Source organism: Salmo salar, chromosome 15 (assembly GCF_965601325.2).
Source record: "Salmo salar chromosome 15, fSalSal1, whole genome shotgun sequence".
Classification (NCBI taxonomy): Eukaryota; Metazoa; Chordata; class Actinopteri; order Salmoniformes; family Salmonidae; genus Salmo; species Salmo salar.
In genome coordinates this window covers 66,582,257-66,712,500 of record NC_138305.1, presented here as the reverse complement: position 1 = coordinate 66,712,500, position 130,244 = coordinate 66,582,257, and the positions used below count along the sequence as shown (strand labels likewise).

At 42.6% G+C, this 130,244-nt stretch overlaps 3 protein-coding genes across 5 annotated transcripts; 2 read left to right on the top strand and 1 right to left on the bottom strand.

The window, feature by feature from the left end:
• The first annotated feature begins 19,823 nt into the window (after positions 1-19,823).
• LOC106571853 (large ribosomal subunit protein eL32) lies at positions 19,824-28,126 on the top strand. Of its 2 annotated transcripts, none has more exons than XM_014145349.3 (4): positions 19,824-19,943; positions 22,099-22,205; positions 22,414-22,595; positions 27,957-28,126. In XM_014145349.3, exons 2-4 carry the CDS (start codon positions 22,110-22,112, stop codon positions 28,084-28,086), a joined length of 408 nt encoding a protein of 135 aa, XP_014000824.1. In that variant the 5' UTR covers positions 19,824-19,943; positions 22,099-22,109; the 3' UTR covers positions 28,087-28,126. The 2 variants fall into 2 exon arrangements, with proteins under 2 accessions (XP_014000824.1, XP_014000825.1); XM_014145350.3 differs by having other exon boundaries at positions 19,876-19,939.
• A 3,717-nt stretch (positions 28,127-31,843) lies between these two features.
• Positions 31,844-103,318, top strand: LOC106571855 (glutamate receptor-interacting protein 2). The gene is made up of 24 exons (XM_014145351.3): positions 31,844-32,191; positions 42,366-42,446; positions 44,431-44,566; positions 48,394-48,539; positions 49,191-49,277; positions 49,369-49,444; positions 72,230-72,375; positions 75,061-75,208; positions 75,387-75,556; positions 87,560-87,679; positions 87,947-88,111; positions 88,381-88,567; positions 91,320-91,465; positions 91,746-91,826; positions 93,062-93,125; positions 93,435-93,580; positions 94,055-94,199; positions 95,962-96,101; positions 96,282-96,461; positions 96,603-96,768; positions 97,818-97,932; positions 98,122-98,337; positions 100,545-100,691; positions 100,778-103,318. The coding sequence occupies exons 1-24, from the start codon at positions 32,023-32,025 to the stop codon at positions 100,973-100,975; spliced, it is 3,375 nt and encodes a 1,124-aa protein (XP_014000826.1). The 5' UTR covers positions 31,844-32,022; the 3' UTR covers positions 100,976-103,318.
• A 2,621-nt stretch (positions 103,319-105,939) lies between these two features.
• On the bottom strand, positions 105,940-126,746 carry LOC106571856 (sodium- and chloride-dependent taurine transporter). 2 transcript variants are annotated; one of them, XM_014145357.3, is made up of 14 exons: positions 126,543-126,746; positions 123,948-124,177; positions 123,604-123,738; positions 121,543-121,777; positions 120,448-120,580; positions 118,238-118,372; positions 117,298-117,401; positions 117,028-117,152; positions 115,375-115,487; positions 110,327-110,464; positions 109,296-109,398; positions 108,543-108,643; positions 108,188-108,358; positions 105,940-107,913 (listed from the first exon to the last, which is right to left on the bottom strand). In XM_014145357.3, the coding sequence occupies exons 1-14, from the start codon at positions 126,551-126,553 to the stop codon at positions 107,758-107,760; spliced, it is 1,890 nt and encodes a 629-aa protein (XP_014000832.1). In that variant the 5' UTR covers positions 126,554-126,746; the 3' UTR covers positions 105,940-107,757. The 2 variants fall into 2 exon arrangements, with proteins under 2 accessions (XP_014000832.1, XP_014000833.1); XM_014145358.3 differs by having other exon boundaries at positions 126,423-126,737.
• Positions 126,747-130,244: the final 3,498 nt, after the last annotated feature.

Here is a 130,244-nt window from a genome sequence, read left to right as displayed (position 1 = left end):
TTTCAGGATTTTTTTTCTCATTGTGTCTGTCATCGTTGAAGTGTACATATGATGAAAATTACAGGCCTCTCTCATCTTGTGGGAGAACTTGCACAATTGGTGGCTGACTAAATACTTTTTTCCCCCACTGTATGTATATATATATATATGTATATATATGTATGTGTATATATATATATATGTATGTATATATATGTGTGTGTATATATATATGTATGTATGTGTATATATGTATGTGTGTATATATATATGTATATATATATGTGTGTGTATATATATGTGTGTATATATATATACACACACATATATATGTATGTGTGTATGTATGTATGTATATATGTATGTGTATGTATGTATATGTATATATACATATATGTGTATGTGTCTATATATATATAATATGTGTGTGTGTATATATTACCATTACTATGTTACCAAATATTCCTGCTACCAGTCGCTTTTCAGTCCTATTCACATGTAAACTGAACAAAAATATGAACGCAACATCAACAATTTACAACGAGTTTACTGAGTTACAGTTCATATAAGATAATCAGTCAATTGACATAATTTCATTAGGCCCTAATCTATGGATTTCACCTGATTGGGCAGGGGAACAGCTATGGGTGGGCCTGGGAGGGCATAGGCCTACCCACTTGGGAGCCAGGCCCAGCCAATCAGAATTTGTTTTTCCCCACAAAAGGGCTTTATTACAGACAGAAACACTCCTCAGTTTCATCAGCTGTCCGGGTAGTTGGTCTCAGACGATCCCGAAGGTGAAGAAGCCGAATGTAGAGGTCCTGGGCTGGTGTGATTACACATGGTCTGCGGTTGTGAGGCCGGTTGGACGTACTACCAGATTCTCTAAAGCAACGTTGGAGGGGGCTTATGGTAGAGAAATTAACATTAAAATCTCTGGCAACAGCTCGGGTGGACATTCCTGCAGTCAGTAAGCCAAATGCACACTCCTTCAAAACTTGTGGCATTGTGTTGTGCGACACAACTGCACATTTTAGAGTGACATTTTATTGCCCCCAGCACAAGGTGCACCTGTGTAATGATAATGCTATTTAATCACCTTCTCGATATACCACGCCTGTCAGTTGGATGGATTATCTTGGAAAATGATAAATGCTCACTAACAGGGATGTAACCAAATTTGTGCTCAACATTGGCAGGCATGGTTTGTCTGACCGATGTTATTTCTATGTAAAATATTCTGTAACAAGTGTTGTTTTTGTGCTCAATGGTGGATCTATTCATAATTATTTAAGAGATGATTGCCAACCATGCCAAATTTGTGCTCAACAAGATACGCTTTTTGTGCATATGGAACATTTATGGGATCTTTTATTCCAGCTCATGAAACATGGGGCCAACACTTTTTGTTCAGTATACACTACCGGTCAAAAGTTTTAGAACACCTACTCATTCAAGGGTTTTTCTTTATTTTTACTATTTTCTACATTGTAGAATAATAGTGAAGATATCAAAACTATGAAATAACACATATGGAATCATGTAGTAACCAAAAAAAGTGTTAAATGCAAATATATTTTATATTTGAGATTCTTCAAATAGCCACCCTTTGCCTTGATGAGAGCTTTGCACACTCTTGACATTCTCTCAACCAGCTTCATGAGGTAGTCACCTGGAATGCATTTCAATTAACAGCTGTGCCTTGTTAAAAGTTATGTTGTGGAATTGATTTCATTTTTAACCTGTTAGGGCTAGGAGGCAGTATTTACACGGCCGGATAAAAAACATACCCGATTTAATCTGGTTATTACTACTGCCCAGAAACTAGAATATGCATATAATTATTGGCTTTGGATAGAAAACACCCTAAAGTTTCTAAAACTGTTTGAATGGTGTCTGTGAGTATAACAGAACTCATATGGCAGGCAAAAACCTGAGAAGATTCTGTACAGGAAGTACCCTCTCTGACCATTCCTTGGGCTTCTTGGCTCTGTTTATTGAACATTTAGGATCTTTGCTGTAACGTGACACTTCCTACGGCTCCCATAGGCTCTCAGAACCCGGGAAAAAGCTGAATGATGTAATTCCAGCCGCTGGCTGAAACACATTAGCGCCTTTGGTAAGTGGCCGATCAGAGGACCATCAGACTGAGGCTCGTGCACGAGGGGATCCCATGTTTTTATTTTCTCTCTCTTTGAACGTAAACACGCTTTCCCGGTCGGAATATTATCGCTTTTTTACGAGAAAAATTGCATAAAAATTGATTTTAAACAGCGGTTGACATGCTTCGAAGTACGGTAATGGAATATTTAGAATTTTTTTGTCACGAAACGCGTCGGGTGCGTAACCCTTATTTACCCTTTCGGATAGTGTCTTGAACGCACGAACAAAACGCCGCTATTTGGATATAACTATGGATTATTTGGGACCAAACCAACATTTGTTATTGAAGTAGAAGTCCTGGGAGTGCATTCTGACGAAGAACAGCAAAGGTAATAACATTTTTCTTATAGTAAATCTGACTTTGGTGAGGGCTAAACTTGGTGGGTGTCTAAATAGCTACTTAGAATATTGCAAAATGTGCTTTCACCGAAAAGCTATTTTAAAATCGGTCATAGCGAGTGCATAGAGGAGTTCTGTATCTATAATTCTTAAAATAATTGTTGTGTTTTTTGTGAACGTTTATCGTGAGTAATTTAGTAAATTCACCGGAAGTTTGCGGGGGGTATGCTAGTTCTGAACGTCACATGCTAATGTAAAAAGCTGGTTTTTGATATAAATATGAACTTGATTGAACAAAACATGCATGTATTGTATAACATAATGTCCTAAGATTGTCATCTGATGAAGATCATCAAAGGTTAGTGCTGCATTTAGCTGTGGTTTGGGTTTATGTGACATTATATGCTAGCTTGAAAAATGGGTGTCTGATTATTTCTGGCTGGGTACTCTGCTGACATAATCTAATGTTTTGCTTTCGTTGTAAAGCCTTTTTGAAATCGGACAGTGTGGTTAGATTAACGAGAGTCTTGTCTTTAAAATGGTGTAAAATAGTCATATGTTTGAGAAATTGAAGTAATAGCATTTCTAAGGTATTTGAATAACGTGCCACAGGATTCCACTGGCTGTTACGTAGGTGGGACGAAATCATCCCACTGGCCCTAGAGAAGTTAATGCGTTTGAGCAAATCAGTTGTGTTGTGACAAGGTAGGGGGGTATACAGAAGATGGCCCTATTTGGTAAAAGACCAAGTCCATATTATGGCAAGAACAGCTTAAATAAGCTAAGAGAAATGACAGTCCATCATTACTTTAAGACATGGTCAGTCAATACGGAACATTTCAAGAACTTTGAAAGTTTCTTCAAATGCAGTCGCAAAAACCATCAAGCGCTATGATGAAACTGTCTCTCATGAGGACTGCCACATGAATGGAAGACAGAGTGTCCTCTTCTACAGAGGATAAGTTCATTAGAGTTACCAGCCTCAGAAATTGCAGCCCAAATAAATGCTTCACAGAGTTCAAGTAACAGACACATCTCAACATCAACTGTTCAGAGCAGACTGCGTGAATCAAGCCTTCAAGGTTGAATTGCTGCAATAAAACCATTGCTAAAGGACATCAATAATAATAAGAGACTTGTTTGGGTCAAGAAACCCAAACAATGGACATTAGATCGGTGGAAATTTGTTGTTTGGTCTGATGAGTCCAAATTGGAGATTTTTGGATCCATATGGGTTATATAGTGTTGATGTCTTTGCTATTATTCTACAATGTAAAAAATAGTAAAAATAAAGAAAATCCCTTGAAAGAGTAGGTGTTCTAAAACTTTTGACCGGTAGTGTGTATATGTATTTTCTAAATATATCTTCTCACACTGCCAGCCACTGGGCTTCCTCTCACCACCATTTGATAGTGAGTGCAAATGCCAGCCAGATGCTTCACATTTATACATCCGGTGAAATATCTGTCTCATTGTTCTGTCTATGGCATAGCTCTAGACGAGTAAACTGATGTTTTTCTGGTCTCTGACACCCAAAGTCGGTAAACTAGGCTACTTTCTATTAGTCACTTAAATGTGGTAAGTTTGTAATTTTTGTGAAATACCCCTTCCATGGAGGCTTTCAGCTTGATATTGAACAAGCCAAAAACATGCTCGAAGGTACCTGCATTTATTCGTTTTTTCCCACAAATATTTTAAGGGATGGCTGTCATGACTATCCTGGTGGAGGATCCAAGGCCTCAGATCAGCTTGGCAAATGACTGACAGATGGCCAGACCTGGGCCGGTTTTATGACACCTCAGGCCAATTGTAAATCTTATGCAGCAGAGAACCCTCTCTTGCTTTTTAGTATGATGATTGGAATGTCTTTGTTACAGAGACATTTTGCCGCCCAAAAACTCTCCAAAGAGGGAACTTTGTAACAATATTTCTAAGATAAGAATGTTAAGAATGGTCAGTGGGGATCTAAAGAAAAATCATGTCTTAGTGCTTTTCATTTGGTGATGTTATTAAAAACTGTATGAACCAAATACTGTAAATTAGGGAGGAAATCCCCTTTGGATGTAAAGTTTCTATCCAATATGGTTTTAATACGATATGAAGATCGTTGAAACTATTTTTGTTAAGCTAGGAATGTGATTTTAGTTTTTATAACGGATCATAGTTTTCATGTCCCTTGCACATTAACCTAAACCACGTGCCGAATGAGGTCAGAAGAGCGTGTCAGTGTGATGGAGTGCTTAAAAGGACTTGCCAAGAATTAACATATGAGACCAGCAGACGTGAAGCGTAAGCTAAACATTACAAATGGTTTAAACTCTAAGACCAGCAAACACAGCTACACGGCTGAAACAACCTTCCGACGGGGCTTGGTTCTGACCGAGATAGACGACGAAGGAAGGCATTCACCACGTAAATAAATGTGTTATTTTCTTACCCAAGCAGGCGGTGGTTCATGTGCAAGGCATATGATTAATGTGTGAATAGTTATAGAATGTATCTGCGATAAATGTACCTTTCTCTATCTCTCTCTTTCCCCACCCACTCTCCATTGTGTAACAAGCCGTAATATCTTGTCAGTCCACTAGGGACTTTTGTCTCATGCAAGTGTCTATGTGTATTCTGTGTTATTATTTAGTTAGTTAGTAAATAAATAATGAAATCAATTTGTGTAGAACTGAATAATCAGAAAAGGCTGGGGTTCTTGCGGATTCAAGAAGTCTGTGACGTTCAGAATGAGACATGAGGTAATGATTAATAAATGACTTATCGATATCTATCTATCTAGATCATCTTGAGTTTAATTCGGGAGATGGTAACTCATTAAACTACTTCTTCCGTGGTGCCCCACATTCCCAATGAGTTAATTGTTACATGATTCATTTAATTGAGTAACAATTAAACATTATTTAGTTGATTCGTTAAATAAGTCATCACATTAATCAAAGTCACGACATGGCCATTCTAGTGAAAAAGTGGTGAAAAGTAAGTAATTGAAAAAGAGGACCAGAACCTATGATATGAATAATCAAGGACTTGGGACTATAAGGTTCTATCTGCAAAAGGTATAGTTTTGAGAAGTATTTTTTGAGAAGTCCCAGATCTCAGAATTGTTTTGTGATGCCTTCCTCTTTTATGACTAAATAAGCAGTGGTGTAAAGTACTTAAGTAAAAATACTTTAAAGTACTACTTAAGTCGTTTTTTTTGGAGTATTTGTACTTTGCTATTTATATATATTTTACTTTTACTTCACAACATTCCTAAGGAATATAATGTACTTTTTACTCTGCAAATTTTCCCTGACAAACAAAAGTACTGATTACATTTTTGAATGCTAAGCAAGACAGGAAAATGGTCCAATTCACACACTTATCAAGAGAACATCCTTGGTCATCCCTACTGCCTCTGATCTGGCAGACTCACTAAACACAAATGCATTGTTTGTAAATTATATCTTACTGAGTGTTTGAGTGTGCACCTGGCTATCCGTAAATTTAAAAAAAGAAAAGAAAATGGTGCCGTCTGGTTTGCTTAACATAAGGAATTTGAAATGATTTATACTTTTACTTTTAGTACTTAAGTATATATAAAATTATGTTTTTAGACTTTTACTCTAGTAGTATTTTACTGGATGACTTTCACTTTTACTTGAGTCATTTTCCATTAAGGTATCTTTACTTTTAGTCAAGTATGACAATTGGGTACTTTTTCCACCACCGTCGATAAGTATATCACCTTACATACATTTTTTTTTTTTATTGACAACCCAGCATTGTGTGATTGGTTTACAGCAGAGGAGGCTGGTGGGATGAGCTATAGGAGGACGGGCTCATTGTAATGGCAATAATGGAACAGAATTAAACGTGGTTTCCATATGTTTGATACCATTCCAGCCATTACATGTGAGATATTTCAGATTGTTGTAAAGGACCACCTAATGAGTAACTGTGAATAACACATTTTTGACAAATGTCAGATAAAACCTTGTTCTGTAGTCCCGAGGTCACGAAATTAATTTGATATTTCAGGCTCTCTCTCACAAATTGATTGTACAATGTACACACACATGATTTCAGATCAAACCCGGGTCTGTAGTGACATCTTAGACCACTGCGCCACTCGGGAGGCCCCTTAGGAATAGACATATTGTTGATAGATCGACAGCAGTGTCATAGTAGACCAAACGCTGTAAGAGCACATCTGTTGTAAGTAGCCATGTGCTAGTGTATAGGCCTGGGCCTTCTTATCAAAGCTCCAGCAATAAAAGGCAAACTGAGTAATTACAAATTCCAAACAATATGCACATATTACAGTATGTCTCTAGTCTGGCGTTCCCCAAACTCGGTCCTCGGGACCCCAAGGGGTACTGCTGTGTAGTGCTATGGCAAAAACCAAAACTGGCACCCCTTGGGGTCCCGAGGACCAAGTTTGGGAAACTTTGGTCTCGTCAGTGAGATGGTTTTGATAAATGGCGGAACTGTCCTTCAGCACCACAACATTTTTCCCACCATTTGTGGCTGAAATGACAAATAGGCTGTAGCCTTCATGAAATGTTGCAGTATTTAGAAACCTCAACATGTTTCTGTTCTACTTGACAGGCCAACCTCCCTGTTAAAACTATTAAAGAGATTTAAAAAATAAAACTTTCATTGGTAGTCTGCAACCACAGACCTCAATGTGAACTTTTCTTGCCCTGAACATTCCACATTCAATCCATTTAAAATGTGCAACCACACTTGTACACGTCTTTAAAAATGTATTGTATTGGAGCCAAAACTCGAAGCCATCTAAACTCCGCAAAAAAATAAACGTCCTCTCATTGTCAGCTGCGTTTATTTTAAGCAAACTTTACATGTGTAAATATTTGTATGAACATAACAAGATTCAACACCTCAGACATAAACTGAACAGAAATGGAATAATGCGTCCCTAAACAAAGGGGGGGGGGGCGTCAAAATCAAAAGTAACAGTCAGTATCTGGTGTGGCCACCAGCTGCATTAAGTACTGCAGTACATCTCCTCCTCATGGACTGCACCAGATTTGCCAGTTCTTGCTGTGAGATGTTACCCCACTCTTCGACCAAGGCACTTGCAAGTTCGTGGACTTTTATGGGGGGAATGGCCCTAGCCCTCACCCTCCGATCCAAAAGGTTGCAGACGTGCTCAATGGAAATGAGATCCGGGCTCTTCGCTGGCCATGGCAGAACACTGACATTCCTGTCTTGAAGGAAATCACGCACAGAAAGGAGCAGTATGGCTGATGGCATTGTCATGCTGGAGGGTCATGTCAGGATGAGCCTGCAGGAAGGGTACCACATGAGGGAGGAGGATGTCTTCCCTGTAACGCAGAGCGTTGAGATTACCTGCAATGACAACAAGCTCAGTCCGATGATGCTGTGACACACCGCCCCAGACCATGACGGACCCTCCACCTCCAAATCGATCCCGCTCCAGAGTACAGGCCTCGGTGCAACGCTCATTCCTTCGATGATAAACGCGAATCCGACCATCACCCCTGGTGAGACAAAACCTCGACTCGTCAGTGAAGAGCACTTTTTGCCAGTCCTGTCTGGTTCATCGACGGTGGGTTTGTGCCCATAGGCGACGTTGTTTATGGTGATGTCTGGTGAGGACCTGCCTTACAACAGGCCTACAAGCCCTCAGTCCAGCCTCTCTCAGCCTATTGTTTGCCACTGCGAGGACGATCAGCTGTCCGTCCTGTCTCCTTGTAGCACTGTCTTAGGCGGTCTCACAGTATGGACATTGCAATTTATTGCCCTTGCCACATCTGCAGTCCTCATGCCTCATTGCAGCATGCCTAAGGCACGTTCACGCAGATGAGCAGGCATCTTTCTTTTGGTGTTTTTCGGAGTCAGTAGAATGGCCTCTTTAGTGTCCTAAGTTTTCGTTTATGTGATCTTAATTGCCTACAGTCTGTAAGCTGTTAGTGTCTTAACGATCGTTCCACAGGTGCATGTTCATTAATTGTTTATGGGTCATTGAACAAGCATGGGAAACAGTGTTTAAACCTTTTACAATGAAGATCTGTGAAGTTATTTGGATTTTTACGAATTATCCCTGAAAAAGGGACGTTTCTTTTTTTGCTGAGTTTATAAATCTTCGAACACACCGACAGCTTCATTGCATTTTGGTACACCAGAATTACATTAATTTCTAATGAAACGTTGCATATTGCATTGTAGAGGCAGTTGCAGTGCGTTCGGTGTGGTGCATACATTGGATTGTTGGATTTTTTTTAAGCTTCAAACACACCGACACCGTCATTGCACAAAATAGTACGCAGCATCATCTGGATATGTATGCAACAAAATGCATCAAACTCAATGCTGCAAGACAAATGCAGTGCTTCATTGGAAATGAATATAATTCTGGTGTACCAAAATGCAATGATGCTGTCAGTGTGTTCGAAGCGTAACTGACATACATAATGCAATTTTTGCTGGTTAATCCCTTATCAAAATAAAAACGAATACGCTGATCCAACATAGGCTCTGCCGCTTTGCGCTTCGAACACAACAGCATCATTGCATTCTGGTACACCAGAATTACATTCATTTCAAATCAAATTTTATTAGTCACATGTGCCGAATACAACAGGTGTAGACCTTACAGTGAAAGACATACTTACAAGCCCCTAACCAACAATGCAGTTTAAAAAAATACAAGTAACAAATAAAAGTAACAAATGGTTAAAGAGCAGCAGTAAAATAACAATAGTGAGACTATATACAGGGGGTACAGGTACAGAGTCAATGTGCGGGGACACCGGTTAGTCGAGGTAATTGAGGTAATATGTACATGTAGGTAAAGACATAAAAGGGACTATGCATAAATAATAACAAAGAGTAGCAGCAGCAGAAAGGGGGGGGGGGGGGGGGGCAATGCAAATAGTCTGGGTAGCCATTTGATTAGGATGTTCAGGAGTCTTATGGCTTGGGGGTAGAAGCTGTTTAGAAGCCTCTTGGACCTAGAATTGGCGCTCCAGTATCACTTGCCGTGCGGTAGCAGAGAGAACAGTCTATGACTAGAGTGGCTGGAGTCTTTGAAACATTTTTGGGCCTTCCTCTGACACCGCCTGGTATAGAGGACCTGGATGGCAGGAAGCTTGGCCCCAGTGATGTACTGGGCCATACGCACTACCCTCTGTAGTGCCTTGCGGTCGGAGGCCGAGCAGTTGCAGGCAGTGATGCAATCAGTCAGGATGCTCTCGATGGTGCAGCTGTAGAACCTTTTGAGGATCTGCGGACCCATGCCAAATATTTTCAGTCTCCTGCGGGGGAATAGGTTTTGTTGTGCCCTCTTCACGACTTCTTGGTGTGCTTGGACAAGAGGTCGACCGACTATGATTTTTCAACGCCGATACCGATTATTGGAGGACCAAAAAAAGCCGATACCGATTAATCGGCCGGATTTTATTTTTTTTATTTTTTTATAATGACAATTACAACAATACTGAATGAACACTTATTTTAACTTAATATAATACATCAATAAAATCAATTTAGCCTCAAATAAATAATGAAACATGCTCAATTTGGTTTAAATAATTCAAAACAAAGTGTTGGAAAGTAAAAGTGCAATATGTGCCATGTAAGAAAGCTCATGATTAAGTGCCTTGCTCAGAACATGGGAACATATGAAAGCTAGTGGTTCCTTTTAACATGAGTCTTCAATATTCCCAGGTAAGAAGTTTTAGGTTGTAGATATTATATTATTATAGGAATTATAGGACTATTTCTCTCTATACGATTTGTATTTCATATACCTTTTGACTATTGGATGTTCTTATAGGCACTTTAGTATTGCCAGTGTAACAGTATAGCTTCCGTCCCTCTCCTCGCTCCTACCCGGGCTCAAACCAGGAACACATCGACAACAGCCACCCTCGAAGCAGCGTTACCCATGCAGAGGAAGGGAAAAAAACTACTCCAAGTCTCAGAGCGAGTGACGTTTGAAACGCTATTAGCGTGGACCCGGCTAACTAGCTAGCCATTTCACATCGGTTACACCAGCCTAATCTTGGGAGTTGAAAGGCTTGAAGGGGTGGGTATAATTTGTTGAACGTTCCAACAGGAATCTGTTCCAAAAAACGTAAAGTAAAAGGTTGCCAACCAACAACGCATACAAAGTAGCAACGCATTCAAACCGAGCTAACTAGCTGCCGAATAGGCATCAACTCACCACGTAGCTTATTCTTATTGTTTGGCCATAGGCAAACAGACGTGAGGACAGACATTTTTCGGGAATAAACGTGATGAGTGAAAAACGCAATGAAATAGACCACTCCCTACCCGGTATCTTATTCTGCCGCTATACAACTTTGTATGCGTTGTTTTTTGGAAACCTTGTTATTTACGAAGTTTTTGGAATAGATTCCTGTTGGAACGTTCCACAAATTATACCCACCCAGGTTGAAGTCATAAACAGTGCAATGCTTGAAGCACAGCGAAGTGCTGTTTGAATGAATGCTTACGAGCCTGCTGCTGCCTACCACCGCTCAGTCAGACTGCTCTATCAAATCATAGACTTAAATATAATATAATGAACACACAGAAATACGAGCCTTGGGTCATTAATATGGTTGAATCTGGAAACTATCATCTCGAAAACAAACGTTTTTTTCTTTCAGTGACATACGGAACCGTTCCGTATTTTGTCTAACTGGTGACTAAGTCTAAATATTCCTGTTAGGCATTGATGTTTATGGTTAGGTACATTGGTGCAACGACAGTACTTTTTTCGCAAATGCACTTGTTAAATCAACACCCGTTTGTCGAAGTAGGCTGTGATTCAATGAAAATTAACAGGCACCGCATCGATCATATGCAACGCAGGACACGTTAGATAAACTAGTAATATCATCAACCATGTGTAGTTAACTAGTGATTATGTTAAGATTGATTGTTTTTTATAAGTCTAATGCTAGCTAGCAACTTACCTTTGCTTCTTGCTGCCCTCGCGTTACTGGTAGTCAGCCTGTTGATCCTTGTGGAGTGCAATGTAAGGCAGGTGGTTAGAGCATTGGACAGGTAACCGAAGGTTGCAAAAACGAATCCCCCCTGAACAAGGCAGTTAAGCCCCGTTTCTAGGCCGTCATTGTAAATAAGAATGTGTTCTTAATCTGACTTGCCTAGTTAAATAAAGGTGTAAAAAAAAATACCGATTACCGATTGTTATGAAAACTTGAAATCGGCCCTAATTAATCGGCCATTCCGATTAATCGGTCGACCTCTAGCTTGGACCATGTTAGTTTGTTGGTGATGTGGATACCAAGGAACTTGAAGCTCAACCTGCTCCACTACAGCCCCGTCGATGAGAATGAGGGCGTGCTTTGAGGGCACTATGGTGTTGAATGCTGAGCTGTAGTCAATGATTAGCATTCTCACATAGGTGTTCCTTTTTGTCCAGGTGGGAAAGGGCAGTGTGGAGTGCAATAGAGATTGCATCATCTGTGGATCTGTTAGGGTGGTATGCAAATTGGAGTGGGTCTGGGGTTTCTGGGATAATGGTGTTGATGTGAGCCATGAAAAGCCTTTCAAAGCACTTCATGGCTACAGACGTGAGTGCTACGGGTCGGTAGTCATTTAGGCAGGTTACCTTAGTGTTCTTGGGCACAGGCACTATGGTGGTCTGCTTAAAACATGTTGGTATTACAGACTCGGACAGGGAGAGGTTGAAAATGTCAGTGAAGACACTTTCCAGTTGGTCAGTGCATGCTTGGAGTACACATCCTGGTAATACGTCTGACCCTGCGTCCTTGTGAATGTTGACCTGTTTAAAGGTCTTACTCACATGCGTAGAGCGTGATCACACAGTCATCCGGAACAGCTAATGCTCTCATACATGTTTCAATGTTATTTGCCTCGAGGCGAGCATAGAAGTAAGTAGTTTAGCTCGACTAGTAGGCTCGTGTCACTGGGCAGCTCTCGGCTGTGCTTCCCTTTGTAGTCTAATGGTTTGCAAACCCTGCCACATCCGACGAGCGTCGTAAACGGTGTAGTACGATTCGATCTTAGTCCAGTATTGACACTTTTGCTGTTTGATGGTTCGTCTGAGGGCATAGCGAGATTTCATATAATCTTCCGGGTTAGACTCCCGCTCCTTGAAAGCGGCAGCTCTAGCCTTTAGCTCAGTGTGGATGTTGCCTGGTGTCCTTGGCTTCTGCTTGGGGTATGTACGGTCACTGTGGGGATGACATCATCGATGCACTTATTGATGAATCCAATGACTGATGTGATTTACTCCTCAATGCTATAGGAAAAATCCTGGAACATATTCCAGTCTGTGCGAGCAAAACAGTCCTGTTGCTTAGCATCTGCTTCATCGGACCACTTTTTTATTGACCGAGTCACTGGTGCTTACTGCTTTAATTTTTGCTTGTAAGCAGGAATCAGGGGGATATAATTATGGTCAGATTTGCCAAATGGAGGGCGAGGGATAGCTTTGTACCCGTCTCTGTGTGTGAAGTAAAGGTGGTCTAGAGTTTTTTCCCCTCTGGTTGCACATTTAACATGCTGGTCGAAATTTGGTAAAACGGATTTAAGTTTCCCTGCATTAAAGTCCTTGGCCACTAGGAGCGTTGCCTATGGATGAGCGTTTTCCTGTTTGCTTATGGCGGAATACAGCTCATTGAGTGCTGTCTTAGTGCCAGCATCAGTCTGTGGTGGTATGTAGACAGCTACGAAAAATACAGATGAAAACTCTCTAGGTAGATAGTGTGGTCTTATCATGAGATACTCTACCTCAGGCGAGCAAAACCTCGAGACTTACTTAGATATCGCTTACATATATGCATAGTCCGCCACCCCTTGTCTTACCAGACGCCGCTGTTCTATCCTGCCGATACAGCGTATAACCAGCCAGCTGTATGTTGATTATTTCGTCGTTCAGCCACGACTTTTTAATGTCCCGTTGGTAGTTTAATCTTCCTTGTAGGTCGTTGATTTTATTTTCCAATGATTGCACATTAGCTAGAAGAACGGAAGTCAGGGGGATTTTATTTAATCAACTACGAATTCTCAGAAGGCAGCCCAAACTCCGTCCTCTTTTTCTCCGTCTTCTCTTCACGCAAATTACTGGGATTTGGGTCTGTTCCCGGGAAAGCAGTATGACGTTAACGTCAGGCTCGTTAAAGGAAAAAAAAGCTTCTGCCAGTTTGTGGTGTGCAATCGCTGTTCTGATGTCCAGAAGTTATTTTCGGTCATAAGAGACAGTAGCAGCAACATTATGTACAAAATAAGTTAAACAACTCCAAAAAGCGAACATAAAAACACAATCGGTTAGGAGCACGTAAAACGTGAAGTTTATGGGAAAAGTGAACTCTTGCCTTTTGGCTGATCCATTTGTGGTTTCACGGTGGGTGAAAAAAGAGTTGGGTCATGTGGAATCGGTGAAGGTAACCAGAAGTGGTCTTGTGATAATTGTTTGTGTTTCTGTTGGGCAGAGGAAGAATGCGCTCAAAGTAAAACGAATGGGGGCAAGAAAAGTGAGTAGTTTCGTTCTCAAGAAAAGGGCACCAATGAAAGGAGTGATAACTGGGGTAGCAGTAGATATAAAAGTTGACCCGTTGAGGGCAAAGATTCCTGGTGTATGTGATGCTCGTCGTTTGATGCGACGCAGACAGGGTGGCGAGAGTGGAGAAACAGAAGAGTCATTGTCTGTTCTTTTGAGTTTTGAAGTTGAGTGTTTGCCTGACAAAGTGAAGTTAGGATATATGTTATCCTGTACGAGCTTATGTGCCAAATACATTACGATGTTATAGGTGTCCAGCTTATGGGCATGTGGCAGCAGTGTGTAGGAGGGAGGGTCCAAGGTGTGAGAAATGTGCAGAAGGGCATGAGGCAAAGGAATATGTGGTATTAGGGAAAGTAGTGGAATGTGTTAATTGTAGGGGTGCCCATGGAGCTGGGGATCAGAAATGTCCCATGCAAGAGAGGCAGGTTGAGGTTTCCAGGGTTAGAGTAGTGCAGAAGTTGTCATATGCTTAGGCAGTGAAGAAAGTAGAGGAAGATGGGTTAAGGGGTAGGAGTGGTGAGGGTATTAGAGATATACCAGTACAATCCAAGATGGCATAGCAGTCAGACGTCCTTTGTCCTCATCTTGTCGTGTCCCGTGTGTATGTATATATATGCATGTGTGTGTGTGTGTGTGTGTGTGTGTGTATCTATATATATATATATATACATACATACATACATACATACATACATACACGCACACACACACACACACACACACACACACACACACACACACACACACACCACACACACACACACACACACACACACACACACACATCTTTTTATATATTTTTTTCTAAAAACTCAACTTCAAAACACTCTCCTGTAACCCACCTCACCAATTAAAAAAAAAATATATATTTACCTCAAATCTGAAATCCACAACAGAAGCTAGCCAGAAGTTAGCCAGTTCACTAGCTAACGTTAGAATTCAGCTAACCACGGTTGGCGGTCATCAGCTATCCCTTAGCTCGAAAAGCTATTGCCAGTTTTGTACAACGCAACTCAGACCAGAGCATACTGGACCTATTTTCTCTCCATATCTCCAGATTTCTACCGCAAGCTCTGGACATTTACACCTGGATCTTGCAGCTAGCTAGCTGCTATCCGAGTGACTATTGGCTAATGTCAGTCCCGGAGCTAACATCAATTATTCCGGAGCTAGCCAGCTGAAGAGTTCCATCAGCCACTCCTGGGCTACAATCGCCTATCCGGACCCGTTTTACTGCCGATGCGGAGCCCCATCGGGCCTTCACGACTGGACTACTGATGTTATCTGCCCGAGGGAGTTATCCAATTGGCCCCTCCGTCGCGACACAACCTGAACGCCCATCTGCGGCCAGCTAATCATTAGCTGTCTTATCGGCTGCTATCTGAATAGGTCTATGGGCCAATTTTCTTGGGCCACTATAACTATTTTGCCAGTTGGATTGGTCCCCTCTACCACACGGAACCCCACTAATCTACCGACGGAAATGCACAAGGTGGCTAATAACAGACCATCTTCTGACAACTTGCTACCCATGGCCCGGCTAGCTGTCTGAATAGCCGTGACCGCAACCGACCTCACTACTCACTGGACCCCTTTGATCACTTGGCTAAGCATGCCTCTCCTTAATGTCAATATGCCTTGTCCATTGCTGTTCTGGTTGGTGTTTATTGGCTTATTTCACTGTAGAGCCTCGAGCCCTACTCATTATACCTTATCCAACCTCTCAGTTCCACCACCCACACATGCGATGACATTACCTGGTTTCAATGATTTTTCTAGAGACAATATCTCTCATCATCACTCAATGCCTAGGTTTACTTCCACTGTATTCACATCCTACCATACCTTTGTCTGTACATTATACCTTGAAGCTATTTTATCGCCCCCAGAAACCTGCTCCTTTTACTCTCTGTTCCGGACGTCCTAGACGACCAATTCTCATAGCTTTTAGCCATACCCTTATCCTACTCCTCCTCTGTTCCTCTGGCGATGTAGACGTGAATCCAGGCCCTGCAGTGCCTAGCTCCACTCCCATTCCCCAGGTGCTATCATTTGATGACCTCTGTAACCGTAATAGCGTTGGTTTCATGCATTTTAACATTAGAGCCTCCTCCCTAAGTTTGTTTTATTAACTGCTTTAGCACACTCTGCCAACCCAGATGTCCTTGCCATGTCTGAATCCTGGCTTAGGAAGACCACCAAAAACTCTGAAATCTCCATCCCTAACTATAACATTTTCCGACAAGATAGAACTGCCAAAAGGGGCAGTGTTGCAATCTACTGCAAAGATGGCCTGCAGAGTTCTGTCTTACTATCCAGGTCTGTACCCAAACAATTCGAGCTTCTACTTCTACCTTTCCAGAAACAAGTCTCTCACCGTTACCGCTTGCTATAGACCACCCTCTGCCCCCAGCTGTGCCCTGGACACCATTGCCTGCATCTGTAATGGGTCAGCAGTCAACCGACCTCCACTCATCACTGTCAAACGCTCCCTGAAACACTTCAGCGAGCAGGCCTTCCTAATCGACCTGGTACGGGTATCCTGGAAGGATATTAACCTCATCCCTTCAGTAGAGGATGCCTGGTTATTTAAAAAAAAAAAGCCTTCCTCAACATCTTAAATAAACATGCCCCATTCCAAAAATTTAGAACCAGGAACGGATATAGCCCTTGGTTCTCTCCAGACCTGACTGCCCTTAACCAACACAAAAACATCCTGTGGCGTTCTGCATTAGCATCGAACAGCTCCCGTGATATGCAACTTTTCAGGGAAGTTAGAAACCAATATACACAGGCAGTTAGAAAAGCTAAGGCTAGCTTTTTCAAGCAGAAATTGGCTTCCTGCAACACAAACTCAAAAAAGTTCTGGGACACTGTAAAGTCCTTGGAGAATAAGAGCACCTCCTCCCAGCTGCCCACTGCACTGAGGATAGGAAACTCTGTCACCACTGATAAATCCACTATAATTGAGAATTTCAAGAAGCATTTTTCTACGGCTGGCCATGCTTTCCATCTGGCTACCCCTACGCCGGTCATCAGCACTGCACCCCCCACAGCAACTCGCCCAAGCCTTCCCCATTTCTCCTTCTCCCAAATCCAGTCAGCTGATGTTCTGAAAGAGCTGCAAAATCTGGACCCCTACAAATCAGCCGGGCTAGACAATCTGGACCCTTTCTTTCTAAAATGATCTGCCGAAATTGTTGCAACCCCTATTACTAGCCTGTTCAACCTCTCTTTCGTGTATTCTGAGATTCCCAAAGATTGGAAAGCAGCTGCGGTCATCCCCCTCTTCAAAGGGGGAGACACTCTAGACCCAAACTGCTACAGACCTATATCTATCCTACCCTGCCTCTCTAAAGTCTTCGAAAGCCAAGTCAACAAACAGATTACCGACCATTTCGAATCCCATCGCCCCTTCTCCGCTATGCAATCTGGTTTCAGAGCTGGTCATGGGTGCACCTCAGCCACGCTCAAGGTCCTAAACGATATCTTAAATGCCATCGATAAGAAACAATACTGTGCAGCCGTATTCATTGACCTGGCCAAGGCTTTCGACTCTGCCAATCACCACGTCCTCATCGGCAGACTCAACAGCCTTGGTTTCTCAATTGATTGCCTTGCCTGGTTCACCAACTACTTCTCTGATAGAGTTCAGTGTGTCAAATCGGAGGGCCTGTTGTTCAGGCCTCTGGCAGTCTCTATGGGGTGCCACAGGGTTCAATTCTTGGGCCGACTCTTTTCTCTGTATACATGAATGATGTCGCTCTTGCTGCTGGTGAGTCTCTGATCCACTTCTACGCAGACGACACCATTCTGTATACTTCGGGCCCTACCCTCCAGACGAGCTTCAATGCCATACAACTCTCCTTCCGTGGCCTCCAACTGCTCTTAAATAGATCCAACTGCTCTTAAGTAAATCTAAATGCATGCTCTTCAACCAATCGCTGCCTGCACCTGCCCGCCCGTCTGTCCAGCATCACTACTATGGACGGTTCTGACTTAGAATATGTGGACAACTACAAATACCTAGGTGTCTGGTTAGACTGTAAACTCTCCTTCCAGACTCACATCAAACATCTCCAATCCAAAGTTAAATCTAGAATTGGCTTCCTATTTCGCAACAAAGCATCTTTCACTCATGCTGCCAAACATACCCTCGTAAAACTGACCATCCTACCGATCCTCGACTTCGGCGATGTCATTTACAAAATAGCCTCCAATACCCTACTCAACAAATTGGATGCAGTCTATCACAGTGCCATCCGTTTTATCACCAAAGCCCCATATACTACCCACCACTGCGACCTGTATGCTCTTGTTGGCTGGCCCTCGCTTCATACTTGTCACCAATCCCACTGGCTCCAGGTCATCTACAAGACCCTGCTAGGTAAAGTTCCCCCTTATCTCAGCTCGTTGGTCACCATAGCAGCACCCACCTGTAGCACGCGCTCCAGCAGGTATATCTCTCTGGTCACCCCCAAAGCCAATTCCTCCTTTGGCCGCCTCTCCTTCCAGTTCTCTGCTGCCAATGACTGGAACGAACTACAAAAATCTCTAAAACTGGAAACACTTATCTTCCTCACTAGCTTTAAGCACCAGCTGTCAGAGCAGCTCACAGATTACTGCACTTGTACATAGCCCATCTATAATTTAGCCCAAGCAACTACCTCTTCTCCTACTGTATTTATTTATTTTGCTCCTTTGCACCCCATTATTTATATTTCTACGTTGCACTTTCTTCGACTGCTAATATATCAATCCAGTGTTTTACTTGCTATATTTTATGTACTTCGCCACCATGGCCTTTTTTGCCTTTACCTCCCTTATTTCACCTCATTTGCTCACTTTGTATATAGACTTATTTTTCTACTATATTATTGACTGTATGTTTGTTTTACTTCATGTGTAACTCTGTGTTGTTGTATGTGTCAAACTGCTTGCTTTTTCTTGGCCAGGTCGCAATTGTAAATGAGAACTTGTTCTCAACTTGCCTACCTGGTTAAATAAAGGTGAAATAAAATAAATTTAAAAAACAGAGGAATAGGCCAAAAAGTAAAAAAAGTTTCAGCAAGATTGGATTTTTGGCATTTATAGCAATGGTTATTAATTGTACTGCAGGGATGGATCAGAACTTTCAGAAAATTGAGGTTGTGGTGGCAGCGGCAGAGAGGTATTTGGGTGTGCGAGACATGACATCCGAAGAGTTACAGGGTGTGTTAAGTGATGATATCCCATTCTTTAAGGATGATGGCATGGATTAAATACATTTAATTAGTGGAATAGTGCGGTGTTCATTTTATTGTATATCATTTTGAAATTTGTGAGCGTAGTGTTAGATGGTAGGGTAGTTATTGAGTACGTTTGTTTGTTTTTCAAGCTAAGTATAAGGAAGTTGTACTCCAGTCTAGTAGGTGGCGGTAATGCAACAAATTGGATGCCAACCGTTAAACCTTATAGAAGAAGAAGCACGTCAAGCGTCAGCCATCTTCTCAGGTGCATCATTAATTTCTAATGAAAGCAGTGTTTGCCTTGCAGCATGGTGTTGCAGAGGCAGTTGTAATGCATACGTTGGATTTATCGAATGTATGCATTGAACTTTTGTTGCATACATATCCAAATGATGATGATGCTTACTATTTTGCGCAAAAACGCTGTCGGTGTGTTCGAAGCTGTCAATATATCATCAATACGTCCACTCCTATTTATAGAGTTTATCTCGTGATCTCACAAAAAACTTTTGTTGCCATTAGCTCACAATGAGTCATTTTGAGGGAGATGTCCTCAATTTGGGATAAGTAGTGCCTAGACGAGCCACTCTACTTCCAGTTCTCTCATTTAATACACTACCCATATCACCTTGCGGTCCTTAACGGAAGTCCTTTCCTTTCCGCCGTTGCTGACTCCCTACCTAAAATTACACAGGCGGGTGAGTTTATCAAAATCTATGTCCATCTACTGGTTTAGTAGACAAAATAAGTAATGTTGACATAAATAATCACCGACGCAAATTCAACATTCAGAAGTTATCGAATAGTATAGACACTGCACATTTTTAAATGCCGTTGTTTCGAACGGCTTGCATTCCAAGTGGCTAGCTAGCCTTCCTAATATTATAACTGGCTAGTGACTAGCTATGTCTCTACAATGTGACCGACACGTGTTCGTTCTAGAAACCACGCTTTAATTTAGCATGGTTTTTATGACTAAGGTTTTAGGATCACCCTGGAATTCATATTGTTAGCTACTCTGACAATTACCAGTCTAACAACGTAGCCAGCTAGCTGAAACTTACTCATGCCCTCAAACAATGTTGATTGTTGTAGCTAGAACATAACTTGCTACTTCATTGCGATTGACTGTTCCCAATTGTAAAGGTAGCGTCGAGGTGTCTGTTGACTGAAGTTAACCGTCAGCTACCTGTAGTTTGTTATTGGGATAATCTTAATGACCCTCTTACATCTAGATGTTCCGCAGCGGAACACCTGCTCCAATTTCCAATGATAGGCGTGGCGCGAATTACAAATTCCTTAAACATTTTCAAGTTTTCAAACATATGACTATTTTACACCATTTTAAAGACGAGACTCTCCTTTATCTAACCAGACTGTCCGATTTCAAAAAGGCTTTACAGCGAAAGCAAAACATTAGATTATGTCAGCAGAGTACCCAGCCAGAAATAATCAGACACCCATTTTTCAAGCTAGCATATAATGTCACACAAAAAAACAAAACCACAGTTAAATGCAGCACTAACCTTTGATGATCTTCATCAGATGACACTCCTAGGACATTGTTATACAATACATGCATGTTTTGTTCAATTAAGTTCATATTTATATCATATTTATATAAAAAACTTTTTACATTAGCATGTGACGTTCAGAACTAGCATTCCCACCGAACACTACCGGTGAATTTACTAAATTACTCACGATAAACGTTCACAAATAACATAACAATTATTTTAAGAATTAAAGATACAGAACTCCTTTATGCAATCGCTATGTCCGATTTTAAAATAGCTTTTCGGTGAAAGCACATTTTGCAATATTCTGAGTACATAGCCTGGCCATCATGGCTAGCTATTTTGACACCCACCAAGTTTAGCCCTCACCAAACTCCGATTTACTATAATAAAAATTGGATTACCTTTGCTGTTCTTCGTCAGAATGCACTCCCGGGACTTCTACTTCAATAACAAATGTTGGTTTGGTTCCAAATAATCCATAGTTATATCCAAATAGCGGCGTTTTGTTGTGCGTTCAAGACACTATCCGAAGGGTTACGCGCCCGACGCGTTTCGTGACAAAACATTTCAAAATATTCCATTACCGTACTTCGAAGCATGTCAAACGCTGTTTAAAATCAATTTTTATGTGATTTTTCTCATAAAAAAGCGGTAATATTCCGACCGGGAGTGGTTGTTTTCGTTCAAAGACGAAAGAATAAAAACATGGTGTCGCCTCGTGCACGCGCCTCCAGTCTCATTGTTCTCTGATCGACCACTATCCAAATGCGCTACTGTTTTTCAGCCAGGGGCTCCAAAGGCATCATTCACTGTTTTGCCGCATTCTGAGAGCCTATGGGAGCCGTAGGAAGTGTCACGTTACAGCAGAGATCCTCAGTTTTCAATAAAGAGAGTGTAGAAGGCCAAGAAATGGTCAGAGAGGGCACTTCCTGTAAGGAATCTTCTCAGGTTTTGGCCTGCCAAATGAGTTCTGTTATATTCACAGACACCATTCAAACAGTTTTAGAAACGTTGGAGTGTTTTCTATCCAAAGCTAATAATTATATGCATATTCTCGTTTCTGGGCAGGAGTAATAATCAGATAAAATCGGTTACCTTTTTTATCCGGCCGTGAAAATACTGCCCCCTATCCATAACAGGTTAATGACATGCACCGTGCTAGCTGGCTTGTTTTCTAATGAGAGTTGTTGGCTTTTAGTTACTAGTCATGTAACTGACTAACGTTCCACAACCACTGATTGTGGGTGATTAGATGTGCAATGGTTGTTTTTTTTGCCAGTTGTAATTGTTGGCAGTGTTTCACGTTAACAAATAACATTTTACCCCATTACAGGTCAGGTCACCATGGCAGCTCTCCGACCTCTTACCAAGCCGAAGATTGTCAAGAAGAGGGTTAAGAAGTTCATTCGCCATCAGTCTGACAGATATGTCAAGATCACGGTAAGAGCATTTGCTACACGCATAACTTTAAAGATGATAGATCTTTCTTTATGAATGTGCAGTTGTCATTTGTGGAGCGAGCAATGCTTTTCAGACATTTCACACGCAGAGAGGTAAAAGACATTGATCTCCCTCGAGCAAAGTAGTTGGAAGGAACATTGATCATAACTGCTTTAGTAAGTAACATATTTTTATTTGCCCCCTCCAGAAAAGCTGGCGTAAGCCCAGGGGTATTGACAACAGAGTCCGCAGGCGGTTTAAGGGTCAGATGCTGATGCCCAACATCGGTTATGGTAGCAACAAGAAGACCAAGCACATGCTGCCCTCTGGCTTCAGGAAGTTCCTGGTGCACAACATCAAGGAGCTTGAGGTCCTCATGATGAGCAACAAGTACGTTTTGTTGGGTGCACTGTATTATTCCCCTTGGGTCCATTTGGCTTGTTTACTCAAACAAGTATTATTAGATACGCAATAACATGCTTTAATACAGTTATCCTGGTCTTCTTTCTAAAGGTACTACATACAAAATGGGTAGGACAAGTTGTTTAGGACAAGTTTTTTTGTGTTTTTTTCTTTGACCAGAATTTCCAGCATTATCCACTAGGTTTGCTACAGGTAGAACATCCTATGAAATGTTTTATTGACACAAGCTGTCTCCAATCAATCTGCAGTTGTGTGTGTGTGTTTGGGGGGGATCGCCTAAGCCAGGGGAGGCGTAGCTCTACGAATCTTAATAGCACAAAGCCTATTATTTGACAGGGAATACAATTTGTAGATAAGTAATTCAACACCTCACTTTGCTCAAGTTGGTCCTCTCCAGTGGACTCAGAAGTTGTATCTAAAAATGCGGACCTGTCAACCGGCACGTATTTTGCGGACCCTAGTATGAAAAACTACCCAAAAAATAGGCTTCTAATTGGCACATTGTGGATTTTGACTCAACCGTCAGAGGACTTGGTCGAGGAGGACCACATCTCTAGCTCTCTCTCCCTGTAGTCGTAGTACTATCAAAGATGGTTGATAAATGACGTTTTCTGGCTATTTACTATTGGAAAAAAATTGTCAGTACCTGTCTTTAAGGGGTTGGCTCTCCCATAGACACCAATGCGATAGCAGCTGGGTCTGGTCTACTTAGTTAATTTACTTTAATTGAACCAGAAAAAACAGCTAGTGGGGTGTCTTGCTTCCTTTTCTGTCTCTGGTACAATTTCCCTCCCTTGAGCTGGATGGCAGCTCTCCACTTTGTCAGTTGATGTCACTGATGTGAGGAAAAAGGGTAGGGAAAAATCGAGAACGAACTGTTTGCCAAATATATTTTCCAAAATTGTATGTTTGTCAAGCGAACAACCACTATTTCGTAGTTAACTAAGGCTTCAGTACATCGAAGGTAGTTTGCTACAGCATTTAGTCAACTAAGTGAGAACACTTGTCTGCACATGCTTTGATCTCCTCAACAGTAGTATGCATGCGTGCATTGACAAGCATTGAAACGTAGTTCACTGCGTGGATGGAAACAGACTAGCTGTTCCGATGATACTGTCCTTCACAGAAAGTTACGTTAGGCCTACTAATCTTTAACAGTCTATGTTAAAAATGTCTTCATCTCTCCTCTTGATATAGATGTATGCCAACAGTAGACTTCTAATTATGTGATAATAGTCAGTTTACCAATAACAATGAATGGTAGCCCAGTAGACAAGACTAACTTGATAGATTAGGTTGTGGATGGAGATCTGAAACAAGCTCATATAGGCTTAGTTTAGTTGTTTCATATTCCAAATAGCCTACAGTAAGGTAGACCAGGGTTTCCCAAACTCTGTACTGGGGCCCCCCAGGTTGGGTAGGCCAGGAGGGTGTCAAGTCAACTTCCCCCACAGGAAGTTGGAGCATTTTTGCCCTAGCACTACACAGCTGATTCAAATAACCAAAGCTTGATTATTAGTTGGTTATTTGAATCAGCTGTGCAGTGCTAGGGCAACATTTCTCCAACTTCCTGAGGGGGAAGTTGACTGACACCTTCCGGACCTCCCCCTACCCAACTTTAGGCCTTGATCAGCACCAAATTGTTAGAAAATCCTAGGGCGTGCCCTAATTTTGTTAATTTTAAACGTTTTTCTAGTTAGCTACTTAAGAGCAGCCAATCACCATATACCCATGAACAATCTATAGGCTACCATTCCTACTGAGGCAGTCTTCTGCCAACTTATGTATTAGGCTATAAAAGGTCAGTTTGCGTATGATTTGAGCAATGTGGGTGTCGCACGCGCACATCGTGGGGTCTGCTGCAGGGCTATACAGTGCGACCATTTTACTTGTGTATGCGGTTAAAGACTTTGCTGTGCGACCTGGAATTTTCATTTAGGAGCACCAGTGTGCCTAGAAAAATGAACGATCCACTATGCAATAATCGCTCCGCAATTTCCTGGTTACTAAAAATCGAATAGTTCGCCTAATTTCAGTTTGACAAAACATGCAAGTATAGTGTAGAGAATCATTTAACCATCTAAACTGCTGTTTGAAGTTGGTGTGCAAAAGTAAAAGCCGCAAAAATAAAACTTACTCGCGGGAAGCATAAAAATAGCGCACATAGAACAGATATACTGCTTCTTAGGCTTGCTTCCAATGAGAAAGAAATGTGAGTTTAAGATATGTCCATGTGAATTTTGTCCGGTCGCCCAAAAATAGATATTTCAGCTTTAAGGATTCTAGCTTTATAAAATGTTCATTGTGCTCAATTTATTTCTGTGCGCCTTCATCTTTCAACTTGGGGGCACACATGCTCCATGTAAAAATAGTCAGCGTGGAAACCTGCATGGGCCAGGGGTGCGGCCGCCGCACTGAAGTGATACTCCCCAGAAAATGTCAAGGTTGGCAGGTCGGAAAATGGGTCAATTAGGGGCAGTTTAAGGGGAGCGTCAATAAATCCAATCATGAAAGTGTGCTGCAGCGAACTCTGAGTGTTCCCCCAACCGGCAGTCGAACCCGGGCCCAGCAAATGTCAAGCCAACACCTTAACCGTTACGCCTGTCCCCCCACCAAGCATTCACACACAACCAGACATTGATTGGAGACAGCTTGACAAATGTCTGAAATAATGCCAAGAAAAACTAAGCTAGCAAGCTTGGTATTAAAAAAAAAATTACATATGAAAGAAATATGACATTGACGTCATGGAGTGCGTCCAAAAACTCACATGAAGAGTATAAAATATGTACTCTCATCCTATGATTGACACACACAGGCCTTGGCCAAAACATTCATTATAACCTAGATAGAATACCAGAAATTAAAGAGATTGTCTTTGGTTGAAAATCCAAATGTTGTCCATACATAACTTAACCTAATTGATACACAAAATCGTAAAGGTAGTCAGCGATGTGTGAAATAAAAACCAACGTCAAGCCAATTTGAAGCACAAGTATCTGCTGTTTTGATCACATAGCTATCACGGTGTAACAGCGTGAAGCAGACCTGTGCTTATGCTCAGATACTCAGTCGGACTATGTGAGAGAAATATCTGCAGTGCTGCTCGTGGCTAATATAATGCTGAGTCTCACTGTATGCTAAACAGCAGGGTTTCCCAACTGGTGGCCATGGGTGGTTTTATTTGGCCCTCCAAACTTTCTCAGCCAAATGTTTTTATATATTTTTTTTCTATATATTCATTGTAGGACATACATTTACATTTAAGTCATTTAGCAGACGCTCTTATCCAGAGCGACTTACAAATTGGTGCATTCACCTTATAATATCCAGTGGAACAACCACTTTACAATAGTGCATCTAAATCTTTTAAGGGGGGGTTAGAAGGATTACTTTATCCTATCCCAGGTATTCCTTAAAGAGGTGGGGTTTCAGGTGTCTCCGGAAGGTGGTGATTGACTCCGCTGTCCTGGCGTCGTGAGGGAGCTTGTTCCACCATTGGGGTGCCAGAGCAGCGAACAGTTTTGACTGGGCTGAGCGGGAACTGTGCTTCCTCAGAGGTAGGGAGGCGAGCAGGCCAGAGGTGGATGAACGCAGTGCCCTTGTTTGGGTGTAGGGCCTGATCAGAGCCTGAAGGTACGGAGGTGCCATTCCCCTCACAGCTCCATAGGCAAGCACCATGGTCTTGTAGCGGATGCGAGCTTCGACTGGAAGCCAGTGGAGAGAGCGGAGGAGCGGGGTGACGTGAGAGAACTTGGGAAGGTTGAACACCAGACGGGCTGCGGCGTTCTGGATGAGTTGTAGGGGTTTAATGGCACAGGCAGGGAGCCCAGCCAACAACGAGTTGCAGTAATCCAGACGGGAGATGACAAGTGCTTGGATTAGGACCTGCGCCGCTTCCTGTGTGAGGCAGGGTCGTACTCTGCGAATGTTGTAGAGCATGAACCTACAGGATCGGGTCACCGCCTTGATGTTAGTGGAGAACGACAGGGTGTTGTCCAGGGTCACGCCGAGGCTCTTAGCACTCTGGGAGGAGGACACAAGGGAGTTGTCAACCGTGATGGCGAGATCATGGAACGGGCAGTCCTTCCCCGGGAGGAAGAGCAGCTCCGTCTTGCCGAGGTTCAGCTTGAGGTGGTGATCCGTCATCCACACTGATATGTCTGCCACATAAACTGTGGAAATCAGGTCCAAATGATTTTTGGGGGGGGGGGGATTTCATCCCAAGTATTCCCACGCATAATAGAGATTGCTTACTTACGTGTCCCTTTTGAACAATGCAGAGTTTAAGATGAAACATTTTAATTGATCTTATACAAATGTAAACGAGGTTTGAAATTATTGTTTTAGTCAAATATTATTTCTGTTTGGTCTTCTTGCGGTCAATTTGCAGTCTACAAATCATTCTATAAAGTTACTTACCCGGTCAGATATAGTGTAGTGGCAAGAGGAATTTAGTCAAATTGTTTTCCTTTTCCACCAAATGTTGGCATGCATGCTGGTGACGTTACCAAGGCTACTTTCAGTTGCCGATAGAAGTTCTAATGAATAGAGCTGACCTTATAAGTAGCCTAGTTTCAGAACAGCCCGCGATATGCTTTTTGAATGTAAAATGCAAGATGGAAAGGGGGGAAAAACAGCGCTGGTATTATGGGTCATATCTTTTGAACTGTAAGGGCTAGAATCAAGTTGCTTTCTCTGATGAAAAGACCTACTTGGCTACAGAACCTTGCTATGAAATACAGTGGGTAAAGTGGGAGGGTTGTAAGACTACAAATTTAAAGACTGTTCTATACTCGAAGGAGAGAAACATACCTAGACTGTTTTACTATTAAAGCAATGCTGCTTGTGTTACTTAACCAGGCAAAAGGTAGCTAACAAGATGGCTGGTGGTGACTGGTTAGTTACAGGGAAAGGAAGAGAGTCGCCTGCGAGATGTGTATAATCAGAGCAGAGCTGGTCTGCCTGTGCCCACAATCATTACTTGCTCCACCACAGCTCAACAGCTCATGTAGGCTGTGTGCCGGGTGTGGCGCGTCTTTCCCACTGCTGAACAGAACTGTGCTGTGCATCTGTGCTGTTAATATTATTTGTGCTTATCGCTCTCAATCTTTTCAAAAACTCTTGTCCACTCCATTTAGTAGTCAGATTTTGGCCACAGAGATAATTTCGTCTCGTTTTAGTCAACTGAAATGAATAATTCATTTTTTTCTGGGTCTATTTGGTCATTTAAAGTCTCGTAAATTGCCACTGAAAAAATAGGCATTTGACAAATGAATTAGTAACTATTTTTGTTGACAGTTTATCCTGCTCTCACCTTTTCCGTAGGACCCATGCTGCTGAGATTGCCCACAACGTGTCTTCCAAGAACAGGAAGCTGATTGTGGAGAGAGCAGCCCAGCTGGCCATAAAGATCACCAACCCCAATGCCAGACTCCGCAGCGAGGAGAACGAGTGATCCAGCCATTATTTCCCAATAAAACAGATGTTTAAATGTGTATGTTCTCCTGACAATTAATTTTTTCTGGTCTAAGACTTTGCTATAGCGAGACTGTTCAAATTCTCTACCCTTTTCCCTATATTCCTGACACCAATCCTCCCTTTAAAGTGGAGAGTACACATGTGGGCGAAGGGTTGAGAATTGGTCTGGTTTAGCATGACTGGTTTAGATGGTTCTGAGATTTCTTTGAGAACCATTGAAAGTGTGAAGTTCCGAGTGCACCTTCGTGAGAAGGGTTATGAAATACACTGCTCAAAAAAATAAAGGGAACACTAAAATAACATCCTAGATCTGAATGAAAGAATCTTATTAAATACTTTTTTCTTTACATAGTTGAATGTGCTGACAACAAAATCACACAAATAATCAATGGAAATCCAATTTATCAACCCATGGAGGTCTGGATTTGGAGTCACACTCAAAATTAAAGTGGAAAACCACACTACAGGCTGATCCAACTTTGATGTAATGTCCTTAAAACAAGTCAAAATGAGGCTTAGTAGTGTGTGTGGCCTCCACGTGCCTGTATGACCTCCCTACAATGCCTGGGCATGCTCCTGATGAGGTGGCGGATGGTCTCCTGAGGGATCTCCTCCCAGACCTGGACTAAAGCATCCGCCAACTCCTGGACAGTCTGTGGTGCAACGTGGCGTTGGTGGATGGAGCGAGACATGATGTCCCAGATGTGCTCAATTGGATTCAGGTCTGGGGAACGGGCAGGCCAGTCCATAGCATCAATGCCTTCCTCTTACAGGAACTGCTGACACTCCAGCCACATGAGGTCTAGCATTGTCTTGCATTAGGAGGAACCAAGGGCCAACCGCACCAGCATATGGTCTCACAAGGTGTCTGAGGATCTCATCTCGGTACCTAATGGCAGTCAGGCTACCTCTGGCGAGCACATGGAGGGCTGTGCGGCCCCCAAAGAAATGCCACACCATGACCGACCCACCGCCAAACCGGTTATGCTGGAGGATATTGCAGGCAGCAGAACGTTCTCTATGGCGTCTCCAGACCCTGTCACGTCTGTCACGTGCTCAGTGTGAACCTGCTTTCATCTGTGAAGAGCACAGGGTGCCAGTGGCGAATTTACCAATCTTGGTGTTCTCTGGCAAATGCCAAACGTCCTGTACGGTGTTGGGCTGTAAGCACAACACCCACCTGTGGATGTCGGGCCCTCATACCACCCTCATGGAGTCTGTTTCTGACCGTTTGAGCAGACACATGCACATTTGTGGCCTGCTGGAGGTCATTTTGCAGGGCTCTGGCAGTGCTCCTCCTGCTCCTCCTTGCACAAAGGCGGAGGTAGCGGTCCTGCTGCTGGGTTGTTGCCCTCCTACGGCCTCCTCCACGTCTCCTGATGTACTGGCCTGTCTCCTGGTAGCGCCTCCATGCTCTGGACACTATGCTGACAGACACAGCAAACCTTCTTGCCACAGCTCGCATTGATGTGCCATCCTGGATGAGCTGCACTACCTGAGCCACTTGTGTGGGTTGTAGACTCCGTCTCATGCTACCACTAGAGTGAAAGCACCGCCAGCATTCAAAAGTGACCAAAACATCAACCAGGAAGCATAGGAACTGAGAAGTGGTCTGTGGTCACCACCTGCAGAACCACTCCTTTATTGGGGGTGTCTTGCTAATTGCCTATAATTTCCACCTGTTGTCTATTCCATTTGCACAACAGCATGTGAAATTTATTGTCAATCAGTGTTGCTTCCTAAGTGAACAGTTTGATTTCACAGAAGTGTGATTGACTTGGAGTTACATTGTGTTGTTTAAGTGTTCCCTTAATTTTTTTTGAGCAGTGTACATCCTTGGGTTAGCTTAAAGTTTTTGTTCAAGAAGTTAACTTTTTTTCAGACCAAATCCTATATATAGTTCTATCTGTTAGACAGTCCTATAGAGCAGACAGGGTTGTATCGGAAAGGAAAAAAAGACTACAATATTTCAATATCACAAGCTACGCTTCTATCCAATTTGTGACAGGTTTTCATGTGAATATTCTACAATCAGCGTAAATACAATATTTATGCTGATTGCGTTTCCATCAAATTGACTTGAGGATGAAAGTCTGTGCGTGATGCCATAGTGCACATAAAAATTACTTCCAGTTGAATTCCCATGTACCAAATAAAAAATACTAGTTAAATGGGTTTTCATTGCATTTTCAACTCCGATGGTTTTGTCAGAAATGTTGCGTTATATAGCGCATGTTTCTTCTCTGATCTTGCCACATGCGCTCTAGCCAACAGCTGGCAGATACGGTGCAGGTATAGCCTGCCTACGAGATGACATTATGGACAAAAGAGCGAGCTTATTTTAATTCGTCCAAAAGTAGCCAAGCATATTGGGAAGTAGCATTAAGTTCATCACCTTGCACTTTCACCAAACCGATGAAGTTCATGATTTATTTAATCTGTAGCCGAATAAAATGCTTTCCCAAGTCATAGTGGGGGACCACATGTCAATTTTGCTTCAATGTGACGGTTGTTATATCAATATTTGCACTTAAGTATTTCTCTTCCATTTCACCCATAGTTAATTTTACAGACACAAGGTCCCACCCTGTCTAGTGTGTTTTGTTGACAGTTTATGACAAATTTGCTGTTTCAATCAGGCCTGTCCTGACTTAATTTTTTATCCGTCATGCACTTTAGGGTGCATTAAGATTAGATGGAAACCTGAGACTTGTGATCTGTGTGCAACACAAGGGAAGTTTTAGAACTGTGTGACGTGTCTCGACTGAAACTATGGGATAGCGCTCACTGACTGTACTTTTCCCAAGTGCATCAGTGTTTGTTGTGCTAACAGCCTTGGTGCACTTCAGCCGGATGTGCAGTCATCCTTGCCAACACCCTGTAGTGATCCTTAGCCCCTTTCTGACAATTTAGGATTTAGTAAGGCAATGGGTACTTGTATGAAAGATGTTTTCAACTTCCAATTGATATGCTCCCAACAGGGATTTATTATGAGGCTTGAAGTAGTTGAATCCCCTTTGGGGTCTTTGAAGATCTTCAAGGAACTTCATAAACATAATAAAAAGATATGTCTGGGACATTAATCCAACTACACTCGACTACACCAACGATACTCGATTATCATGAGTGCAATTTGAGTCTGAAGACCAGAACAAGATGCTTTCAAATCAAGATATATCTTGATTTAACACTTTACTTAGTTTTGAGGATTATTCAGAAATATCGATGAAACCAAAGCGGTTTGCCTTCTTCCACACAAATGACTTTCATTACTTCGCTGCTAATGACAATCGGGCCTCATACATTAAAGTAATTTAATGTAGACAACTGCATAGTGTTTTTTTTTTAATTACAGAAATTAACATCGTTAGATGCCCTTGTCAATCATGCACATTCATGCTGCAATTCTGAAATGCTATGTTTTGGCATGAATAAATAGCCAGTGTCTACCGCCAGCCACCTGGGGTGAAAGTTTCCATTGCGTTCTGGCAGGCTGTGCCATCTCTGCAGCCTTTAGCTCCTATCCATCTGTTCATGTAAAATACTCTGCCAGTGATGAAAATCACAAACAATATAACATGCATTACATTACCTTCCCTGAAATGAATAACAATGTTTTTGTTTGCATGCAGTTTTAATTTCACATTTTGTGTGTGTTACGAGAGAAGCAGACACTGATGGGTTTATAAATATGCATAGATTTACAAGTATGTATATCTGATCTTTCGTAGGATCAGTTTTTTTTCCTATTCTCCATCTCATTTGTAGGCTTATTCAGACACACCTGAGGATGTTGGAACTCCTCCAGTTAGGGTGGGGATTGTGAAGAGACCGCAGGACAGAGCTAGAAGAAACCGTTTGAGTAAAGAGAGCGATCGAAAGCGACAATGTTTTTACTTTCAGTGACGAGAGAATGAATATAGCAGACAGAGTGATATGTGGAAAGGGACGCATGGCCAACCCAAAGCTCATCACCCTGGCCTTCTCTCAGACAGAGTCCATGAGGAAAGGAGGAGGAAAGAGGAGGATGTTCTCCTTTTCACTCCGTTGTCGGCTCGGGATCATCAGAGGGAGGACCAAAGGTATTGCTTACACAACAATATTTATGAATACTTATGATGGCAGAGCACAAATTGTTTATTTTTGTTCATAAAAGCCAAACTGACTGTAGTTAATTGGGTTTTTATACTGTATTGTATCAACTGCTGCAAGCTCCAGCCTGAGTTGTGTGAGAGCTGAAGTGCCTCCAATAAGATCCAGGTGGCAATAACATAATAAAAACCTTTGAGTTACTTTTTTTATAAGGGATTTGCATAATCTTTTCGGTGAACAATTATTTCTTAGTTTAGACCATTTTAAATAAGAAACTATACCTAGAACAATACCTAGAATGTATCTTCTCGTCTATTTTGTTTTGTCAAAATCAATATAACTTAGCTTAAACGTGGGATGAGTAATTTAATGGAGTCATATTTTACCTTTAGTTTACGTTTAAGCTACCTTGGAGGTGAACATCGTACTATGATTATGAAATCATGTCTCTGAATTATGACTGAGTCATGTTCACCTCTGAGCCTGTCTTGTAGCCTAAGTAATTCCGTGATCGATGTGTTGACTCAAGTTTCTGTCATCCCTGCTGCATTCATTTGGTAGATTTATTCGCAACTGGAGCTGATAGCCATGAATTGGCAGTATGATCAGCTGCATGTTAGAAAATGTGCCCAGCTACCTTTTGGTTGGAGAATAGCTCATAGTTTAGTTTTTACTGTACTTTCAACGTTTAGAGGTAAGTGAACATGTCATATCTTATTTAACATATATTACAATGCTCTTTTAGAACTATCACTAATTGAAAGTGTAAGACAATACCACTGTTTTATACATTTAAACAGTCAGGTATCTGTTGAATCTAGAATCGATTGCATATTGCTTGCCTAGTTAAATAAAGGTAAAATAAAAAAATATAAATAATTACTCTAATTGTGTGGCCTAGTATGTTCTGTTTCCCTGGGTTTTTATAAGACCAACAAACAGCTCTGCGTCTTCTGATCCTCTTTATTCTGTAAGAAATTAATTTGTTTCACTCTGAAACACCTGAGTAAATTTTACATTTACATTTAAGTCATTTAGCAGACGCTCTTATCCAGAGCGACTTACAAATTGGTGCATTCACCTTATGATATCCAGTGGAACAACCACTTTACAATAGTGCATCTAAATCTTTTAAGGGGGGGGGGGGGTTAGAAGGATTACTTTATCCTATCCTAGGTATTCCTTAAAGAGGTGGGGTTTCAGGTGTCTCCGGAAGGTGGTGACTGACTCCGCTGTCCTGGCGTCGTGAGGGAGCTTGTTCCACCATTGGGGTGCCAGAGCAGCGAACAGTTTTGACTGGGCTGAGCGGGAACTGTGCTTCCTCAGAGGTAGGGGGGCCAGCAGGCCAGAGGTGGATGAACGCAGTGCCCTTGTTTGGGTGTAGGGCCTGATCAGAGCCTGAAGGTATGGAGGTGCCGTTCCCTTCACAGCTCCGTAGGCAATCACCATGGTCTTGTAGCGGATGCGAGCTTCAACTGGAAGCCAGTGGAGAAAGCGGAGGAGCGGGGTGACGTGAGAGAACTTGGGAAGGTTGAACACCAGACGGGCTGCGGCGTTCTGGATGAGTTGTAGGGGTTTAATGGCACAGGCAGGGAGCCCAGCCAACAGCGAGTTGCAGTAATCCAGACGGGAGATGACAAGTGCCTGGATTAGGACCTGCGCCGCTTCCTGTGTGAGGCAGGGTCGTACTCTGCGAATGTTGTAGAGCATGAACCTACAGGATCGGGTCACCGCCTTGATGTTAGTGGAGAATGACAGGGTGTTGTCCAGGATCACGCCAAGGTTCTTAGCACTCTGGGAGGAGGACACAAGGGAGTTGTCAACCGTGATGGCGAGATCATGGAACGGGCAGTCCTTCCCCGGGAGGAAGAGCAGCTCCGTCTTGCCGAGGTTTAGCTTGAGCTGGTGATCTGTCATCCACACTGATATGTCTGACAGACATGCAGAGATGCGATTCGCCGCCTGGTTATCAGAAGGGGGAAAGGAGAAGATTAATTGTGTGTCGTCTGCATAGCAATGATAGGAGAGACCATGTGAAGATATGACAGAGCCAAGTGACTTGGTGTATAGCGAGAATAGGAGAGGGCCTAGAACAGAGCCCTGGGGGACACCAGTGGTGAGAGCGCATGGTGCGGAGACAGATTCTCGCCACGCCACCTGGTAGGAGCGACCTGTCAGGTAGGACGCAATCCAAGCGTGGGCCGCGCCGGAGATGCCCAACTCGGAGAGGGTGGAGAGGAGGATCTGATGGTTCACAGTATCAAAGGCAGCAGATAGGTCTAGAAGGATGAGAGCAGAGGAGAGAGAGTTAGCTTTAGCAGTGCGGAGAGCCTCCGTGACACAGAGAAGAGCAGTCTCAGTTGAATGCCCAGTCTTGAAACCTGACTGATTAGGATCAAGAAGGTCATTCTGAGAGAGATAGCAGGAGAGCTGGCCAAGGACGGCACGTTCAAGAGTTTTGGAGAGAAAAGAAAGAAGGGATACTGGTCTGTAGTTGTTGACATCGGAGGGATCGAGTGTAGGTTTTTTCAGAAGGGGTGCAACTCTCGCTCTCTTGAAGACGGAAGGGACGTAGCCAGCGGTCAAGGATGAGTTGATGAGCGAGGTGAGGAAGGGGAGAAGGTCTCCGGAAATGGTCTGGAGAAGAGAGGAGGGGATAGGGTCAAGTGGGCAGGTTGTTGGGCGGCCGGCCGTCACAAGACGCGAGATTTCATCTGGAGAGAGAGGGGAGAAAGAGGTCAAAGCACAGGGTAGGGCAGTGTGAGCAGGACCAGCGGTGTCGTTTGACTTAGCAAACGAGGATCGGATATCGTCAACCTTCTTTTCAAAATGGTTGACGAAGTCATCCGCAGAGAGGGAGGAGGGGGGGGGGAGGGGGAGGAGGATTCAGGAGGGAGGAGAAGGTAGCAAAGAGCTCCCTAGGGTTAGAGGCAGATGCTTGGAATTTAGAGTGGTAGAAAGTGGCTTTAGCAGCAGAGACAGAAGAGGAGAATGTAGAGAGGAGGGAGTGAAAGGATGCCAGGTCCGCAGGGAGGCGAGTTTTCCTCCATTTCCGCTCGGCTGCCTGGAGCCCTGTTCTGTGAGCTCGTAGTGAGTCGTCGAGCCACGGAGCAGGAGGGGAGGACCGAGCCGGCCTGGAGGATAGGGGACAGAGAAAATCAAAGGATGCAGAAAGGGAGGAGAGGAGGGTTGAGGAGGCAGAATCAGGAGATAGGTTGGAGAAGGTTTGAGCAGAGGGAAGAGATGATAAGATGGAAGAGGAGAGAGTAGCGGGAGAGAGAGAGTGAAGGTTTGGACGGCGCAATACCATCCGAGTAGGGGCAGAGTGAGAAGTGTTGGATGAGAGCAAGAGGGAAAAGGATACAAGGTAGTGGTCGGAGATTTGGAGGGGAGTTGCAATGAGATTAGTGGAAGAACAGCATCTAGTAAAGATGAGGTCAAGCGTATTGCCTGCCTTGTGAGTAGGGGGGGAAGGTGAGAGGGTGAGGTCAAAAGAGGAGAGGAGTGGAAAGAAGGAGGCAGAGAGGAATGAGTCAAAGGTAGACGTGGGGAGATTAAAGTCACCCAGAACTGTGAGAGGTGAGCCATCCTCAGGAAAGGAACTTATCAAGGCGTCAAGCTCATTGATGAACTCTCCAAGGGAACCTGGAGGGCGATAAATGATAAGGATGTTAATCTTGAAAGGGCTGGTAACTGTGACAGCATGGAATTCAAATGAGGAGATAGACAGATGGGTCAGGGGAGAAAGAGAGAATGTCCACTTGGGAGAGATGAGGATTCCAGTGCCACCACCCCGCTGGCTCGATGCTCTAGGGGTATGCGAGAACACGTGGGCAGACGAAGAGAGAGCAGTAGGAGTAGCAGTGTTATCTGTGGTAATCCATGTTTCCGTCAGCGCCAGGAAGTCTAGGGACTGGAGGGTAGCATAGGCTGAGATGAACTCAGCCTTGTTGGCTGCAGACCGGCAGTTCCAGAGGCTGCCGGAGACCTGGAACTCCACGTGAGTCGTGCGCGCTGGGACCACCAGGTTAGAGTGGCAGCGGCCACGCGGTGTGAAGCGTTTGTATGGCCTGTGCAGAGAGGAGAGAACAGGGATAGACAGACACATAGTTGACAAGCTACAGAAGTGTTGTTTCTTGTATTATTGTCTCTTGTGTCTTTAGAGAACTGTTTCACTTTGATATCCTTTTTCTTCTGTCCTGATTTTCTCTTTCTTTTCTTCTGTTAACTAGATATTCTTTGTTGTTCTTCGTTAGCTAGCTAGCTTCTTCCAAATGAGTCCCTAGCAACTGCTTAGCAACTGGTAAACAATTCAGCTAGCTAAGATAACTACAATTTTATGAAAAATAGTTATTTTTCAAAAGCCTATCTTCTTTGTTTGTTGCTTGTTTTTTCTCCTATTCAGTCTTGCAGTTTTCTTTTGCTTTTTTCCGATGTACTTCACTCTAAAAACCATGTAAATTTCAATATTTGTAGGAGCTCATTTTTTCAGCTGCTGCTGCTCAAATTGGAGTTCCAGAACGAATGGGGTATTAAGGACGAAACTGAGGAAATTGTCTATGCCAACGAGTATTGGGTCCACTGGAAAGAGACGACTAATTAGGAGACATGCTACATTGGCGAGAAATACTTCTACAGTGGAGAGAACGCTTTGTTTGAAGTTGGTTGAGGTGTCTCTGGTCAGGGAAATGCTACATAGACTCAATAAATCTATGCATTGGGATCAAGGATGTATTTGTACTGCACATATAGTTTACTAGCTTTTATTTGTACTTGAGCTCATCCTCACATCTGTGTGGACTTTGAAGCTATCGTTTGGGCTCTAGTTCATATTTTTGTCTGTTTAGAGCTGTTGTGTATCCTTTGATGTCATTTCCCTACTCTCAGACCTGACGATGACAGAAGTTCCTTTGGGTGGGATTTTCAGGCCTTATAGGGGGAAAGAATGGAGGGCGGGTGAGTCAGGAAGTGGTGAGCATGTGAGGGTGACAAATGGACAGACAGGTGGGGCTCTCAGTCAGTCAGCGGCCGTTTTAACTCCTCTGTAAGTGTGTGTCTGGGTAGAAGACAGCCAGCGCAGTGGCAGTGGGGGAATGAGCCCTCTCACCCAGAGAAGGGAACATGAGATGTTCAACACACCACAGATTGAAAGCGAGAAACCATATTGTTGGTTTGATTTATATCCATTGCAGCCATTGTCTCATATAAAGGACAGAATTCTCTGGTCAGAGGTTGAGTAAATAAGTCTCTTTTGGCTTTGTAGCGGCATGCATGTACAGTTATTGGTAGGGGTGCTCAATAGTGTAAAGTACTGAAGTAAAAATTATTTAAAGTACTACTTAAGACATTTTTGGGGGTATCTGTACTTTGAGAACATTTACCTCTCCCTTCCTAAAGAAAATATGGACATTTTACTCCCATACATTTCCCCTGACACCAAAAAGTACTCGTTACATTTAGAATACTCAGGAATGACAGAATTATGGTCAAATTCATGCACCTATCAATATAACACGTTGTCATCCCTACTGCCTCTGATCTTGCGGATTCACAAAGCACACATACTGCGTTTTGTAAATTGTCTGAGAAAAAAAGAAAAAAGGAAATTGTGCCACCTGGTTTCTAAATATAAGGAATTTGATGTACGGTTTTTACTTTTTTTCAAGTATGACAATTTAGTCTTTTTTCCACCACTGTACTTAAGTACATTGAAAACCAGACACCTTTAGACTTTTACTCAAGTAGTATTTTACTGGGTGACTTTTACTTGAGTCATTTTCCATTAAGACATGTTTACTTTAAATCAAGTATGACAATTGAGTACCTTTTCCACCACTAGGGATGCTCTTGTATAAGCAGATAATAATCATTGTGATGAGCCTATGGAATGGGAGGTGGAATTTAAGGCATGTGAGGGGAAAAGCTGCAAGCATTAGTTAGCCAGTGTATGTGTGTGGGTAGGATGACTATGGTGGGCACAGTAAGATGGGCACTGCTTATGTGTCGACTAGTGTGGAAAATGTGTAACTGCTTATGGCTGCTCTTGTATGAGCTCGAAGTGACAATGGATGTTGGGGTAACATTAATTGTGTGCTTGACTGCACTGAGTGTGTGCGTGTGTGAGAGAAAGAGTGTGTGTGCAGGGGGTGTGACCGTGTCATGTGTGGGGAGAGTGTTTGACTGCTTCATCACACCCCTCTGGCATAGAGAGGGAGGGAGAGCGACCTTCTCCGACACACTCACTGGCTGTGGGTAATGGTTGCTGTGTGTGTGAGCTGGTATGTGAGCGTGAACGAGGGGTATGATTATTCCTATGGAATAGGAAGAGCAACCATGAATACCTCAAAAGGAACCTCAGAATGGTGGGAGGAAAAGGAGAGATGACTATTCCTTTGATGCTTTGATCATATGGTTTCCCTGCTTTCGGTTTGTTGTGGGAATTACTTATTTTAGCAATATATATATATATATATATATCTTTTTTGGGGGTTGTTTAAACAGTTAAAGGACATAGAAATAGACATCTATGGAACAGGATTTTTCATGCAATAAGTGAAGTCAAGATATGCTTCAAGTAGAACAGAGATATGAAGAGAAGAAAACAGCTTTTTGTCCTGCTTGTTAGCGAGTGAGACTGGGTCACAGAGGATACCGTATTCCCAGGGGCACCTTGCTGGGTCTGCTGGCCACTACAACAGAACAGCTACTTTGGTCGGATGTTTTGACAGGACTGCAGCCATGCTTTGTGGTCTGAGGAGAGAGGCGAAGAACAGCAGCATCGGTAAATCTGCCTGACACTCACTGATTGTGATGATGAATGAATGAATGAATATCACAGCCGTCATAGGCTATCTAGTGTGCACTGCATGTCATATGGTTTGTAGTGCTCCACCCTAGTATTGCAATAGTAAGGGGCTAAGGACTATCAATAGCACCTGTAACAGTATTTAGTTCTGAATGTGAAGAGTGTAGTGAAGTATTTATACCTGTGATTCAATGTCTTCAGCATGGTGGTAACACACATCCCATTGGGCACACTGGTTGAATCAACATTCATTTAAATTACATTGAACCACCCTGGAATAGATGTTGAATTGGCATCTATTCCCAGTGAGGTAGCTTGTCACATAGCTAGACTTTCTGTCATTAGAGGTTATTTAGTCAGCTGGAAATGTTACACTTTTTTCCTGTATTTGTACACATTCAGATGAATTCAGATTTGTTGAATGACACTTTGAATGACAGCTTTGTCAAGCACCATTTTACTCACAGTATATCTATTAATTCGCTATTAAGGTACAGACAGTAGACCTAATGCCATTTAATTAGGGCCAGACAGTACTGAATACAAGGCTGCAGTCTGAAATTGGAGCAGATATGGCAATGCAAACTGGGTCTAGTGAAGCCCAGTTTATAAATAATGTTTTACCTCTGAAAATAGCACTGTGATTTCATAGCTATTGTCAGAGGCCCCCACATTTAACCTACATTCTGATTGGTTCTAAAGGGGATAGCATACGGTGCCCTGAATTAGATTAAGTTAATTGACTCGCCAGAAATTAATAGGGGTGACTATTTTTCTAACATTACTTTGCACACCACTCTAAGTAATGTTGTAAGTACTTGTAACGGCTGTCGGGAGAGAGAGTAGACCAAGGCGCAGTGGAGTTAGTGTTCATCATGATTTTAATGGACGAAAGAACACTATACACAAAAACTAGAAAACTGACAGCCAAACAGTACTGTCAGGTGCAATACGTAACAGAAACAATTACCCACAAAACCCCAACGGAAAAACAGGCACTTATGTGTGACTCCCAATCAGCAACAACCAACAACAGCTGTGCCTGATTGGAAGCCACACGGCCAAAATCAATGAAACAGACAATATAGAAAATGAACATAGAACGCCCACCCAATGTAACACCCTGGCCTAACCAAAATAAAGAACAAAAAACCCCTCTCTATGGCCAGGGCGTTACAGTACTGTCCTGTTTGCAGATCTTAAGTGTATTGTTTTTGCAGTTCCGTACTTGATTCTTTAGCTACCACAGTAGATGAGTATTCCCTCTGCCAAGACAACATGCTCCTACTAGGAGGTTCGTGCCCTGCCATACCCAGTTATGATGTTGTTCTGTTCAAGGGGGCATTTTGTTTTGGCCGCTGAATTGATTAAGCCAAATAAAGGAGTAATGTATTTGGCCCATGATTGGCCCGTCAGGATCACTAATTATGTTTTTCTTAACTGGTACAGCTGTATGTATGGTATAGTTGCGTTCAGTCACGTGGGGCGTATGGGGTCTTTGTAACCCAGAGCAAACGTTGCCTTTTGACTGCAATGATGGCTGCTTGGACTGTCAGGCCCCTCATGAAGCTATGGGACCATGCACGCTGCTGCCTGTCACAGTGTGTCTTTGGTGATTCACACTGTATGTATGTGCATGCGTGGCCGCCGTGCACTTATGCCCTAAGGTTGTTGAACAGGATGTTTGTGCAAGGAAGTGTACATTATCGTTGTATGCATATTCCTGCATGAACTTGAGTTTTCTTTTTGTCAACTCTCATTATGTTTCATTTTTATATTATGTCTGCATATTTTCCACAGTTAAGATGTGGCTTATCAACCTCCATGATTCTATAATATGGAGACATTCCTTCTCCTCGTCTCTCCTTCAAATGCACTGATTTGAAAATGTAGGAAAGGTGAAAGACCAGTACCAGCTAAATGTTTTCCCCCATTCTTTTACATCTGTGCAAATGAAAGAAAGGTGACTAAGCTATTTTAGGCTATTGAGATACACTCCATGTTATTTTGTCTTTGGGCAAATTAGTCCTGTGCATGACAAGAATGAAAATTGAGAATTTTTCCCTTTTTGACCAAAGGCTGGCCCATTTGAATATTGATGATGTGAATTTAGTTAAGGGTCATGTGATATTATGCACGAGGGATGATTAGTTGCGATACAAAAGTGGATGAATGGTTAATTGAGTGTAGACAACACAGAACAGAAATATCACCTACACACGTCATCATGACAATCCTGCTTAAAGCTGATGAACAGGATATTACTAGGCTAAATTAGCATTTTGTTTTTCATCACCAATAGTGTTACATGTGACATTGTACTGTATAGCTCAGCAAGTGAGTGGAAAAGCTGAGCTGCGTTCAATCAATAGTAAGAATAGTGCTTATGTCAGAATATTTGGAGCATACAGTGTATGAAGTCTACCTGTCAGTGTGGACCTCTCATAGGCCCAAGCTCTCCTCAAATGTTTTTTAAACAACTTTGGCTTAGCTTTTCCTTAAGTGTGTAATATGATGTTTAAGTCATTTGGTTGAAAAGTTCATCCTCAGTGGACAGGATTAAGGAAGTGCAGCATCAGATTTCTCATCACAAATGCTGACATGCCCGTGCTGTATCCAGATTCAAATGGCAAGGCAGGGCAGGTTCACTGCAAATCTGGGCCCGGTGCTGTGTCAGAAATGGCTGCCACTGTAAAAAGTGGATCCCAGAGGAACAGAGAACATTTCCTGGTTTCCTCTGTAGCAGCTGTTGTAGTTGACTGAAAATGTTTGTATTCTCCACATGCCTGAACAGTCCTTTAACCACAGCATGTTCCCTCAAGAGCATTTCCAGCTCTGATGTATACTGTATGCATCATCTTGGTGCAGACATCATGTTTCACTGCGGGTAGAAGATGCCTGTGGACACATCGCACTATCAGCTCCTCCAAATCTAAATCTTAACCATTAGGGTGAACAAGGCAACATTATCTTCAGATAAGCGTCTATTGGGACAAGTTCATACTACTCACACTAAAACTAGCTGTCTTGATCTCTTTACCCCTCCCACTGTTACCATGGAAACAGCAGCATGACCTTCCGGGTCTCTGAGATTGACACGCCAGTGTTCTTTGAGTTAGTTAGCTAAGTGCCTGTTAGAGGAGTTCCTTCCTGTTGTGCCCCTTTCTAATGTTCACACTCCCTCTAATAGGGATCAAAGGGTTAAACGAGGCCCAGGCAGCTGTCAGTGTGTGGACAGGGGATGTGATGGTGTCAGATTCCCCTCTTCTCTACGGAACAGCATGCACACATTCCTCACATACTATAGTAGTTTTCCAAATGTCCAGATTATTCATCAAATGTCCCTTTCATTATTCCAGATGATGGGCCATACTCTAAGGGCAGCAAGGACTCTGGAGGGACCGACCATGCCCTTACCTCCAGGAGACGCAGTATTAAAGGTACAATGTGATTAAACCTTACTGTAACTTTCAGTCGTTCTACATTCTACAGTATCTTCTGTGGTACCATATCCACTATCTTCAGCCTTTCTCCATGATGGAAAGCTATCCACAAGAGTCATGCTTTTCACTGGGATTGTTTGATTGCACATGTTCCATCACGTCTGTGCTACATTAGTTGATGTGGTACTGTAGTGCTTAGATAAGGTGAAGAAAATGCCTATGTAGCATACCTGTCGTTGGAGACTAAAGGAATCCTCTCCCTCTGTGGACTTCATTTAGCATTTAACAGCACAATGTGTCTGCAGCCAGACAGAATGGAACCAAGCACATACACTATATATACAAAAGTATGTTGACACCCCTTAGTGGATTCAGCCATTTCAGCCACACCCATTGCTGACAGGTGTATAAAATCGAGCACACAGCAATGCATTCTCCACACACAAACATTGGCAGTAGAAAGGCCTTACTGAAGAGCTCAGTGACTTTCAACGTGGCACCGTCATAGGATGCCACCTTTCCAACAAGTCAGTTCGTCAAATTTCTGCCCTGCTAGAGCTGCCCCGTTCAACTATAAGTACTGTTATTGTGAAGTGGAAACATCTAGGAGCAACAACTGCTCAGCCACGAAGTGGTAGGCCACACAAGCTCACAGAATGGGACCGCTGAGTGCTGAGGCGCGTAGCACGGTAAATTGTCTGTCCTCGGTTGCAACACTCACTACCGAGTTTCAATCTGCCTCAGGAAACAACATCAGCAGAAGAACTGTTCATCGGGAGCTTCCTGAAATGGGTTTCCATGGCCAAGCAGCCGCACACAAGCCTTAGATCTCCATGCGCAGTCCCAAGCGTCGGCTGGAGTGGTGAAAGCTCGCCTCCATTGGACTCAGTGGAGCAGTGGAAACGTATACTCTAGAGTGATGAATCACGCTTCACCATCTAGCAGTCCAATGGACAAATCTGGGTTTGGCGGATGCCAGGAGAACGCTACCTGTCACAATGCATAGTGCCAACTTTAAAGTTTGGTGGAGGAGTAATGGTCTGGGGCTGTTTTTCATGGTTCGGGCTAGGCACCTTAGTTACAGATAAGGGAAATCTTAACGCTACATCATACAATTACATTTTAGACGATTCTGTGCTTCGAACTTTGTGGCAACAGTTTGGGGAAGGCCCTTTCCTGTTTCAGCATGAAAATCCCCTGTGCACAAAGTGTGGTCCATACAGAAATTGTTTGTCGAGATCAGTGTGGAAAAACTTGACTGGCCTGCACAGAGCCCTGACCTCAACCCCATCATAAACCTTTGGGATGAATTGGAACGCTGACTGCGAGCCAGGCCTAATCGCCATACATTAGTGCCTGACTTCACTAATGCTCTTGTGGCTAAATGGAAGCAAGTCCCCGCAGCAATGTTCCAACATCTAGTGGAAAGCCTTCTCAGAAGAGGCTGTTATAGCAGCAAAGGGGAAGCAACTCCATATTAATGTCCATGGTTTTGGAATGAGATGTTCGACGAGCGTTTGTCCACATACTTTTTTTCATGTAGGCTAACCTACAACGTCTAAACGCACTACGGCTAGCTAGCCATCAGTTAGGGTCAACCCCAATTTGAACTAAATTCTGTTCAGGAAATTAATAAATATAATTTAGGAATCTAGAAAATTGCCCTTTTGTGTCAAGATTTACATTTTCAATTCATCCACTGAATTCCACCCAATTATGTTGAATGTACTCAGTTAATATAGAGCTGACCCCATCCATGACATCATCACCAAAGAGACAGAGATGGAGAGATAGTAAAGGCAGCGAAAGAGAGTTAGTCAGAATGAGAGAGAGAGCGAGAAAGAGGCAGAATGATAGAGGCAGAGATAATCAATCCGTGTTTGTAGCAGCACAGACAAACAGGTTCAGTGTCCCAGATGGATGCTGACTCTTTGACTCTATCCATCCACTGTTCCTCCTGTCCGTTTCTGTGTGTCTATAGAGGACTACTGGGGCGTGACCACGTTGGACCTGATAAAAAGGGAGGGCAGCAGCCTGGGCCTCACCATCTCCGGGGGGTCCGATAAGGACGGCAAGCCCAGAGTGTCAAACCTGCGGCCAGGTGGGCTAGCTGCCAGGTGAGATCTTGGCTAGGATGACACATCTGTAACCAGGCAACCGCAGCGAGGTGTCTGTATGTGTTACCCGCCACCCACACATGTCGTCTCTAATGTACCATCTCGCCCTAACCTAGGTATTATAGACACTGCAGTAGAGCAGCTCTTTACTGGGTGATGTTTAGCCTGGAACTGATATTACACCAGGACACAGTCTATGGGAGAGTCTCCTATGTTAATAAACAAGATAAATATGGATGTTCCCACCTACTCACGAATCACACAAACTAAATTAAATAATGTTTTACTACAGTGAATTAATTTGTATTAACTTTATGTAGAGAACATTTTCAGCAACTACCTGCTTTATTTAATTGCCTCTCTATTTGCTTGGTATTCATAATATTTTATGCTGCTTCTACTCTCTGTTTATCATATATGCATAGTCACTTTAACTATACATTCATGTACATACTACCTCAATTGGCCCGACCAACCATCAGTGCTCCCGCACATTGGCTAACCGGGCTACCTGCATTGTGTCCCGCCACCCACCACCCACCAACCCCTATTTTACGCTACTGCAACTCTCTGTTCATCATATATGCATAGTCACTTTAACCGTATCTACATGCACATACTACCTCAATCAGTCTGACTAACCGGTGCCTGTATGTAGCCTCGCTACTGTATATAGCCTCGCTAATGTTATTTTTCACTGTCTTTTTACTGTTGTTTTTATTTCTTTACTTACCTATTGTGCACATAATACCTTTTTTGCACTGTTGGTTAGAGCCTGTAAGTAAGCATTTCAGTGTAAGGTCTACACCTGGTGTATTCGGCGCACATGACAAATAAACTTTGATTTGATGTAATGTTTCTATTTTGGAGTGTGGAGCGATGTTATTTCAGTACAGATAGTCTAATTAACATTCAGTTAATTTAATTTGTTCCTATGTCAGCCACGAGAGCAAAACCCAATGGAAAGCACTCACGCTTCAGTGACTAAGCGTCATGTGACTGCTAGCCTCTAATGACACACACACATGAAATACTTGGAATATAATATTCTTTCTGCCACCACCGAGGTGTCTCAGTGTAGAATGTGGGACAACTAGACATGACAATCATAATATTGCTGAACAGCTTATCTCACCATTATAACCTTTACAACATTGGCCTCTTTGCTGGTCTGTAGGTCTCGAATACAGTAAACCCTGAGTGTACAATACATTAGGAACACCTGCTCTTTCCATGACATAGACTGACCAGGTGAATCCACTTTGAATCTATGTTCCCTTATTGATGTCACTTGTTAAAACCATTTCAATCAGTGTAGATGAAGGGTCGGAGAAGGATTTTTAATTGAGACATGGATTGTGTATGTGTGCCATTCATAAGGTGAACGGGCAAGACAAAATATTTACAGTGCATTCGGGAGTATTCAGACCCCTTGACTTTTTCCACATATTGCTACGTTAGACTTTTTCTAAAATTGATAAAATTGTTATTCTCATCAATCTACACACAATACCCCGTAATGACAAAAACAGGTTTCTAGAGATTTTTGCTAATTTCTTAAAAATAAAAACAGAAATAACTCATTTACATAAGAATTCAGACGCTTTGCTATAAGACTTGAAATTGAACTCAGGTGCATCCTGATTCCATTGATCATCCTTGAGATGTTTCTAGAACTTGGTTGGACTGCACCTGTGGTACATTCTATTGATTGGACATGATTTGGAAAGGCACACGCCTGTCTATATAAAGGTACCACAGTTGACAGTGCATGTCAGAGCAAAAACCATGAGGTCAAAGAAATTGTCCGTTGAGGTCAGAGACAGGATTGTGTCGAGGCAAAGATCTTGGGAAGGGTACCAAAACATGTCTGCAGCATTGAAGGTCCCCAAGAACACATTGGCCTCCCACATTCTTAAATGGAAGAAGTTTGGAACCACCAAGACTGTACCTAGAGCTGGCCGCCCGGCCAAACTGAGCAATCGGGGACAAGGGCCTTGGTCAGGGAGCTTACCAAGAACCCGATGGTCACTCTGACAGAGATCCAGAGTTCCTCTGTGGAGATGGGAGAACCTTCCAGAAGAACAACCATCTCTGCAGCACTCCACCAATCAGGCCTTTATGGTGAAGTGGCCAGACGGAAGCCAGTCCTTTGCAAAAAACACATGACAGCCCGCTTGGAGTATGCCAAAAGGCACCTAAAGACTCTCAGACCATGAAAAACAAGATTCTTTGGTCTGATGAAACCAAGATTGAACTCTTTGGCCTGAATGCCAAGCGTCACGTCTGGCGGAAACCTGGCACCATCCCTACGGTGAAGCATGGTGGTGGCAGCATCATGCTGTGGGGATGTTTTTCAGCAGCAGGGACTGGGAAAATAGTCAGGATCGAGGGAAAGCTGAACGAAGCAAAGTACAGAGAGATCCTTGATGAAAACCTTCTACAGAGCACTCAGGAATTCAGACTGGGGCGAAGGTTCACCTTCCAACAGGACAACGACCCTAAGCACACAGCCAAGACAATGCAGGAGTGGCTTCGGGACAAGTCTCAATGTCCTCGAGTGGCCCAGCCAGAGCCCGGACTTGAACCCGATCGAACATCTCTGGTGAGAATTGAAAATAGCTGTGCAGCGACACTCTCCACCCAACCTGACAGAGCTTGAGAGGATCTGCAAAGAAGAATGGGAGAAACTACGGAAATACAGGTGTGCCAAGCTTGTAGCGTCATACCCAAGAAGACTCAAGGCTGTAATCACTCCCAAAGGCGCTTCAGCAATGTATTGAGTGAAGGGTCTGAATACTTATGTAAATGTGATATTTAATTTTATGAAAATCAATTTTTGCTTTGTCATTATGGGGTAATGTGTGTAGATTGGGGATTTTTTGTTATCCATTTTAGAATAAGGCTGTAACGTAACAAAATATGTAAAAAGTCAAAGGGTCTGAATACTTTACGAATGCACTGTAAGTGCCTTTGAACAGGGTATGGTAGTAGGTGCCAGGCACACTGGTTTGAGTGTATCAAGAACTACAACACTGCTGGGTTTTTCACGCTCATCAGTTTCCCGGGTATATCAAGAATGGTCCACCACCCAAAGCACATCCAGCCTACCTTACACAATTGTGAGAAGCATTGGAGTCAACATGGGCTAGCATCCCTGTGGAATGCTTTCGACACCTTGTAGAGTCCATGCCCCAACGAATTGAGGCTGTTCTGATGGCAAAAGGGGGTCCAACTAAATATTAGGAAGGTCTTCCTAATGTTTTTTACACTCAGTGTATATCTATGCTGAGATGAGAACATATGACCGTGTTTGGTTAACTGATGCGTTTGTGTGTGTCCTGCATCACTGTAGCAATTGTCAGTAGTCCAGAGGTGTAGCAGAGCAGTACATCTATTTAAATAGTATCTAAATGAGCTTTATGTTGACAGACAATAACACATGAGTGACACCATGTGCAACATCTCTCTCCTCATCTCTGTCTGACTGGAGAATGTTTAGCACTACTTCTTAGCACCTTTTCTTATTGTCCATCGCAATAGCAATGATTTACATTAATATAGCTTGTGTTATAATTAGACAATATGCTACAAAGATGCCAAACAGTGTTCATGACAGGGCAAAGATGAAAATACACAACAATGTTCTCAAGCCATCAGGACATGAGATGTTGTTTTGAGAGAATCATTAGTGAGGCCAGGAGATTTTCCAAAGCATGTGACCCAACCCAGAGTTATTCCTGGCTAAGTGACATGGTCAGGAAAACTCCTGGCCCTACTCATCAACCAACATTTTCAATTGTTAATCCATCCTCTTGTCTGCACAGGAGTGACCAGCTGAATGTGGGAGACTACATCAAGTCAGTGAACGGCATCAATCTGTCCAAGCTCCGCCACGATGAGATCATCAGCCTGCTGAAGAACATAGGAGAGCGTGTGGTTCTGGAAGTGGATTACGAACTACCTCCTTTTGGTACGAGCACTTCTACTGTGTAGGCCTGCCTCTGGGCTGCTGTTAGTAGTTATGTTATGTCCATGCCTTTGCATTTCAATGACATATACGATATTGCAGATCAGGTCAACAAATCTTGCTTTTGTACTTGGATGAAAAGCCTCCAATTCTCTCTGTTTTTGTATTCTTGCCATCGGACGTTATTCCAGTACAGTACTAGCTCATCTATTTCTGGACTGTGACCCAAAAAGTAAACATATAATTGATTATCCCATTGGAGACTGGTGTCATTTTCAATTGGAGGACGGGCTCATTATAATGGCCGAAATGGAACCTGGAATGTGTTTGATGTCTTCGATACATTTCAATTTATTCTAGCCATGAGCCGTCCTCCCTTCACCAGCCTCCACCGGATGATCCAGTGGTGACTTATAAGGATTCAACCTCCAAAACAGCTACCCAGCAATAGGTTGTACTTCTGGCAGTGAGTGGGTTGCAGTTAACACTATCTTACAATGTTCCATTATTTTAAAAGTGGGTAAAACCTTCATGCCACTGTGTTTTTGCAATGGTGATTGGGTTTGTGTCCTGAGATGTTGGTTGGCAAGATGGTGTTGGTCTGATTCTGTTATTGTGTCTAAACTCTGAATTATTCTCCCTCTCTGTTTTCAGTCCAGAACACTCCTACAGGTGTTATAGCTAAGACTATAGAGGTGTGCCTATACAAGGAGGGCAACAGCTTTGGATTCGTCATGAGAGGTGGGCATCATCAAGTCTGTTAGAATGTATATTAAAGGGTGGGAAAGGATGAAAGATTGCGCTAGAGCTGGTTTGTGTTCTGTTGTTCTAGGAGGGTTCCATGAAGACTGGCACAGGTCTCGTCCTCTGGTAGTGACCTACGTACGGCCCGGGGGTCCAGCTGATAGGTAAAGACATGCAGAAGAGATAAGACTGTGTGCGTGCACACATGCTTATACCCTCATGAGTAATTTCACATTAGTAAGTGCAAGGATGTTTCTATCATTTTGGGGGCTCTAAGCAAGATTTTGTTGGGGGCCCCTCCCAACTCACTGAAAACATTTTAGGGGCTCCCCTCTTGGTGGCACAGAGAAAAGGTGAAGCTTTAAAGGGCATTTTCTGCAATTATACACATTTTGCCATTTTAGCAGTTTTAAAACACATTTCATGCGATTCACATTTCAAATAAATAAAATATTATTTCTCAAATGCTTCGTAAACAACAGGTGTAAACTCACAGTGAAACGCTTACTTACGGGCCTTTCCCAACAGTGCAGAGAAAAAATTTATAGAAAAAACAACACAAGGAATAAATGCACGAGTAACAATAACTTGGCTATATACAGTTGAAGTCGGAAGTTTACATACACTTAGGTTGGAGTCATTAAAACTCATTTTTCAACCACTCCACACATTTCTTGTTAACAAACTATAGTTTTAGCAAGTCAGTTAGGACATCTACTTTGTGCACGTCACAAGTCATTTTTCCAACAATTGATTACAGACAGATTATTTCACTTATAATTCACTGTATCACAATTCCAGCAGGTCAGAAGTTTACATACACTAAGTTGACTGTGCCTTTAAACAGCTTGGAAAATTCCAGAAAACAATGTCATGGCTTTAGAAGCTTCTGATAGGATAATTGACATAATTTGAGTCAATTGGAGGTGTACCTGTTGATGTATTTCAAGGCCTACCTTCAAACTCAGTGCCTCTTTGCTTGACATCATGGGAAAATCAAAAGAAATAGCCAAGAACTCAGAAAAAAATTGTGGACCTCCACAAGTCTGGTTCATCCTTGGGAGCAATTTCCAAATGCCTGAAGGTACCACGTTCATCTGTACAAACAATAGTAAGCAAGTAATAACACCATGGGACCATGCAGCCGTCACACCGCTCAGGAAGGAGACGTACTTTGGTGCGAAAAGTGCAAATAAATCCCAGAACAACAGCAAAGGACCCTGTGAAGATGCTGGAGGAAACAGGTACAAAAGTATCTATATCCACAGTAAAACGAGTCCTCTATCGACATAACCTGAAAGGCCACTCAGCAAGGAAGAAGCCACTGCTCCAAAACTGACATAAAAAAGCCAGACTATTGTTTGCAACTGCACATAGGGACAAAGATTGCACTTTTTGGAGAAATGTCCTGTGGTCTGATGAAACAAAAATAGAACTGTTTGGCCATAATGACCATCGTTATGTTTGGAGGAAAAAGGGGGAGGCTTGCAAGCCAAAGAACACCATCCCAACCGTGAAGCACGGGGGTGGTAGCATCATGTTGTGGGGGTGCTTTGCTGCAGGAGGGACTGGTGCACTTCACAAAATAGATGGCGTCATGAGGAAGGAAAATTATGTGGATATATTGAAGCAACATCTCAAGACATCAGTCAGGAAGTTAAAGCTTGGTCTCAAATGGGTCTTCCAAATGGACAATGACCCCAAGCATACTTCCAAAGTTGTGGCAAAATGGTTTAAGGACAACAATGTCAAGGTATTGCCCTGACCTCAATCCCATATAAAATTTGTGGGCAGAACTGAAAAAGCATGTGCGAGCAAGGAGGCCTACAAACCTGACTATGTTACACCAGCTCTGTCAGGAGGAATGGGCCAAAATTCACCCAACTTATTGTGGGAAGCTTGTGGAAGGCTACCCGAAAAAGTTGACCTAAGTTAAACAATTTAAAGACAATGCTTAAAGGCAGTGCCTGTCCAGTTAAGATGCTCTCAATGGTGCAGCTGTTTAACTTTTTGAGGATATGAAAGCCCATAACACATTTTTTCAGCATCCTGAGGGGGAATAGGCATTGTCGTGCCTTTTTCACAGTTGGTGTGTGTGGACCATGTTAATTCCTTAGTGTCGTGTCTTTGGCATCATTAAACTGAAGACTGTTTAGTTTATCAAATTATTCTCTGTAATTATTATTACGTGATTAACTAATCAGGTAGATGTTATTAACTAGGAAGTCGGGGCAGCAAGGAAAATATTCAAATTACAAAGTTATCATTTTCCTAATATAACTTTCAGATATTTTAATATCTGATCAATTAGTCTTCTAATTAATGAATTATTCTTTACCTCACGTTAGTCTCATTCCAAACGTCGTAAATTGTTGGTTATCTGCACGAACCCAGTCTTCACTATGAGTCATCCATACATCAATTGTCCTAATCATTTATTTATTAACTAACTAAATAATCACAGAAATGCACAAACAAACAAACAGTAGATATAGTTACAAGGAAATGATAGCGTAGTTTCCCTAGTGGGATAAACCGGTATCGTGGCTTGGTGGACAAAAGGGAAGTGGGGGTCGACTGAGATAAAAGACACTACAAAGTTGATAATTATAACAATTGAAATACTAATCCTTTGCACATGAACGCTCACTCATTCGGGAATAATTGCAGTCAATATATATATATATATATTTATGCTCAGTGTTTCGTCATGATCTCTGTTGGAAAGTTTGTTTCTGTTGGAGAGTTTGTCCACCCTCTCGCTCTTTCTGCCGTGGTTAAAATGGATAGTTCAGAGTAACATTCAGCAATGTTGTTATAGAATAGATGTTTCGGCGGTTGTCGGTCTTCGCGTTCAATGGTACCGAATTCCTAACTGCAGACTAGCAATTAGTATCAAAGATTTGTTCTTATTCTGTCGGTATCGATAGTCTCAGAGTTTAACCACGTGGTATGGTTAAGAGATTCAGCAATCTACTCAAACCTTAACTCCCTCTGTGATGACGTACTGGTCTGAAACCTTAGCCCTCGTGGTTATCGAGGTAAGCATGGTCTGAAGATAAATTCTGAAGAAAAAGGCTGTCACATGACGCCAGATCAATGTCTGTGTTCATGGGGCGGGCCAATGACTTAGTTAACTTTAAAGGGAATTGGGTTCCCTTTCATTAAACAGTTTAAAATCACATTACATAAGTTCACAAATAGTTTCATCTTTACTCATTCATTTTATACAGCAATTAGATGCAAGACTCATAACTGAGACTCTTGTATTAACAGGGTTATGGTAATGTGGCTCTATTGTCTCTCATGAGTTTCACAAAATTGTACAAAACGGACCAGTTCGTAGCTGGCTACTTCACTGACCGTTTATACATTCTCCAGAACAGGAATATTGTTCAGTTCTCAACTTCTGTGATGTGGAAGAAATTCCTTTGTTCTCCTGTGAAACCTTTTCTCTCTCTATACTGTCTGGCCATGAGGAAGAGAGTCTCCTCCAGGAATTTACGACCTGAGATAACAGTAGCCTGGGTGTAGGCGAGAAAGAGAGAGGGAAGGCACGCTATACCCAAAGAGGGCCACGTCATGACATTAGTCACAGGTTTACGTCATCAGATACATCATCAGAGCGCAACAGAACATTGTACTGTCTACACTCGGTTTGTTGTTGGTATTAAAATGTTTTCATTAAATCGATTGGCTGGGACTGCAAGTTTGTGTTCCATTTTTTTGCATGGATTCTGTGAGTGCTAGCTAGCTGTACTACAGACACCTGTCGTCGTCGTGTGAAAGACGTTTTCGTAAAACAACTGGTTGCAATAAAGAGCCAACCTGGATACTAAGGAGATCCTGAGGGAAATTGACTAGTATCAACAGCTTTACGCTATGGAGGAACAACATACTCCATCATGGAAACCTGACAAAAAAAAAAGAAAAACAGATTCATCTACAGACTCGGACGATTTACTTACCGTTGAAGTAGAGGCTAGTTCTCTGGCTGGAATCCATGCAACACTGGAAAAGTTGTGTGAGGAGGTCAGGGGTGGACTGAAACAATAATTCAGACCGGGAATTTGACTCCATCCTAGGCCACCCTGTTCACGCAAACCACCAGACAGCTAATTTTGTAGGCTAACCCTGTTTGTTGATGTAACAGGTACCAAACTAGTTCTACATTTGGCCACTTTGTTCATCTGGGATGAAAGTTATCCACCTTACAAAATACAAACATTTGGGACTGACCAACAAGTAGCCTATCTGAACACTGAGTTTTCAAGGTATGCTATGGCTATGGATGCACCCTCAAAAACTCACTAGGAATACACCAATCATAGCACATACAAATGTACAAGGCTAGACACACAAAACAATTAGCCTACAGTTTTTAAAAAGAGAATGAGATATACAGAGTTAGCTCAAATGTTCAAATGATTATCTTTATGTTCAAGCATATCAAAAGTATCAAAAACTTCACACACATTCACTGAACTTGAACATAAGCTACAACAATGTAAGTATAATACAAAAGTCGAAAAAGCACTCCTCTACAAAAAAATGTTGATTACAATGTTCACTCCCTTGTGTCCATATCGCAAACAGCACAAAAATAAACACATCTATACACTGAGTCAATGAAATTGAATATTGGCTACATAACTGCAAGTATAATACGAAAGTCCAAAAAACATGCCTCTGTACAAAAGCTTTAACTCACAGCAAATGTTCTTTCACCCTTGTTAATCTGTTAATGTAAGGGGTGTGTAACTGGTGGCAGAGAAGTCAGACGCAGGAGAGCAGAAATGGGTAATAACCGGAGCAGTTTAATAAACAAAACCACCGGCATCCAGAATAACAACGTATGGGTACAAAACCTGTCGCGCACCCGACAGCAATGTGCACAAGCACTTACAACAAACAATTCCGCACAAAGACATGGGGGGGAACAGAGGGTTAAATACACAACACGTAATGAGGGATTGAAAACCAGGTTTGTGGGAAAACAAGACAAAACAAATGAAAAATGGATTGGCGATGGCTAGAAGACCGGTGACGTCAACCGTCGAACACCGCCCGAACAAGGAGAGGAACCGACTTCGGTACAAGTCGTGACAGTTAAGGAAGAGTCATAGCATAGCTACTTCAGAGTAACCAGTAAGTAATTACCACTAATAAACCAGTAGGTGGCGTGCTAACTCACTGCTCTCTGCCATCTTGTCAATGATGTCATCTTTGTTAAGTCCCTTAAGAATCTCCTTCTCTGTTGCCATCAAAAGGAACGCTTCAAGGTTCTCTTGAGTGAGGGAGATTCTTAGGCGGTTCTTCATGAATTTCAGGGTGGAGAAGGTCCTCTCACAAGCCACCTGAGTGATGGATAGGATGAGGTGGAACTTGTAGCCCAAACCAATGATGTGATACGCATCTGTGAGCAGATTGTACTGAGACAGGAGAAGATAGCAGCATATCGGGCAGTTTTTACATGTGGAACAACTTCTGCTCACCAACTCCAAACTTTCATCAGGATCCTCAAAGCCTTCCCCTGATTCATCACTGGTGTTGTACTCCTCCAATGCTGACTGTTTCAGTCTTTCCCACTGTTGTGCAAGGCTGCATGGCTCAACAGTGGCATGTTCATCAATTTCCAGTAAGCATTTGTGGAGCTCCTTCATGGCTGTCTTTGGAAGGCCCTTTTCTCTGATCTCAGGAAAATGCTTCGAATTCATGCAGGAGACATCTGCACACAGCACTGCATTTGCTGCATAATGGCGGTGAATACTTTCAACAACTGTGTCCAGTACCACATTGTGGATCTTGATTTTTTAATCCATGTCTGCATTAGCAATGGGCTCATCTTCTGCCAACTCACCTGGTTTTCTCTTCTTTTTTTTGTTCTCTTCTCTGGGAGTGCAGTCTGAGCTTCGGCATCACAGTCCTGCTGCTCCTCCAGAATGCCATTGGCCCACTCAACAAAGTCGTCTGCTGCGCTCTTCACACCCTCAAAGTCTCGGGCACACTTTCTCAGGTTGTCCTCCGTTCCCGTCACCAAGTGCGGTGCTTTTACGATATCCATGCCACTTGTTTGCAAGTATTTAGAGAGAGGGGACGTCTGCTCAAAAGTCCTGAGATAAACCTCAGCTGTAAGTATGGTTTCATACTTTAGGAGAGCATCCTTGTACCCTTGGGCCTTGCTTCGGATGGCAGGTTTTATGGTCACATCCTTTTGAATTCTTTCCATTGTGATGACCACATCCGTGTAAAGTGCATGGTCAGGCTTTGCAAAGCTTCCAGATACTTTCCTCAAGGCCTCGTCTTTGGCCTACCAGCGTGTTTCACCAATTATATCAAGCCGTCTGTGTCTCCTGTCCTCACTGGTTTCCTCCCATAGCTTCATGCGCTTGTAGGAATCTTGAACGAACACTGCAATGTCATTCAGTAGTGAGAAAAGGGATTCACTTGCCACAACCACCCCAGTGGTGTCAGTTAACATAAGGTTGAGGACATGTGAGTAACACCATATGTGCACCTGGCTAGGAGACTCTCCTGTGAGCAATGCAGAGAAGCCCCTGTATTGTCCCTGCATATTAGCTGCTCCGTCTGTTGCATTACCAACACACTGTTTGATATCTATGTCCATCTTCTCAAGGGTCTGTTTCACAAGGTCCACAAAGTAATGTCCAGTCCATGACTCACAGTCAATGACCGCAATGAGTCTCACATGGACAACATCAGTGACATATCACAGACCTATTGCACACTGGTCTTTGGATGTTAAATCCTGTATTGTGTCCATTTGTATTGAGAACATCCCTGCCTTTCTCACTTCAACAGCAATTGTCTGCTGAATCAACATTCTGATGACTTCAATTACTTTGTTTGCTGTTGTTCTGGACATCATAGTTACCAAGGACCCTCTTCCTTAATTTCCTATCTGCTTCTTGCTCTTCTCAATGCAATCACTAACATGCTCTTGTAGGCAGACATCATATTTGCTTAGCAACAATATAAGCTCAAGAAACTTGCCATGATTGACGGCCATGTTTTCCAAGTTATATGCAGCTTCATGTCTGTGTCCTCTGTAGCTAAGCCCACATTTACCAATAACTTTAACTACATCAATCACACGTTCCATGACCTGCCCCCTCTTTCTGACCTGGTCTCGTTGAACTGACATTTGCTTATCACTCAGAAGGGTACGGATGTCTGCTTTGCTGGCTCTGAGGAAAAAGGCTCTGCACTTTCTCTATGGGTCTTGCTTCTCTCATGTTCCTGTACTCTCTGATGGGCATGTTTCCAGGCCTGCATGCCTCCTTTGACAAATGCACTATCACTGGCTGAAGGTTTTGCGAATGCAAGACATACTGAGCAGAACAAGGAGTGAGTTATTTCATGATATGTCAGCCATTTTCTGTTTGTGCCATCTTTGGAGTGGAATACATTGGGAATGACTCTTTGAGGGGTTTGTTTTGGGTGGTACTGAAAAAATAAGTCAAAATCCTTGGACTGAGGATGGCCAAAATAATCAAATGGATTTTCAGTGTTTTCGCTGTCCCTTTCTATTTTTCCTGTACTGGGCTCTGAACCTCTCTCTCTCTCTCTGCACATCTGGTTGCTCTGCAGAATGAGATTAACATTGTAAATAACCTCAACTTAAACTTGTATTATTTGTGCAGTCATCGATTGTATGCCCCCCGATTACAGTCTTACTGATCATCTCATAAATAAAGCACATATTCATCTAAAATCATCGCCTACATGTTTAGGTTTGTGCTCTGAAGTTGTACCTGAAGGTTCCTGCTCTGAGTCTGAGTCTGACTCTGAACTGACCACCATCTCCTGTTCTGCAGGAGCACCTGAAGCTCTAGTGCTGCTACTGCTTCCTTCTCCACCTTTACAAAGAAAATACTCTATTATCATACTCACTATCATTAGTGTATCAGTAGGCTACATTAATACAGCTCTGGAAAAAATTAAGCTTGGTCTCTTAATTTGGACTGGTCTCTTAATTTTTCCCAGAGCTGTATATTATTGTAGTAACTTGTCATGCTGGTACTAATGGCGCTAATGATCTTTGTCATTGCCTGTGCTGTGTCACACAGGCTACTGTGTTACGTTCATGGATGTATTATGGTTACATTACTGTAGCCTGTTTTGCTGTACGTGCACTTTCCCTAGTTTATGTGGCATGAGTCATGACCGAATGCTGGCAAGTCCATAGTCTAGGTTTACTATTTTTTACTAGGTGAAACATATTGCCTTCAATGTCATATTATGATCTCTATGTTGCACTCATTGCTATGATATAATTATGTCACGAAGATGGAAGATGGGCAAACTGTTTAGCCTACCGGCCGTTGTGTCACTATTATTAGCTAGGCTACTTAGCTAGCCATGCTGGGTGTCGTGTGTGTCAGTGTGTGTGTTTTAGCTAGTGTTTTTGACTGACCTGGGCCTTTACTGGTGAACATGTCACTTATTTTGCAGCATTTAGCTGCGTCTTTTTTATTCTCTCCCTCTCTGGTCCACCTTTCCTTTTCTGACCTTCCATTTCGCCGTGCGACTTGTCTAAAATGTTATCGGTAGAGAAGCAGGTAGACAGTTGCTATGTGCGTCGCGGAGAGTCCTGATGTCATTTTTGGCGCACGGGGACACTGCAGCGAGAGAGTGAGAGTCACGCCTGATGCGTGGATTCTCCGTCAACTCATTCCTGCTTGCTATATTATTGCTGGTCAAGTTGACTATTCACAGCCGGCCAAAACGACCATCAGGCCACCGGGAAATGTCCCGGTGCTCCCGACGGCCAGTCCGCCACTGGAGGAGGTAGCAGGGCTGAGGGGGTGTTTGGAGTTTAGCCAGAGTGAAATTCTCACGCTCCAAGGAGAAAACAAGGCACTCACAGCCAAGGTAAAAATCCACGATTCCAACATGGATTGTCTACTCAGGGAAAACAGGGTGATGAAGGAGTCGCTACTAGACATAATGTCGTAGCATACGTGATTTTTTTTCTTTTTTCTGGGATTCCTGAGGACGCATCCAATAATTCAGAGGGCGCGATCAGAGAATTCATGCAATCCGCCTTAAAACTTCCAATAGAGACTGTAAACAAGGTGGCTTTCCACCGAGTACACAGACTTGGAGCTCGGAGCGACAAGACCAAGGGTCCCCGACCGATCGCAAAATTTGAACACTACCAACAAAAGGAGCTGATCAAAAGCAGGGGAAGGGAGCTTAAAGGGACCAAATTCGGTCTCAATTACCAATTTCCAAGGGAGATAAACGAACGTCGTAAGAGACTGCATCCGGTACAAAGGGAGAAGGGTAAGCGTGCCTTTCTCATTGTGGACAAACTCTTTATAGATTGACAGCAATTCTGAGACAGCTCCATAACACCATGGCTATCCTTAATTCTACAGGGACTTCAGGTTACGAAAAAAAGAATGTATGGGATATGAACACACACGTACTCAATTACATGCTGGCTTACACATATGGACTTATACATACACACACTCCTGATCTCGCTCTCTTCTCTCACTCACTCTCTCTTTCTCTCTTTTCTTTTCTCTCTCTTGTCCAAACAGTTTTATAATTTAATATGTTTATTGTTTGTCTATCTTTTTTATGTATTTGTCTATAAGTTTATATATGTTCACAACAAGCAAGGGGAAGATATCAGAATAGAGGCATTGGGGAATAATAACATATTGTACGGAATACATTTGTACTGTAGTGAAGCCGTCTTTAGAGTAATGCAAGGTCTCTTTCATGATCATGTGAAACGTCAATTGCTATGGAAATGTTGGGATGTGTTTTTCCATGATGTTAAAGGTACTTATGATGCAACTATGACGGTGATACAATATGGATTACAATTATCATCATTAATATTAAGACTATATGGACTACATGTTACACACATAGACACTCAACCATGCAAATTAGCGGAGTTATTATTTATTTGGACATCACACATTATAGTCTTACTCTTATACAGACATCGTACACACTCAGTAAATCACATCCAATATCATACACATCAACTTACTCAAAGTTACTACACAGAAAATATCTTGTTTCAATTTTCTAACATCTGTGGCATTGGCTCACAGGCAAACAGGCAAGGGAATAAAACACATATTGCTAGAACCTCTTTCTTGAATTCTAAATATCAGACACTTGAAAGCTCTAGTTTTGACTGTCATAATACCTCTGATGGCAGTAACTTTACAAGCACTAATTATGGTCAATTTAGACTGAGAATAGCATCTAGTGATGGTAAGTATAGCCAGTTATAATTGTAACGGTTTAGGAATATAACACATATTGTTTGCAGGTAACTCACTCTATATCCTTAGATGAAGTTGGTTGGAAAAAGGAATGGGGTGGTGAAATAATTTTCTGTCATGGACAAGGGAACTCAAAAGGTGTGATATTAATTAACAAAAATGTCAATCTGAATGTGCAAATAGTCAGGAATGATTCGCAAGGAAGGTGGATCTTTTTGAATATGAAAGTGGACGAAAAAGAGATTTGGCTCATTAATCTATATGGTTCTAATCAGGATGATCCATACTTCTTCGAAAACATGTATACCAATTTATTGAATTTACAGGCACCAAATAACTAAATCATTATGGTAGGAGACTATAACACTGTTAAGTACCTCAATGGACCATTAAGGTAATCACTCTACAAACTATCATCACTGTGCCCTTAAGGAAATCACAAATATTATGGACACATTAGAAATAGTGGATATTTGGAGACTATAAAACCCCGACCTAGTGAGATATACCTGGAGGAGACTTAAATCAAGCTAGTCGTCTTGACGACTTTCTTATCTCTTTCGCTCTTGCATTAAAGGTTAAACAAGTTTTAATAGGAGACAGAATGTAATCAGATCATCATCTAATTGGCATTCACATAACTCTTATAGACTTTCCACGTGGACGGGGATATTGGACATTTTATCAAAGTTGAACAAATACAAAATAATTTATAACTGAATTTTTCTGGTATAATATAGGTTCAGCAAATCCCCTTATTGTTTGGGATGCCTTTAAATGTACTTTCAGAGGTCATTCAATTCAATATTCATCAATAATAAAACAAACAGTTTCTGGCTAAAGAGACAAGACTAACAAGGGAAATCCATTAACTAATAGTACAGGTAGATAGCAATAAAAACAATACTACAGAGATACAAAATAAGTTAGAGGAAAAAGAACTTGAGGAGCTTATTCAAGAACGATCTAATGTAATATATTACAAAAATAAAGCAAACTGGATGGAATATGGAGAAAAATGCACAAAAGTCTTCCTGAATCTCCAGTACAGGAACACTAACAAAATAATAACAACAACATTAGAAGATTAGAAATCCAAGGCTTAAAAACAAAGGTGTCCATGTATGCCGATGACTCAAGTTTTATATTAATGTCACGCCCTGGCCATAGAGAGGGTTTTGTTCTCTATTTTGGTTAGGCCAGGGTGTGACTGGGGTGGGCGTTCTATGTTCCTTTTTCTATGTTTTTGTATTTCTTTGTTTTGGGCCGAGTATGGTTCCTAATCAGAGTCAGCTGTCTATCGTTGTCTCTGATTAGGAATCATACTTAGGCAGCCTTTTCCCACCTGTGCTTTGTGGGATCTTGTGTGTGTAGCTGCCTGTGAGCAGCCCAGAACGTCACGCTTCGTTTTCGTCTGTATTGTTTTGGTGAGTTTCAATTTTATTAAACATGTGGAACTCTAAGTACGCTGCGCCTTGGTCTACTCCTTTAGACGAACGTGACAGAAGATCCCACCAAAGAAGGACCAAGCAGCGTGCCCAGGAGGAGCAAGGATCCTGGGCCAGGGAGAGAAAGGACTGGACATGGGAGGACATCCTGGACGGCAAGGGATCCTACACTTGGGAAGAGATCCTGGTCGGAAGTGATCGCCTCCCATGGGAACAGGTAGAGGCACTCAGAAGAGCGGAGGCAGCAGGAGAAAAGGACCAACGGCAACGGTATGAGGGAACACAGCTGGCAAGGAAGCCCGAGAGGCAGCCCCCAATTTCTTTTTGGGGGGGGGGGCACACGGGGAGTGTGGCAGAGTCAGGTTGGAGACCTGAGCCAGCTCCTCGTGCTTACCAGAAGCAGCATGGTACTGGTCAGGCACCGTGTTATGCTGTGAAGCGCACGGTGTCTCCAGTGCGCGCTCATAGCCCGGTGCGCTATAGGCCAGCCCCCTGCAAGTGCCATGCTAGAGTGGGCATCGAGCCAGGACGGGTTGTGCAGGCCATGCGCTCCAGACCTCCAGTGCGTCTCCAGGACCCGGTCTATCCTGTGCCTGCTCCCAGAGCCAGGCCTCCTGCATGTCTCCCCAGCCTGGTGAGTCCTGTGCCTGTGCCCAGAGCCAGGCCTCCTGCATGTCTCCCCAGCCTGGTGAGTCCTGTGCCTGCGCCCAGAGCCAGGCCTCCTGCAAGTCTCCCCAGCCTGGTGTGTCCTGTGCCTGCTCCCAGAGCCAGGCCTCCTGCATGTCTCCCCAGTCTGGTGAGTCCTGTGCCTGCGCCCAGAGCCAGGCCTCCTGCAAGTCTCCCCAGCTTGGTGAGTCCTGTGCCTGCTCCCAGAGCCAGGCCTCCTGCATGTCTCCCCAGCCTGGTGCGTCCTGTGCCTGCGCCCAGAGCCAGGCCTCCTGCATGTCTCCCCAGCCTGGTGAGTCCTGTGCCTGCACCCAGAGCCAGGCCTACGGAAAGTCCCGCCTGTACGGAGCTGCCAGAGTCGCCCGCCTGTCCGGAGCTGCCAGAGTCGCCCGCCTGTCCGGAGCTGCCAGAGTCGCCCGCCTGTCCGGAGCTGCCAGAGTCGCCCGCCTGTCCGGAGCTGCCAGAGTCGCCCGCCTGTCCGGGGCCCGCGGCGAGGGTCCCCAGTCCGGGGTCGGCGGCGAGGGTCCCCACACCAGAGGCGCCACCTAAGTGGGCCAAGCCGAAGGTGGAGCGGGGTCCACGTCCCGCACCAGAGCTGCCGCCGTAAGGAAGGCCCACCCGGACCCTCCCCTTTAGAGTCAGGTTTTGCAGCCGGAGTCCGCACCATTTTTTGGGGAGTGGGGGGGTACTGTCACGCCCTGGCCATAGAGAGGGTTTTGTTCTCTATTTTGGTTAGGCCAGGGTGTGACTGGGGTGGGCGTTCTATGTTCCTTTTTCTATGTTTTTGTATTTCTTTGTTTTGGGCCGAGTATGGTTCCTAATCAGAGGCAGCTGTCTATCGTTGTCTCTGATTAGGAATCATACTTAGGCAGCCTTTTCCCACCTGTGCTTTGTGGGATCTTGTGTGTGTAGCTGCCTGTGAACAGCCCAGAACGTCACGCTTCGTTTTCGTCTGTATTGTTTTGGTGAGTTTCAATTTTATTAAACATGTGGAACTCTAAGTACGCTGCGCCTTGGTCTACTCCTTTAGACGAACGTGACAATTAAGTCCGCAAGCTAGGTCCCTGCAATGTCTCATTGAAGATCTAGATAACTTTTCTGTGCTCTCTGGACTAAACCCTAATTATGATAAGTGTACAATATTACGTATTGGATCTTTAAAAAATACAACTTTAACATTACCCAGCAGTTTACCTATAAAATGGGCTGATGGTAGACCAAGTAGACATACTTGGTATTCATATCACAAAAGATATAAATAAGCTCTCCACAATGAATTTCAATAGAAAACTTGTAAAAATAGACATGATCCTGCAACAATGGAGAGGTAAATACCTGTCTATTTATGGAGAAATTGCCCTGATTAACTCCTTAGTCATATCTCAGTCTACTCACTTACTTATGGTGCTGCCTACTCCTGATTATTCATTTTTCAAATCATATGAGCAAAATATATTTCACTTCATCTGGGACGCTAAAGCAGACAAAATAAAGCATGCCTATCTATATAATGAATATGAATTGGGTGGGTTGAGATTATTAAATATAAAAGCACTAGACCTCTCTCTAAAAGCTTCACTTATTCAAAAGTTTTACTTGAACCCTAAATGGTTCTCAAGTAGATTACTAAGAAAAGCTCATCCATTGTTTAAAAATTGCCTTTTTGCAGATTGCCATGTCTCATTTTCAATTCATTGAAAATTATACTTTTTTCAAAGTATCACTCTTTTTCAAACAAGCATTGGCTACAATTTCAAGTTCATCCCCCTGAAAAGATAGAACAAATATTATGGCTGAACTCAAATGCGCTGGTTGATAAAATACTTGTATTTATGGGAAAGATGCTTGAAAAGGGCATTTTGCACTTATTGTAAATTGGAATGGTAGAGTTATGTCCTTCATGGAGTTATCACAATTGTACGGGAAGGTCTGCTCAATCCAAGAGTACAACCAATTGATTACAGCATTACCCCAAAAATGGAGGAGGCAGGTGGCAGCTGGAGGAGGTAGGGAACTGGTCTGTCTGCCCTATATAAAGGATCAAAACTGGCAGAGGAATAAAAATAGCATAAATAGGAAAGTATACCAGTTTCATTTGAGGACCAGGATGTTGACAACTGGGCCATACACTTTGCAAAATAGTTGGGAAGAGATTTTTGATGTACTGATTCCATGGTACAGGGTGTATGAGTTGATATATAAAACAACGCATTATTCCAGACTTTGTGCTTTTCAGCTAAAATTATTATATAGAATTCTTGCCACCAACAAAATGTTGAAAATTTGGGGCATTAAATCATCGAAGCTCTGCAGATTTTGTTGTGAGGATACAGAATCAATAGATCAATGGCTGAAAATGCATAGCATTGATCTAAAATTGACCCTAGAAATAGAACTGTTAGGAGATCTGGAGAGACCGGGTCAGTAAATTACTAATATACTTATGCTCTTAGTAAAAGTATTTATCTTCAACTCGCAATCTGTGGATCCTATTCAATTAGATGGATTGAAATTGTAAGTTAAACATCACAGCATAGTTGAAAGATATGTGTTGCGTAGAAACCCGAAGAGGGTGGCCAGCAGAGATACAGTTGAAAGTCGGAAGTTGACATACACCTTAGCCAAATATACTTAAACTCAGTTTTTTCACAATTCCTGACATTTAATCCTTGTAAAAATTATGTTTTACGTCAGTTAGGATCACCACTTTATTTTAAAAATGTGAAATGTCAGAATAATAGCAGAGAGAATGATTTATTTCAGCTTTTATTTCTTTCATCACATTCCCAGCGGGTCAGAATTTTACATACACTCAATTCGTATTTGGTAGCATTGCCTTTAAATTGTTTAACTTGGGTCAAACATTTTGGGTAGCCTTCCACAAGCTTCCCACAATAAGTTGGGTGAATTTTGGCCAATTCCTCCTGACAGAGCTGGTTTGAGACAGGTTTGTAGGCCTCCTTGCTCATACACACTTTTTCAGTTCTGCCCACACATTTTCTATAGGATTGAGGTCAGGGCTTTGTGAAGGCCACCCCAATACCTTGACTTTGTTGTCCTTAAGCCATTTTGCCACAACTTTGGAAGTATGCTTGGGGTCATTGTCCATTTGGAAGACCCTTTGCAACCAAGCTTTAACATCCTGACTGATGTCTTGAGATGTTTCTTCAATATATCCACATAATTTTCCTGTCTCATGATGCCATCTTTTTTGTGAAGTGCACCAGACCCTCCTGCAGCAAAGCACCCCACAACTTGATGCTGCCACCCCCGTGCTTCACGGTTGGGATGGTGTTCTTCGGCTTGCAAGCCTCCTCCTTTTTCCTCCAAACATAACGATGGTCAATATGGCCAAACAGTTCTATTTTTGTTTCATCAGACCAGAGGACATTTCTCCAAAAAGTACGATCTTTGTCCCCATGTGCAGTTGCAAACCATAGTCTGGCTTTTTTATGGGGGTTTTGGAGTAGTGGCTTCTTCTTTGCTGAGTGGCCTTTCAGGTTATGTCGATAAAGGACTCGTTTTACTGTGGATATAGATACTTTTGTACCTGTTTCCTACAGCATCTTCACAAGGTCCTTTGCTGTTGTTCTTGGATTGATTTGCACTTTTCATCACCAAAGTACGTTCATCTCTAGGAGACAGAAGGCGTCTCCTTCCTGAGCGGTATGACAGCTGCGTGGTCCCATGGTGTTTATACTTGCGTACTATTGTTTGTACAGATGAACGTGGTACATTCAGGCGTTTGGAAATTGCTCCCAAGGATGAACCAGATTTGTGGAGGTCTCCAAATTGTTTTCTGAGGTCTTGGCTGATTTCTTTTGATTTTCCCATGATGTTAAGCAAAGAGGCACTGAGTTTGAAGGTAGGCCTTGAAATACATCCACAGGTAGACCTCCAATTGACTGGAGATATGTAAATTAGCCTATCAGAAGCTTCTAAAGCCATGACATAATTTTGGGGAATTTTCCAAGCTGTTTAAAAGGCACAGTCAACTTAGTGTATGTAAACTTCTGACCCACTGGAATTGTGATTCAGTGATTTATAACTGAAATAATCTGTCTGTAAACAATTTTTGGAAAAATTAATTGTGTCATGCACAAAGTAGATGTCCTTACCAACTTGCCAAAACTATAGTTTGTTAACAAGACATTTGTGGAGTGGTTGAAAAATGTGTTTTAATGACTCCAACCTAAGTGTATGTAAACTTCCGACTTCAACTGTAGATAGGATGAGCTGAGGGTTGGGATGTGGAATTGGAGACAAGTGGGAGTGGAGGTGCTGTACGGAAGATAAAATGATGGTCAAAGATAAGTAAAAAAAAAAGGCCAAATAAAACATATTATAAAGTATGTTTGAATGACACTGAGGGACAGTATTTTTACAGCAAGTGACGGTTTGCCTGAGGCTGATGCCGTGCAGGTGTTTGTACACATTTATATACACACACTCTCATTCAAATAAACTCATACAAGAACACACACACATACACGTAATAGTGCCAGACATGCACACAAACATATACTGTACATTTGGCATTGCTGTTATAATTTTAGTCGTCCTTGATGTTCTTATTTAAAAAAAAATATATATATATATATATATATCTTTTTTTGCTTTTGTTGTTTGCTGTTTTCTTCTGTCTTTTTCTTTTTTCTCTTTTGTTCATTCTATTGGTTGTTGGTGCATTGGGGGATTCTTGGGGTGGGGAATGGAATGAATTGTATTTTTATTTTTCTTCTTGGGGAGGGATTTCAAGTGGTTGAGGAACAGCTATTGGGGAACTGGGGGGGATCTTGGAGGGTTCTGGTTCACGTTTTTTGGCCTGGTGGGAGATCTGTCAACGTGTCCTTGAGCAGGGCATTGACCCTGGATGCTTCTGTGTGTCGCTCTGAATGGAGTCTGTTGGATGACTGGTATGGTGTAGTTGTTGAGCGTCTTCACTGCAAGAACATTGTATGTTTCGGATATTCAATAAAATAATAATAAGAAAAAAATATATAATCAAATAATAAAATATCCTTAGTCATGTGGACATGAGGAACTTGAAGCTCTTGACCCGCTCCACAACAAACCCACCGATCTGGATGGGGGCATGCTCAGCCCGCCGTTTCCTGTGGTCCACTATCAGCTCCTCTGAAGTTGAGGGAAAGGTTGTTTTCCTGGCACCACACTGCCAGGTCTCTGATCTCCTCCCTATAGGCTGTCTTATCGTTGTCGGTGATCAGACCTACCACCGTTGTGTCGTCAGCAAACTTAATGATGGTGTTGATGTGAGCCATGACCAGCCTTTAACCTTTCTGGGAAGGGGGTTCCGCTAGTGGAACACCTGGCCTACAGCCAGTAAAATTGCAGGGCGCCAAATTCAAACCACAGAAATCTCATAATTACAATTCCTCAAACATGCAAGTATTATACACCATTTTAAAGATACACATCTTGTTAATCCAACCACAGTATCCGATTTCAAAAAGGCTTTACGGTGAAAGCACACCATGCGATTATGTTTGGTCAGCGCCTAGCCACAAAAAAACCATACATCCATTTTCCAAAGAAGGAGAGGTGCCACAAAAGTCAGAAATAGCATTAAAATGAATCACTAACCTTTGATGATCTTCATCTGGTGGCACTCCCAGGACTCCATGTTAGACAATAAATGTTTGTTTTGTTCGATAAAGTTAATCTTTATGTCCAAAAACCTCATTTGAAATTGACGTGTTATGTTCAGAAATGCATTGTCTCAAACAAACATCCGATGAAAATGCAGAGAGCCACATGAAATTACAGAAATACTCATCATAAACATTGATATAAGATACAAGTGTTATACATACGATTAAAGATAAAGTTTTTGTTAATCCAGCCGCTGTCTCCGATTTCAAAAAGGCTTTACGGTGAAAGCACACCATGCGATTATGTTAGGTCAGCGCCTAGCCACAAAAACCATACAGCCATTTTCCAACCAAGGAGAGGTCTCACAAAAGACAGAAATAGCATTAAAATGAATCACTTACCTTTGATGATCTTCATCTGATGGCACTCCCAGGTCTCCATGTTAGACAATAAATGTTCGTTTTGTTCGATAAAGTTCATCTTTATGTCCAAATACCTCCTTTTTGTTCGCCCGTTTAGTCCAGTAATCCACATGCACAAAGTGAGGGCACAAAGTCTAGACCAAAAGTCAAAAAAGTTCCATTTGAGTTCGTAGAAACATGTCAAACGATGTTTCTAATCATTCCTTAGGGTGTTTTTATCATAAATATTCAATAATGTTTGAACCGGACAATACTGTTTTCATTAGAAAGGAAAGGGAACGGAGCTCGTGCTCACGGCCATGCGTGTGACTAAACTAAAGGCTTTCACCTGGGCCATCTGCTTAGAGTGCTCTTATTCGCTCCCCTTTCACAATAGAAGCCTGAAACAACTTCTAAAGACTGTTGACATCTAGTGGAAGCATTAGGAAGTGCAATCTGACCCCACAGACACTGGATGTTCGATAGGAATTCACTTGAAAACTACAAACCTCAGAATTCCCACTTCCTGGTTGGATTTTTCTCAGGTTTTCGCCTCCCATATGAGTTCTGTTATACTCACAGACATTATTTTAACAGGTTTGGAAACGTTAGAGTGTTTTCTATCCAAATCTACATATATGCATATTCTAGCTTCTGGGCCTGAGTAACAGGCAGTTTACTCTGGGCACGCTTTTCATCCAAACTTCCCAATGCTGCCCCCTATCTCTAAAGAGTTTTAAAAGCATTTCATGGCTCCATATGTGAGTGCTACGGGGCGATAGTCATTTAGACAGGTTATCTTACCTTCTTGGGCACAGGGACTATGGTAGTCTACTTGAAACGTTTGGTATTTTAATTTTTATATTTTATTAGGATCCCCATTGGCTGTTGGAAAAGCAGCAGCTACTCTTCCTGGGGTCCACACAAAACATGAAACATGACATAATACAGAACATCAATAGACAAGATCAGCTCGAGGACAGAACTATATAAAACTTTTTTAAATGCACACGTAGCCTACATACAATGCATAAACACAACTATCTTGGTCAAATAGGGGAGAGTCATTGTGCCGTGAGGTGTTGCTTTATCTGTTTTTTGAAACCAGGTTTACTGTTTATTTGAGCAATATGAGATGGAAGGAAGTTCCATGCATTAAGGGCTCTATATAATACTGTACGCTTTCTTGAATTTGTTCTGGATTTGGGCACTGTGAAAAGCCCCCTGGTGGCATGTCTGGTGGGATAAGTGTGTGTGTCAGAGCTGTGTGTAAGTTGACTATGCAGACAATTTGGGATTTCCAACACATTCATGTTTCTTATATTAATGTTTCTTACACCATGTTCAAACATGTACTGTAGGTATTACAGACTGGGATCAGGGAGAGGTGGAAAATGTCAGTGAAGAAGCTGATCAAATGAAATGTTATTGGTCACATACACATGTTTAGCAGATGCTACTGCGGGTGTAGTGAAATGATTGTGCTTCTAGCTCCGACAGTGCAGTAATATCTAACAAGTAATATCTAACAGTTTTACAACTTATATCCAAAATAAGCGTAAATCTAAGTAAGGAATGGATTAAGAATATATATACATATATGTCAGAGCGGCATTGGACTAAGATACAGTGGCATAGTATAAAGTACAGTATATACATATGAGAATGGGTGATGCAATATTGACAAACAATTAAAGTGACTAAGATACCGTAGAATAGTATAGAGTACAGTACGGAGACATTATTAAAGTGGCTTGTGTTTCATTTCCATAAAGTGTCCAGTGATTCCTAATCTATGTCTAAAGGCAGCAGCCTCTGATGTGCTGGAGATGGCTATTTAGCAGTATGATGGCCTTGAGATAGAAGCTGTTTTTCAGTCTCTCGGTCTCAGCTTGGATGCTCATGTGCTGACCTCGCCTTCTGGATAATAGCGGGGTGAACAGGCAGTGGCTCGGGTGGTTGATGTCCTTGATCAGCACATGCTCTGAGTACGCATCCTGGTAATCCGTCTGGCCCTGCGGCCTTGTGAATGTTAACATATTTAAAGGTCTTACTCATATCAGCTACGAAGAGCGAGATCACACAGTCGTCGGAACAGCTGGTGCTCTCATTCATGATTCAGTGTTTGCCTCGAAGTGAGCATAGGCATTTAGCTTGTCTGGTAGGCTTGCGTCACTAGGCAGCTCGCAGCTGGGATTCCCTTTGTAATCCGTGGTAGTTTGCAAGCCATGCCACATCCGACGAGAATCAGAGCCGGCGTAGTAGGATTTAATCTTAGTCCTGTATTGATGCTTTTCCTGTTTTGATGGCTCGTCATAGCGCGATTTCTTATAAGTGTCCAGATTAGTGTCCCACTCCTTGAAAGAGGCAGCTCTAGCCTTTAGCCCAGTGCAGATGTTGCCTGTAATCCAAGGCTTGTGGTTGGGTTATGTACGTATGGTCACTGTGGGGATGACGTTGTCGATGCAGTTACTGTATGAAGCCGGTGACTCACGGAACATATTCCAGTCTGTGCTAACTTAGCATCTGCTTTATTGGTCTATTTCCGTATTGAGAGCGTCACTGGTTCCTCCTGTTTGAGTTTTTACCCGAGGTTGCCGCCCGGTCTAGACGATGCATATAGAAACACGCGACATATGCATTATCCATGTCCTTGTTCAGCCAAGACTCTGAGAAGCATAGAATATTACAGTTCATCAGGTCCTGTTGATAGGATAGTCTCGAATGGAGTTCATCCAGTTTTTTCTCCAGTGACTGCACATTCCCCAACAGAACAGAGGGCAATGGCGGTCTATTTGTTCGCAGACATAAACTCGTTAGGAGGCAGCCTGCCTCTTTTTCGGCGCCTCTTCCTCTTTCAAGTCCCATTGATTAGGGTCTGGTCCGGAGTAAGCAGAAAAGCTGTGACTTGTTGAAGTAGAGCTCTTCATCCAAATCAAGATTAGTGATCGCTGTTCTGATGTCCAAAAGCCTTTTTCCATCATAGGAGGTGATGGCGGAGACATTATGTAAAAAAGCTAAGATCAGCATAAATTAACACAAAATAGCAGAATTGGTCAGGAGCTCATGAAACGGCCGTTATCCACTGCAGCGCCATCTTTTAATTTGGAGTTGAGAGAGGAAATGTTTGTTTTAAAGCAAATTTCCTGCAATTCTACACATTTTGCCATGACTTACGCCATGTTTATGTGATATGAGTGTGTCACGTCCTGGCCAGTATAAGGTTAATTGTTTTGTAGTTTGGTCAGGACGTGGCAGAGGGTATTTGTTTTATGTGGTTCGGGGTGGTGTGTTTGTGTAAAGGGTGTTTGATTTAGTATTTCCGGGTTTTTGGTGGATGGTCTATGTGTTTGTATTCTATGGTTAGTCTGGTGTGTGTGTTTCTATGTTTGGTTAATTGGGGTTGGGACTCTCAGTTGAAGGCAGGTGTTGTCTATCTGCCTTTGATTGAGAGTCCCATATATTAGGGTGTGTTTGTGTGTGTGATTTGTGGGTGATTGTTCTGTGTTGAGCTTTGCTTTGCCAGACTGTTTGTTAGTTGTTCGTTTTTGTTATTTTGTATGTTCATTTTTGAAGATAATTAAAAATCAAGATGAGCATTCACGTACCTGCTGTGTTTTGGTCCTCCATTTCTACCAACGACAGCCGTGACAGAGTGAGAGTGACGAACAAAATCAATGGGGCCCCCGGAGGTCGGGGCGCCTGTGCCAGTGCCTTGCCTTCCGGTCAGTAATTCAGTCATGCAATCTATAGAATGTTAGCTGACATGGGCTAATTGACTGCCTTCATTGACTGACATACCAATAGGAAAACTGCTGATTTACTACCAAATTTTGAAATTGCACATTGTATATTCTACTATCCGAACTAACAGTGACTTGAGACCCTGACTGACTTACTTATGCCTAGAAATAGCACTTAGTAAGTGATTTAAGATGCTCTGGAGTGCCTTGTTTTCAGTCAGTGTATGGATCTGTATGCAATCTTTATAGCTTGCTGACCCTGGTTTGCTCCTTTGCCATTTGTTTCATTGCAAATGCCATTGAAAAGATGTAGGGATGCGCGTTGCCTCAAAGACCTATGGAAATGCAGTCATGCATTAATGTTAAACCCACTTTCACAGTATAAAGGGCAAGCTTCCTCCTAAGGCTAGGGACTAATTAACTGTATGCTGTACTGTACTGTCCAAGATTTCTCAGAATATTGAGGGCAACATAACTTTTGTATAGCAAGAAAAGACATGGTGAGTATAGTGTACACCATGAGAGAATATATTGATATTATTTATGTTTGTTCATTTCCCGAACGGTCAGAGATAGAATCTCTCTTTTACCAGAGAGAGTACAAAACACCGCCTTCTTCCCCTTTCTTTCTTTCCTTTTGAAATTGTTATTTTTTTCCAGAGACAGCAAACAGAAAGATGGCCATCTGATGTGCCTGTGTGGACTGAGTGCCTATATTCACTGCCCTCCTTTACATACACTTTCTCTCTCTTCTCTCTCCTTTCTCTCTTTTTTCAATCCCCCCCCCCATCTCTTTACCAGAGAGGGCACACTGAAGGCTGGTGACCGTGTGCTGAGCATAGGCGGGATGCCCTTAAACCGAGAGAAGCATGCTGACGCTCTGACTATGCTGATGCAGTGTAGCCAGGAAGCCCTGTTCCTGATTGAGTATGATGTCTCCCTCATGGGTGAGCACACACACGCCTGGCGGAGGGGAATATGTGAGAATACGGCAGGCCGGGCAACATCGCTCTGAGGGTAAATAATGTGTCAGTTCCACAAGAATGTATTAGAGTTTTGTCTGCACAAGACACAACCCCAGGATTCACACGGCTCCAAAAACACTGAGTAGGAATGGTACAGCAGGTACATACATGCAATCGATAAATATACTTGAATAATTCCAATATGGAAGTCTACTCTATATTGTATGGAAGTATACAGACAAACCATCCGGAGGTTTAGGGTGATTTAAAAAATATATATATATTTTGTGGGTTGCGTCTAATTATTTTCTTTTTCTTAATTAAGTTAAAAAGCAAATGGAGATCTAGGCTTTCATATACCCGAATTAGTCCTAGTTAACACTAGTGCTTTCTGAGACAGACAGACGTTCTTGCTTTAGAGCGAGCCCCTCAGAAGGATACAGAATGTTGAGGACAGAGATTGTATCCGTTTGGTGAGGTCAAATGTCAAATAGACCTTCAGTCTGTTCTCCTCCAATATGAAAATGATTTTACTACCTTCATCTGGCAAGCAGCACATGCCCCTCAGTACAGCTATATAAATCAGTGACAGTCATGCCTGGGTTAGTCAGCCCGGGTCTGGGACACTCCTCTGGTACGATGACACTTCCCAGGCATAATGACACTCCCGAGGCAGGACAAGGTTGTACATAAGTCCCATACAATGTCTCAGACAAGCGGACGTTTCCGTTGCGCTGCAAGCCCCTAGCACTGTCGATTCTCTGTATCGCTGGATAGGTTGTCTCATATGTCATCAGCTGAGACAGATTGACCTCTGTACTGCCATAGTTGAGTGTTAAGTGAGGTGGGTTGAGGTTAAAGGGAATATCCTTGTTTCAAATATATTTGGAGAGCATCATCATCAAACCAAATGCCCCCTGAAAGAATATAATGGGTTTTTCAGTTTAGAGAGAGGAGATAATGAAGAGTGTGGTGGTTAATTTCTTTACTGTCAAATGAGGTGAGACAAACTTATCACACAAGTCAGAGTTATACTTCAACTAAATCTTTAATCACATATTAATAAGGGAGCAGGTCAATACAATGCACACATACAAAGTGAATTGATTGACTGCTCTACAATAATGATGGCTGGTCAACGATTCACGCTCAGACGATTCGTTGAGAGCCCCGAGACAAAAGTACAAAGGTATTTTATAGCCAAGATACACCCCTTTCAACCTACATGACGAACAACAGATGTATAGAATGGGTCACAAGGTTAAGATTTGTATGAAAGACACCTATAATTCATAGCAGACAGTATATGCTGTGTCAACAGTTTTCATTGTGTACAGTAGAGACCAGTGTCTGGCCCCCCAACTCCATACTGGAGCCATGTCTCCCTGGTACGGTATAGAACAGAAACATTAACTCATGCTCTGGAATGCTCTTTAGGTTTTATCACCCAGAAGACATCGTAAATCTCCTGTCAGTGTTATTTCCCAGAGGCCCATCCTCAGTAGAACACACACACACAATAGTTATAAGAATCCTCTATTAATTTGCATAAAACAACCATTTGATGCAATAAAACTATTATAACATCATCTTGCATTTTTTCCACCATAAGAAAAAGTAAATGTGTATCAAATCAAACTCTATTTGTCATATGCGCCGAATACAACAAGTGTAGACTTTGCCATGAAATGCTTACTTACAAGCCCTTAACCAACAGTGCAGTTCAAGAAGAGTTAAGAAAATATTTACCAAGTAGACTAAAATAAAATGTATAATAAAAAGTAACACAATAAGAATAACAATAACGAGGCTATATACCAGGGGCACCGGTACTGAGTCATTGTGCGGGGGTACAGGTTAGTTGAGGTAATTTGTACATGTAGGTGGGGGGGAAGTGACTATGCATAGATAATAAACAGCAGGTAGCAGCAGTGTAAAAAAAGAGGGGAGGGGTGTGTGTCAATGTAAATTGGCCAGTGGCGATTTTATTAATTGTTCAGCAGTCTTATGGCTTGGGGGTAGAAGCTGTTGAGGAGCATTTTGGTCCTAGACTTGGCGCTCCGGTACCATTTGCCGTGCGGTAGCAGAGAGAACAGTCTATAACTTGGGTGACTGGAGTCTCTGACAATTTTAAGGGCTTTCCTCTGACACTGCCTATTGTGTAGGTCCTGGATGGCAGGAAGCTTAGCCCCAGTGATGTACTGGGCATTTCGCACTACCATCTGTAGTGCCGTACCGATGCCCGAGCAGTTTCCATACCAGGCGGTGATGCAATCAGTCAGGATGCTCTTGATGGTGCAGCTGTAGAACATTTTGAAGATCTGGGGACCCATGCCAAATCTTTTCAGTCTCCTGAGGGGGAAAAGGTTTTGTTGTACCCTCTTCACGACTGTCTTGGTATGTTTGGACCATGATAATTTGTTGGTGATGTGAACACCAAGGAACTTGAAACTCTCGACCCACTCTACTACAGCCCGTCCATGTTAATGAGGGCCTGTTCGGCCCGCCTTTTCCTGTAATCCACGATCAGCTCCATTGTCTTGCTCACATTTCCAATTTCGTCACTTTGTACTGTAGCAACCTTAACCCAACACCAAGCGACCTCGTCAATTTGCTACAGTACTATGGATATTCCCCCCTGATGTTGTGTATGTCTGTGTCTCTCAGAGTCAGTGCAGCAGGCCTCTGGCCCCCTACTGGTGGAGATAGTGAAGTGTCCTGCAGCCAGTCTGGGTGTCAGCCTGGCTACTGCTGTGTACAGGAACAAACAGGTCATCGTCATCGACAAGATCAAACAAGCCAGTGTGGTGGAAAGGTGAGGCAAGCCACCTGTCACAAACAATGTCTCACTTTTTACTTGAGCACCAAAGAGACCATATATTTTGCATGAATATTTTGCATGAAAATTGAGTAGCTTTAGAATAAATGTGATAAGCTTTTCTCCTTTCAAATCCCTCTCTGTCTGTCCCTTTCTTACCCCCTCTTTCTCTCAGGTGTGGGGCATTGCATATAGGTGATCTCATCCTGTCTATAGATGGGACCAGCACTGAGCACTGTTCCCTGATGGAGGCCACACAGCTATTGGCCCAAACCTCTGACATTGTCAAATTGGAGATCCTTCCAGCCAATCAGAGCAGACTTCACATGAAACCCCAAGACACAGGTCAGTCCATCAGAGGACTTGAGCCATATCCCAACACTCTCCAAGGCGTCCGCTCCTCCCCTCCTCCGTGGACTTTGTTTATGTAATCTTTAGGTAGTTTTCTATGTACAGTGGCTTCAGAAAGTACCTCTTAACTTAATCCATATTTTGTTGTTATAGAATGACTTCAAAATGGAGTAGATTTTTTTCCCCACATCTATACAGTACCCCATAATGACAAAGTGAAAACATGTTTTTAGATTTTTTACAAATGTATTGAAAATTAAATACAGAAATATCTAATTCACCTACAGTACCAGTCAAAAGTTTGGACACATCTCCTCCTTCAAGGGTTTTTCTTTATTTTTGCTATTTTCTACATTATAGAATAATAGTGAGGACATCAAAACTATGAAATAACACATATTGAATAATTTAGTAACCAAAAAAGTGTTAAATCCAAATATATTTTATATTTGAGATTCTTCAAATTAGCCACCCTTTGCCTTGATGACAGCTTTGCACACTCTTGGCATTCTCTCAACCAGCTTCATGAGGTATCACCTGGAATGCATTTCAATTAACAGGTGTGCCTTGTTAAAAGTTCATTTGTGGAGTTTCTTTCCTTCTTAATGCGTTTGAGCCAATCAGTTGTGTTGTGACAAGGTAGGGTTGGTATACAGAAGATAGCCCTACTTGGTAAAAGACCAAGTCCATATCATGGTATGAACAGCTCAAATAAGCAAAGAGAAACGACAGTTCCTCATTACATGAAGGTCAGTCAATACAGAAAATGTCAAGAACTTTGAAAGTTTCTTCAAGTATAGTTGCAAAAACCATCCAGCACCATGATGAAAATGGCTCTCATGAGGACCGCCACAGGAAAGGAAGACCCAGAGTTCCTTCTGCTGCAGAGGATTAGTTATCAGCCTCAGAAATCTGCAATTAACTGCACTTCAAATTGCAACCCAAATAAATGCTTCCCAGAGTTCAAGTAACAGACACATCTCAACATCAACTGTTCAGGAGAGACTGCGTGAATCAGGCCTTCATGTTCGAATTGCTACCAAGGAACCACTACTAAAGGACACCAATAGGAAGAAGAGACTTGCTTGGGCCAAGAAACACAAGCAATGAACATTAGACCGGTGGAAATCTGTCAAAATTTGAGATGTTTGGTTCCAACCGCCATGTCGAATGATCTCCGCATGTGTGATTCCCACTGTGAAGCATGGAGGTGGAGGTGTGATGCTGTGGGGGTGCATTGCTGGTGACACTGTCAGTGATTCATTTAGAGTTCAACGCACACTTAACCAGCATGGCTACCACAGCATTCTGCAGCGATACGTAGTCCCATCTGGTTTGCTCTTAGTCCCACTATCATTTGTTTTTCAACAGGACAATAACCCAAAACACACCACCAGGCTCTGTAAGGGCTGTTTGACAAAGGAGGAGAGTGATTGAGTGCTGCATCAGATGACCTGGCCTCCACAATCACCCAACCTCAACCCAATTGAGAATATTTGGGATATGTTTGACCGCAGAGTGAAGAAAAAGCAGCAAGTGCTCAGCATATGTGGGTACTCCTTCAAGACTGTTGGAAAAGCATTCCAGGTGACTACCTCATGAAGCTGGTTGAGAGAATGCCAAGTGTGTGCAAAGCTGTCATCAAGCCAAAGGGTGGCGACTTTGAAGAATCTCAAATCTAAAATATGTTTAGATATTAACACTTTTTTGATTACTACATGATTCCATATGTGTTATTTCATAGTTTTGATGTCTTCACTATTATTCTACAATGTAGAAAATAGTACAAATAAAGAAAAACCCTTGCATGAGTAGGTGTGTCCAAAACTTTTGACTGGTACTGTTAGTATTCACCCCCCTGAGTCAATACATGTAAGAATACATTTGTCAGTGAATCTTTCTGGGTAAGTCTCTTAAGAGATTTGCACACCTGGATTTTACAGTATTTGCACATTGATCATTTTTTCCATTCTTCAATCTCTGCCAAGTTGGTTGTTGATCATTGCTAGTCAGCCATTTTCAAGTTTTTGCCATAGATTTAAGCCAATTTAAGTCAAAGCTGTAACTAGACCACTCGGGAACATTCAATGTCATCTTGGTAAGTAAATCAGTGTATATTTGTCCTTATGTTTTAGGTTATTGTCCTGCTGAAAGGTGAATTTGTCTCCCAGTGTCTGTTAGAAAGCACACTGAACCATGTTTTCCTGTAGGATTTTTCCTGTACTTAGCTTTATTCCGTTTATTTTTATCTAAAAAAATTCCCTAGTCCTTGCCGATGACCAGCATACCCATAACATGATGCAGACGCCACCGTTCTTGAAAACAAACTACATGGTATGTGGACACCTGCGCGTAGAACATCTTATTCCAAAATCATAATATGGAGTTGGTCCCCCTTTGCTTCTATTTATAACAGTCTTCTCCTTCATCTGACGATATGTTAAAATCACTGTCAGAAAAGGTGGACCAATACGCAGCGGGTTGCGTGTTCATCATGATAATTTATTCAATACACGTGAACATGAAAAAACAATAAACAAAAGAGAACGACAGACCGACAGTTTTACAGGCTAGGTACTTACATACAGCAGTGCAAAATCAACTACCCACAAAATAACCAAACCAAACACACACCTCTATATAGGACTGTCAATCAGAGGCAACTAGAAACACCTGCCTCCAATTGAGAGTCCAACACCCAATCCTAAACATAGAAAAACTAAACTAGACAGAACATAGAAATGCATACACAACACAAACCCTCTGCCACGCCCTGATCAAAACTAATACAATTACTCCCTCTGCTGGTCAGGACGTGACACTATTACAGCCTCCACTTTTCTAAGAAGGTTTTCCACTAGATGTTGGAACATTTCTACGGGGACTTGCTTCCATTCAGCCACAAGGATATTAGCGAAGTCTGGCACTGATGTTGGGCGATTAGGCCTGGCTCACAGTCGGTGTTCCAATTCATCCCGAAGGTTTTTGATGGGGTTGAGGTCAGGGCTCTGTGCAGGCCAGTCAAGTTCTTCTACACTGATCTCGACAAACCATTTCTCTATGGACCTCGCTTTGTGCATGGTGGCATTGTCATGCTGAAACAGGAAAGGGCCTTCTCCAAACTGATGCCACAATGTTGAAAGCACAGAATCATCTAGAATGTCATTGTATGCTGTAGCGCTAAGATTTCCCTTCACTGGAACTAAGGGGCCTAGCCCGAACCATGAAAACAGCCCCAGACCATTATTCCTCCCTCCACCAAACTTTAAAGTTGGCACTATGCATTGGGGCAGGTAGAGGTTTTCTGGCATCTGCCAAACCCAGATTCGTCCGTCGGACTGCTAGATGGTGAAGCGTGATTCATCACTCCAGAGAATGCGTTTCTACTGCTCCAGAGTCCAATGGCGATGACCTTTACACCACTCCAGCCGACGCTTGGCATTGCGAATGGTGATCTTAGGCTTGTGTGTGGCTGCTCGGCCATGGAAACCCATTTCAGGAAGCTCCCGGCAAACAGTTATTGTGCTGACGTTGCTCCAAAAGGCAGTTTGGAACTCGGTAGTGAGTGTTGTAACCGAGGACAGACAATTTTTACAGGCTACGCGTTTCAGCACTCAGTGGTCCCGTTCTGTGAGCTTGTGTGGCCTACCACTTTGCTGCTGAGCCGTTGTTGCTCCTAGACGTTCACACTTCATAATAACAGCACTTACAGTTGACATGGGCAGCTCTAGTAGGGCAGAAGTTTGACGGAGTGACTTGATGGAAAGGTGGCATCCTATGATGATGCCACATTGAAAGTCACTGAGCTTTTCAGTACAGGCCATTCTACTGCCAATGTTTGTGTTTAGACATTGCATGGTTGTGTGCTCAGTTTTATACATGTGGCTGAAATAGCTGAATCCACTAATTTTAAGGGGTGTCCACATACTTTTGTAGTGTATGAAGAGTGGTACTCAGTGACGTGTTGTTGGATTTTCCTCCAACATAATGCTTTGTATTCAGAACATATAGTTCATTGCCTTTTTAGCAGTTTTACTTTAGGGCCTTATTGCAAACAGGATGGATGTTGTGGACATTTTTTTATTCTGTACAGGCGTCCTTCTTTTCACTTTGTCATTTAGGTTAGTATTGTGGAGTAACTACAATGTTGTTGATCCATCCTCAGTTTTCTCCTATCACAGCCATTACACTCTGTAACTGTTTTTAAAGTCACCATTGGCCTCAGGGTGAAATCCCTGAGCGGATCCCTTCCTCACCAGCAACTGAGTTAGGAAGGACACCTGTATCTTTGTAGTGATTGGATGTATTGATACATCATCCAAAGTGTAATTGGGATATTCAGTCTGCTTTAAAAAAAATATATATATATCGATAGGTGACCTTATTTATCGAGACATTGGAAAACCTCCATGGTCTTTGGGATTGTATCTTTGTTTGAAATTCACTGCTCGACTGAGGGGCTTTACAGATAATTGTATGTTTGGGGTACAGAGATGAGGTAGTCATTCAGAAATAATATTAAACACTATTAATGCACACAGAGTGAGTCCATGCAACTTATTATTTTAATTCATTTGTAAAAAATTCAGAAAACATGATTCTACTTTTACATTATAGGGTATTGTGTAGATGCCAGTGACGCAAAATCTCAATTGAATTAATTACAAATTCAAAATGTTAAAAAAGTCTAGGGGTGGGCATACTTTCTGAAGGCACTGTGTAACCCAGCAGACACAATCCAGATAAACTGCGTTTTCAGCATATTCACACCCCTACATGGTGACCTTTGTTAACTGCTGCTGCTTTAAAGGGACTGCAGAGGGTTTGCTGCCTCCTCCCATATTCTGTGAATCACGCTGAGTGTGGAGAGTGCTGGGAGGCAAGCCTTGTGCCCTGGGGTAGACCGCCGGCCTCTTATGCATAGTTGCAAGCTACGCACCCACAAACACACACACACACCTCTCTGGGATGGTTCATGCCGTGTTATTTTCCAGGCTTCTATCTGGCCCAACGGTTTGAGGTGGTTTCTTAGCATGTGAAGCTGGAAGGGATCACTGAAACCGATGTGTGGTAGAACTATCAAATCAAATTGTATTATTTACATGTGCTGAATACAACAGGTGTAGGCCTTAATGTGAAATGCTTACTTACGAGCCCCTAACCAACAATGCAGTTTTAAAAAATACGGATAAGAAATAAAAGTAACAAGTAATTAAAGAGCAGCAGTAAAATGACAATAGCAAGATTATATCCAGGGGGGTACCGATACAGAGTCAATGTGCGGGGGCACCGGTTAGTTGAGGTAATATGTACATGTAGAGTTATTAAAGTGACTATGCATAGATGATAACAACAGAGAGTAGCAGCGGTGTAAAAGGGGGGGAAATGCAAATAATCTGGGCAGCCATTTGATTAAATGTTCAGGAGTCTTATGGCTTGGGGTAGAAGCTGTTTAACAGCCTCTTGGACCTAGACTTGGCGCTCCGGTACTGTTTGCCATGCAGTAGCAGAGAGAACAGTCTATGACTAGGGTGGCTGGAGTCTTTGACAATTTTTGACACTGCCTGGTATAGAGGTCCTGAATGGCAGGAAGCTTGGCCCCAGTGATGTACTGGGCCGTACACAGTACCCTTTGTAGTGCCTTGCGGTCGGAGGACGAGCAGTTGCCATACCAGGCAGTGATGCAACCAGTCAGGATGCTCTCGATGGTGCAGCTGTTTTGAGGATCTGAGGACCCATGCCAAATCTTTTCAGTCTCCTGAGAGGGAATAGGTTTTGTTGTGCCCTCTTCACAACTGTCTTGGTGTGCTTGGACCATGTTTGTTTGTTGGTGATGTGGACACCAAGGAACTTGAAGCTCTCAACCTGCTCCACTGCAGCCCCGTCGATGAGAATGGGGATGTGCTCAGTCCTCTTTTTCCTGTAGTCCACAATCATCTCCTTTGTCTTGATCACATTGAGGGAGAGGTTGTCCTGGCACCACACGGCCAGGTCTCTGACATCCTCCCAATAGGCTGTCTCGTCGTTGTCGGTGATCAGGCCTACCACTGTTTTGTCATCGGCAAACTTAATGATGGTGTTGGAATCATGCCTGGCCGTGCAGTCCTGAATGAACAAGGAGTACAGGAGGGAACTGAGCACGAACCCCTGAGGGGCCCCTGTGTTGAGGATCAGCGTGGCAGATGTGTTGTTACCTAACCTTGCCACCTGGGGGCAGTCCGTCAGGAAGTCCAGGATCCGGTTGCAGAGGGAGGTGTTTAGTACCAGGGTCCTTAGCTTATTGATGAGCTTTGAGGGCACTGTGGTATTGAACGCTGAGCTGTAGTCAATGTATAGAATTCTCACGTAGGTGTTCCTTTTGTCCAGGTGGGAAAGGGCAGTGTGGAGTGCAATAGAGATTGCATCCTCTGTGGATATGTTGGGGCGGTATGCAAATTGGAGTGGGTCTAGGGTTTCTGGGATAATGGTGTTGATGTGAGCCATGACCAGTCTTTCAATGCACTTTATGGCTACAGACGTGAGTGCTACGGGTCGGTAGTCATTTAGGCAGGTTACCTTAGTGTTCTTGGGCACAGGCACTATGGTGGTCTGCTTAAAACATGTTGGTATTACAGACTCGGACAGGGAGAGGTTGAAAATGTCAGTGAAGACACTTGCCAGTTGGTCAGTGCATGCTCGCAGTACACATCCTGGAAGTCCATCTGGCCCTGCGGCCTTGTGATTGTTGACCTGTTTAAAGGTCTTTCTCACATCGGCTGCGGAGAGCATGATCACAGTCTGCCCAAACAGCTGGTGCTCCCATGCATGTTTAAGTGTTATTTGCCTCGAAGCGAGCATTGAAGTAGTTTAGCTCGTCTGGTAGGCTCGTGTCACTGGGCAGCTCTCGGCTGTGCTTCCCTTTGTAGTCTGTAATTGCTTGCAAGCCCTGCCACATCCGACGAACGCAGAGCCGGTGTAGTACGCTTCGATCTTAGTCCTGTATTGATGCTTTGCCTGTTTGATGGTTCGTCGGAGGGCATAGCGGGATTTCTTATAAGCTTCCGGGTTAGAGTCCCGCTCCTTGAAAGCGGCAGCTCTAGCCTTTAGCTCAGTGCGGATGTTGCCTGTAATCCATGGCTTCTGGTTGGGGTACATACGGTCACTGTGGGGACGACGTCATCAATGCATTTATTGATGAAGCGAATGACTGATGTGGTGTACTCCTCAATGCCATCGGATGAATCCCGGAATATATTCCAGTCTGTGCTACCAAAACAGTCCTGTAGCATAGCATCTGCTTCATCTGATCACTGTTTTATTGGTCTAGTCACTGATGCTTCCTGCTTTAATTTTTGCTCGTAAGCAGGATTCAGGAGCATAGAAGAAGTATGCTGTGGCTTAGTCTTAACTACAGTAGCTGTCTTATCTGTGGTGAGCGTCTTTGCTTTAGTGTACGGTTCTTATGGTTGTTTTGAAAAATAAATATTGTGGAGTCATTAGCGAGACCCCCACTACCTAATGGAGTTGGACTGTATCACTAACCAATGCATGTACTCAAGATAATGAAAACTAATCCGGAAGTGTTTGACTGACTTTTTATTTATGCTTATAAAATGTCTTTTTTTTATGTCCTTCAAACTTGAACTAGATGTAGATTCATTATTGAAATGAAATGCCACAACGACAACATTATATTTTAATGATACATACAATTTGGGTATTATACGTGATCATAAAATGCAATTTGTCTAATCCTCGCGGGGGGATTTAGTAAGACTGATATGGCAACAAAAATATTAGCCGTTTCTCTTCCTCAGTAAAGATAGGAAATAGAGTTCTTAAAGTGCTCCTCTAGGTGAGTTTTATCTCTAAGCTGCAGGAGCCAAACGTTTACAGGACCACAGAGTGAAATGGAAGTTGACCCTAACTAATGAGCCAGGGTCAGACATCTTGTCACTTCTTATGATTAGGCATAGGGGATAGAAAAGGGTTATAATGACAACTTCTACCTGAGACCAATGTGGACGTTTGAAAAGAGTTTGGGGTTTACCTACATGCATTCATATGTAACGGCGTTGGTAGTCGTGTTGTTAGGAATGAGGCGCAGGAAGCAACGAGCACAGGTAGTGTTGTTTTTTAATAACACTTTGAATGAAGAAAACAAAGTTCCCAAAACACAGGGGAATAAATACAAGGTGCGACAATGCCAAGCCGACACGAACAAGACAGTCGATAACAACAATTAATCCCGCACGACAAGGAGTGGGCCAGCTAAACTAAATAGCCCCTCTAATGGCTAATTGACCACAGGTGTCTAAAATAAAAACAGGGAAAAGCAAAAGGGAATCGGTGGCAGCTAATAGGCCGGTGACGACGACCGCCGAGCGCCACCCGAGCAGGAGGGGGCGCCACCGTCGGTGGGAATCGTGACATCATAAGACATACTACGATGTCTTGGACTTAACTAGGTGTCCTGAATCTGTGAGACATCCATGGATTTATACACTATAGATACAAAAGTATGTGCACACCCCTTGAAATGAGTGGATTCGGCTATTTCAGCCACACCCGTTGCTGACAGATTTATAGCATCAAGCACACAGCCATGCAATATCCATAGACAAACATTGGCAGTAGAATGGCCTTACTGAAGAGCTCAGTGACTTTTAAACATGGCACTGTCATAGGATGCCACCTTTCCAACAAGTCACTTCGTCAAATTTCTGCCCTACTAGAGCTTCCCCGGTCAACTGTAAGTGCTGTTATTGTGAAGTGGAAACGTCTAGGAGCATCAACGGCTCAGCCGCAAAGTGGTAGGCCACACAAGCTCACAGAACAGGACTGGCGAGTGCTGAAATGTGTAGTGCGTAAAAATGGTCTGTCCTCGGTTGCAACACTCACTACCGAGTTCCAAACTGCCTCTGGAAGCAACTGCCTCTGTTTAGCCATGGAAATGGGTTTCCATGGCTAAACAGCCACACACAAGCCTAAGATCACCATGTGCAATGCCAAGCGTCTGCTGAAATGGTGTAAAGCTCGTGGCCATTGGACTCTGGAACAGTGGAAACGCGTTCAATGGAATGATGAATCGCGCTTCACCATCTGGCAGTCTGACGGTTGAATCTGGGTTTGGATGATGCCAGGAGAACGCTACCTGCTCCAATGCATAGTGCCAACTGCAAAGTTTGATGGGGGAGGAATAATAATCTGGGGCTGTTTTTCATGGTTCGGGCTAGGCCCCTTAGTTCCAGTGAAGGGAAATCGTAGCGCTACAGCAAACAATGACATTCTAGACAATTCTGTGCTACCAACTTTGAGGCAACAGTTTGGGGAAGGCCCTTTCCTGTTTCAGCATGACAATGACCCCGTGCACAAAGAGTGGTCCATACAGAAATGGTTTGACGAGGTCGGTGTGGAAGAACTTGACTGTCCTGCACAGAGTCCTGACCTCAACCCCATCGTACACCTTTGGGGTGAATTGGAGCACTGACTGCTAGCCAGGCCTAATCGCCTAACATCAGTGCCCGACCTCACTAATGCTCTTGTGGCTGAATGGAAGCAAGTACCTGCAGCAATGTTCCAACATCTAGTGGAAAGCCTTCCTTGAGGAGTGGAGGCTGTTATAGTTGGGGACCAACACCATATTAAAGCCCATGATTTGGAATGAGATGTTTGATGAGTGGGTGTCCACAGACTTTTGGTCATGAAGTGTATTAACATGTTTCCTGCAAATCCTTCCATGTGAGGGGGGAGGCTGTCACAGATTAAGACTGTACAAATGGAACACTGAGGATTACTTTCATGTGTAATTCTCCTCGTTAAATATAGCTGCAAGGTTTGGGTGCGTTCAAGTGTGGAGCATAACTCCACATTTTTCCATTGACTGTTTCATAAACAATTTGGTTTTAATACGTTGAAAATAACAGCCAATACTTTATCTTTAGGCTATAACCTGTGCTTTATAGCATTTAAGAATACAAATCATTTGTAAAAGGAATCAAGTCTATCGACACTGTAAATGCAATCAAAAAAGTGGAACATTTCAGACCAGTCATTATTCTCTGTTATAAACTGTGTGGTTCAAGCCCTGAGTGCTGATTGGCTGACAGCCATGGTATATCAGAACGTATACCATGGGTTTGACAAAACATTTATTTTTACTGCTCTAATTACATTGGTAACCAGTTTATAATAGCAATAAGGCACCTGGGGGTTTGTGATATATGGCCAATATACCACGGCTAAGAGCTGTGTCCAGGCACTCTGCGTTGTGTCATACAAAGAACATCCCTTAGCTGTGGTATATTGGCCATATACCACACCTCCTTGGGGCATATTGCTTAATTGTGTGGCATCTGTCTCCAATCACATGAACCTTTCACCCAACCGAATAAAGCTTACCAGTCAAAACAGTTTTTGCATATTTTACATTTTGTGATGTTTTGGTCTTAGGCAGGTTTTTTTGGGGCTGTACGTGCTCACAATTTGTGTTGTTGTTGTTGAAATTTACTACTTGATCAACAGTACTACTTCTAGTAGTAGTGGAAACATGAAGTGTTGTCATTTAACGAGAGACGACTAGTTTCAATGCAAACATTTTCACTTGAGAAATACTGCACCAAACATCTTAGTGAGATGTAAAATTGTGCGACTAAGACCTCTTCTGTAAAAATGTCAAAATGAATGACAGATTTCTTAATTCTGACTAATTTCAGGAAGTGTTTCTGTCTAGGGCTCCCGAGTGGCGCAGCGGTCTAAGGCACTGCATCTTAGTGCAAGAGGCATCACTACAGTCCCTGGTTCGAATCCAGGCTCTATCACGATTGGAAGTCCCATAGGGTGGCGCACAATTGGCCCAGCATCGTCCTGGTTTGGCCGGGGTAGGCTGTCATTGTAAATAAGAATTTGTTCTTAACTGAGTTGCCTAGTCAAATAAAGGTAAAATAAAAAAATCATTCAAATGTTGTTGCTACGTTGTATTAGCAGGGACAAACAACAGTAATATTTCATCCTTTTTCTTGTTTTTCAAGCGAAGGTCTTTAGGGAATATGCGAGCACAGACTGTCGCTTTACCTAGCCGAGTTCTGCTAGGAGCAAGCCGAACCTTTGTATGTAGACCATTTATCCTCAGGTTTGACACTGACATCTCACGCTCAATTGTTCAGTATTGGCCTGCCAATCAGGAGAGAGGTGAGAAATGCCTTATCATCATGACAGAGGCATTATCTGCAATCAGCTTTTTGGGTTTCAGCTGTGTTCACTGAAGGCAGATTCTCATGGCATGTCCTCTCTTTACTCAAGGCAGTATTAGCTCAGTGAGAGTCAGTTCTGACTGACCTGACAGTGTTTTTTAAACAGTTTATTTTTCTTTCTTCCAAAGTGAAATGTTTAAATGCTCTCCAATCTCCATGCAGCTTTGTTGAAGCTTGTTAATGAACTTAAAAAAGGAAGATCAGCCATTCTGTCGTTCTTTGCTCCATTCAATTAATTCAATTAAATGTGTTTCACCGATTTTCCTGTGTTGACAAAAATACATTATACCACAGGATTATCTAGCGTACCATGAAGAAAACAACATTAAATATCAATTACTCTGCATGGTGTTATCCTGCAGGCTCTGTGTGGAGTAAATTTAGACATGGAAAGGAAAGCAGGGTTTCATGGGTAGAGCGCATTGCCATGCATGAGCAGAGAGAATTTTTTTTGTGTGATTTTATTTTTTATTAGTGATTTTTTTTTTATTTTTATTTTTTTTATTTTTTTTACCTTTTATTTAACTAGGCAAGTCAGTTAAGAAAAAATTATTATTTTCAATGACGGCCTAGGAACAGTGGGTTAACTGCCTTGTTCAGGGGCAGAACGGCATATTTTTACCTTGTCAGCTCGGGGATTCGATCTAGCAACCTTTCGGTTACTGGCCCAACGCTCTAACCACTAGGCTACCTGATGCCCCAGGTTTTCCTAATATTTTCCTAATAAACAATTATTAAATGTCGTTTTGTTTATTTGTGGCCGTAGTGAAAGTACAGAAAAGCAACCTTCACCACTGGGAGCCCACTGCCAACTACAGCCACACCCAACACTGCAAGACATGGAGCAGTCCCAGCCACCAGCTCAACCAGCAGGACCACTGCAAACGTAAGTTGGAATGTGTGAATATGCTGCTGGGTATAGTACAGTATATATTTCCTTGTTGCACGTATGTATTTTGAGTTGCTGTTGATCATCAGTAATTTTTTGGGTTAATGATCCTAGATATGATCCCAATGATATGATATCATTGACTTTGTATTAGCATCATATGTAGACCACGTGGAGTTACAGGTCGTGGCGAGTTGCATTATTCTACCTTGAAGGGGATTTCTCTTTGCATTGGTTTGATGTTATGAGCATGTTTCCTTTCAGCTCTGGTGTGTGGTGGCTTCTCCCCTTCCTCTACAGCCACCTCAGGGTACAGCAGCAGTCAGGGCAGCAGCACCCTGCCCTGCGCCATCCCCCCCGTCGCCCCGACAAGCCCCCATAGCACTACACACAAGAGATGCCAGCGGAGTAAGGAGCACAAGAGCTCGTGTATGTGGATTGTTTTTTTTTCATGTGAATTCATAACAGCGTTTTATAATAGTTTGAGAATTTACCCTGCCTCCCCTCGTCAAAGTGGTGACCGCTCTGATGACGGATCACTGACGTAGACTAAGATGACTGATGGAAAGACTGATAGCTGACTCACTCTCTTCTTTTCACTCTCGAACACTCACTTTCCCTTTCTCTCTCTCGCGCTCTTTTCACTCTAACCATTTTTTCTTTCTCACTTCCTCCTATCCATCCAACCCCCCTACCAGTGTCCCTAGCATCCAGCTCAGTGGGCCCTGGGGGTAAGGTTGTTCACGTGGAGACCAGCGACGTCGTCCTGAGGGGGGATCCACTCCTAGGGTTTGGGGTTCAGCTGCAGGGGGGTGTCTTTGCCACAGAGACCCTGTCCGCTCCCCCAGTCATCCGTTTCATCGAGCCCGACAGCCCTGCCGAAAGGTGACCCACCCACACACAGAGATGCATGTGCGCGCACGGCCTTCCACACAGAGATGCACAGTGTGTTAGTCACTCAAGAGGATGGTGGGGCATCATCAGGAGTGATGAGACGAGTTACTGCTTTCTCTGAGGAGTATTAATCTGGGTCTCCTACCTATCCCAAGACATCAGTGTTCGATACACTATGTCCTATCAATTCCATTAGCCACTTTGCTTTGATGTAATTGGGATAACTGCAGTGGTATTCGAATCTGTTTTTGTGAGAAGCATTCTAGTCTACTTTCCCGGTAGTTTATTTGTCACACCACACTTCAACACTCTTAATTTTGATCCTTGCATTTAAAATCTCTTTATTGATTAAGGTAACATGATACAGGCCAATTAACAGCGTGCACCAATTAGGCCAGTGTGTGGTCTCTCTCCTTGTCTTGTAAGATTAATGATAATGTCTGTATGAACAAGAGAAGGTCTTGTCCCCTGGGTGGTGTAATACCATTAAAAGGCTCCCGCCGTTGGGAGGGAGTGACTCAAGCATAACATCGTATTGTGATGTTCGTCTCAGCCCTGACGCGAAGGTAAATTAATTGCAGGGGTTAGTGAATGAATCCTAGTTCACAGTGCTCCTATGTGTTTGTCCTGATCATTATGTGATCATGGAAGTAAGTATGTGTCTGATTGTACAGTAGAAGTGTGGGTTTGTGGGTGCATTTGTGTGTGTGCGTAATGGAAGTGGTTTGGTGAAGTGTCTGTGCCCTTATTCAAGGTCAAGCAAGGTGAAGAGTAATTTTGTTATCAAAGAGATGATCGAGATTTGTTCAACTTAGGTGACATATTGATTCAATATTAGTAATTTTTCTGGGAAAATAAGTTTACGTCAAGGTTTCCCATTGCTCAGAAGAAGACAGGAGGCACCAGTTAAAAAAACAATAAAAAATTAACAACATGAATTGATTGTGCCCTTCAGGGTCCTGACTCAATGGATTGATGATGGCAGTTGTCAGTGAGAGGAGATCAGAAGGACAAAGTGGAGTTGAAATATACTAAACAAAAATATAAACGCAACATGTAAAGTGTTGGTTTCATGAGCTGAAATAAAAGATCCCAGAAATTGTCCATGTGCACAAAAACCTTAGTTCTCTCAAATTTTGTGCACAAATTAGTTTACATCCCTTTTAGTGAGCATTTCTTCTTTGCCAAGTTAATCCATCCACCTGACAGGTGTGCAATATCAAGAAGTTGATTAAACAGCATGATCATTACACAAGTACACCTTGTGCTGGGGACAATAAAAGGCCACACTAAAATGTGCAGTTTTGTCACAGAACACAATGCCACAGATGTCTCAAGTTTTGAGGGAGCGTGAAATTGGCATGCTGACTGCAGGAATGTCCACCAGCGCTGTTGCCAGATATTAAATGTTAATTTCTCTACCATAAGCCACCTCTGACATAGTTTTATAGAATTTGGCAGTACTTCCAACTTGCCTCAAAACCACAGACCACTTGTAACCACACCGGCCCAGGACCTCCACATCCGGCTTATTTATCTGCGGGATCGTCTGAGATCGGCCTCCCAGACAGCTGATGAAACTGTGGGTTTGCACAACCAAAGAATTTCTGCACAAACTGTCAGAAACTGTCTCAGGGAAGCTTGTCTGCGTGCTCGTCGTCCAAGGACTTGACCTTACTGCAGTTTGGCGTCGTAACCGACTTCAGTGGGCAAATACTCATTAACAATGGCCACTGGCACGTTGGAGAAGTGTGCTCTTCACGGATGAATCCCGGTTTGAACTGTACCGGGCAGATGGCAGGCAGCATCTATGGTGTCGTGTGGGCGAGCGGTTTGCTGATGTCAACGTGGTGAACAGAGTGCCCCATAGCGGCGGTGGGGTTAAGTTATGGGCAGGGATAAGCTACTGTCAACAAACACAATGCATTTTATTGATGGGAATTTGAATGCACAGAGATACCGTGATGAGATTGAGGCCCATTGTCGTGCCATTCATCCGCTGCCATCACCTCGTGTTTCAGCATGATAATGCACAGCCCCACGTCGCAAGCATCTGTATACAATTCCTGTAAGCTGAAAGTGTCCATAGCTTGCATACTCACCAGACATGTCACCCATTGAGCATTGAAGAGTGTGACAACATTCCACAGGCCACAATCAACAGCCTGATCAACTCTATGCGAGAGATGTCATGCTGCATGAGGCAAATGGTGGTCACACCAGATACTAACTAGTTTTCTGATCCACGTCCCTACCATTTTTTTTTTTAAAGATTTAAGGTGTGTATTCCCAGCCATGTGAAATCCATAGATTAGGGCCTAAAGAATTTATTTTAATTGACTGATACTTATATCTGAAATCTACAGCAGTCATGAGAGTAAAGAAAACACGATGGATCTGTAAATGTGTATGTGCTCCATTTAACAGATTCATGGTATTAGTCAACATGGATAAGGTTTCTTATCGCTTTACAGCAGGACTCTCATGGTCTCCTCTGAAAATGCTTTTTGGTTTCAGAGTTGGCTTAATCTGGGTCTGGGAAATGGGCTGTAAATTAGAGAAATATTGGGGAAAACTGTTCGTAACAACTGTCCATTTGGATAAATGTCTGTCTAGTCTAACTGTATAAAGGCCACATTCACTATGAAAAGGAGTTTTATATTTTTATCTGAAATATGCTGAATGCCACACATAATTACCCTTTTTCCTCTTTTTATCTTCTAACTGGGCTTTGTGTTGTCAGATGTGGGCTTCTGCAGGTGGGGGACAGGCTCCTGTTAATCAACAGAATCCCTACAGAGGATGGAACACTGGAGGAAGCCAATCAACTACTGCGAAATGCCGCTTTGGCCAATAAGGTCACTCTGGAGGTCGAGTTTGATGTAGCAGGTATAGCCTTTTTATTTTCTTTAACGTTTGTTTATCAAAGTTGGAAATGGCATGTCTTTTATCCATTCATATTTTAGCCAGAGCGACTTTAGTTACTGCATTAATCTTAAGATAGCAAGGTGAGACAACCACATACTGTATCACAGTCATAGTTAGTGCATATTTCCTTAAAATGAGTTAAAAGTGCATATTTCCTTAAAATGAGTTAAAAGGCAAGTCTGCATTTGTGTTATTTATGCTTTAATCAATCTGTTAATTTCATGTTTTTGTCCCCAATTAGAATCAGTGGTTCCAAGTAGTGGAACGTTCCATGTGAAACTGCCCAAGAGGAGGGGAGTAGAACTTGGCATCACAATCAGTGGTGAGAATACCATGCGAACAGCAGGGGGCGACGTAGCCCAACATTAGAATCCTTGGCCTTCATATCAATTCAATTCAATTTCAATTCAATTCAAGGGGCTTTATTGGCATGGGAAACATATGTTAACATTGCCAAAGCAAGTGAAGTAGATAATATACCAAAGTTAAATAAACAATAAAAATGAACAGTAAACATTATACTCAGAAGTTCCAAAAGAATAAAGACATTACAAATGTCATAGTATGTATATATACAGTGTTGTAACAATGTACAAATGGTTAAAGTACAAAAGGGGAAATAAATATGGGTTGTATTTACAATGGTGTTTGTTCTTCACTGGTTGACCTTTTCTTGTGGCAACAGGTCACCAATCTTGCTGCTGTGATGGCACACTGTGGTATTTCACCCAGTAGATATTTGAGTTAATCAAAATTGGGTTTGTTTTCGAATTCTTTGTGGATCTGTGTAATCTGAGGGAAATATGTGTCTCTAATATGGTCATACATTGGGCAGGAGGTTAGGAGGTGCAGCTCAGTTTCCACCTCATTTTGTGGGCAGTGTGCACATAGCCTGTCTTCTCTTGAGAGCCAGGTCTGCCTACGGCGGCCTTTCTCATAGCAAGGCAATGCTCACTGAGTCTGTACATAGTCAAAGCTTTCCTTAAGTTTGGGTCAGTCACAGTGGTCAGGTATTCTGCTGCTGTGTACTCTCTGCTTAGGGCCAAATAGCATTCTAGTTTGCTCAGTTTTTTTGTTAATTACTTGACACATTGGAAAGAATTATCTTTTTGTTTTCTCATGATTTGGTTGGGTCTAATTGAGTTTCTGTCTCTCTCTCTGTGATCCATGACTGGTCTCTTAGACTGTCATGAAAGCTACTGCCTAATTATATCTGATGAATAATAGTGGTCTAATACAAGCATTTATCATCAACTCTTTCACACTTTAACAAGCCTGGAAAAACAAAGGACAGAAATTCTCTGTAGCACAGAGAGGATTTTAAGGAAGTGATACCACATATACTGACGGTAGTAGTAGGGCAAGCCAACAGTGAACTTGTTATATATGCAATGATGTGGGACTGTTGTGGGTGTGTGCACTAAAGTGGAGCATGCATGTATCCAGAGCAAATTAAAATAATTTGGGCTACAGGTAACTACTGATAAATGTGATTTCTATTCCCTGCTATTATCACTGTTATTAACATTTCATGTAATGGTGTCTCTGTCTGAACAGCAAGCAAGAGACCCGAAAAAGCTCTCATCATCTCTGACATCAGAAAAGGAAGCATAGCCCACAGGTATGTCCCACATCCCAATCACATGGGGAGTCATGCTGATAAGATCAGCAAAGAAGCGCCCAGTTTTTAGATTACTCAAACAAATTACTTGCTTTACTGCCTCTGTTCTGGGGTTAGTTAAGTCTGAAATGCAGTGATACTTGTCATGAGCAGGAGTTTTTCCTCACCATGTGACCTTACCAAGAAAAACAGGGCCCTAGTAATAGTATCTTTAAGATGCAAAGCAAATGTCAGGTACAAACAGACAAGTATCACTTGATGTTTTATCTGGTTTAATTTGCTGCCCTCCTCTCCCCTGCCTGCTAATAGGACAGGCACGTTGGAGCCAGGGGACAGGCTGCTGGCCATCGACAACGTGCGTCTGGAGAACTGCACCATGGAGGACGCCATGCACGTGCTGCAGCAGGCAGAGGACATGGTCAAGCTCCGGATCCAGAAGGATGAGGATAACGCTGGTAGGATGAACACAGTCATGCTTCAACAATAAAGATGCAGTATTGCGTGGAGAGGTTGGTTTAAAGTACAGATTTCTGTCCAGTGAGGTTGAATTCCCTAATGGACACATCTCCAGACTGTATGAAAACATTGCTGTCTATTTACCTAGTATAAACAAACATCATTACATAACATTTGTCATAAGAAAGTTAATATGTGATGTGTGATTGTGCTGTAAGTGCCCACTGTTTTCACACATTTTTATGTAAAATACCATCTCAAAAAGAACTGTAAAATGAAGTATAGCAGAGTGTCATGGTGCTTTGATTTGTCAAGTGGCCTGTTTTTACGTTTCATTTGTGACTCATGTCTGATTTGTGCTAGCTAGTGTGCAATTTATTTTTGGTCTAATTTATCCCTTATGTAATAACTGTCATATTTATACATGTTCTGAGCATGTGTGGTTATGCGTGCTCTCTCTCTCTCCCTGTCAGATGAGCTGGAGATGTCTGGTTCCATTATCTACACAGTGGAGCTGAAGCGTTACAACGGCCCGCTGGGTATTACCATCTCAGGCACAGAGGAGCCTTTTGACCCTATCGTCATCTCAGGCCTCACCAAGAAGGGCCTGGCTGAAAGGTGAGAGGGTTGGGGTTCAGGTGTCAGGGTCATGAGGTTGGCGCTCCTATTATAAGAGTTATTAGAGGTGATGAGACTAGGGAAGATCTCAATTGCATACTCCTCGCGTCCTCTCCTCTCTGACCTTCTCCTCTAATGGGTTTTGAGAAGGAGGCGAGGAGAGAGGACACGATGAGTATAATTGACATTCTCCCATAGACTGGCTCCATAGGTGTCAAAAGCCTTTCCTTGTCTCCTCTGCTTCATCTGTACTGTACGTATAGACAGGCTGTAGGTGAGAACAATATGGAAGATGCCTACCCGGGATCTGTTTTCTGTCTGGATTTTCTGTACAATTCTTTAATGTCAATATAGATGGTCAAAGCTTCTTTAGACGGTTGGACTATTGAGATGCACCTCGACTCTACTATTATGGTTGTGATTTACGGTTGAAATAAGAACCCTACAAGCTGTGATTTTTGCCACACCCTCAAAGTCACACTGTGTAAAATATGTCAATAAACAATAGCTGTCTGGTCTGTTGTTTGCTTAATCAGCTCTTTGTTACTCTCTCGCCAAACTGGACAGTCAGGCTGTTTCATTGCCGCAACCATACAGAAAAGCCTCTGAAACAGATAAGGAACTATCATCGCACTCTGATATCCTTTATCGCCTTCTTATTAGAGCCCAACCATATATCGTTTCACCAATATTATCAGCTGATGATATTCGATAAATAGGATGAAAATGGAAAATATGTTTAAAAAAAAAGTTTATCTATTGTATTGTTACGGTTAGGAGGCTCAAACACTAGAGCTGTGTTCGAATACCCATACTAACATACTGTATACTACGTACTTAATGAGTATATACTACATACTATATACTATTAGTTCATTTTAGTATACTATAAACAAACAGTATCTTTTCAGTTGAGCGTACTGTCGACGGGAAGTTGATGTTGTTGCTATGCAACCTCTTGCTAGCTAGTTAGCATAACAAATTACTAGTTAGACATTTTACGACTTCGGGTGTGTTTTTAAATTCAATGTGGAGTGCCAGAGTGTGCTCGTAAATTCTGAGCGTTTTGCTCTCGGAGCACATACTGGACACTCGGGCCGAGGAGTAGGGTTGATTTGAGCGATCTGACCTTGCTAACGTTGGCTAGCTTACTAGCTACTTCCAGACACAAATGAGACCACTGATCATTTTACTCGCCCTAGTAGAGCAGGTTAGGCAGTTTTCATGTTATCCATAGCGGTGGTGACTGTAACTGTGGAAACAATTTAATTTAGCTTTTTTGCCGACATTTACTGACACCTGCCATATTCAATGGGTGTTAAGCGCTTGTAAATTCATTATTCTTTGCTCTGGTACACTCAGGCAAGAGTGCTCTGAAATCGGAGTAGATAGCCAGAGCGAATTTACGAAAGCACCCAAATGTCCATTTGAGAACGAACAACGACTATACCATTTAGCTAAGTTAAGAATGACGGGAATGATCAAGTCAATAAACGTTGGGTAGTTAGCCTGTAGTTAATATACTGGCAAGTTTGACGTATAAGAAGCCAACTAACGTTAGGTAGCTAGCTAACATACCGGTACATACTGCTGTATTGATATGCTATGTGGTTCTTAAGGACAGCGTAGCTAACAATTTGTTTATTTATTACTTACTTATTACTTATCTTATCTAATGTTTGTAATATGCTTGATATGTATATCTGTTGTCTCATGATACCCTAGGAAATGACAAGGAGCGTCTTCCTTCTTCTGTCTATAGGACTGGTGCCATCCATATAGGGGACCGTGTCCTGGCCATCAACTGTGTGAGTCTGAAGGGGAAACCCCTGAGTGAGGCCATCCATCTTCTGCAAATGGCCGGAGAGACTGTCACCCTTAAGATCAAGAAACGCCAAGACGGTATGTACTACTGTTGTTAAGTTTGTTAATCAAGTTGCTTTAAAAAAAAGTATGCATGGAAGGGCATGCTGAGCCGTGTATTTGTTAGAAGAGTTTCATTACCATAAATACATTGCATTTCATTACGTTGAGTTAGGATTCTCTCTTGACTCTCCATTCACTGTCTCTGTTCCCATGCAGAATCGGATGGGCAGCAGATGTCGGAACAGGCAGCATTCCTGAGCGACACAGAGGATGAACTGACTGACTCCCAGAAGACCAGTAAACACTCAGGGGTGTACTCTGCCACCGGGCCCAGCGTGTACTCTGCCATGAGCTCCTGGGACGGCTCCGGCATTGACACTGGCTACGGCAGCCAGGGTGAGGACAGAACACGGCCGCAACCAGCTTAGGCCACTTTAGACGATTGCTATTCTCACATGACTGTCCTGAAATCAGTTGTTAGGGGTGGGTAGAATGTTATCATGTTTATTTATGTTTGTTTTTGTCCTTTGTGTTCAGGAACGTATCTCCACAGAGCTGCAGATTTGACCTTCCAGCCTAAGGAGTGGAGACACACCAAACCGACCAGGACTCACCTCACCTCCACTGGCCATACCGCCCTTACCGACCACTCCCACCTCTACGATGGGAGATACGATGAGGATGACTGGGATAAGGCTGCTGGGTGAGTGCCTACTTCAGGCAAGAACAATGGATTAGCAGCCTGGTTCAGGGTCTGTTTGTGCTTTACCCTACTCTTAAAGCACATGCAGATCTGGACATGGCAAATGGATTTTATCAAATCAAATATTGTCACATGCGCCGAATACAATTCACCTTACAGTGAAATGCTTACTTGCAAGCCCTTAACCAACAATGCTTTAAGAAATTTTAAGAAAAATAAGTGTTAAGTGTAATAGGTAATAGGTATAATAATTTTACATCAAACATTGTTTCATTTTGTGGCTTTCAATGTTGTTATTTTTTGCTTTTCATCTTCAAGTATGCCTTCTGTATGCCTCCATTGATGTATGTAAGCAATGAGCAACATAAACAAGTCTGGTTTAGTCTAAAACTCAATATGTATTGATTCACTGCCAGCTATCAATTTGTAAAGTGAATCCAAGAAATATGCAATTTTTCTCTAAATCACCACAGTTGTTTCATTCATCCATGTTGTCGTGCTTCGCCTATCTGTGCTTTTTCTCTCTTTCTCAGGTATTCTCTCTCTAATCTGCTTTACTAGCCGCCCGTGAGGTTCCTGGTGTTTCACATAAACACATATTTTTCTCTGTTGCTTTTGTCTTCACCAAACCTGTCCCTCTAAAGCACCCAAAGGCCCAAATAGATACACACCTGTTCCTTGTCTGTTGCCTCACTCTTGACTCTTGACTAGATTTTTTTCTCAACTTGTGACCTTCACTGCCACAAATTGTCAACTCTTAAAGGCTTTTTGTGTGGCCTAACTTTTAAACTGTGAACTATCTGCATGAAGGCTCTGTCTGTTCTAATGGAATACACTGTTTTGCGCCTTCGACTGTGATAGTGAGAGAGTTAACGCTTGCCCTCCCTGAGGCCTGAAAGGTTTTTAAAGGACCTCTTTCCGCGATGCAGTGCAATGCCTGCATTACCCCCACTGCTTTGCAGGCCACCCCTGTTTCAAACCAGAAGCAGGCATCCCCAGTCCCAGAACAGCAAGGCTCCTCTCATGTTCTGGTTACTGCGTTGTCATAGATACGCCAGACCCCCTCGTTGCCATGGCACCCTGAACCAGGAGGACACCTTCTGGTCTCAGGCCCTGCAGGACCTAGAGACCTGCGGCCAATCAGAGATACTCAGGGAGCTGGAGGTAGGCTACATCTCCCTCCCATCTGTTTCAATCTGCTACTAAATGAAGCAATACAAAATTCTGATTGTCTAGACAGTCCAGACACCTGCTGTCACTTTTTCTATTCAGTCAAGCTGTGTGTGCATAGGTACGTGCATGCAATATATTAAGTTATTTCCTTCACGTGCCCATAATTTTGTTTTTTCCCAGGCGTCCATGACAGGCAGCACTCTTAGCCTGTATCTGGCGTCCCAGGAAGACTCAGTGCTACAGAGCAGAATCAGTCCTGTGAAGAGGGGTCCCATCCATGACGAGCCCAAAACCAAAGGCAACCTGCAGAGGTCCAACAGGACCAGGGACACACCCCCCAGAGGGAGAGGAGAGGCCCAGGAGACCACTTCCCCTACAGCCCTGGAACTACTGAAGGTGCATAGCAGGGTGGGAGGGGGCATCACAATTCAGTTCCTATTCATGGACTGACAAATTATTGGATTTGAATTCATGAATTTACTGACTTGAAATGCGAACCGATATCAACCCTGGTCCGTGGGGAATGTGGATTGATTTCCAATCCAATCCATGCTTAAAGCATGAATAGCTACCATATAATCGACTGAGTATGCAGACAACCCTGTAAAGCTATTGATCAGTGAACTGTAGCCTGACCCTGCTCTACATTTAAGTGATAATGCCCTTGAAGCCGGTGTTTGGAGGATATATTGGCACAGGTGTTGTTAGGCCCGAGACAAAGTCAAAACCGTGCACATATATCCTCCAAACACCAGCTTCGAGGGCATTATCACTTTCATACTGGTTACCAACATATTCACAAAATGATTGACATACTTTCATAAAAAAAAACGTTATTTTGATGAATTTATTCATACTATTTCATCCTTCCACCATATATAGTCCCGAAACAAATCTAGGATTGCTACCCAAGCCGGCTGGTTGTTCTTTCTATCAGTTCGGTTGCTAGAGACGCGACCTAGTTGTTCAGGCTTTTTGTTCTGTATCTATGGACGCGACCCAGTCGTTCGTTCTAAATGTTCAATTGCCATACTGGCTGGCATCGTTCTTATCACTTTCTTTCTAGCTAGCCAACTACGGCTAACTTAATCGCGTCAAACAGTGCAGCCACATGTGCTCTCTCGTCAGGACACAGTTGTTCAGAAGAGCTAGCCAACAATGCAGCTAACACAATCACTTTAAACAGAAGCTGGAAAGACTGCAAACTAGCTGCACTTCGTTTTTCAATTGATATTTCTTTGTTTATATCCATAAATATGATGCCAGCTGATTCATGATTTCAACTGGCTGAGAAACGCAGCCTGTCTGTCTCGTTCCTACTCCCGACACTTTCATTACTATGCAACAGCTGGAGATCCAATTTGAATATTGAAACAATGTTGCAAATGTCGGAGAGACAGACAGCTAGGTTTATACAAATCTCTGCTGTTGAAAACGAAATGTTAGTCTAAAAGAAATGTGAGATAATGTCTAGATGCTTTTTATATTGGAGATCAAGTTTATAAATTACCTGGCTGGACTGATGAGACAGAAGATTGTGCAGTCAGATGGAACAGAGTAAATAGGCATTTTAACATCATAGATTTAGCTAGTGGTAACTTGTGGAATAGACACCGGCTGGAATGCGGTTTTAACCAATCAGCCTTCAGGATTAGAACCACCCGTTGTATAATATGGCACAGGGAGAACATGCCTGTTGGGTTCAATTAATATCTTACCCTGAGCCTCACCCTTCACTAACTGAACTGCAGGCTACCCTGCCCATCACTGGAGTGTAACTGGACTCAGTGAATGCCAGGCCAGTCAGGACTTGCAGTGTGTGGGATAATAGATAACAAACATACACTGAACCTGCTCATTATAATGTTGTGCACTAGCTCCTGGTGTTGTGAGCACTATTGTCCCCTCGCCACATGCCGTGACCCCACTGCATGTACAGTACAGTCTGTTCTATTGTGCTGCAGTGTACTGTTGGTTTAGGCTGTGGGGTTGAATAAGGGCACAAGCACTTAGTAACTGAATCTAACCACGCCCTTAAAAACAAACATGAATTGCAGATTGAATACACTGGAGGCAGCTGAGGGGAGGACGGCTCATGATAATTGCTGGAATGGAATGGCATCAAACACAAGGACACTATGTGTTTGCTGTATTTGATACCATTCCATCAATTCCGCTCCAGCCATTACCCCAAGCCCATCCTCCCCAATTAAGGTGCCACCAACCTCCTGTAATTGAATGATTGTTGATATTGGTATAATTTCCTCTGACAGCCAACTTGTTTGGATGCAGTTCCATAGCTAATCTGCATAATTTACATTGCTAAATCATATCATAATTCACTTAGCCTGTGGCGGTATGTGACCTGTAAAGCCCAATTCCCATGACGTCCGCAAGAATGGCATTGCGCCGAGCAAGCCATTATTTTTCAATGGAGGAGGCGCTGTGCTCACTAAGAGGGTTACGGAGAGCTAGGCCTTTGGGGTCAGCGCCATTACACTCAGAGTTTAAGTAAATTTACACCCCGCACTGTTCCCGGACCCAACGGAGAGCTTGGCAACTTACACGGATCAAGTGAATGCGCCTTACTGTCTGTTCTATAGGTGACCCTGAGGAGGGACCCAGACTGTGGAGACTTTGGCTTCAGTGTGTCAGACGGCTTCCTGGAGAAAGGCATCTACGTCAACATGATCCGACCAGATGGTCCTGCCAACCAGGCCGGGTTGAAACCCTATGACCGCATTCTGCAGGTACACATATTTGTTCAACTAACATTTTGAATTCATTTGTTATTAATACTGTGTGTCTTATGTTGAACTGAACGCTCCTGTCCCAGGTGAACAGAGTGAGGACCAGAGACTTTGACTGCTGCCTGACCGTTTCTCTCATCACTGAAGCAGGAGACAGCTTGGACCTGGTCATCAGGAGAAACTCCCTGGCACAGGCAGATAATGGGCCACCTCAGGACTGCGAGGACCCTTCTGACTCCCTGTTCAGCTTCCTACATTATAGGACCAATAGTATCACCCTGTGACAAAGGTCCAGGGGGGAGGTAATGGATAATAGCACGTTCAAATGGTGTTACACATTATACCATGTGGCACGTAGGCACTGCACGTCTCACACACTGGTTTTGTTTTGTTATATCTCTTGTACATACACACAGAATCACATTCACATGTGAGAATACATGTGTACGTGAATAAACACACAATCAGTCACTAATTCACACTCCCACACACATACGTTTGCTGTGACCAGTGTTGGTCAGTGTATTCATGTGATCTAGAGCAGAGAAGGCTCAGTCAGGCAGAACCACATGTAGTTACGTAACAGCTTCTGACTCAGCCTGCTCAACTCTACAGAAATCCCAGAGAAACATAAACACACACTTCCCTCTCAGAGAAGGTGTGTTCGGGGATACAGCACCACCACAGTGTGGTGAAATGTGTGCAATTGTGACCCTCTGTGACCTCTTGCTGGGGAATGGTGGAGTTGCACGTACACACACATTTGACACAGGAATGTGCGCACATGTGGGTGTTCGAGGAGTCCAGGCATGCTGTGCTGGACTATTATTTTAGCCATGTCTTGGCTGGCTGCCCTTTCCTTCCCTTCAGCCCGGCCTGGCCAGCCAGCCCCCCTCACTGTTAGCGCCACAACATAGGTAGAATGCTAAGCTGGCATTCACTGTTACTTGCTAAGTCTTGCAAACATTTCTATTTTAGATACCCCACTCTCTGTCCTAAAGTCTAAAATGTTTGTGAAAATTGATTTGGGTCCAAGTTATATGGCCGTCAAGTGAAGACAAATACTTACCAAGGCCTTTTTATCACACCTTCATTGTTGCAGAATGTATCTTTCTCTTGTTACATTTCCCACACCGTGTTATTAGCTACTGGATAGACTGAGCAGACATTTGTCATGTCATTCATTACTTTTTGGGATCAGCGTTTTTGTTTCAAGGTTCTTGTCAATGGTTTTACGTAATCAAGTTCACAATATTTCTGAAACCAAACCACACACCGTTTTTGCTTGTATGCACTAGTAGGTCACCTAAATCAGATCCATGCACTAGAATTGACATGCTTTATCACTCAATATTTAAATGTATTATACAACTAATGGTGATAATGTCACATCCTTTGTTTTGAAAAGCTGTGTCACACTCTAAAGGAGTGTTCCTTGTCATTAAAACATAGTATTCTGATTATGTTCCGGGAGCTCACTTTTCTCCTACACCTCTTTAAAATTGTACCCTCAATATCAGCATATCTTGTGAGGCCAGGTGTTTTTCCTGACTAGAAAAACCTAATGGTCCTAGTCCTATGCAAACATGTTTCAGAAGTCATTACACCAGAGGTACTTACAGTACAGTATCAACTCTCAGGAGTACAGTATCAACTCTCAGGTGTACAGTATCAACTCTCAGGAGTACAGTGGTTTCTCTACAAAAACCCTCATAAGTAAATCACATCCCCTGACAAATGTGGAACGAAATACCTTTCAGTTGAGATGATGAATGATTTCACTTTAACCTTTTTAAACCCATTTTAATGTATCTGTTGAGTTTTAGCCCTCAACTCTCCATAGGGTATGGACTTGGATTAGAGAGTATTTTCCCCAGCTTCCATGGCTGTTTCTCCCTCCCATCCTAGTAAGCATAAACATGTAGCTATAGGATTTAATGTCCCACCCATAGAAAGCTTGCATTGTTCACAAGGGGGAATTTTAGAGCTTTTCTGTGCTGAACAATTGCCATCTCTGTCCTGCTCAGTCAGACAACCTTCCCAAGAGCTGTTCACATTTTCTCATGACATTATGTTTTTATAAAGCTCTTATGTAACACCTCTCGCCCTGGCCTGCTTACCAAGTTGCCTCAGTGGAAATACGATTTGTTTCATGTCATGTAATGGCTGGGGAAGAGATGTGAGACTGCACAGTCTTGCTGTCCCGTTCAGGACTCGACTCACTGCTTTTTAATCCTCAGAGAGGAAACATGTTTTAAGAATGTTTTTATGTTGCTCTCAAACTGTCATACATTTGATTCAGAGACCTATTTTTGGTTCTATTCGTTTTATTTGAGGGGGTTCTGAATTTTATTCAGTAAAGTCTGTACAACATGGTCTCCCTTCCTAAGTACAGTGTTTTTATTTGAACTGACGTTCTGCATGTGTGGTTTTGTATGTAAGATGTGACTGAGTGCAGTATCTGTTTTCTGTACAGTTCTTCTGTTTACATTGTCCCACAGCTGCATCCAAGCATAGCTATTTAAGTGGTGGTGGGGGGGCTGAAGGAAATTGGTTTGTAAGATGTTATTGGATTCTTTAGTGAGAGATGTATTTCCTGCTTTTTATTAAAATAAGGATCTGAGGAATGGGGTGTCTTTTTTCTTTCTTGAATTCATCTATGATAGCCATTTATCTTTGCCCAGTCTACCTTTGGACATTAAGCAAAGGAAGGTTTGCAGAAAGAACATGTCCTGAAACATTTTGTTAAATCATGATTTCATGCATATTTCTACCAAGAAAGACCTTGCTCCAGCCAGATTTGGCCAGCCTCCCCTAACACTGTTGATCCCAGGTAACAAGCTGGCCATAAATCTACAATGGTCTCAGTCCCGCCAACACTCACTTCTCTGTAAATGTGACCGTCACGTCTTTGTGGGTGAGGTGTCAACATGGTTTCCACCTGCCTAGAAGGGACACCTAGGATCATTTACCAGAAATGCCAATGCAGGTTTGTCAAACTAATGTATTATATTAGATTTCCTCGCAGTTAAAATTTGCAGAAGTTAGTCCTCTATCCATCGACTTCAACATTTTCGATGCGCCCTGACTTTCTTGATTTCATTTTGATGACTTTTAGCAAGCTGGATAGAGTGAAGAGACTATATACAATAGGTCTGTTATCACTTCTACAAGGTATATGTTTTTTAACTAACTACCTCCTGTGGGACGGATTGAAAAGACTATCTTTGACACCCCTGTGTCAATGTAAGGCCGAAGCAAGGGGGCAAAGGAAGACAAGTTCAAATAAATATAATTGGCTATTTTGGGGGGTGGAGTGCAAGTTGTATTGTGATTCATTGAAGCAGCACTTGCTCAACAAAACAGTATTGATAATGAAGGTGACGGGAAGATGAGCAGTGATGCTATATTCCTTTCAGTATTAATCAGGTATTAGATTACTCAAGGTAACTCATCACATGTGCATAGTGCACTGAACAAATTCCACGAAATGCACATGTTCCTGCCCTGGTGACAGGGTCAGAGTTTTCCCCAACACCAGAGGGACTTCTCAACTGTTCAATGTCTCTGTCTGCCATTCCAAGGTGTCACCTTATACCTTTAAGGTGACGCTTAATGTCCATTTTGGCTAACACTACATGGATTAAACTAATGGAGGCACGTTTCAATAGGCATGACACCTCTGTTTCTAATCTGTTGGAAGTTAAATTTCAGTTTGTGACAAAACAAGCAAGTATAGTGTTGAGTCATTGTACCATCTAAACCACTGTGAAATATATTTTCCATAACCAAAAATATTGTATTTTCAGCTGTTTGAAGCTGTTAAAAGTAAAAGATCGAAAAACCATACTTAAGGACGGGAAGCATAGAAATAGTGGACATAGAACAGATCTATCGCTTCTTAGACTTGCTTTCAATGAGAATGATATCTATAACATTTCTATGTGAATTTGGTTGGGTCGCCCCAAAAGTTACATATTGCAGCTAACTCAGAGAGAAATGTATGGTCAGAGTTGCCACATCCTATAGCCCATGAGTCCATTTCACTGTTGTGGCCATGCGTAAGTGGTCTGTGAGTTGTCATTTTGATGGGGTGTGTGAATACAGTTCTTCAAATTTGGGTATCAGCATTATGGGCAATAGTATTTTATTCACTCTGTGATTGCTAAAATTAAATATTAGTCTACTCTTCACACCAACATTATTTAGATAATTACACAAGCTACACTTTTATTGTGTGGTTATTTAAGCCTTCTTATTTTAATGCACCTGTTTTAAGTCACAGTCAATATGTAAGTATTGGGTATATTATGAATATGGATGAATGTAGAAAATACCTTGTATCCTTATGTTGGAAGTGAATGTGTGTAGTCACATGAAAAAACATTACAGTTTACTATATAATACTACATTATTATCGAATTATGTGGTACACTGTAGAATACTATACTACACGCTACTATCCCTCGATCATGTGTAGTACTTACTGTATAATTTTGTAGTATACTGTAGAATACTATAGTAAATGCTGCAGTAATGTCCGAAAACACTACAGTTCACAAAAACACGACCATTTTTTAACTATTGTAAATACTACAGTATTTCATTTTCATATACCCTTCGCCCATATCCAAATTTGGCCACCCATAAGTGGGTATACAAGTATAGACCATATAATGTGTTCCGTACATGTTATTCAAAAGAGCAGAAACTCTTTAACTATCCATATCCTTCCCAGTCCTACATACTTACAGGTTACGGAATATGTGCTATTTTAGTTTCCTCAAGGAGAAAGCCTCCGCTTCTATGTCAAAGATAATAAAACCAAAAAAACGATAGTAAATACTACATTCATGTCAGCAAAAACACTATAGTAAATACCACAGTATACTGTATTCAGCAAATACACTACAGTGTATACTACAATCTGCAAAAACACCACATTAATTACAATAGTATATTTTAGTTTTCTTTTACTACAATATTTATACTATAGTTAACTATAACTTCTACAGTAAATACTACAGTATTCACTGTAGTGTTTGTGCAAACTTATGTCTATAGTAAAGTCTGCAAAAAAACTACAGTGAATACTAGGGTATTTATACCATAATATACTATAGTATTTTTTTGTGGGGTGTTTTTATACTGTAGCTGTCTTTATGAGGAAGAAGCAGGCCAGAAGAAACAGGCCAGTAGGCCCTTAAATGCACTCACAGAACAAATGAATAATTCATTCCAAGACATGTAAAGAAAAATATGTTTATTTTCAGTCTAGGAAGAGATGATGAAGGTGCATCTCAAAGGGGGATGGATGTTAGATAAAAATACACTTGATTTTCCAACAGGTATTTTTTAAATATTTTTTATTGCCTTCTGGACAAGGAATTTTGTTGACCAAGCACTGTACTCTGGATGTTCATGTACATGCTTTCGGTTAAGGAATCTCACTTTAACTTTAGATGTTCAAATTTTGTATTTTGGTCACATATCATGTTTAGTATTTTTACATCTGTTTTCAAACTGAAATAATTTGAGTGGTAAAGGCCATTTATTTGATGAATATTGCACACTACAAATTTCATTCAGGCTCATAACATTTAACATTAAATATGAATTGTTGACTGTATTCAGAAGAAATAGGTCATCGGTGACAGTGTTCATATGCTGTACAGTATAAAATGGTTAATACAAAAAGGCATACGTGATTCACAAACAAGTAAAATACTAAAATACAATTGAGTCTGATGGAAATTTTGTATGAAACAGTTATTTACTGACCATTACTGTTATTAAAATGAGATCACTGGAGAAAAAACAATTATTTCAAAACATTTTTTTAATCATTTTGTTAAGGTTATATTTTTTGCTCCAATTAAATTATGGTTCTCACAACTATCACAGGTTTAGTCATAGAGAGACAGAATGTTGTATGGCAATGTTCCACCTTTATTTTAGTTTTTATATTTATAGCAAGAGTGAGAGTATAATGCTCATGTTTGAACGGATAGATATGAACAATATCAAAAAGGTTTGAAGCTATATAGCGTTTCTTTTGAAATTAATGTTGCAAATGTAACAGCAGGTTCTTGTGACAATTTTCAGAACAGATCATTAAAATAAAGGTGAATCTCAACATATGAAGTGCAAAAAGAGGTTTCAATAAATGCACTGGGACTGACTGAAGGTCTTAGGCAATGTACAAATACTCTTAAAATGCTTCTTCCTTTTTCTCCTTCACTTCCTCACCTCCCTCCTAAGGACACATCCTTCCGGGAACATTTTGTACAGTATTTGGGCAGGGCCATAGTAACCATAAGGACGTACCTGTGAACTACTATATCTACACTGCATGTTACTTTTATATTTTAGTAATTTAGGTCTTATACAGAGCGACTTATAGGAGCAATTAGAGTTAAGTGCCTTGCATAAGGGCACGCCGAGAGATTTTCACTTAGTCAGCTCAGGGATTCGAGCCAACGATATTTCGGTTAATGGCCCAACACTCGTTCAGCCTAGGTGGTACAGATGGCTACTCTACCAGCAGGTGTGAGTGGCTGGCATCCACCGCTAGCACAGAGAAGGTTAATTCAGTTGCATCTCACAACAAATGGCATCGACAACAGATTACAAATGACCTCAGACAAGGATGCTGCCACAATAACGTTAGGATATTATCTTAATTGTTTGCTACCTAACATGTTACACATTCAGTTTACTGTATTTTTGTTAAGTGAAAATGTTCCACAATCAACAGAAAGGTAGTTAACATAGAACATGTTGTTCTATGTCAAAATTCTGCCCAAACTAACATCGCCAACAAAAACGGTAACAACAACAATATGATAAAAAATTACCAAGATAAAAAACAACCCAACAGCAATATATATATATATATATATATATATATAAAACTCTTAATCCTCATCATAGAAACCAAACCAGAATATTCCTAGTGCAGATATATAGAACAATGTAAACCTGGTTCTACCACTATCAAAGTTAGTTAATAAATGATAATAACGTAGACAGCACGCCAATCAGTATTTCCTCTCACAGAGAGTGCTCACATCATTGTTTCTACAATGGTGTGGGTGGGCTTGATCAGGATGTTGTCCCCATTGGGGTTCAGAGGCTGGGTAAGCTCGCTGCTCTTCACACTGTACTCTTTGGGGCGAGAACTCGCACCTTCCTTTACTGGGGCAGCCACTGCCTTAATCCTCTGTGGGGTGTAGAGGAGAATGTCAAATGACCCACATGACATGAAAATAATGCAACGATAAAAAGCCACTTTGTAGAAATCCTTGTATCATGCCATAAAATCACATTACATGGTATACTTCATCATGTAGACGGCTTATATCATGTGTGCAATATAATACAAGTTATGCAATTGCATACTGCATGCCATTAACACAATGCTGCACTCCATTTCAGGCAGTGTTTGTATTCATACAACTAGGAGCTATCTAGCATCATCTTTTTTGTTTGCGTACCTCTATGAACGGTCCGTCGGACTGGAGGATCTTGATGACCATTACCATGGGGATGCAGATCATGGAGGCGAGGGCCAGAGACCAGCCCAGGCCAATAGACCAGTCTGGGTACTCATACACCTTGTTATAGGTCAGGGGCTTGTACTTCACCAATGAGAAGATAAAGCAACCCTGGGAACAACAAGAAAAATGGTTTAGGACATGATCACTTATTTCACAGTACATTTTCACTCTGATCCAAGAGGTTCCTCATGTTTTCAAAACCACAGCACAACAGTGTTGGGCTGTTTAACACTTTGTAACAGTGGAAAGCTGTTGAACACACAGTAACAGTGTTGGGCTGTTGAATACTCACCGCACAGAGGACGGGAGTGATAAAGGTCCAGCTCCATTTCATCCACGGGTTAGGTCGGTAGCCAATCATGTCTTCAATTGCATCATAGAAATGATCAGCACCTGTCAACAATACAGAAGAACTTGTTGTTAGAGACACACTCCTAGTCTCCTATACAGTAAAGTTAACCATCGTATAAGACCTGTGCATTTTCTCAAGGTAAAACAGGGTGACATCTCACTATCAACTATAAACAGAATCAGTATCCATCTCTAGACCATGAGAAGAGCTACAGTACAGGGTGTGGCGCCATCATAGCTTCTATAAACACCCTCATCTACCTATTGGTTGTTCCATGAAGTCATATGGCATGAACAATCTCTCTTTAGCTTATTGTTAACCGTTACAAAATGATTATTTACAAAACCAGCATGCTTGCTCTCTTAATAATAGCAACGTGGATCACAGCGCTAGTAACAACACCTCTAGAAAAGGCATGTGGGTTGCTGTGCTCCTGTTCACCTCTTCATTATAAAGGTGGCATAGTTCTTAATTTGTCTTCAATAGAAGTCAATAGAAGCCAATGGGACATATGTGGAAGCCAATTGAAGTGTTTTACGATAAGCGTGAAAAGGAACAGCAAGGGTATTGTATACACCAAGCGAGGTCATAACTCATGCGTTGTTGCTGTTTTTCCCTTTAAAAACAGACTCATAACGTTTGTTCCTAAATGTAGGATAAACAATTTATTTGGAAAAAAAGGTACAAACTTACCATAAACCCAGGCTACAGCAATACATTCAAAGAATGCAACCCACAAAAGGCACACACCACTGGCTGCATAGTAGTCAAAGAGTTGAAACACATACATGCCACCCTGAATAGAATGAAGATAGCAAAAGTTAGTTTCCTGAAAGATAGATAGAGATGGGGTTGGACATGGATAGGAAAAAGTGGTTGATACATAAGAATGCTGGCACTGGGCCAATGAAAGGAGAGTTCAACAGGTGATGAGATGTCATTGAAGTAAAGTTAACTGCTAACTGGAAAATGACATTCCAAATTGTTCCATTCATGATGCGAAACACACAGGATGTGCTATAAGAGCTCGGTAGTAGAACCCCCTCTATTTGGTTGCAAAAGTGTGACAACGGCAAAGCATGTGGAAAAAGTCATGTGTTGTTATCTATTTTGTACGCTAACCTGAATTGCAATGATAGAATCTTAAGGTCTTTTATATACTGTCAGGTCCATTATTATTGGCACCCTTGATAAAGATGAGCAAAAAATATAGTAATAAATAATACAAATATTGAGCTAAATTGTATGCTCAGTAAAATTGGAAAATAATATGATTTTATACTAATACAATTGCTCAGAGAAAGAGATTTTGTTCAACAAGTAAGTCAAAAAATCCCAAAAAGATACGGTTCAAAATTATTGGCACCCCTGTTTTCAATACTCTAGCACCCTCCCCTGCTAGTATAACGACACTAATATAATTGCTTTATTACTTAAACAACATCTCTTTCTCTGAGCAATTGTATTAGTGTATAATAATATTATTTGCCCATTTTGTTTTAGCATACAATATAACTCAGTATTTGAATTATTTATTTTATACAGTATTTTTTGTTCATCTTTATCAAGGGTGACAATAATTATGGACCTGTTGCTGTAGGTGAACTTACTTTCATTACAATGGTCCCAGAAATTATAGTATGTCAAGGTCTAATACAATAATTGTAAGGTAAGAACAACATGTAGTGCATAAAGTTACACTGAAGTGCTGTTGGTGTACTTACTTTCGTTACCATGGTAAGTCCCAGAAGATAGCTTATGCAACACATCACAGCTATAAAGATCTCACGGCGGTAACCAATCCTTAGGACGGATGGATACAGATCCACCAGGGAGGTGATCTGTCCTTCCACTTCGACAAACTGGGGAGACATAAAGAAAGCCATTAACCTTAGTGTCCTACCAGAACGCTGATGGCCATTACCATTATAATTGGTATTGCTTTTAGGCCTTATTGCACAAACATAAATGCTAAATACATGATAAATTAACAGCCTACAATCAGTTGGCCAGTTTATTAGGTACAGCACCCCGTTCACGAAAATGGTTAACTTCTACAGACAGTGAGTCACAGGACTGGGGCTTTCTATATAAAGCAGGCAAACAGGCATCGAGGCATTCAGTTACTGTTCGATTGAACATTACAATGGGCAACTTTGAGAGTGGTATCATCATCAATGCTAGGAACGCTGGTTCCAGCATCTCAGAAATGGCCGTTCTCCTGGGCTTTTCACGCGCGACAGTGTCTAGGGTTTACTGAGAATGGTGCGACAAACAAAAAACTGTCACGATTGTCGTAAGGAGTGGACCAAAACGCAGTGGGAAAATGTATACTCATCTTTTTTATTGAAGAAGGAAAAACAAAATAAACACGTATACAAAACAAACGACTCCAAACAGTCCCGTCAGGTGCAACAAACACTAAACCAGGAAATAACTACCCACAAACCCCCATAGAACAAACACCCCTATAAATAGGACCTTCAATCAGAGGCAACGAGAAGCAGCTGCCTCCAATTGAAGGTCAACCCAATAAACACCACATAGAAATAGACCAACTAGAAATGACATAGAAATACACTAACATAGAACATAACCCAAACAACCCTGAAACACCCTAAACAAACACCCCCTGCCACGCCCTGACCAAACTACAATAACAAACAGCCCCTTTACTGGTCAGGACGTGACAGTACCTCCCCCAAAGGTGCAGACCCCGGGACACCTTAAACAACAACAACAAAAAAACACAAAAATAAACCCCAACACAAAAATAATCCCATAACTAAAGGGAGGGAAGGGAGGGTGGCCACCGTCACCGACGGTTCTTGTGCTACACCCCCTCTCCCCAACCTCCTACTACGGAGGTGGCTCAGGCTCCGGCCTTACTCCCCAACCTAACCTGTCCACCCCCGCTAACTGCTTATTATTATTTACCCCTCCCGAAGTCTCTGGACTAAGGCGCATCGCTGAAGACCTCGGGCTGAGGCGCGTTGCTGAAGACCGCGGACCGGGGCGCCTCGCTAAAGACCTCGGACCGGGGGGCCTCGCTGGACACCTCGGGCCGAGGCGCGTCGCTGGACACCTCGGGCCGAGGCGCGTCGCTGGACACCTCGGGCCGAGGCGCGTCGCTGGACACCTCGGTGCGAGGCGCGTCGCTGGACACCTCGGGCCGTCTCTGCTGGCTCCGGACTGTGGGCCGTCTCTGCTGGCTCCGGACTGTGGGCCGTCTCTGCTGGCTCCGGACTGTGGGCCGTCTCTGCTGGCTCCGGACTGTGGGCCGTCTCTGCAGGCTCCGGACTGTGGGCTGTCTCTGCAGGCTCCGAACTGTGGGCCATCTCTAGACGGGGTACTGTCGCTGGAAGCTCTGGACGGGGCACTGTCGCCGGAAGCTCTGGACAGGGAACTGTCGTCGGAAGCTCTGGACGGGGAACTGTCGTCGGAAGCTCTGGACGGGGAACTGTCGTCGGAAGCTCTGGACGGGGACTGCGCACTGAAGGCCTGATGCGTGGGGCTGGCTTTGGAGATGCCAGACTAGGGACATGCACCACAGGGCTAGTGCGAGGAGCAGGAGCAGGACGAACTGGACTGGGCTGACGCACTGGAGGCCTGGTGCGTGGTGCTGGCTTTGGAGGCGCCAGACTGGAAACACGCACGTCAAGGCTAGTGCGAGGAGCGGGAACTGGATACACTGGGTTATGAGTAGGCACCGACGGTCTGGAGCGCACCGCCTGCACAACCCGCCCTGGCTGGATGGTAACAGTAGCCCTGCACGAGCAGAGTGCTGGCACAGGGCGAACTGGGCTGTGCAGAGGCCTGATGGCTGCCGTGCGTAGAGCAGGCGTAGGGTAGCCTGGGCCTAGGAGGCACACTGGTGGCCAGATGTGCTGTGCAGGCATACTCCTACCCGACTGGATGCCCACTCTAACACGGCACTTGCGAGGGGCTGGGATCGCTCGCACCGGACTGTGCGTGTGCATGGGCGAGATCATGCGCACTTCCACATACACCGGTGCTCTCATGATCCGTTGCTCCCCATAATAAGCACGGGGTGTTGGCTTAGGTCTATTACCTGACCTAGCCACTCTCCCCGTGTGCCCCCCCAAAAAATGTATTGGGGATGCCTCTCGCGCTTGCCAATCGGCGCGTATAACGCCTCGTAATGGCGCCTTTCTGCCTTGGCTGCCTCCAGCTCCTCCTTAGGGCGCTGGTACTCCCCAGCCTGGTGTCATGGTCCTGCCCGTCCAGGATCTCCTCCCATGTCCATGAATCCTTATATTCCTCCTGCTGCTCCTTCCTCCACTGCTTGGTCCATTTGTGGTGGGTAGTTCTGTCACGATTGTCGTAAGGAGTGGACCAAAACGCAGCGGGAAAATGTATACTCATCTTCTTTTTTATTGAAGAAGGAAAAACAAAATAAACACGTATACAAAACAAACGACTCCAAACAGTCCCGTCAGGTGCAACAAACACTAAACCAGGAAATAACTACCCACAAACCCCCATAAAACAAACACCCCTACAAATAGGACCTTCAATCAGAGGCAACGAGAAGCAGCTGCCTCCAATTGAAGGTCAACCCAATAAACACCACATAGAAATAGACCAACTAGAAATAACATAGAAATACACTAACATAGAACATAACCCAAACAACCCCGAAACACCCTAAACAAACACCCCTTGCCACGCCCTGACCAAACTACAATAACAAACAGCCCCTTTACTGGTCAGGACATGACAAAAACATCCAGTCAGCGGCAGTCCTTTGGGCGAAAACAGCTTGTTGATGAGAGGTCAAAGGAGAATGGCTAGAATTGTGCAAGCGGGACAAAAACAGGCAAATAATAGCGCAGTACAACAGCGGTGTGCAGAACATCAACTCAGAACGCACAACTCATCAGTCCTTGTCACGGATGGGCTATTGCAGCAGACGACCACACCGGGTTCCACTCCTATCAGCTAACAAAAAGAAGCTGCAACTACAGTGGACATCCGTAGACCTCTCATCAACGAGCTATTTTCACCCACAGGACTGCCGCTGACTGGATGTTATTTGTGGAAAAACATTGCCTGGTACGACGACTCCTGGTTCCTGTTGCATCATGCTGATGGCAGAGGATTTGGCAGAGTCCATGGCCCCATCCTGCCTGGTGTCAATGGTACAGGCTGGTGGCGGTGGTGTAATGGTGTGGGGAATGTTTTTCTGGCACACGTTAGGTCCCTTGACACCAATTGAGTAACGTTGCCATGCCCCGAAGAATTCAGGCTGTTCTCTGTCCTGTAGGCAAAGTGGAGTCCGACCCGGTACTAGATGGGTGTACCTAATAAACGGTCTATCGAACACATGCTATATGAGCATGTACACAGGTTCCAAATATGGAAAAATGGCTGAAATGTGGGACCAATTTTACTTCTCAGTGGTCTGTTGAAAGTTGAACAAAAACGCAAAGTTTGCCTCCATACATGGACTTCTTTTTCCTCCTCCTCAAATCACTGATTAGACTAAAGAATCACTGCTGTCTCTGTTGTGCAATAATGAGACATTTTATACAAGGCTCCTCTTGGGAACACTGGCTGGGCCTTCAATTGGCTATTTCATGCAAAACAACAGTCTCTCTCTCTCTCTCTCTCTCTCTCTCTCTCTCTCTCTCTCTCTCTCTCTCTCTCTCTCTCTCTCTCTCTCTCTCTCTCTCTCTCTCTCTCTCTCTCTCTTTATCTCTCTCTCTCTATATATCTGTTGTTCATGGAAACCCTCTCCATTTCGGGCTTATCCAGTTATAATGCCATTGGCTGAATAATTTATAGGCAGTGCTGTTGTTATCGTGGAAATGTATCTGGAGTCACACTTCTCTGATTTAGTGAAATAGACTTTGTTATTTAGCATACACTGAAAGCATTTTTCTCTCCACATCCTATAACAAGCCCTCTCCTCATAACTATGGCATGTACATAAGAGCCATGAAACAATACTGTATTCAGCACCACTAATCTGCGTAAAATGTGTGGTCAAGAATTATGCCCACTCACTCTCCCACTGATCTACTTTCCAATGGAAATAACCGTACTTGAAGCATAAGTTTTTGGTGTTTGGCTGAGATGTCATTGACCACGAGGAGGACTGAGTTAGCAGAAAGTAAAATTACACTTGGAAGCAGGAAATGTGATAGTGAGAGAACCCCACTGATGCCTCCTTGGCCTCACCTCCGTTCGTCTTAGTCAACACCTCGGGAGTCTGGACTGCAATGGACACCTCAAGAGAAAGCTATGAGACTAAACTGTCTGGTTCTATCTATTCAATTATGTTTCCTGAAATAAATGTATTACTGGTTCACATACTTCTAAAAAAACTATTTCCTATTTATGTTCAAGCCTTCAAGATGTAACAAATGTTTTGACATGGTTGAACTGTTCTCCACTCTGGGTTGCTTTTCTTGTCTGGATTTTGTATCTTATTATAAGTTCACTGTAATGTCCAGAGTTCTCAATTGTTTTCCCTATATGAACTGTAACTCAGTAACATTTTTGAAATTGTTGCTTGTTGCATTTATATTTTTGTTCAGTATACTTTACACTACTGTATGTGTCCCTACTACCTATATATTTACATTGTAACTACATAGGCATAGTGTAATTACAATGTAGATACACTAACTACATAGTGTAAGTACATTGTAGATATATATTGTTCCAGGGTCGTTGAAACTAGAGACATGTACCAAGTACCGTATTACCAATAGAAATGTATACTAGTTATTGCTTTAGTACTGACCTGACTGTCGAGGCCTAGTAGCAGAAGCATGATGAAGAATAGGATGGCCCAGAACGTGGGCATGGGCATCATGGACACAGCCTTAGGGTAAGCAATGAAGGCCAGGCCAGGACCTAGAGGGGTGAAGAGAGGGCAGGGGGGAGAGACGGAGAAGAGAATGAACCAACCCATCTAATTTGAGCTTGGACGGTATGAGGGGGGTAAAAACGTTAAACTAAACACATTCAAATGGTAATGTTACATTTACAGAACTGGAGTGATAAACCTTTCTGTATGCTATATGTTTGTCTTATGTAAGGACTGGATAGGTGGAGGAACTATCCATTAAGTATTTGCTAATGGTCATATGCTGTGTGTGACTCTAGCATCCTGCATTAGTATACAAGCTAAACAAATATTGTCAAAGCAGATAGAGATTTGCTCAAAAGCTAATTCAACAGGATTTCAAGGGCACTTGAATATATACAAAATGACGGCAAACTCAACTCAACAAACTATCATTAAATCTTGCCAAGTCCATCCAGGCAGAATAACACAATGAACTTTTGCACAGATTTTTGTAATTATTATTTACTGTTATCAACAACAATTTACATTTAGAGTAACCTTTTGGCAAATATGACCTATTTTTTAAGTTAACCTTTTTCCAATAAATATGCATGAATTATAGCATTTAAGAAAACATTCATCCCAATTGACATAAACATAGCTATAACAGTCACAGTACAATAGAATTCTCTATTCGTAATAATTAAAGTAAAAGTACATGGAAACAGGTTCTCTCTAAAGCAGGTTGTTGTTAAGCAACACTGAACTGAACAGAGCGGGCATGCTTAAAGAAGATGCATCTCCTTCGAAATCCACATGGAATATAATATCATGCTGGGCTAGCTAGAGTCCACTTCAGGGATCCACAGCTCAATACAGTAAAGTTCTTAACATTACAGTTACATTACAATACTTAGCACATTTGTTTTCAACAACTATTTCACTGGTGGTGAGCACTGGTTGTTATAACACAAATGATAACAATTATCAATTTTATTGGAACAGAATGGCCAAGATTTTCTTATTTTGGCTTACTGCACATTACAGCAACTCCTCTAGACAATTTCTTAATTCAATAAATCCACACTTGCCACACTTGGGGTTAAAGGCACCAGCTGGGCCAATGTTCCACTCTAGGGTTTATAATCTATTGATAATATGGATCTTTCTTTAAAAATCGTGCCATTCTATATTCTATATCATTACATTAATGTAATTATATATAATGGGATGATTTTTTTAAACAAATTAAATAGATTTTAAACCCTAGAGTGGAACATTGGCCCACCTGGTGCCTTTGAGCCCAGGTGGCTGTGGATAGTAGAGTACAGCTGTGATTATAAGTATGGTTGATTAGAGTGGCTCTTTATTGAACCCAGCTTTACATGGTTCAGCAGTAGCTCAGACACACAGCACAACACTCAACCAGGGCCAAATTCACTATGGAAAACACATCATACAAAAAGCAACACCTCTTTCTTTCAGGCCTTTATTCAAGGAGTGTGCAATTGCCGATATCTCTACATTTCGGCATTGTCGTTCATTGTCGTTTCAGCAGTGCCCACCATCACTGCTATGTTCACGGTTGACCTTTGACCCTCGTACCTGACTCTGCCACATCGGCAATATCCACCCCTTGCTCTTGTGCCATGAAGCCCAGGACGGAAAATATTGCGAAGCCAGACACAAAACTGGTACCGCTGTTCAGGCCTCCCAGCAGCAAACAGTCCCTATGTCACACATATATCATGGAGGATGTTAATTTACACAGACGGAACGGAAGTTCCCATTTTTTTCTTAAGCAACCTGCTTTGACACGAGTTGATCTCACTACTACTACAGCCATTCCCCCATCGACATGACAACGAAGCTCACCTGTAGCAGTTGTATTTGTACTTGTTGTAGCTCCCCAGTGACGTCATAGCCCCCAGACAGATGGCGTAAGAGAAGAATATCTGGGTTCCCGCGTCGATCCACACCTGAGGCGGCAACAGCAACAACATGATGCCAGTCTGTTCAGTTCACCATTCATCATACACTTCTGGTCACTTGGTTGGCAACCTTTTTCATCTTTGCTGGGACATAATTGGGTTAGATTAACCTAATGTGATGAGATTTGACATTTAATTTGATTAAGTATTTTATTATTACTTTTTCTATCTCTGTTTAATTGAATGCACAACTAACTAAGCTTCTGAGTCTAAGACAAATAGCTACTTGATTAAACATGTTGCGATCGCAAATACAATTTTGGGGAATAAAAAGGAACATTTCCATCAAAACTGAACAGCCTATTGTTATAACATCGGAAATCAAAAAGAACATGTGGGATGCCATGCTGCAAATGTAATTTATTCAACAAAAGTAACTCTTAGCTTTTGGCTCAGAGAATGTAATAAAAAACATCCCAAAAGCACATGATGTTGCAAAATGATTGTCATGGAACTTTTCAGGTCCGCCAGGCATAGTTAGTCACTTCAATCCAGAGGAAGGAGCAAATTGAATTATGTCATAAATCTGGATGATTGGAGAGTTCTAGCGGGTCTTGCATTGTGAACACATGTTCTCTCAATTATAGTACCACTAATAATTCAACCAGACTTAAGACCTACAAAGGCTGTGGACTGGTTCCTTTTCCGCAGTCTAGATGACTTTGCGATGTAGAGATATCAGTAAGAGGCCCTGATAGACGTGTAAGTAAACAGATATGCATTGATGTCGGATAAGGTCATTAGGGGTGGGTGGAGGGGACTGTACAGAGACAGTAAAGATGGGTAGAGGGGTGGGGATTAGGATTCTGGGTTCTGGCTCCTACCTCTGGGTCCTGTAGGCGGGTCAGGTTGGGGTAGAGGTAGAATTTGATCCCTTCGGATGCCCCTGGCAGAGTCACACCACGCACCAACAGCACGATAAGCATGATGAAAGGGAAAGTTGCTGTGATATACACCACCTAGAAAAAAACAGATAAAGACTGGTAGAGACATATTAGCTGATGTCAAGGTTCCATGATGCAATGGGACAGAGATTGTTCCATCCGCTGATGTAAAGGTTCCGTAATGGAATGAATCTTGGAGAGGATGCTTTAGGAAGAAGTTGCCCCCAACTACAGATCTACTATCCCCCATCAATAAGGTGATGAAAAAATATCTGATCCTCCGTAGGGCAGCCTTTACAACAACAACAAAAACACATCTGGTTTATAGGATTTTCACAGTCAGACATGATTTTCGGACATGTACTGATGTACATTTTTCACACAGTTTTCCCTCATTACATTTCTTATGATATACATTTTTCCTCATGTTTCTTTTCACCACTTCCAGCTATATCTGGTCTCCCGTCCAGGGACCAACCAGTATTGACCCTGCTTAGCTTCAAAAGCAAACCAGCAGTGGGATGCAGGGTGCTATGTTGCTGGAATGAATGGGCCAAAAAGTTGCAACTGGAAAAAAGGCAGCCAAAGCAAAGGCCAAGGTAACAGAAAAGAGGGGTGAGTTTTATTTAATTATGTTATATATTTTTTTAAATCACTAAAGACATGTCCTAGGTGGCAAAATTCCAGATGGATATTGTAATTTATGAGTGTAGTAACAAACCCCCACCTCGCAACCCATGCAACCTCCCCCCGCCCCTCAGCAAGCTGTGCCACATTTATTTCAATGGGCACAAGCACTGTCCATGACACAAACTGTTCACCCTCCACACACACACACATTTTGCCTTGGGGTGGAAAGACAATTTGGCAGTTCTGAAACTCATTTCCTGTAATTCTACAGATTTTGCCATTCTTAAGTGTGTTCATGTGATGTCTGAGTGACTCAAACGTTATAATAGAATCAATGGGCTAAAAAAAAACTTTAGCTGACATGGGCTAGTTGATGAACTGTCATATATAGCTCTCTAAGCTCTGCAATGACTGACATAACAAAAGGGAAACTGCTGACACACTTCCAAATGTCTAAATTGCAGCTTGTGCATTCTACTATTCTGGGTCCGGATGCCTATTGCGTATGGCTGCTGTGGGGGCTCCAGGGATGGCCCATCAGCTGAAGCCAAGGTTTCATCATGAAATTTTAATAGGTGGCGTAGTCGGCCATTTTACAGAATGGAATGTTTCTTGCTTTGAATTTTTTTAGATAAACACATAGGAAAGGGGAGCATGGAATATACAGAAGAACACAACTCCACAAAGAAAGTTGACTGTAGATTGCATTGTGTGAGGATATTTTAAGTTGGGGTGGGCGGCTGAAGTGTGTGCATGGAAATACACCGTACAGTAGTGTATGCTAGATATGCAGCGGTTTACCATAATGGAAGGGGCTAATTCTGTGTTTTGTTTAAGTAGGGAGCTGAAGCCACAAATGGGGTATTTCTGTAAGAATTTGCCAAATAGATCTCCCAACAAATCACAGTGGTAATAAAGCAGACTAGCATGCCTGGGTGTCAGACTGTTTCTGATATCATCAACACAGTGACATCGACAAGTTGGCTACAGCAGAAAACATCCACCACCTGGACCTCCCAAGTGGCGCAGTGGTCTAAGGCACTGCATCGCAGCACAGAGGTGCCACTACAGGCTTGGGTTTGATCCCAAGCTGGCTGTGACCGGGAACCCCATGGGGCGGTGCACAATTGGCCCAGTTGTCATCCGGGTTAGGGAAGGGTTTGGCCGTGGGGATTTCCTTGGCTCATTGTGCTCTAGCGACTCCTTGTGGTGGGCCAGGTGCCTGCAAGCTGATGTCAGTTGGATGGTGTTTCCTTGGACACATTGGTGGAGCTGGCTGTGTCTCTATAAGCAGTGTGGCTTGGCAGGTCATGTTTCGGAAGATGCATGGCTCTTGACATTTGCCTCTCCTGAGTCCGTTGGGGAGTTGCAGCGATGAGACAAGATTGTAAATACCAATTGGATATAATGAAAAACATTACTCTACCTTATTAAATCTCCTTTTTTTGGGTGTGTGAATAAACACTATTTTTAGAGACTGCAAACAAGTCTGATAACAACCACAGCAAGCTTCTACAAACCTTCCCAGTGGACTTGACTCCCTTCCAGATGCAGAAAAAGCAGACAATCCATACTGCCAGGAGACACAGGGCTAGGTCCCACTTTAGAGGGCCGATGTCGTCGATCCCAGAAGAGATGCTCAGCACGTTGCGTCTTAGGAAGGAGGGAACAGACAGAATACAGGTCAATTACGGTCTTTGGGGAGAGGCTCTGATGGAATTGTACGTCTATGTAGACCCCTGCATGATACAGTACAGTATAGTACAATTTCTCGCTCTACAATTATTATTTATTTTTTAAGTAGGGCAAGTGTGACATCTCATAATTCCTGTGGGTCCTGACCAAGGTTTCATGCCAACAGCTATAACATCAAAGCAGTGAAAAGCAAATAGATAGACGATATGTGGTGGGGATATAATGTGTGGTGAGGTTAAGTTTTCAAAACCCCCCCTCTGCTCTAGCTCCTCCTGGGCCTGAATGTGCTGTGCCCTGAGAGAATATTAAGAGATGACAGTATGTTATTTTCATTCTATGTGTTATATTTCTGTGGGATATTCTACCTCATCAGTGTCTGGCCCATGGATATGGTAGAAAGTAGATATAATCTATGCTGTTGGATTTTGTGTTGACCAAATGTAAGTAAGCATTATTTTACAGGGAACTGGGATTTGAAGTTAAGTGATTGTGTCTCCCCAAGAGGACACATATTTGGCAGTACTTTTAAAAGGAAAGGAAAACAACAATACCCATTGATCCAAATATAGTGTAGTGAAAGATCCAATTTAAAGATAGAATAAACCTCATGACTGAGCGGGGAGTTTATTAAAGTTCAGTGTGCTTTCTGCTCTGGAAATGTAGCCAATCCAAACATATGTTTACATCAAACAAGGAAGAGGTACAGTATCTGTAGTGTTCATGTTGTCTGTTTTATTTGTTTTTGACCTTGTATATGTGGACAGAATGTGTGTGTGTTTATGCGTGTGTGTGCGTGGTTGCATGTGTGTGTACTGATTTGTGTATGCTTGTGTGTAGGCTTTTCTGATTTTCTCTGTGTGTGTTTGTCTGCGTGTGTGTCAGAACAGAGTTAGCCCAGCTGTTGGACAGTGAGTACTCACTCCCAGAACTCAGTGACGGGGGAGGTGAAGTTGGTGATGTTGGCAGCCAGCATCAGGGTCTTGTTCTTGCGGAACGTGTCCTCCACACACCGGTCTGTGTTCCATGGCTGATTGCATTTGGCCCAGGGCAGCTCCGGCTGAAAGCACTGGAATAGGTAGTAGAGTCCCCAGGCTAGAATCACTATGTAGTAGATGTTCAGGAGAGAGACGATCACAATGGAGGCGTAGCCAATACCTACAGAGAAGAGAAAAAGTGTAATCCCTAGCAAAACAATGTCATAGGGGCTACAGTATGTGACACTGAATCCCCTTGTAAACGACAATATGTAAAGCCAACATTGGAGCTGAAGCACTTCAGTGAACACTGACCTAGTGCCTTTTGAGGAGATTTATATATAACCAATGGAAACAAATCTACTCACTCAGATGGTTCACAACTCAGCTCACTCCTATTTCAAAGAGAGGATGTTTCCCTGGCTTGAGTGTACTAACTACAGTTATAATGACCTTAGTGTTTGTATGTTATTTTTAGATATGACATTGGTCCCCACCTAGATACAGAAATCCCCTGTATTCTTCCACTCCTCTGAACTATTATTAGACTGGTGTCACCTCCGGTAACCCCCTCTCTCCCGCCTCTTCCCCCTTTCCTCCCTTCTCAGCCCCCACATTCCACAGACAAACTGTTAGACAAATGAATCCATGGTTGTGTGTGTGGTGGGTGAGACAGGCCTTCTGAATGTGTAAAAAAAGACTAAGAGGGATAGTGGAAGCCACCTATAGGCCACCGGTGGGTGTCTGTCTCTCTGTAGTCTGTGTGTGCGCGTGTGCGGACATGTGAGTGTGTGTGCGTGCGCACACGTGCATGTTTGTGCCAGTTCACACACCCTGCCAGTCAGACAGGCAGCTGCCTCAGCACTCCTTGATTATTCAAGCTCATCAACAGCTGCTAAAGATCGGCTGCACTCCCAGCCCTTGTCTTCAGCTGTCTCTTTCTACCAGTCGCTCCCGGCTTCATGGAATAGCAGCTCATGGCTGGGAGCATTCACTAGAGTGTTAAAACATCTGAAGGGGGTCTATTGCTGCTTTGTTATGTTCAGCTGTCTCACTACTTACTGGTCTGCATGATAGAACTGGTCTTCCTATAGTATATTACAGTGAAAATCTATGGCAGGACCCTGACTGATAAGGAGATACGTTTTAGGGACATAACCTCACACCAGGACTGCAATAACAACATCATGCATATGTGGTGTGTATGTATGTATTTACCTGCCAAAAATAGGCCAGTCTCAATGTTTGGTGAGTGTTCAATGTTTGGTGTTTGACGACGTCCAGTCTCTAATGTAAATTAGGCAATCCTCAATTACCTGGTCCCAGATCAGTAGGTTTTTGTGCTTCAGTCAAATTCTCATGAAAACAAAGCACAGTCAGAGAAATTGGCTGAGGCATATCCAGATCTGGGACTAGGCTGCTCCTCATGCTATTCTGAATAATGTACTTTACACATCACAGAGCCGGCTAATGAATGAAGTAAATGTGGTCCAATTACCTATTGGAACCCAGCGAGGGACACCTCAGTAGAACATAATGTTTGTACACTGAGTCTAGCAACCCATAGACAGCATAATCAGTGCTGCTGGATGCTGTTAGTGAGTTATGCAAGAGCAGTCAGAACAACAATACCAACCACAGGCTGGGTAACGTCACTGGATTTAGTTTTTTTTAAGCAGGATGTGAAGAACACCAAGGCTAGAGCAAGGGCAGGCAACATAATTTTAATTGTAGATTTTTTCTACGATGGGACACATCACTAAGCAGGCATGGAGTAGGCTTGGCACAGAGCAGGCCCCGCCTAAGCAATGCTAATGGAAACTCTGCAGTGTTTAGGTACTTCACTAATTCCTCTCTCCGTCTCTGACGTTACCACCTACAGTACATCACACCATACCCAAGAAGGCTTACACCGCATCCTTTCCCTGCCTACTTTCCCTGATGATGACTGGTCTAAGGGCAATATGGGAGAATGGTATTGGGACAATAGGAAGTGTGGTGACTCACCGGTGAAGATGGGGCAGAGTTTTTCCCAGCAGGTGATGCCTCCCTCAGAGGTATACTGGCCCAGAGCCACCTCCAGGAAGAACACCGGCAGGCCTCCACCAAACAGGAAGATGGTGTAGGGGATGAGAAACGCACCTGGGTGGAGGAGAGAAAGAGAGACAGTTAATCTACAGGGTCTGCAGTATGTGCCTACCTACAGCCATTTCACAAATCAAAATCCTGTAATTGCAGTCCCCGAGTTGAGTTCTTTGAAGGTTACTGAAAAAAAATATCTAACTTGATTGACCCCCCACTTTAAGACCTGTTTCTATGGAGAAAGGGCCCATGTTCATTTGAATGCCTACCTCCACCATTCTTATAGCAGAGGTACGGGAAGCGCCACACGTTCCCTAAACCGACAAAGCCTCCGGCCACGGACAAGATAAAGTCTAACTTGCTGGCCCACTTCTCCCTCTGGATGGGCTTGCCCTCTGCCTCATCCTCCGGTCGAGTGCCTGGGCTCTTCCCTGGCGAAGGCTTCAGTGTGTCCTTGTGGAAATCTTTCAGACTTTGTAGCTTCTCTTTCTGTGCCATTCTATAGAGGTTGAGAGTAGAGAGGACGAGGAGAAGGAAAAAGAGAGGAGAAAGAGAAAAAAATTGCGAAAGAGTTAGAGAAAGAAAGCGAGAGCGAGATGAACAGGAAGAGGGCAAGAAGGGGGAGATAGAGAGAGACGTGAGCCGGATAAGGCAGAGATAGGACGGTGCATTAGCATGATAAGAGTGTCTCACGTGCTGTATAGTCAGCCATGGTGTGATACAGTTATTCAGCTATAAGAACTGCAACAGTATGGCTATTATTATTTCACTTTGGATATTGTGCTCAATCTTGCATTGAAAATCACTCTGGGTTGGACTAGATAACTTATGGTAAAATAATTTTTCTTGATGGCATTACTCACTTGCGCACAGTTATACTGTACAACTATAATTTCTATGTGCATAATATAACATATTTAATAAAATCTTGATTATGTATTATTTTTTATACTTTAAGGGAATGTTTTGAACATGATATACAGTATGCCTTACTGTATATTGTATACTGCATAAAAATAAAAAAACATCTTAAATAACACTGACAAACTCATGATATCCACCATAGATATATATCCCGAATCACATTCAAATAATTTGCCTAATGCTTAGAGCAGTTGGACTAACGTAGTCCAAATTTACAGAAGAAGATATCCCTGTGTTTTCCGAAAGCTTGGCTTGGTTCCGGAAGATCCCACAGCTCAAGTTCACTGAATGTTTATATTGTAAACATCCTTTCCAAGAAAGACAAGATTCGTCATTAGCGTCTTAGGTATGCCATTTCCCTGCCTGTGCCAAAGGGCTGTAAAACACCCAACCCGGGGCAGGGCAGAAGGTAAGAAATTGCTTGGACATGTTAAGACACAAATTGATGTAATATAATACTACTTACTGCTGTAATATAATGAATAGCGCTGTATAAAACAGGAAGAATGAAAAAAGCTGCTATGATTAATCGTGAGGCTGATATACCAGTGTACCGGGGTAAGGTTTCCTCTCCTTTTGAGGCTGTCCCAGACTGAAATGCAGTTGGCAGGAACAGAAACATCAAAGGCTTCCCTTTACTCTCGCTGGCTCCAATGGAAATCTGTTATAGGTGATTGCGTTGCTAACAAAAGCCTACGAGTCGGTCGACTATTATTCTCCAATGAGTAAATCTTTCTCTTTTAGCCACTGAAAGTGACAGTATTATTCAAAGTTGATTTATAGTTGGACAATACATATTACCAGTTTAAAGAACAATCTATCCAAACTATTCTCAGTTGAAAGGCAGCTATAAATCTTCAAAAAGGTATCTTCATTCACCATGTCATATGACTAACACTCCATACAGGAACATCATGTAGCAACTGTACAGGCAGAGTGAGAAACAGAACAGAGATGCTTTTAAGACGGAAAACTACTCTACACACATTGTAGCTATTCACAGACAAATACCACATTGGGAAAATGCAATGCAAAGCTGCAAACATTGACCAGTCTAACAAAGTCTAACAAAAAAGGGAACTTGTCTTGCAGTGTAAAATAACTGCTTATTATTTCGTTCAATTATTAAAAGGATGCTAGAGCTACAACAACACAGCCCCTCATTACTCAATCCATCCACTCTTATTTTCCTCTGCATCGCTCAGGACTCATTCTGACTGTAATATTCTAGGTTCTCTCTGTCTCTGTTATACATGACAAGTCAACTTGAACCGCCGTCCACTCGCAAACCTCATTACATAACTGGATCAGCTATCGCCCACTCTATTTTCTCTATTTTCTCTCTCTCTCTCTCTCTCTCTCTCTCTCTCTCTCTCTCTCTCTCTCTCTCTCTCTCTCTCTCTCTCTCTCTCTCTCTCTCTCTCTCTCTCTCTCTCTCTCTCTCTCTCTCTCTCTATGTGCTTTCACCTGCTGGGTGCTGGGAGGCTGTCTGCCTTGGGTAAGACTTAAGGCAAACCGTCCTTGGAATGGCCAAGTGGCCCACCCAGAAACCCTTGACTAGATATTCTCAAGCCCTTCTAAAAACACTACACTGTCATTATCTGTAAACACAGCATTAGAAACATGTCCAATTTAGCATCCGATAGTCAGTCAAACACAAAGAAAGATCCTGTAAAAATTGCAACAGATCAAAAGGTAAACAGACATAAAGAACAGAATGCAATCCATAGTCTTTGTGAATTTCAATTCCTATTTTCACACTCACAAACATCAACAAAGATATTTAAAATATTTTAATTGAAGGGTTTTTAAGTACTTACATGAAATTGCTTATTCAGTTGAAACAAAAAGCATCCAACAAAACACCTTAATAATCACTTGACATAAATATTAAGATAAGGCTATTTTCTAATTCCAGTTGAGTAATTCCAAGGACTTACATTTCCTTCATGGTGTGGCTATGTGTAGTGTGCTTCTCTCTCAGCTGTCTACATTCCTCTGTACTGAATGCCTTTATGCCAACACAGCTCACAAGAAGTAGAGTTGACAGCGAGGCCCGCCCCTCAGATAAAGACAATTAAATCCTATGTGGAGATTGGGCACTGCCTCATAGCCGCAGACCAACTATCCAGATACTGACTCGGGACTGTAAATTTCCACTTCCCACTTCCACCCCCCCCCCCCCCCCCGCACACACACACACACACACACTCCTCTGGGGCTGAGGGACTGGGGCTGAATGCTTTGCCCTGCATGTGTTACAGGCACCTCTTATTCATGTAACTGAAACAGATGACAGGGTAGGGTGGCAAGGGAGGGAGGGGGTAGGGCGTGAGGGCTTGAGCAGCAGCATGGAAGGGAAATCAAGCCTCATGGGACAGCTTCTGGACAGGAGAAAGGACCCCTCTTAAATCATTATGTGGGTGAGAGGTGGTGGGTGGACAGGGACTGAAGGGACTGACGACTGGCTTGGCTGACCATGCTAAGTTTATTTTGTTACTGTCTTATTGTCCCACACCCACATAGCAGCATTGGAATGTGGGATGCTTCCTATTATAACCCCTTATGACTATGTGTCATTTCACATCACAGCAAAGACTTCCGAACATCTCTATGGGAACTATTTGTGAATATAAATAAAGTGTTGTTAATCGGCAGCAGGATATAACCAGGGAAGTGTCTATGTGTGTCTGTGGTGTATTTGGAAGCCTTCTGCTCCATTCAGACATACCTTGTGTCGAGTTATCTCTGAAACTTAAACCAGGTACAGTGTACTGTATAACATTGCCTAATAGGGGGATAGGTGCTGTATTTTACGCTGTTCTGTTTAGCCACAGTATACTCATCAAGGATGTCACGTGTACAATAGCTGGCATGGTAGTGGCAATTAAATACAGTGTTAAACTTGACTCCAGGATTTGCGCAATCCTTTTGACAGAGGACAGGGCTTGGCTATTGGCAGGCTTTTGCACACACAGAAGTAGTAACTTCACATGATATTTGCAGACTGTGCATATCCTTGCCACTTTTTGAAAAATATAATAACTTTCTGTTACATAATGTTAAAGAAACCAAAGGCATACTGTGATTGAGTTGCGTTGAGATTTGTCTTGTGTTCCATTACAAATTGGCAGACAACAGAGGAGTAGGGAGGGAACTTTGATAGTCAGTCAACGTCAAGTCAAGCCAAATTTAGATATGAAACAGTAGACCCCTAACTTTACCTGATATCATTCGAGGATGAAGGAAATGTTGGGGCGTCATCGCATATCTGAGAATGGATTTTGTTTATTTCACAGTGTCAGAAGTTAATATTAAACTGCATTGTGGTCTCAGACTGTTGACTTTCTGAGATAGAAGCATCAAAGACAGAATCAGAGAGTGTAAAGATCAAACGATTTAAAAACATCATGAATTGCTCAGGCAGTACAGTGACTTCAGAAAGTACTCATACACCTTGACTTATTTCAATTTTTTTTGTCTTACAGCCTGAATTCCAAATGGATTAAATGAATTGTTTTTCTCACCCATCTACACACAATATGCCATAATGACAAAGTGAAAACATGTTTTTGGACATTTTAGCAAATGTATTGAAAATGAAATAAAGAATTGTCTAATTTACATAAGTATTCACACCCCTGAGTCAATATTTAGTAGAAGCACCTTTGGCAGCGATTACAGCTCTTAGTTTTTCTGGGTAAGTCCCTAAGAGCTTTCCACACCTGGATTATGCTTTTCAAAATTCTTCAAGCTCTGTCAAATTGGTTGTTGTTAATTTCTAGGCTACCATTTTCAGGTCTTGCGATAGATTTACAAGTAGATTGAAGTCAAAACTGTAACTTGGCCACTGGGGAGCATTCACTCCAGTGTAGATCGGGCTTTGTTTAAGGTTATTGTCCTGCTGAAAGTGTCTGGTGGAATGTCGACTGAACTAGGTTTTTCTCTAGGATATCGCCTGTGCTTAGCTCCTTTCCGTTTCTTTTTAATCCCGAAAAACTCCCCAGTCTTTAACGATTACAAGCATACCCATAACATGATGCAGCCACCACTATGCTTGGAAAGTGGCTCCTGAGTAATGTGTTGTATTGGATTTGCCCCAAACATTCAGGAAATTCAGGAAAAAAAGTGGATCGCTTTGCCAGAGTTTTTTTGCAGTATTACTTTAGTGCCATGTCGCAAACAGGATGCATGTTTTAGAATATTTTTTATTCTGTACAGACTTCCTTCTTTTCACTCTGTCAATTAGGTTAGTATTGTGGAGTAACTACCTCAGTTTTCTCCTATCACAGCCATTGTGAAATCCCTGAGCGATTCCCTTCCTCTCTGGCAACTGATTTAGGAAGGATGCCTGTATCTTTGTGGTGACTAGGTGTATTGATAGACCATCCAAAGTGTAATTAATAACTTCAAAATCTGCGTTTATGTATGTTTATCCATCTACCAATAGGTGCCCTTCCTTGCAAGGCATTGGTAAACCTCCCTGCTCCCTGTGGTTGAATCTGTGTTTGAAATTCACTGCTTGACTGAGGGACCTTACAGATCATCTATGTGTGGGGTACAGAAATGAGGTAGTCATTCATATTTTTACTTCTAAACTTATTTAGGCTTGCTGTTACAAAAGGGTTGAATACTTATTGACTCAAGACATTTCAGCTTTTCATTTTTTATTAATTTGTAAAAATTTTGAAAAACGTAAGTCCAATTTGACTTGTGTGTAGGGCAGTGAAAAAAAATCAAAATGTTATAAATAAATTCAGTCTGTAACACAACAAAATGTAGAAAAAGTCAAGGGGTGTAAATACTTTCTGAAGGCACTGTAACGTACATGTTCTTCTGTTTATGATAAATCATGCACCCCTCTTTTAGGTGGCTGGGCATGGTTTAAAAAAACACTTGTCTGCATGTCTTTTATAACAGCCAAAACACTGTAGTTTAGCCCAGCCCCCAATTGACTATTATCAACTCTATGGAACGATGCCTTTGTGTTGTGTTAGGAATGCCTCATTATCACTCCAACCCTCATTGTCTCATTTCTGGGTAGCAGAGGTTCTGTTGTAGGTCTGATATCTGATTGGAGGTTAACTTTACAGTAAAGCTGTTGGTCAAAAACTTAGATTTTGAATCCAAACAAATCAAATGTTATAAATGGTTATAAATGGTCTTAGATTCATTGTCTCTTTCTGACCTGCACTGGTGACTTGCCTAGTTAAATAAAGGTTAAATAAAAATAAAATAAAAAAACGGCACTGTTGATATACCTACACTCTCTCTTCCTCTCCCATGAGCTAGAGGCCATGGCTCAAGCTGATCCTTAACATTGGGGCCCTTCAGTGGTGTGTACTTAGTCCCCTCCTGTATTCCCTGTTCACAAAAGACTGTGTGGCCAAACCAGACTCCAACACCATCATTAAGTTTGCTGACGACACAACAGTGCTAGGCCTCATCACCGACAACGACGAGACAGCCTATAGGGAGGAGGTCAGAGACCTGGCCGTGTGGTGCCAGAATAACAACCTATCCCTCAACATAATCAAGACTAAGGAGATGATTGTGGACTACAGGAAAAGGAGGACCGAGTACGCCCCCATTCTCATCCATGGGGCTGTAGTGGAGCAGGTTGAGAGCTTCAAGTTCCTTGG

What these genes read in the sequence shown, in the direction of transcription:
- LOC106571853 (XM_014145349.3), top strand. Translation starts at nt 22,110, where the DNA reads ATGGCAGCTCTCCGACCTCTTACCAAGCCGAAGATTGTCAAGAAGAGG. An exon ending in ACAGATATGTCAAGATCACG is followed by an intron (nt 22,206 to 22,413) that starts GTAAGAGCATTT and finishes TGCCCCCTCCAG; the next exon opens with AAAAGCTGGCGTAAGCCCAG. An exon ending in GTCCTCATGATGAGCAACAA is followed by an intron (nt 22,596 to 27,956) that starts GTACGTTTTGTT and finishes CCTTTTCCGTAG; the next exon opens with GACCCATGCTGCTGAGATTG.
- LOC106571856 (XM_014145357.3), bottom strand. An exon ending in ACTCTGCCCCATCTTCACCG is followed by an intron (nt 121,778 to 123,603) that starts GTGAGTCACCAC and finishes TCTTCTCTGTAG; the next exon opens with GTATTGGCTACGCCTCCATT. An exon ending in CCCGCCTACAGGACCCAGAG is followed by an intron (nt 117,402 to 118,237) that starts GTAGGAGCCAGA and finishes TTGCCGCCTCAG; the next exon opens with GTGTGGATCGACGCGGGAAC.
- LOC106571855 (XM_014145351.3), top strand. Translation starts at nt 32,023, where the DNA reads ATGAATATAGCAGACAGAGTGATATGTGGAAAGGGACGCATGGCCAAC. An exon ending in AAGAAGGGCCTGGCTGAAAG is followed by an intron (nt 94,200 to 95,961) that starts GTGAGAGGGTTG and finishes TTCTGTCTATAG; the next exon opens with GACTGGTGCCATCCATATAG. An exon ending in GATCAAGAAACGCCAAGACG is followed by an intron (nt 96,102 to 96,281) that starts GTATGTACTACT and finishes GTTCCCATGCAG; the next exon opens with AATCGGATGGGCAGCAGATG.